The 131,959-nt window shown below is 41.0% G+C and overlaps 4 protein-coding genes and 1 non-coding gene across 10 annotated transcripts; 3 read left to right on the top strand and 2 right to left on the bottom strand.

Annotated features, from left to right (window-relative positions):
• The first annotated feature begins 12,839 nt into the window (after nt 1–12,839).
• Nucleotides 12,840–13,598, top strand: LOC108088557 (fork head domain transcription factor slp1). The gene has a single exon (XM_017186404.2). It carries the CDS (start codon nt 12,840–12,842, stop codon nt 13,596–13,598), a length of 759 nt encoding a protein of 252 aa, XP_017041893.2.
• Nucleotides 13,599–44,561: 30,963 nt separating this feature from the next.
• On the top strand, nt 44,562–106,775 carry LOC108088665 (dopamine D2-like receptor). 4 transcript variants are annotated; one of them, XM_017186597.2, is made up of 12 exons: nt 44,562–45,316; nt 63,511–63,614; nt 79,249–80,820; nt 81,654–81,844; nt 99,576–99,685; nt 99,776–100,028; nt 100,992–101,290; nt 102,414–102,469; nt 102,521–102,731; nt 103,451–103,585; nt 103,775–103,875; nt 103,976–106,775. In XM_017186597.2, the coding sequence occupies exons 3-12, from the start codon at nt 79,395–79,397 to the stop codon at nt 104,185–104,187; spliced, it is 2,994 nt and encodes a 997-aa protein (XP_017042086.1). In that variant the 5' UTR covers nt 44,562–45,316; nt 63,511–63,614; nt 79,249–79,394; the 3' UTR covers nt 104,188–106,775. The 4 variants fall into 4 exon arrangements, with proteins under 4 accessions (XP_017042086.1, XP_017042084.1, XP_017042085.1 ...); XM_017186595.2 differs by having other exon boundaries at nt 102,417–102,731; XM_017186596.2 differs by having other exon boundaries at nt 102,414–102,707.
• LOC108088667 lies at nt 55,316–56,461 on the bottom strand. Its single transcript, XM_017186598.2, has one exon. It carries the CDS (start codon nt 56,312–56,314, stop codon nt 55,688–55,690), a length of 627 nt encoding a protein of 208 aa, XP_017042087.1. The 5' UTR covers nt 56,315–56,461; the 3' UTR covers nt 55,316–55,687.
• Nucleotides 84,067–84,139, bottom strand: Trnap-cgg. Its single transcript has one exon. It is a non-coding gene; the product is annotated as a tRNA-Pro (tRNA).
• A 3,273-nt stretch (nt 106,776–110,048) lies between the features above and the next one.
• LOC108088573 (alpha-tubulin N-acetyltransferase 2) lies at nt 110,049–111,384 on the top strand. 3 transcript variants are annotated; one of them, XM_017186421.1, is made up of 2 exons: nt 110,049–110,083; nt 110,217–111,384. In XM_017186421.1, exon 2 carries the CDS (start codon nt 110,256–110,258, stop codon nt 111,066–111,068), a length of 813 nt encoding a protein of 270 aa, XP_017041910.1. In that variant the 5' UTR covers nt 110,049–110,083; nt 110,217–110,255; the 3' UTR covers nt 111,069–111,384. The 3 variants fall into 3 exon arrangements, with proteins under 3 accessions (XP_017041910.1, XP_017041908.1, XP_017041911.1); XM_017186419.1 differs by having other exon boundaries at nt 110,066–110,135; XM_017186422.1 differs by having other exon boundaries at nt 110,075–110,135; nt 110,310–111,384.
• Nucleotides 111,385–131,959: the final 20,575 nt, after the last annotated feature.

Genomic DNA, 131,959 nt, shown 5'->3' with positions numbered 1-131,959 from the left:
ATAAAACCAATAATTTAGTTAATAATTTGCATTTACAGAATGCCACGTAATCACTTACCCTTTTTCGGATTTCCGATGCACTGCATCCGGAAGTCCACTCCAGGTGGAGTCATCTTCAGGGAAGCATGGGTATCCGAAATTGATTGATTATCAAAAAAATGGTACCGCCTCACATGGATGCACTGCATCCTGGAGTTGGTCCATGCCAGGATGCATTGCATCCCGGCGTCCACTCAAGGTGGAGTTCCCATACCCAAATTTATTCAACCCGAAAAATGGAACCTCCTCACTTGGATGCTAGACGCATTGCGCCCTGCACTCTGGAGTTGGTCCATGGCGGAGATGCATTGCATCACGCCCTCCACTCTAGGCGGAGTTGCCCACAGGGGGCATACTTATCCAAATTTATTGAGTCCCAAAAACTGGCACCTGCTCACTTGGATGCTTGACGAACTGCATCCTGGAGCTGGTCCGTAGATGGTATCGCTATACAGGCAATACCGTATTCCAACACACACACGCGCACATCAAGAATCCGAAAAAGTTCCAGAAGGGAACTTCCGGTCAGTCCGGTCCACTGATTTATGGACCAAAATAAACGCCTATCCCATGACGAAATGACCAGAACAAGTTGGGAATTACAAAGGTGGTGCGTTAATATCGGGTGGGCGTTAAAAATTTGAATTTCTCATTTATGATGACGTGGCACATATTTAATGTAATTAATTATATTAAAATTAAAAAAATGGTTATTAATAGTTTGCAAATAATATGTTGGATGCATCATATGGCATGTTGCGTGCAGAATGTGGCAAGTGAAATGTCGCATGTGGCATGTTGCATGTTGCATGTTGCATGTTGCAAGTTGAATGTTGCATTTTGCATTTCTGGTTTTTAGAAAGTAATAAATATCTTTAAGATATGCATATTTATCAATACACATTTATGTTAATATAGATTTACTGTTGCACTTCCACAAGGATCTCTCGGTATTATCCTTTCCCGCTGGCGGTTTTCGCTTTCCCCCGACGATTTATTATTAATTTCGCTAAAGCAGTCGCTCAAACAATGAAAAACCTATGGCAAAGAGTATTGCCTGCATTGCCTTTTATTTACGGCTTTCGAGCTGAATCAATATCATTGCGGAATGCGGTGGAAAGCCAATCGCAAATCGAAAGTGCAAAGTGTGCAAAATTTGGATGCCTCCCAGGGAGATACGATGACAAAGCAAGTGCGAAAGAGAAGGCATCATAGAGAGAAAGAGAGAGAGAAAGAGAGAGAATGGCGGGAAAAAGCGAGACGGAAATGGATGCCCGTGCAGTTGGAAGTGAAATCTCAAAGCCCGCTTGTAATCCGCCGGGTGACATCATTTCATATGCTGGCGCCAGCGGCTTCAAAGCCGTCCGTTTCAAAAAACCCCCAACCCCCCATCCCCCCTCTCCACTCCCTTTTCCTCTTCTTTCACCCCCCTTGCCGCCCACTTTCAGCAGGATCAAGGGGGCGTGGCAGACGCACACATAAAGTATTGTTGAAGTTGAGAGCTCGTCGGAGATTTTGTCGTCATGCTCTGTAGTTGACATAATTATATTGTAAAATATCGTTGCACATCCCATATCTCACAGCGGGCAAACAGTTGTCCTTTCCCCTTTCTCCCCCTCTCTTCTCCCCTCCCTTTCCCTCTTTTCCCCCCGCTTTTCCTGCTCTCTCCCCTTCATCAACGAGCTGATAATATACGATGTTCGAGTGAGCGTGTATGGATGAAATGGTCACTCTTGTTCTCGCCTCCAGGACTCGTTTTCTCCCCCCTTACCACCCTTCCCCAACTCCCTCCACTTCCCCACCCCCTTTCTCTCCTCCTTCTCCCCTCTCAACAGGACTTTCAATTTTTAATACCGAGATTTATGAAGCGTTGCGCGTGCTTGAGTCGCAGTGTACACTGCATCCATCTAATATCTTTATTATGAGAACTATGAAAGCGTCTTATTTTAAAAGTGTATTATTTTAAATCATTTTAAACTAATTTTTAGCTTTAAAAATCCAAATTTACTTATCCTAATTGTTTATATAAGGATTTATCATATAAATTTTGTTTAAAATTATTGATATTTAACTTTCTTAAATAGTAGAATGTTATAAACAGTAAATACATAAATATTAAAAAAATTACTGTTTCTGTAAATTAGCAAGTTATCAAATCAAATCCTTGATTTTCTCAGTGTAAGCTCGTGGGTAACTTCATCATATAAGTTTTGGCTTTGTAAATCAGCTGCTGGAGCCAGCTGTGAACCGAGGGAAATGACTCCCACTGCTTTATATGGTTTTCCATTTTTTTTTTCAAAAAAAAACTATGTTTAATAAATGACAATGTGGCAGAGTTTCCAGAACTGAGGAGTTTGCAGTGGGAGTTTTTGAAAACCCTTCGCTTTTACTTGGGATTTTCCACTTTAAATGTCTACTTGGAAGCTCTAAAAATACAGGCTTTGTTTTTTGGTGGGTGGTTGGGGGGTGATATCGGGCTAATTCACTCATGAATAGCAATCCCAAAACTCTCGCCAGAATGAATCTCAGTGAAAATGGTAGCCATGGCCACCACAAAATCTCATATTGCTGTCAGCAAGTTGGAAAAGCGATGGAAAGCGAGTTTCCATTTGCGAGGCTGGATCAATAAATACACCCACAAGTGCTCGACGATTTGGGGGCGTGTTCGAAAATTTGTGGGCGTGTCTGAGATATGGTAATTGTATTATCGCCTATTGTCTTTCATTAAAAGGCACAGCCCTAAATTTCTGATTGAAATATAGGGGTGATTCCATATCAGATTTACAGTCGATATCGGGAAATTCGATGAGATATTTTTTTTCACGCTCTTTATCGAAAATAAATCGACACGTATTTTTTTATATGGCTCAGAAAATTTTTTTGACAAAGTTATGATTTTTTGAATTTTTGATGAACTGCCCTTTTTTTGATGACAGTCGCGTTTTCCAGCCCCAATAACTCGAAAACCGTACGTCGCAGAAAAAAATGAATAGGAAGTAAAAATTTCATCCTTCCTTCTTCTTTGCAAAACTTTCGTGAAAAAATTTTTTAAACAATTTTTCACCACAAAAAGTTCAAATGTTTATAACAAATTCATTTTTCTCCAACTTGGACATTTTTGATTTTTTTTTTTTTTCACAGTAAATCCTTCAAATTCTTCTGATGAACATACTAAAATTTCAGAATGGTATCAAAATTAGTTTTTGAGTTATAGAATTTTAAAGATTATCATGCACGGTCCGCGCGCTCGGTCTCAGGGCGTGCGCCGACCAACGACTCTAACGAGCGTCAATTCGCTTCGCGCTTGCATAGTAAGGGTCAATAAAATGAATTTTTAATGCTATTTAATTCTATAACTCAAAAACTAATTTTGATACCATTCTGAAATTTTAGTATGTTCATCAGAAGAATTTGAAGGATTTACTGTGAAAAAAAAAAAAAATCAAAAATGTCCAAGTTGGAGAAAAATGAATTTGTTATAAACATTTGAACTTTTTGTGGTGAAAAATTGTTTAAAAAATTTTTTCACGAAAGTTTTGCAAAGAAGAAGGAAGGATGAAATTTTTACTTCCTATTCATTTTTTTCTGCGACGTACGGTTTTCGAGTTATTGGGGCTGGAAAACGCGACTGTCATCAAAAAAAGGGCAGTTCATCAAAAATTCAAAAAATCATAACTTTGTCAAAAAATTTTCTGAGCCATATAAAAAATACGTGTCGATTTATTTTCGATAAAGAGCATGAAAAAAATATCTCATCGAATTTCCCGATATCGACTGTAAATCTGATATGGAATCACCCATAGGCATTCCCTCTCTCTTTTGAAGATTAGCCTTGGATTTAATTCTATTGTCGCTCCTTTATATCAAGTTTTCTCCTATGAAACCATTTACGATTGCCTAGTTTTTGTGGCCAGAAAATAAATATATTGAAAAGGATTTTCTATAGGTTATGAGCTGCATGTAATATATAATTTTAGGAGAGAGATTATTTATTGAGCCGCCCTCGTATTTTTGACCAGATGAATTTGCTTTGATGTGGAAAGATGCAAAAAAGACTTGGCTAAAATCTCTGACCATATGGAAATGATGTTTCTGGCTAATTATGTGTGTCCTCCGGCGGTGAGTCCTTGCCACCTCAGCGGGTTCATCCTGTCTTCGCCTCGAACTTCATTTTAGCCGGCCTTCCACTGGGGAAGCGGCAACGGAAAATGCGGAAAATTTCAAGGGAAAAGGCGTATAGTAGAGGGCTTCGCATAAAGGGTTGCTGGTGTAAAGTGAGCATGCACTCCTGCCAAAGAAAATTGTTTACGCATTTTAAGTTTCGCTCGAGCAAAGGCATCAACAATGCCGAATACCTTTTCTTGTTTTCCATCGATGAAAAATGCAGGGCAACCGAACGGGCTTGCTAGCAAATCGAATACGTTTGCCAAAAACAACCACAAAAGCATTTAATTTTTATATTTCTGATTTACAATATGTGTTTGCATTTCTAGCTTGCAGGTTAAAAGGTTAAACAATGGCCGATGTTTATTCATCAGGGTTTAATTTATTTCCTATTTTAATTTGATTTTTTTTACTATTCTCTGTTTTAGTAATCACTTTTGTGCCTGCTGGTTTTTGTGCGGTTTTAATTTCTCTATTGTTGGCTAAAAAAAAAAAATCAAAAAAGAAATGCTCCTGTAAGCAAACAGAATTGACATTTTCATAAATTCCGAACAATGGCGAAAAATAACATCAAGTTCCTCCCACGAAATATTAAAGCGTTTAGCTTGGGGATTTAAAGTTGCTGAAGTTTGCGTTTCGTTAAAATTAGTTTTAAAGGACTTTCGGAGAGGGTATGTCCTGTGCCGCGAGGAGTGCTTTCTTGCCACTTTTGCGGCTGCCACATCCACATTCCCGTTAACGATCCGCGCACTGCGGCTTGTTGGCTTGTTGGCAATGTCACGTAACATTGCAACAGCAGCAACAACTGCGGCAAACTACAATGAACTGAAAATAGCGCTGCACAAATTGTTGGCCAAGCCAAAAAACTGTAAATAAATATTTAAACTATTTGTAACTTTATTAACTTTGCTCAAGTGGCGCAATTTATTGCATACCAAAATGGGGCAGCAACACTGGGGCAGCAGCACAGCGGCAACATTGGCGGCGCAACAGCAACATGCAACTTGGCTGCAAATAAAAAGCAGCACAAAAGCGAAAGAGCGGAAAAACCCAACAACAAAAAAAAAACAAAAAAAAAAAAAAAAAAATGGGAAAAAATAAAAACGAGGAGGGAAATAAAAATTAAACCGTATTTTAATGGCAGGGGGAAATTGTTGTTTAAGCTTTATGTGGGTGTGTGTTTAAGTGTGTGTGTGTGTTCGGATGTGTGTGTGTGTGTGACTTTGTGTTGCCATACCGCTTGGGTTTTTATGACCAAAACTCTATTTTGGCTAAAGTGTGTTTGCGCCCGCTTGTTATTCAGTTACTCAACCATTTTTCAGGCTATCGCAAACTTTCGCAAATTGTGATTTTATCTAAAAACACACTGCTGTCCTGTGGAGAAATTATTTTGCAATTCAACTTAATAATGAATGGCCAAAAAGTTGAATACTGTAAGCCCAAGTAGGAGTTGCTCGTTGATATAATTTATTTAAACATTTTCGAATTAAGAACTCAGTTATTTTTTAGATCAATAAAATGAATAGCAATAAAGTTGAATATTGGAATTGTTTTATACGGAAGTTTATAAATTTAATCCAAGGTTTCTAATTTTTAAATTCAACTGAAATCTTATATAGGATAGGATCTTTATTGAATAAAAGGGGTTTTAATCCTTCTACGAATTGTTATCCATTAGGATACTTATGAATTGCCTTTCACCTTTACTGAAACTGAAAAGGTTTCCCAGAGGTTTTCATGTGTGTTATGTAAAAAACAAATATTCTTTTTGGCACTTTGATTGCAGGTCTTTTGTTGCTGTGAATTACGCGAAGGTCGCTTGCCAAGCCGGCGAAAGCAACAAGTATCCTTACATCCTTACATCCTCACATCCTTTTATCCTCACTGCCAAAAATACTCACTCACACATACAAGAACACACACACACACACACTCACACGTACAGGGGCACTTTCTTCACAGTTAACAAAGGCGACAGAAAAGGCGAAAGTGAAAGTCATCACTTTTATTTCATAAAATTTTTATTAGGCCTCCATATTTCATTCACTTAGCCCGAAACGGGATTCTCACTGGGTGTTTCCCCCTTTTCCTTTCCCCTTTCTCGCCTCCCCCGCTCCTCCCCCCCTCATTGCATATCCCAGTTTTGAAGTCCTGAATCCAGAGTTTCGAATCCAGAATCTCGAATACCGAATCCCTTCGCGAACATCGCATGCAATACATTTACATTTGCTCTATTTACTTTTACGACACGTTTGGGCCTCGGCCCAAAGCAACAATGCCATTAAACTTGTAGATGTGTGTACTGTACCCCAGCTAGAAAACGAGAGGAGAGGAGCGTACTATATGGTAGAGAAAAAAGTGTCGCAATTGTTACATAAATTATTCACATGCTCGCCCCGGGAGATCCTTCGATGTGTCCTGGCCGAGGATGAAAAGAGTTGCCACGTGTTCTGTCTGTCTGTCTATCTCTGCATATTTCATGCAACATGTCAGCTCAATGTGTTAGTTTTATTTTCGCATTCTGTTCTCCTTTTGTTCCCCACTTTAAAGGATTTCTGGAGAGTGCAACTGTGCCCCGAAAAACAAATTGAAATATTAATTGTGAACGCCATTAGGCCAATTAGGAGCCACAGATCTTGGACACGAAATACAAAATACAGAACACAGAACACAGAATACTGAATACAAAATACAGAATAGAAAACAGAGAACAGAGAACTGAGAACACAGAACCAAGTCCAGTCGACAAACTAACCGCATAAATTAGCACTTGGCCGCAAAAGGTCGCTCAAAGGCGGTTAGAAAGTACAAAAAAAAAAAAAAAAATAATAAAATAAAGAAAAAAATCCACTGCCTTTGGCTTTTGTGGGGGCAGCTTTTGTTGATGTTGCCCCTTCGTTGTTGTTGTTGTTGTTGCCCTTTCTTGTTGTTTTTGTTGCCTCTTAATGTTGTTGTTGTTGTTGTTGTTAAAGCCGTTGTTGCTGCAGCAGTCGGTTGGCAAACGCAGCGCATTCATTTGGCCATAATGAGGCAACGCTCTTTTGCCAGAAGACGAAACAAGCTAAAAGCTGGGGAGAAAAGGTAAGAAAGGGAAAGGGTAAAGGGTAAAGGGGCGGCAAAGGGGGAAAGGGAAAAGGAAGTGGGGAGAAAGGGAGTGTCCTTGGCCAGGACTTTGGCACCTTATTCCATCTATTCAGGTGGCCACCTTCGAGGTTATAAAGAATAAAACTTTATCTTCCGAAGTTCGTATGCCCTTGCGGTTAAAAACAAAATGTTATTAGCCAATGTAATTAGAGGGCCAGGTTGTTTCTATAATCGCTTAAGAATATATTATATATAATTTTGAGATACACTGTAAGAAATGCTGAACAATTCACAACTAGTTTATATATAATTTAGAGATACACTGTAAGAAATGCTGAACAATTCACAACTAGTTTCAGTGAACAGAAGATTTTTATGGTAGCTTGTGTTAACTCCATTAAATTGTAGAGGAAATTAAATCTTTGTACAGAGCATTTTAAATTACAAAATAAAACATTTTATTGGCACTCAAAATTTTTATAGATACCAACAAAGCTGTAAACTTGCAAGTCGATTCTTTTTATGACAGCTAAATGTTATAATCGTAAGATTGTGATTACAATAAAAACTTCATATAAAAACGATTGAAAACTTGTAGTTTTAGTTGTAGAAGTACAGTGCTATGTTCCTTAACTTTAAAAGAGTTTTTGTTCCAATTTAGAAAAACAAAACCTTTTACTGACATGAAATGTTCATTTAAGTAATCGATCATTTTTCTTGAAACAAGATAAGTCGATGGTTATTCCTGTTTGATTTGCTAGCAAATATAAAAGTAAGTTTCTGGATATTTCTGCTCCCCCTTTTATTAAGCGTTGACATGAAAACCCTGGTGAGAAATGTTTGATTTGCATGTGATTTGTGTGTCGTCGACTGCGGCTTAGAGAGTTGACACTCGCAGACGAAGCAATTATAGGTTTGCGCGACCGAAAGTGGCGACAAAACAAAGGGCACCGCCACCTAAAGCCACACCAAACCACTCCACACCACAGCAAACCTCTCCACACCAGAGCAAACCAGCCAAGGCCAAAGGATACAGGATAAAGGATAAAGGACCAAGGACAAGGGACACGGGACATTTGGTGACTGGTGCACCAGCACGTGTCAAAAGGAGCAGCTCCCCGAATTGCCGCCGCCATTTGATTTCATTTCCATCATCGGCTGGCTGCCTCTAATCCGAAAGGCAACTTGCAACCGAACGTGTGTGCGTGTGCGTCTGTGTGTGTGTGTCTGCGGCGGTAACAACTGCCACGCCCACCTGGCCAAACAACTTTCCACATGCACAACATCCGATTTATTTTTTGATTGATATTTGCGTAACTGTCAGCACTGGTGATTGATTGAAGGGTTACAACCAAGAAAAAAAAAAAAAAAAATAATAAAAAAACGCTTTCTGCGAAGCACAGCAAAAGTCAACTTACAATTACTGGTTAGAGGAATCGGGTTCGAAATCTGCGTAGGAATAGGGATGAGGATATAGGGATAAGGTTATAGGAATAAGAAGGAGGCAGCAGGACAAAGTGACTACTGTCAGTCGAGAAATTTGTATCTGAATAATGCGTAATGCGAAATAAATAAGTGGCATATGTGCTTTGTTGGTTGTCTGTCGGTTTTTCTGTTTTTTTTTTTTTTTCGGGGAGTGTGACAAACGATTTTCATTTTGTTTCTTTTTCCACGATGACTCTCACTTTCTGGCTGCGTTGAAAGATTGGATAAGTTAAGCCCCCGAGTTGCCTTGCCACGGGCTCAAAGGTTGTGCCCCAAAGTGGAAAAGGTCAGCGTCTGATTTGATTTGATTTGATTACCGCTAATCAAGTAAACTACTCGAAGCACACTGCCCGAAGATTGGCCAAATAAAGTGGCGAATATGGCCTAAAACAAGTTTGGGTTCTACTTAAAATAGAGGGTTTTCAAATCCCATTCGCTTTTTTAGGGACTGAGTTTTAGAAGGGATAAAAATACTTGAACATATGTGAGATCCTTTAGGTTCCTTTCGATACTTAATGAGATTGCTTTTTAATAATTTAACTGAGACACTCCTAAAAAAGAAAAACTATAGAAAGGTATTTCTAACAAAAATGGTTTTTGTTCTTTTTAAAACTTAAAGCTAAATATTCAGCATTCTTTGCTTAATTTTATTTTAAAGCAACATTAGGAAAGCTTTATATTTCCTTAAAATATTGTTAACTTTTTTTTTAGAATGGAAAATCCAAATGGTTTCCTTGTTCAAGTGAGGAGAAGCTAAATCAAATCTGTAAATAGTCACAACCCACGCACTTTCCCGAAATGTCATTTTAAATTTAGCTCCCCGAAAACCAAGAGAACTTTCGCTCATTTTTGAGAGATTAGTCCTGTTAAGACCAAGTTAAGTTATTGGTTTTTGTGCTGGCCCCGTAATGATGGCCCCAATTAGTTATCCCCTCAGCTCGTCGAAACGTGGACATTATTTCACTGCCATTGCGGCGGCACCCAAAAATTTTCCACTGAGCCCATACCAATGGCCACCCAATAATCCACCCACGAGTGTTTCCCCCCCCTCGACCACCTTTCGATTTATCATTTTAAGCCGGCAAAACATTATTTCTGTACTCCACTCGGCAAATCTTAACAATTAACACACTTTATGCGGCATTGTCCCAGCTTCCCGCTACCAGAATTTATTTCATTTTGTCTTTTTTTGTTGCCTGGCCTCTGGTTTCGTTTTATTTTGTTGGCCAAAATTTTGCGGAGGAGGGGGGAAGGTGGGGGTGGGGGAGGGCAACAACAACAATGCGGCGGCTGATGAAGTCAATGCCATTGCTGATGAACCTGACAAGGAGGAGGCTCCCAGTGACGCATTGCCTCATTAACACTAAAGCCCCGGCATTTATTTAGGCCAAGTTGAGGTGGCTGGTTTGATGAAGGGAGAGGGGGAGGGGGACAGGAGGGGAATATGGCGGGTTTCGTCCTGCCAGTTGGCACGCATGTTGGCCCGAAAATCCAGGGAAGAAGAGAGGGAGTAGGCATAAAAATAAAAGTGTCTCTTAATTTGTACGCCTAGGCTGAAAGCTCCCCTCTTCCCCTCTCTTTCCCACCTTCCCCCCTCTTTTCCTCCTTCCCCTTCCCCTCCCCCTTCTACAATTTCCCCGCTATTTAACTTTTTTTTGCTGGCGGTCCGTGTTTGATGGTCTCATCAAAGGCGAAACGCGCGGCGAACTTATTAAGCAGCTTTCATTTTTAATTATGCCTTCCCTTCGCCTTCGACTTCCACTTCGACTTCGACTTGTATATATATTTCTTTTTCCGTTTTCCCGCTTTCCGCTTTTCCACCCCTGCCCCTTACCCTCCCCCTTACCCTCACCCTCTGAGTTTCCATTTTGTTGCTACTGCTGCGCTGGCTGTCGCAAAAAATTAAAAAATCATTTTTGAGTCCAACACCTAGGGACTTGGGAGCTCGGGAGGAACTCCTCCTCATCCAGGACATCTAGCCGAGTGCAATCAATCACGTAAAATTTAATTAAATTCTTAAGAAAATTCAACAAAGATGATAATTATACCCAGTATTTTTAGAGCAGCGGAGTGTATCAACTATCTACTAAGAAAATCAAATAAAAACTATTATTATATCTACTCTCATTACAAATATATTGTAAACAATTTCTCATTATATAAAATATATTATTTAAAGTTATTTTGTGCAAAAAAAATTAATATTCGGTATACAAATTGGATGTAAATAAGTTAGAAATAATTTACAGAATATATAACGTTTGTTTTTGCTTTTTTTTCGAATGATGTTTAATATATTGTTGCTGAATATACCTTAAGCACCCTTCGTAACTGTGAACATAATAAAAATTTTGATTTGGCTAAAATTCCACGAAGATGCGACAGAGGTGTTCCGTTATGGAATAATACTGATTTAACGACCGATATGATTATTTCCCGGTGCTGGCAATAAATTGAAGCAGGCGCTCCAAAGTATTCTGCGATTGTTTCCCCAGCCAAGGAAAAGCAGTCATATTATGCACATAAATCATAAAAATAATGTCTCACTGTGCATGTGTGTGTAAGTCCGTTTGGATACTTGTGTGTGTATGTGTGAGCGGCTTGCAGCTACTGCATGTTTGTAGTGGAGAAAAGGGAGGGGACTTGGCCATCCGTCAAAGTTGTTTAAGTGTTTCTCTATGTTAATGCCATTCCAGCAGTTCTAGAAGTCATTCAAGACAAATGTCATCAGAGCGGGCAGAAAACATGCCATCGAAAAAGATCAAAGGGGTTGCGTTTGAATATATAATATATTAATTTTTGAATTTGTAAAGAATATAAATATTTAAAATAGCAGCAGAACATAAATAGCTGAATTCAAATTTTATACAAAACAATACTTTATTGCTATATTTTTTCGCAAATGTTTAATTACATCTTTCTCTCAAACTTTAACTAAATAAATCAATATAAACTTTTGTTTATTTCCAAAATATTTAAGTCATATGAATACAATTGTACAATTGGCAAAAATATTTTGTGGTTTAAGGGCTACCATTATAACATGTCATTTATTTAACATTTAACTTCTTATTTCCATTTAAACTTCAGTTTATTTTGTTCAAGAGACCCCTCTAAAAAATCCGAGACCACGCCACTGCAGCCAAAGGCCACCCAAACCCACATGGCCGCACTCAAACACTCACTTCTCAGTGGGGGACGAAGGACCCAAAGGAATTTTCGAGGGCCATTTACATCTAAGAGTGCAGCAGCAGCAGTGGCAACATCGCAAGCAGACCCGGAATCGCCAGAAAGGAGCTCTTTATACATCCTTATATCTCTGCATATGTGTATCCGTATATCTGTGAGTGTGTGTTGGTGTATTGGTATGTGTGTGTGTGAGCCACTGGCCGACACATTTATCACACATTGTACAATGCCATTTAAGCAGCTTGCCATTTGCGAGTTTAAGTGTGACAACGCTTTCGACCGGCTTTTCCCAATGCTTTTCTTCTGCATTTTCCTCCGATCAGCGGGGAATTTGCCGAAATCCATTAGATACTTTTTCCCATAGCGCCTATCTGAATTTCATTCCTTGTATTTTTTATTTGGCTGCAAAACAGGATGATACTCTTATTTAGAAGTTTGAAAGAGTTTGCTTTGCTAAACTCAATAGATTTCGATTTTAAATAGTTTCCCTTTCTGAATGTTTAAAATCCGTTGCAACCTTCTTAAAAGTATATATTTTCCCAGTGTAAAAAAAATGATTACTTATTAGGTCAGCAGTTGGACTCAGGTAAAGATAATCCAATTTAGAAACCAGCAGGCCTGCGCTAATCCGAAAACGTTTGCGAATCTCGTTTGGAGATGTGGATCAATGAATGAATCCGAAGGCTTTCATGAATCTGTTTTCCATTAAGCTCGTTGCGCGGCGATTAAAAGGGGGATTAATCCTCTACCCAGGATATACTTATAATCCTTTTCGGGCAGTTTCGCCAACTACAAATCGTATAAATAGATCGGTTTCTCGAGCAACAAGCCACAGTCAGTTGAGAAACTCAGACAGTGAAACACATAGAAGATTTACCATGGATACAACGCCGATCTTTCAGTCCAGCTTTTCCATTCGATCTTTGCTGGCGGATCAGAAAAAGGAGGCGTCACCCAACCACAACTACTGCGAAAATAGTTCTGAAGATGAGGGAAAGATACAGAATGCATCTTGCACCGAAAGCAAAAGCGATGCAAAGCCAGCTTTTACCTACAGCGCTCTGATTGTGATGGCGATTTGGAGCAGTTCTGAGAAGAGGCTAACTTTGAGCGGCATCTGCAAGTGGATCGCAGATAATTTCCCCTACTATCGGAGTCGCAAGAGCGTGTGGCAGAACTCCATTCGCCACAACCTCAGTCTGAATCCGTTCTTCGTTCGGGTTCCCCGAGGCTTGGATGATCCTGGCAGAGGTCACTACTGGGCACTCGATCCTTATGCCGAGGATTTGTCCATTGGCGAGACAACTGGACGTCTTCGCCGCACTAATCGCAATCAGAATCCGAATCACAACCAGTTGGCGAGAGGAAAGGCAGCAGGACATCCTTATCAAAGGATACCGCACTATATTCCCACACAAAGTATGAAGTCGTACGGAGCCTACTTTCCCGTAGTTGATCATCACCATCAGGCCGTAATGATGCAGCACTTCCACGCCTTGTTGCACAGAAACCAGTTGATGCAACACACCCATCAGCACCTCAGCACTCAATTCCAGCAGCAGCAGCAGCAGCAACATCAGCAACAGCAACAGAAGCATCTTTATCTCCATCAGATTCATTACTCACACCAGAAGTGAGATTCGAACGCGTTCGCCATCAATTTCAGCCAGGTTTTCCGCCTTCAAATTGCCACGATGAAACATCAGAATTAGTAAAGTACCTTCTTGGCGTCGAACGCAGCAAATATTGTTAATTTCAGGTGGGTAGATCACGAACCAAGTCAATTCAAGTCAAAGAGTGTTCATATGTTAATTAAGTATCTCAATAAGACAAGAATAATTACAAATAAAGTATAAATATCTAAGAAATGTTTTGGGTTTTCAATAATATTTAAATGGTTTGCTAAATGGGAAATGGGATGAAAAAAGATTGGTTTACAAGTACAAAACTTGGTTCTTAATCTTTATATTGATGCGTACTTAAATATAATATTAAAGGATGCAGAATATCAATTTTATTTTGAAATTACTTATATTATCTTAAAATCCAGAGTGTTGACTAGTTGTTGGTTTTCGCAGTGAGTTTTCAACTTGTCGCCGGTCGAAAAGGACTCGCCTCGCTGGCTGGTGGCTGGCACATCCAAATGCCGGCTGTAAATGACTTAAGTGCCTGGCATTTATCTACTAAAACGTGTCCTGCTTTTCGTCCTTGTCATCGTCACAGTTATTCACATTCACTCGCCGTTGCCGTTGCCGTTGTCGTTGGTTTGTTGTTGGAGTGGCAGGCGCAACATCACGGGTTGTTGCCGTTGTCACACCTGTTAAGTAAGTGAACCAGCGATGCGGATGCTGATGCTGATGCGGATGCGAATGCGGATCTAATGCGGATGAGGGAGGGAGGAGTACCATAGTTGTTGCACAAACATTCCAACTTCAAATTCATTCGGATTGTATGCGACGAAATGACTTTGAAACTTCTCGCCACTCGAACAATATAAGCCGGAATGCAATGACAACAGGAGTTTTCATTTTCATTTTCATTTACCGAATCCATTCTGTTTGCTCAGCCTGGCAGAAGTGAATGATCCGCTTAGGAACTGAATGAATACCTTGCATTTGGGACAACTTATGGAGCGATTTCCACTGATGTTGGGTCAGCCAAGCGATGATTTATTTCACAGATCCATTGTGTCGCTTTTCCGAGTGCTTAAATTAAAAGTTTTCTTCGATTGTCTGTGGCTTTCCCCCCAAAAAAAGTTACTCACGAGCAACGAATTTTCGGGGGAATTGTTTTCTACTTTTCTACACACACCTGACACCTGTTTTTTTTTTTTTTACTTCAGCAAGGGAATACATTACTACGTAATTATATTAAATAGAATCAGAAAGTTAAGCCCATTGAATTTCGTTTCGTGTCTCTTTTCGTGGAATAGGGGCATTACTGGACTTGGGTTTTTCCATTTTCCCAGGCAGGACGCATTTATTATGCTTTCTTTTAGAGTCGGCGAGTGGCTTTCAAAGAATCCACTCTGAATTTTGCGCACCGAGTGCCTAAACTGGGTCACTAATGCAGCCAGTTTTTGCAACCAGTTTGCATTGTCACCGAGTGCCGGGGAGTGGGTATATTATCCACCTTATCCACCTTGTTTATTCCGAGAAATTCATGAATATGTGAAAAGCGCCACACGGACCAATTATGAAATGAAAATGGTCGAGAGATAATACACGGTGCAAACAAAGGAAAAGTTTCTTTTTTGGCGCTTTAAATTCTTCCAAAAAAACCTATTATTTTTCTTGTTTAATTTTTTGAAAAGGAAAAGGAATTTCTCCCCGAAAATATTTGATAAATTCCGGAAACTTCTGGCTGAGTGGCCGCCAATCTAAATCTCGATTGAGTGTTTAATGTTTTGTCGCACAACTTACAGCGACTTCCTGATGATGCCACTTCTCATTTCAAGAAGCCCCGCCACCTGGCACATGACAAGATTTATTTCTCCATCGGCGCCCTCCGATTCCTCCTCCAAGAGCCCACTGCCATTTTCCAAATAATTACACATTTACATTTTCATAGACAATTTTCAGCAGGGGGGGTGACTTGATTTCACCTACATGCGAATAGAGCCTGACTTTATCGGTTGAAATGCCGGAAACGGAAACTCTGCAGATTGGATGGAACTACAGTGAACTATGGCGAACTGAACTGAAAGGGACCGACTGGAATTGGGTCCATTGTGGTGGCTTTATCTGGCCAATGTTTGCGCGCAATGTTGATGGCTATCTTTAAAAAGACATAAATCATTTTGGTGGCGGGGGGAGACGGGAGGAAGGACAGGCGGCCTAGTCTCAGTAATTAATCATGGCCCAAGGCGCTGACTTAATTCCAGCGAAGGACCGAACGACCAAAGGACCAAACGACCAAAGGACCAAACGACTGCATAGTTTTTGGGCCATGCCCTTCTCGTTTTGCCATTAACATGGCCATATCGCCAACCGAAAATGGCCTTTGTGAGTGCAAATTGTCGAATCAATTTGTAACGATTATGAAATCCTTTCGCAACGGTTGCGTAATTTGCACAAATTAAGAGCCATACTACCGACCCCTTCAGTCTTTAATTCGATTGAATTGAATGCGAGACAAGGTTCGGCGTGTTGGCGAATGTCCTGCTAAGATTTGAGGCGGTCCTTATCGAAAATGTCCAATGCGGGCCGGAAAATGCCGAATGCCGAATGGCGAATGCCAGGCATTTGCGAGCGAACTTCAAGCTAAATTAAATTCCACTTTTGGTCAATTGCACTCAAAGAACCGCAAATAGTTATTGCAATTGCAAAAGGCCTGCGGCCGAAAAGGGAGTCTCTGGTTTATGGTTTTCATGGGGCGTGGATTCCGATTGCGATTTTCCCGGGGGGCTGGCAGGTTAGGGGGTTTTCGGCATTGGGGTTACAAGATGGCCGAAAGGCGAAACGCAAACGGTTGAGATACGTGTAAGCGGAAGTACTAAACACACACAAGCGCAAACAACACACACAAACACACACACACACAAACACACACACACAGCGACACACACACAGACAATATATGTCATTCATTATTTAATATCTAATTATCAAATGTTGGTCTTGTTGTCATGGTTCTTGTTTGTTGCTGCTGCTGCGATAACAATTAAAACAAGGAAGGCGTCGAAATGAACATGAACAGCTGCCACCACAATTTGCCCACTGGCCACGCCCCCCCCAACCCGAGGAAAACTCGCATGACAAGCAATTGAAATTGCAAGTGGCCACGCCCACTGGCCCAAGCATCAGTTGTACGCCTTAATTGTCGCTCTCGTTGTTGTCGCAAATTTATGAGCCGCATTTTGGAGTGGTTTTGGTTTGGTTTGGTTTGGGCCTTCGCCTCGGTGGGCCAAGTGAGCATTTCTGGTTATTGTTATGGCGGAAGTGCGGGCCCGAGTGCTTCGCCAATTAGACGGGGCATCCGTGGAGCGGGAAAATGTGGTTTTCCGACCCCCCCCACCCCCTTAAATCGGACTGAAAACCCCGCCGGCAGCCCCCAAATAAAGCGAACTATCCGTAGTTCGGAGCGTACTTATCGCACCGTCATCGCACGAAGGCCTCGACCTCGGTTAATTCGATAAATAATGATTATTACACTTTTATGAGACCTCCTGTCGGAGGACGCCATCTAATATCCAAGTCAAGGCATTACATAAACTCCGCTCGGGAGAACTCCACTGAATATAACCTGCATAAAGTGTACAAAACTTGGTTTATCTCAAGGGGGAAGGCTTTTTCTTTAATGTTTCCAGGCCTATAACATACTTGCTAACCACCTTTTTACAAAATAAAAAATAATGACTCAAACTAATAAACTATTATCCAGTTCGAAACAAATTTGTACAGCAAATTCATTAAGCTATACCACTTAAGAATCGGATAAAAATTAGATAAGCTATTGATATAAAAGTGCAAGAATTGGGTTATAAAAAATGATAAAATATCGGCTATAAAATGCAAATTTTACTAATCATGCAGCTGGTTAGATATTTTAATAACAAATTCAACCAGATGCACCACTCATAAATCGGATAAGAATTAGAAAAGTTATTGACTTAAAAGTGTAGATATTTTTATCAATAATTCAATAAAAACCACCACAAACCATTTAAAAATTATATTTCAAAATGGTGGGTCTATTATTCCATATTTCTTGACGCTTCAAGATTTGTGTGCTATACTTTGAATATTGGTGAGTCCCTTCAGGATATCGATTGATGACAACTGATGGATCCACGTGACTTTGCTTTCGCGCGAACAGCCAAAAAATAAGAAAGGACTTTCGTGGAGGGAAGTGATTGAGAAGGGGAAAAATACGTGATAAAAAGTATGGTTCATGCAACTTGTGAGCAATAAATCTTCAATTTATTACAAAACAATTAAAATTAATGAGCGAAATTGAAAATGTGCACGTGCGCTTCCTGCTGCGTTTATGCGGGGTTCGATTCGCAAAGTTACTTTAATTCACGAAATTCGGAGGCGCTTAAAAGGTTAACGGAAAACTTATATCTACTCGTAAGAATATTGGAAATTTTTTTTTAACGATTTGCTGAGTTGTACTATTAGTAGCTTTAATCTATTGATTTTTTTGTGCTTTATCAATGAATGCTTTGTTTTGAAAAATTCTACTGCTCTTAAAGTTATTGGCATAAACACATTGTGTTTTTCCTCGTCACAGACGCTTTGGTGTGAGTGTGCGTTCGTGTGGTTGTGTGGGTGTGCGTTGAATACAAAAATGTAGTCATAAACTTTGCCAATTGGCAACCATTATAGATTGCAAGGACCAAGGACCAAGGACCAAGCCTGGCTATGCAAAAGTCCTGGCTCGTGTGGAAAATAACTGAAACGAGTGCTTCATGGCTGTGTTTTTGTTTTAGTTTAGGTGGCATAAATAAAAAGTAGGAAGTGATTTTTGTAATAATCCTCAAAAACAGTAAGTAGAAAATATCTCTAAAAATGTATTAAAAAATATTTTATTTGTTGATAGTTATCACAAAAGTCGCTCTCATGGAATATTTTCTTCTTTTACTATCTTTTACATGTTGATTTGGGCTGACTTAAGGATTCAACTCTTTTAAAAGAGTTTAATGCTCATTTAAGGGCCTTTAACCCCATTGTAATATATGCAACGTCGTCCTTGGAAAACGTGTGAAAAGTAAATATTATTCTTGGCAACTTAGCTTGGCTTAATTCTTGTTTTCTTTTTTTTTTTTTATTTGCTGTAGCAAGACTTTCGCTTCACCCTACTACATCCATCCGTCGGAGCAGCCATCCATCTTCATCTGTCTGTCAAAAGAGCAATCGAAAGGCAATCATGGTCATTTAGCACGGCAAAATTGCTCGGCTGAATGCTGTATGCAGACACCAATTTATATATATATATCATATATATATACTTTTTATATCAATTGAATTTGCCGGAAAAGTGCAGTGAGGACAAAATGTTTATTGGGCAACAGTTTCCATTTTGTAAATTTGCAATAAATTTGATCGACACTACGCAGTTTATTTTATCAGCATAGACAACTCAATTATCCCCAACAGGAGCTCAACTTTTCGATGGCTGGCGATGAAAAACGGGGCGATTTAACTCCAATATAGATTCGCATGCAGCGATTGTGTTAAAGTATCTGAAAATAGTTAAATTTATAGCCATTATGAGGAGTTTATTATTGCAGCGAAGTCCTTAGTGATTAAGATAAGCGATAAGGTTCTCAAAAACATGATGTGAAACATTGTTTTTCAGCTCTCACAAAACAACAAAAACATAAAAATGTATGTTATTGTGTATTCTTGTAAACATCCGTTCTTATAAATCAGCAAATGATTCAGTGGCAGTAAATAATGTTTATTTATACGCAACAAAATTGATGTGACTTTCCTTTTTTTTGACTCAATGTTCATGTTTAATATACAATAAATTTAACTTACCGACTACAGACAACTTTGTTTAATTGCTGTGACAATTAATTGTTTTTTAATGCAGTAGTTTTAATTGTGCGGTTTAAATGTATACAGCTTCAAAATTTAAGTTAGCACAACAATTAACAAAGAAAAAATCAATTTGTAGAACAAACAAATAATCTTTGAATTAAAGGAAATCACTATAAATATGAAAAGATATTTCGGTTGGGCAAATACATGAAAAGTAAATCTTGTGCCAATATTAACTAACTCGCAAATGACTTGCCGTCCATTTCTCCGTCCTAAACAAACAGTAAAGATATGCAGCCGAGTTTCCCCCAGTTTCCCTCCATTTTCCCCATTTTCGAAACGAAGCCCACCTAAGTATGCTATACATTTGCTAGCGATTTAAAGCAGCCAAAGAAATGGCGCCCAACCAACACACACACACACACAGAAGCACCTACACACACACACAGCATCCGCACGCGTTGTTATAAACAAATTCACACATTTCGAAATTCGAAGTTCGAAAAAAAACGCTGGCTTCCGAAGAAGCTTCGTATGTGTTATTTACCGCTCTTAACGGATTTTCAAAGAGAGCGAGCGCTCTCTTAGTTCCGCTCTTAACTGCTGGCCATCTTCATCTTTGGTTAATCAAATTTAACATTAGCCAACAAAAGTAGAGTTCAGCGCAATTAAACGTCGCCTACTTTTGCGAACGGACACATGGATGTGGATGTGGCCATGTCACGCGCCTTTTGGCCAATTCAACAAACGCGCCAACTTAATTGCAGCAAATAAATCATAACGAATGCTTGGAAGGGGGTTTCCCTTCTTTTTCTTTTTTCTTTTTCGGGTGTGGTTGGAAATGTTGTGGGAAAAGTGCGGAGGGGGGAGGTAAAGTAGCAAGGACAACTCATTGTTGTGCTGGCCGGCTGACTTCAGTTGCGTTTCGCACATAAATGTCAAGTGCGTGTGTTGGCCATGTTAACACACGCACTCTAAGTAGCTTTTCACGCATACCACTCCACACAATGCATTTTCAGTGGCTCACCCACACTAACACACACACACACACACACACACTAACGCAGGGAGTGGGAAGTCCTGTTGGAAGGACCCTTTAGTCCCGCCGGCCCATGATGATGAATGCCAATAAGCTTGCCATAAATAAAATGGCCCGACTTCTCGTCCTTTGTTTCGTACTTTCGGCGTCGCGAAAGCGTTGTCCTGTGGAAATTATGCCGGAAAGAAAAATCACACGCCTCAAAAGTTTGAAAGACCTGATTTGCCCGAATTTGCCGCGGGAATTCCCCCGAAAGAGATCTGCCTCGGATAAACGCAAGTTGGCCTAATCTCAAATCTCGAAAAAGGGATTTTCGAGAAGATGAATTAGCGCAATTTAAAATCAAATAAAAACTTGTGCTTTGAACGAAAGTTTGCAGCTCTGCATTTTCAAGTTAGTTGAACTGAACAATAAATAAACAAAAGGAATGAAATAATAGAAAAGGTATCTCTATTTATTTCGACAAAGATATTCGGACTTTCCTACTGGAGTCCACTCCCTACTGCAGTGCATCATGACCTGACCTGGCATGGGCTTTTGGATGCCCGTTGCCTTCCTGCTTGAAGTGGATTAGGATGCACTGCATCATCACCTGACTTGGCATGAACTTAAAGATACCTTCCTGCATGGAGTGGACCCATTGGTGTATGTATTACATTTCAAGGAATAATTAGTTTGTATTAAATAATCTAACGAATATTTTTCAATTCCTTTTTTCATTACAGGTGATGACTATACCTTCCTGCTTGGAGTAAGCTTCAATATGCAGTGAATGAACAATAAGCTAAATACCTTTTTTTTACTAACAAATTAATACAAACTATTACTATTTGTAACACATTATTTATTTAATAATTTTGTTTTGTATTTAATTTCAGGTAAAGTGTAAGTGTTGCGGATAAAGTTCTTGCAGAGATTGTCTTACTTATAGAACACGAGAGGTTGTGCAGATCAAGGATCCATCTGAGTAAGTACCAAAGAGTTATTTATAATAAATAATATTAGGTAATTATTAATTGAAATATTCCATATTCGATGTTGTTCAGTTTTAATGTGTTTTATTCGTCATATTTGATGTCTGCAAGGGTATGTTAGCTTCGGATTGCAGAAGCTAGCTTCCTTTCCTGTTACTATTGGGTTGGCAAGAAAGTCATGTCGTTTTTTTTCAATATTTTCAAAGATGATTTATTTATATCAGGACTTATAATTAATCAATTATTTTCAAATTTTCGTCGATAGTACCTAAGACAATAAGCTTTAAAAAGATACTAAAAAGTGTGACCCTGGTGCTCGATTAGTCGTAAATAAATTAGATTAAAAACGATTACTAAAAAAAACGACATGACTTTCTTGCCAACCCAATATAATGTTAATTTAATGTTAACATAACGATAATAATATGGCCACGTCAGCGACCATGATAATTAAATTTTTTTTTTCGTTTTATTGAACCTGTAATTCCCAAGTGGTTCTGGTTCATTTGTGGTGGGATACCAGTGGATTTTTGTCAATTTGGTCAGTTTTCCGGGATGACCGGCAGTTTTTCTGAGAAACTTTTTCCGGTCTCTGGAAGTGTGTGTGTGTGTCTGCGTGTGCGGGTGTGGTTCCAGAGTGGCAGAGAAAGTACCTGGTGGTACTCTCCTACTGGAGTCCACTCCATGATGCAGTGCATCATGACCTTGACTTGGCATGAGTTTTTGGATGCCAGATGCCTCCTTGCTTGGTGTGTGGATCAGGATGCAGTGCATCTTCCCTTGACTTGATACTCCTGCTTGGAGTGGAGGATGCACTGCATCAGCACCTAACTTGCCCTGATGTGCCCGATGCCTTCTTGCTCGGAGTGGACTCCAGGATGCAGTGCATCAAAACCAATAGGGGTGAGTACTATTTTTTGTTTTTAAATTACGTGATGACGTGTCCGTTTGTAAATTTAGTAAAATAATGTAATTAAATATTTTTTTTTTATTTTTTTTCAGGTTTTTGGACTGATTGCAGAAAACAATTGGCAACTTGTAGATAGACATCGGGATGCAGTGCACCAAGGTTATTACGCAGTGAGTACATCAATTAGAGAGTAAATAATTATGTTATATATTTAAGATCAAAAATACGACTTAAGATAGGTTGGCTTTTTTGAAAAAGAAATCAAGAGCAACAGTAAAGAAATTCCAAAGGTTAATTTTAGCAAATAATGAACTCCAGGATGCAGTGCATCAACTCATTGGGGTATGTATTGGGTTGGCAAGAAAGTCATGTCGTTTTTTTTCAATATTTTCAAAGATGATTTATTTATATCAGGACTTATAATTAATCAATTATGTATTGGTCGTTTTGTTCGACCACTTCGGGCAGCTGCATAATTCCGCGCTCGAAGAACTTTTGGTCTTTTCCAGCAAGGAATCGAGACAAGTGGTTTTCGACAGCCTCATCTGAATCAAAGTTTTTACCATTCAAAGAGTTTTGAAGAGAGCGAAACAAATGGTAATCTGAAGGTGCTAAGCACTAAATAAATTATATTAAAAACGATTACTAAAAAAACGACATGACTTTCTTGCCAACCCAATATATCCCATTCGCATTATTTCCTTTCTGATCCCTAACTAATTGTTCTCCAGTTTTTCCCCACCTTTTTCGTCTCCCTATTTTTTTTTGGTAACACTTTTACGCCGTTTTCCTTTTTGATGTTTGAAATTTGTGGCCAGCGTTCACGAATCGGAAGTCGGAACCCCTTAAAAAGGCGGGTGTGTGTATGTGTGTGTGTGGGTGTGTGTGTTGAAGAAGTTGTGTAAGTGTAAAGTCCTGGCGTCACCACTTTGTGTTATGGCTTACCCAGGCACGATCCTTGCGGCTGCTCGGCTTCTCGGCTTCCCAAATGCTCAGATACTCAGATACTGAGATACTTAGATACTTAGATACTCAACTGCTGAGATGCTCAGATGCTCAGCGGCTGGTTGCAATCAGAACCGGCGACACATCGCCTTGATTGAGCCGCACACGTAATTCCCGTAAAACGGCAAGAGTCCTTGGCTTTAAACTGTGTGGCCCGTCGTCCTTTTGGGAAAACAAGGCCTGAATCACAAGCGCACAGACACCGCAAAACCAACAGGATAATCAACAGGAGCAGCAAAGAAAGCAACAACAGCAAAAGCAGAAAAAGCTAAAGCAAAAGCAAAATCAAAAGCAGGAGCAATAAAAGTGAGCGGCCAACTCGTTCTGAATGACGACAATCAACTAAATTTTTTGGGGGGGAAAAGCCGCATTCGACAATTCGGGCCAATCCCCAAGTCAAGTCGCTCTGAGTTCTTGTGTGTTTGTGTGTGTGATGGGTTCCTTAAGCCGTTGCCAGAATCCTTACTCACCCACTCAAGCAGAAGCCAAAACGGATCCAGCCGAAAAGCGCGCATCGTATTTCACGTGCCAACAGTTTTGCATATTTCATATTTAGAATTTGATGCGCCACACAGCGCGGCCCAAAAGTCAAGACATTGAAGCTGCGGATGTCTGCGAGTGAGACATACCAACCACCCAAACCACCCAAGCAACCCAAACCACCCAACTACCCAGTAGGAAAACATATGCAGGCAACAAATTACGAGGCTCCTTGCGGGCTGACTTTGTCCTGACTTTGAGTCTGCCGCTCGCCCTTTTCCCCTCCGAAAGCCCTTCGATCTGTCAGCCATTGTGCGTATCCGTATCCGGTTGTCTGTCTGTGTGTCCATTCGTATGTGTGTGTGTGTGTGTACTGAGTACATTCCGCCTATTTGCATAAACAGTAGCAGCAGCAGCAGTATCTCAGTCTGGGCCAACATCGAAATCCAAATCCACTGCACAGATGCGCCGGCAACTTTGGCAAGTCGCTCCAAAATCTGAAGAGCCGCGGATTGTCCATGGATTCCAACATGAATCGTTTTTTGTAGCTGGGAAATCGGTGGATGTGTTTTTATCAAGGACTCACCGATCTGAGAAACTCAATTCGCATTGAGTGATATGTTGCATATTCCAATCATTGAATGCACATGAAAACCATCTTATGCTCAATTTATGTGTATAATTATATTGGTAAACTAATACCATTTTAAGAGTGCTATATATACATATATTTCATGTTGTAAATTTTGAAATTAATTTCACTCATTTAAAATAATATTACAAAAGAAACACATGCATTTTATATTTAGTAGTAGTTGGTAAATTCATTTTTATTGGTTTAAACAAAACATTATCTGTTACAAAAAAGCAATTAAAAGCAAAATATATTTGCATTTCATTGTTGTAACTTTTATTTGTCACTCATTGTTAACGTTCAATTAAGCCATAAAATCATTTCTTATTTACCCACAAGTATTGTTTGCAAGTAACCAAATTTAAAATTCAAATTAATTTAAACACATTCGTTTGCTGCGCAAACAAAAAGCTAATAAATTTCCGTAGAGAAACTTCCGTTTGAATTACCAAAAAAAAGAACTTTGAGCTGGATATGTTTTCACGGTACTTAAACCGAAAAGCCTCTTATCGAATCATTTTTGGGGGATAATTTGAAACATTTTTAATGACCTCGTTACGCGAATAGATTATTTTGTTATAAGTTTTGTGGGCCACATATAGTAAGCATGGCCTGCAGGCAAAAATTCTCAACTGCTCAAATCCTCGGATGCTCAAATGCTCGGCATATTGGCATATCGGCTCATCTTCGATTCTGGGTGAACCCTTCTTGAATTCAGGCCCTGGAAATTCCAAACGTTAGAAAATAACACAGGACGAGGAGGAAAACAGGGGAACAAGTGGGGGTGAAAGGGCCAAAGGATTTGGATAAGTAGAAAATATGGTTATGGCTTCGGCAAAAGGGGATTTGCCAGTTAGTTTGAGTTATTCGAACGCAATTAATGGCCAGACATTTTCGGAGCATCTCTGCTCAGACTGATCCGAAATTGGAATCCGATGATTGAATCCCGCCTGTGGGCTGAGTGCCTGGACCCAAAAGAGGCCAAAAGGGCCAGAAAAGAGGCCAAAAAGGGGACAGGTGCAAATACTAGAATAGCAAAAATGAAACATAAATTTCGAATGAAAGCAAACCCGGCAACAAAATCCGTAAACGTTTTTTCTCTTTCTTCTTCATTTTCATCTCCATCTCGGTTGTCCTCTCCGATTTTCCCCCATTATAAGTGAAAAACGCTTCCTATGAATTCTGCCTTTCGGTTGAACTCTTTCTCTTTTTTCCTTTTTTTTTCCTTCATTCTATTTTTGCCCAGCAAATCACAACCTCTGTCTGTTGAGTTTCCCTATATCAAAAAACCGACCAACAAATGCCTGGAGTATCTTAAAGATACACGAGGGCAACAGCGAAGAATGAAAAGAACAAAAAATAAAGAAACTTGAGCTACTGAGTCAAGAAGAGCGCGCCATGCGAATTAAATATTTGCTTAGAATATATCAACTCATATTTTTTACACGTCATTGTGCATGCGAGATTATCAACGTCATAAATCATACATACTCGCACAGTCTTTTCATAAATATTTACAAAGGCTCACAGGCCATGTGTGTGTGTGTGTGTGTGTGTGTGCGTGTGGGTTTCAGGATCTGGAAAAGGATAATGCAGGGTGCAGGTGAGATGAGATGAGATGAGGGCCTTAGCATCCCGGCAAATGCAAAGAACGCTTTCAAAATTTATCCACACGAGAAAAGAAATTGAAATAAAATGATATTAAGTGCTTACTCAATTTGGAATCTATTTTGCTTTATCTGTTTAAAAAAGTAAAATAGATGTTGAAATATGAAGCATTATTTAAACAAAAATATTACTCTCATGAAAATAACATTTAAGCCGGTGGATTTTAAGACGATCATAATATTTTTAAATTTTCTAAGTGATTCTTGAAATAAAGGGAATCTTAAGAAGTATTTTTTAAAATCGATTTAAAGAAAGTAAAAACAATTCTGCATTTATGGCTTGAATTATTCAATTTTATATTTATGATATTTTTTTGAGTAAGTCCAACTAAACCTCTCAAAATCAAATCGATCCAAGCCTTTTTCTCTCCGTGCAGCTAAACTGCGAGTGTCTCAGTTTCAGCTGGTGAAAATCCTTAGGGCTGGTAGTCGAATTCCGGCTGCTTCGCTTCCGGAGAAATTGTTTTCACCCAGTTCTCACCCAGTCACTCATCATCCTGCCTGCCGAAAGGTAACTCCGCTAGAAAATGAGTAACTTGTGGGGGGAAAGCGAGGAAAATGGAGGGAAAGGCAGGGAAAATCGAGGGAAAAGCGCTTCAGAGTGCAACTTATTCTGTTGTGTTTTGCTGTCAGTGGAAGCTTATGGCTGATGAGGCGTGTTATATGCATTTTATTTGCCCCTCCCCCCGCTTTCCCATTTCAAGTCACCCGTTGGTGTATTATAAACACGGAAAAAGCAGGATAAAAAGAAAAACAGAAATCGCCCGACATGTGTGGCAGTATCTTCAGCTTGTTCTTCTTCTTTTTCGATGTTGCGGTTGTGGCAAAACGATACGTTGGAAATTGCATTTTGAGGTCCCCGGGAATCCTCTTTGCCCTGACATTCTGTTGGTGTACTAACACACATACACATAGTAACACTAACACTAACACTAACCCACTCACCCATTTGTTATTCGTGGCACACAGCGCTAATGAGCTGAAGGCGGCATCCTTTTGTAGCTTTCCATCAGTTTGCCAACTTGCCAGCTTGCCACCTTTCGGCTTTCAGCATTTCAGCATTTCAGCTTTCAGCTTTCGGCTGGCTCATCAATTAACACGTCAGCTAGCCAGTCAAATCGCTGAAAAGTTAATGATGGTCGTCGCCTGGAGAAGTCGAACTGATTGCCACACAAGTGGAATATGGAATATGGAAAATGAAATTGGAATATGGAGTATGAAGGTACTTAACAATTTAACCTTCCAATTTAAGGCAGCTGGGGAGCGGCTTACTTATCCCCGTTTCCCGGGGCAACTCTAAGTAGCCAGGAATCGCCAGCTGTGGCCATCAATTGTCCTCTGGCCATCGAGCCATCGAGCCATTCAGTCAGCCAATCGCATCCATTGTAATCGATAAATGATTTTGTTTAGACCATGGCCCCCGTGAAGCAGCATAACGTTCGAGTATAGCGTATAACGTATTACGTATACGCAACGTGGGACATTGTGGCAGTGGAAGAGGAAGTGGCAGTGGCAGTATGCTAAATATCCGGGGTTAGGTTGCTAGGCGCTGGCGAAGCGTCGATGCCACATGACATACCTAAAAGGATTTGGACTTAAGCAGCTTACCATGTAAACAGCGCACACACACACACACAAATACATTTAACTACATCTACACACACATAAGAATATATTCACACGAACACACATTCACGTTCCGAGAATTATGATGCATACTTTTATGTAGATTATGAGCACACACACACATATATAAACACGCACACACACACACACACACACACACATGCAGGCAGGCACTGGAAAAAAGGCGAAAGGACAAGGATATACGCTATTGTCGACGGATCAATACTTAAGCCAGGTCAGGCAAATAGTTTATTATTTATGCGACCCACAATGGCATACACTTAATTTGGCGTAAAACAAATATAAAATGCTGGTAAACTGCTTTCGATTTATAAATAAAGTCTGCGATGGATTTTGTTTAAAATTAAACTGTTATATTTGTTGATATTTATGCAAACTTAAAAGTATTGTAAGGATTTAAATGCAAACAACAGAAAAACTATGCTTCCTTATGTTGTATGGTATTTATTTAAAATTTATTTTATTAATTGCTTTCTGTGTTATATCAATGAGAATGGTTTATATTTGATTTGAACGATTTAAAATAACAGAAACATAAGTTTATCTTACAAAAATCAAAGAAAACAAGTTAGAGTTTTTGTTTTCAAAAAGAGAAAACACATTTACTTAAATTAAAAACCTTTCAACTTGTGTTTTACCTTTCAAAACTTGTTTATTATCCTAATTGTTTCTATTATAGTGGATTTTTCTCTATGTAGTGTCTGATGGCCAAGGTGTCCTCCGAATTTGGCTGCAGCTGGCGCTCCAAACTGATGATCCCGGCTTCCTGATGGCCCCTTTTTCCTGATTTGCATACGGAGTCTCCAGTCACGGCGTCTTTTGTCAGCCGACTTGGCCGAAAAAGGGCGCGCTTGCGCCTTTCGATGGGAAAGGGGGGAAAAAGCAGTGGAAAGGGAGTGGAAAATTGTGAGGAAAAGGGGTGAAAGTGGGTGGAGGACAAGGTCGCCGGAGTGGAAAAATTGTGCCAACTGCAAACGAGTCCATCTGTCCTCCGTATCCTCCGTATCCTCCGTATCCTCCGTATCCTTCTCCGCATCCTTTTGCTCGACTTCCTGCGTCTGGCTGCCTGCATGCAAATGAGCCTCATATATTTTTGCCGCTTCTTGCCGCTTTTCCACTTGTTTTTTAGTTTCCAGCTTGTTCGCCTTTATAGTTCTGAATTCTTTTCTTTTTTGATTTTTTTTCTCCCAGGACGTGTCCTCTCTTGTCCCGCCTTGGATTGAGCTTGTTATGTAAAACTTTGGACTTCCCATAGTTTCCCCTTCCCTTCTACTCTCTCTTATTTCCATTTTTTTTTTGTTTTTGTTTCTTTTGGAGGAGTCCTGTGCCAGCTGGCTGTCAGTTGTTAACTCAACTGCTTTGCATCAAAATATCAATGCATACTTTGGCCCATAGGCATAAATTATGGCCTGGGATTTGCAATCGAGAGCGAGTTATAGCCAAGTTGGGCGGTTCCCTCCCATTCGACTTGGCCTTGGACCATCGAAAGGCTATCGAAAGTCGGGCTTATCCCCCCGAAAATCGGTTGGGGCCTTGCTTTACGGCCTGCGATATGAAACGGAACGAAATGGAGATTGAATGGCTGGCTTCGAGGAGGAAGGATAACGAAATGACCAAGGCAAAAATCGACAGACTCCGAAAATCGAGAAGGGGAAAGCTGAATGAGTTCAGTAAACTAGGTTCTATTTAAAATGGAATGGTAAGATGGACTCAATTGCTTAAATAAGATGAATGGTATTTTATGTTTAGGGAAAAATATATAATGTTTTCTTAAATGTTTTCTCCAGATTCGTTAAGTTAAATAATACTAAACCATTGAATTAGAAAAGCAACAACAGTTAAATAAAAATATTTAAATCCAAATAGCTCCCAATATTTATTTAATTATGTGCGCTGTTTAAAATATTCTTTAAACTTTTCTATTGCTTTTTTTGCATTGCTTAATATCACTTACCAATTATTTTTATTTAAGCTCTGCACTGATGACTATAAACCTGTTTAATCGGGCTTACTTAATGCCACTTTGCATTGGAATATAGTATACCTGGCATGGCATGCTGGTATCAACCATTATCCAATTTGAATATATACGATGTGTGCGTTGCCCATTCATTTGTCATCATGCTAATCGGTTTGCCCACCGCCATAAGTTTTCCGTTATGTTGCAGCTTCGCTGGCTTTTGGGGAAAATGCGAAAATGATACCACTCGCAATTTTGGCTAAGAGTCGCGAAGCTTAAACCAAAATTTATGAGTTCTTCTTTTTGGGGTCCATGCATGAGGTCTTTAATTAAAAATTGAATAATAACCAAGGATAAGCCAGCATATTTGCAATCGGACCACGCCTTTATGGAACCCACACACACACACACACAGAACCGCACACACATACCGAAACAAAGTGAAACGGAAGAGAGTTGATAATTACGAATTACGCATACGCCACGTTTCCCCCACGCAACTGACATTCGATTTTCGCCCGCACGCGGTGTAATTTATTTATTCGCGCTTTATCTGCACTCCGCCTGCACGGCGGAAATAGAAAAGTAAATTGGCACCAATTTGGCGAAATTGTGAAAAATCAAATGCCGTTCAAGTTGTTTACGCAGCTCCGCATTTGCAACTGATGACTTTGCACACTTGTTTGCTGCCCCAAAGTGTTTCTGTGTGTGTGTTTGTGTGTACATGAGTGTGTGTGTGTGTGTTAAGTGCATCCTGTTCCTTGACTTGCCAATTGTCTGTCTGCCAGTTTCAGCTACTCAGTTTCGCAGCTTCTCAGCTCGCAGGCTCCCTGGGTTTTTTCCAGCTTGGCAAGTTCCCCGGTTCTTGGCAGCTGACTAATAGCTTGATAAACTGCATGCCACGCTTTCATAATGAGCGACACCCCCGCCTTTCTCCTTTCTCCTTTCTGCCTTCTCCTCTCGCCCTCTCTCTTCCTCGCTCATTTGTCTATTTCACACGGCATTAAACGATCATGAGTCGAGCATATTTCGAGGCTTAAAGCTGCGAAATTGCAAAAAGGAGAGCCAATTAGGCTAAGCCGAGAAGTTCCTTATTGGAAGTTACTGAAGTTGGTCCTTAAATGGGGAAACCAATTGGATGTGGTGGGTAAAAACGAACGAAAGTATTAATTGAATATGAAAAGAGTTTATTTAATAGAAAAAATAATTAAATATTACCGAAGAATAATCTTAAAGCATTAATAAAGTTTTTAATTCTATATTTTAATATGTATGTAATACTAAATTACTAAATTACTAAATGGCTAATAAAACTCACAATTCAAAAGTCATATTTGGTTTTCTTTAGTGAAAAAGTTTTACAATTAAAATAAATCGTTTATAAAATGTCATTCATAAAACAGCAGCCAACAGTGCGTATACGTAATGCTCTTCTGCAGAACACGTTTATATTTCGTATACGCAATGTTTTCAATTAGCTGAATATATTACGTATACGTAATGTTTTTTTTTTTTATTTAAGAGTACGTTTATGATAACATATTGAAAAGGTACAGGTAATTAAATTTAACTGGTTATTTATAAAATCACTACTACATAATGTTTATATGTTCTCCGCTGCTAAAAGTCTGTTCATCATGAATTGTGTTATTTTGCTCAGTGCAGCGACGTCAGAGCGTTCCGCTTTGTCCTTTTTGCAGCGGCGGGAAATGTGTTAACGCATTTGCCATGCCCATTTGCCCACATAAGCCCTGACGTTCAATTGCTCGTTTGGCGAAAGGAATTCCTCGCCGTCGCTCTTGTTGCTCTCAACTTTTGTTCCTTTGTCGCGGCTGAGAATAACGTTACGGCATACTGACTACAGAGTACAGAGTACGTAGCACGTTGTATGGATGGACCCGGAACACGGATGCGAATGCGGATGCGGATGCGGATGCGGAAGAGCAAGTACGGAGCACAGGGCAGAAGGCAGACAGAAGACAACAGCCGACAGGCAGCAGACGACAGATATGTATGATGAAATACAAATTAAATTTCCCTGGCACAAGCACATGTACGAAAAAATCAGATATGAAATGTAAAACTGAGGCAGGATAACTGGCGAGCATATCCAGGGGATAGGGGATGGAAACACCTTACCCACACACACCAAACACACACACATACGTTCGTGGGCGACACACTTCATCAGCGGAACGCTTCCGCCGTTTGTGTTTTTGCTCCTGCAAAGGACTCAAAATTCGAAGAGCGCGCGGCAATTGAAGTCAGAATTTAAATGCGAGTCCCCCTCATCTCACTCATCAGCACTTTTCCTTCAGCTTTTCCTCCCGCCTTCCCCTTCCCTTTTAGCCCCTCCAGCATCGCAGTGTAAATACGTAAAAAGGCGTATAATTTGCATGAGATTTGATTTCACACCGACACCAAAGACGGCGCCCCAAAAACTTGCAACACAGCTGCGAAAAAAGGGGGGGGGGGGGCTCCCAAGAATCTGGATAAGAGTGAGATTTTTGGGGCTGGAGACGCCACCGGAAAAACCTTCGAGGAGCAAGTGTTGAGCTGGATATACTCGTATGGATATAAACTAGTTGGGTGGGAGAAAGCGAGGCCCTGGGAATGCCTTGGCAAATGCTTAAATTAACTTTGGCGATCAACTTTTTAAGCCGAGAACTTGATATTCAGAAAGTAAAAGTAAAAAAGCAGAAAAAAATTTAGAAGAAATGGATAATGCTTTCATATTTTCAGCACTCACAACTTTTTTATCACAGTTTGTTAAGTGTATGAAAAATAAGAGGGAATTTGCGGTGAAACAGTTTCTGGAATTAAAAAAGACAATTGAAACACTTTGTTATTTAAATAATAAGTGATACTAAGCTTTTATTTTTTTTTCTGAAAAAGGAATTCAAATGAAATTGTATTAAGTTTCATTTTAAATAGCTTTACCTTTTCAGAAATATTTCCACAACTTCTTAAGATTCTTGCTTCGGAAATTCAAAATAATTTCGGTCTTTCAACTGGATTTCCATAAATGTCAGTGGCATCCCCTGAAAAAAGGTTTATTGTTTACAACTTTCATGTTCAAAGACATTCAGTATTATGGCTCAAGCCGCTCAAACTGAAGGTGTATCGCATATTTTGTTTGAAAATCAACATAACCATTACCGTGGAAGCTGCAAGGGTTGAGCTTAACCATCAGGCAATTCGAGTTATGAGTGAAGTCAAAGCCAGGCAATTGTCGGAATGGAATGAAAGCCGGTGAGAAGCTCGATGCCATTCTGATGGCTGATTGCAATTGGCAGTGTTGGCTAATGCCGCCACCCCTTTCACCGCTTTCACCCCCTTCCCCTCAGCTTTCCCCTTCGCTTTCCCCTTTCACGTGGCCAACAATTGGCGGAGCGTGCCCGGCCTTTCAACACAACGCTCCTTGCAACTGACAGTTTCGAATGCGAATACAGATACAGATGCGGATACAGATACAGATACAGGCGCTGATTCGGATTCAGGTCCAGATCCAGATACAGATTCAGATCCAGATTCGGATATCGCTGGCACTGGCATTGGCAATGGGATGTGGAAATGGCATAAGCAACAGCACCAACATATTGGCTGCAGCGTTGAGTACATATAAAAACAATAAGCTCCACTGGAGGAAAGCGCGGGAAGCGGGCAAAATGTCGATTCGATGTGCCAAAAACAAGTAGCAATGAATATCGAAGAAGAGTAAGTCGACTTTAAGATACCCATTAACAAATCAAAAATGAAAGTCAATCATAGAGTATATTTGCATGGTTTAAGTACTGATTTTGATGTACCGAAAACATATATAAATATATAATAACAAATAAACATAATAAAATATTTAGGCATATAAGTAACTTTTACTATATACTTTTTTTAGGCTCTTCCAATTATTACATTCTTTTAAGCAATTAATTACAGTGTTAATATAATTCATGTAACCTTTAATAATGTTTCAATAAATATTTTCATAAATGTTATGTAGAACAGTAACTTATCATGATTACCCCAAAAGAACCTATACGATTCTATAATTACCTAAAAGCGTTATCTATTTACGGCCATCGGAAACAAAGACCTTCGGTAACAAGTCCTTCGAGAGGATATACCCTTGTTATCGTCAAGTGGCGGGTATAAAAATCAAACCAAACTCTGTACAAAAGGGGAGTGCGAAAATACGTACAACAATAAATATTAATAAATTTCACATGATCATAAAAATAAATTTGTGAATCCAACACGCACTGGCGCACACACACATGCAACACACACACACTTACATACATTTACACAGAGAGAGAGATATGGCAGGCAGTCAATACACACAAACATATTACATTATAAGGCTTAGCCATAACAAGGCAATCACATTATTAGGCACCGCCCAACGCCTCCTTATTTTTTTTGTCGGGGGTGTGGCAGGCTGTCAGGTGCTGTCTCCCCATCTTCTTCTTCTTCTTTGGTGGTGCTCAAGGAGCCAACATCCCAACGCATAAGGACGCGTCGTTGTAACGGTAATATAAGCATATGCAATAAGGTTATCTTATTACCCTGCGAGCGATGATAAAGAAGTGGGGGAAATTTCGGGTGGGTGGAAAGTGGTGGGAGGGGGAGGGGGAGGGGGTGGGGTAACACGCACGAAATCGAAGCAAAAATTTAACACCACCCCCATGCCTTAATATCCTGGATCGTTTTAAGCCCCAAACAAGTGTGTGTGTGGCAACACCTATGTGTGTGTGTGTGTGTGTGTAAAGTAGATGCCTCGTGACTCGAAATCAATATTGTGCCATCGAGTGCTTCACTTTCGGCTTGTAATTTTCACTAGATCACATCGCACATCGCAATCGCATTCTCGGCCAAAAGAGATTGGCCCCCATTTTCATTTGTGTGGCCAAAAACCACAGCCAATAAAGCACATCCGCCAGGTGAATTGTCAGCTCTTAAGCATCTCTGATTGTGACAAGTGCCCCCCACACTCCCCAGAATGATCCAAAAGTACTTCACACTCCCCTTTCCCACTTTCTCCTCCCTTTCCCCCCTTTCCCCCCTTTCCCCAAAAAAATACTGGCTGGCTGGCTAGTTAATCCCACCTTTCGTGTGTTCCCCGGATGACATCTCCACGCCCCCATTCATGAACTCCCCCCTCAACCCCTCCCATTCCACCTTTCCCCACCGAAAAAGAAAAACAAATTGAAAGAGCTATGGGTGCAACAACTGCCGGCGAAAGCAAAACCCCAAACGGCAAAAGAAGGGCAAACAAACGGCGACGAAAATAAATTTAGGCCGGCTCTGGGGGCAAAAATTAGGGATACTCTTACACAGGATTAAGCCCTCTGATTTGTTGATCGGGCTTTGCGCAAATAAAAACAACTCCGAGAGTTAGGCTATTTTTGCGGATTTTTGGTAAACGTTTCCTTTTGGCGAAAAATTGTGAAAAAATGGTTATGTTTTGCTTTAAACGCAAACTGATTGCAAAACACTAAAAACAGCTTTTAGATTTTTAACTTAGTTTGTTTTGATCATTATTTTTTTTTTTTCAATGAAATAAAAATTATTTTTTGGTTAAACAATCAAGATCTTGAATTTACCCAATATTAAAGTATATGATGATTATCTTCGTTTGCCCAAAAATGTTACAAAATTTAAAAAAAACTGATTTGAAAAGCTTTTAAGTTTACCTAACAAAAAGTAGTAGGTACTTAATTTTTTCATTTTGTCATTTTTTGTGTTCACATTTTTTTCAAAAACTTAAAAAAATATATTTTTAGTTTTGAATGCCAGTTGATTAGAAATATTTATACGAGCTTAAAACGGTATGACAATCCATATTCTGACCAATATTTATCATTTTATAATATTAACAACAGTTTTGTAGTGATAAATTAGGTTAAATAATAATGGTAAAAAATTGGGAACAAGTGCTGCGTTTCTTTTGTTATTCGGCTTAAAAAACCTTACGAACAATGATAAAGCTTCATTCAGCAAGAGTATAAAAAAGTGGGGGAGTGCGAAGGAATTGCGGCGACCAAAAAATGGACCAAAATCGATAAGAATGTAATTTGCCATAATTCAAAGAAATTTGCTCGGCATATTGGCTTTCTCCCTTTTTTTATATATATATTTTTCCCATATAGGTATTTATGTTGGTGTATGATGGCGATGCTGCCTGTCCTTACGAAGGTGTTTGTGTGCTTCCTAATAACGCAGCAAAAATGAGAGCATCTCATGAGAAAAACATAAAATAATGGTTAATGGTTGCTTTGACCAATGAGGTAAAGCGAATATTTCCTTTATATGTTTTTAATTTGCCACGAAGGACATTCATCTGGAAATTATCTGTTAGTTTTTTTCCGCTTTAAGAGTTGATTCCTTTACAAGTTGCTCAAAGAAATTGTTTGGTTTTCCATTTTAATTAAGGTTTCGAGTATTACATGCATGAACCGCACGAACTTCTTGCAAATGAGATTTTTGTAGAATGGATTCCGCATGAAAAGAGTGGCCTTTTCTTCAATAAGAATTTCACCGGGACGACAAACCAATGCCACTCCCCCCTTTGCCCCTCTGCTATGCATTAAATTGACATTCATATTACTTATTTATGCATGGGAAATTAATTTTGATATGTTGATTTCTCGCATGAGCAAATCCAACATGCCTCACACATTCGCCATTCACATTCACACACAAACACACTCATTCGCTCCAACGCAATCAAAATGCAGGTGACATATGTACATAAGTACGACTATATATGTATATATATATATGTATATATTTATGTACAAGTCGTGTATGGATGGCTTGTTTATCTGTAAATAATGGAGCAGGCTTTGCTGTGCTTTTAAATTATTTAAGACTTCATTTTCCCAGCGGAACACCCACTTTCCAGTTCACAAGTTCATTACTTCAATAATTATTTGAAAAAAACAAGAAGCGTCATAAAAAGTTGATGATGATTAACGGCTTTAGAGCAATCAAAAAAATGTGCTCTCCAGCTAATTAATAAATTAATCACTTCATTTTCACCCCCCTTTTTTTTTTATTTGCACAAATAATTTCTGAGCTAAGTGTTAAGTGCAAAGTTTCGTTTGCTTTGATTGAATTATTTAGGATTAGGATTCCCTTTGTGTGGATAGCCGAAGACCCCTTTCAAATTCAAATGTATATAGTTTGGTTCGTGGAAAATCCTTTCGGCTTCCTCGAAGCATAAATTGACGGGCCTGCGGGTCAAAATCGTATTATTTTTCGGCGAGTGCTCTGATCAGTTGAGAAATTTACAGAGCTCAAGTAATTTATGCACGTGGAGCCAATTTGCCAACCCAGGGCCATTTTAATCACTGACTTTGTCATTAGTTATGCACGAAAAACCGGCACGGTAATGGGCCAAAAGGAGTTGTGGCTTTCCAAAGGGGACTGTACATAAATTGAAAGCCGCTGGCTGGCTGGCTGGCTGACTGGTCGTCGGGTTTATTGGATGGTAAACGAGTATATATCTCCAACTTTGCTCTTTGTCGCCGGGAAAATGGGGACGATGAAGACGCTTCTCTAGTTCGCTTCCGTTGCGCTAACTCATTGTGCGCACTTCCTGCCATCCGGTGTGTTGGCCAGGCCCGAAAGCATTCTGGCTCTAACTCATCCTGGGGAATCCATTTACCCCCCCAAGCCCCCTCTTTTCCACCCCTTTTTCCACCCCTCTTCCTCTAATTGTTTTTAATCACTTTCCAGTTGCCCAGGCTCGTCCGCAAAATCGCTTCGGGCGCACTTTGATTGGCAAAATAACGATTATACGTATATAGAATATTAATTATCATCGTCGTTTCTCTCGATAAACCCCGCATTTGTGGGGTCATCTATATGGAGGGGGGAAGGGGCACTCTGGTTTTATTCTAGAATTTGGGATTTGTGCAAGTGCAGCTCTGCAGGCAGAACTATGGGGAAAATCCCCTGGTTGGATTAATTCCGCATTCCGTTTTCCGTTTGGAGCGTCTCGTTGTTTACTTTGCATAACTCGAGTGGCTCCACTGAGTGTTGTCCTTGTTGTCGCTGCCACTCTTAGTGGGGCAATTAAGCGATAAGCTAGCTAAATACACAGCACTCCTCGCCCAAGACACGCCCCCTCCCTCTCAACGCCTCCCGAAAAACTGACAGACAAAAATTTGCAATGGAAAATGGAAAAGACACAGCATTTTCCGTTTGGCGACACAACAACGAAATAACGGAGGGGAAAGTAGGGGGCTTGGGGGTAGGATTTTCCGGGTAGAAGATGAAGATAACCACTTGGAAACTCATTAGTTGGGAATTATAATTAGACAATTATTTGGTTTTTAATTCATTGTCGCTGGCGCACAGTGAACATTATTATTATTTCCATTTCAATAATTGTTGTGTTTATTGCAATCGAGGAGGGAAGAGGGGAAAGCAGGGCGTAAGAAGGATAAGCTGGAAGGATAGTTCTGCCAAAGTTGCTCATACGCCATGTATGCCATCCGAAGTGTTCATGTGTGTATGTGTGTGTGAGTTGGGCTAATGCCCAAATGAAATGCCACTTAATGGTTTTAATTAGTTGTCTAAACATCTCGGTGTGCGTGAGCTCCTGCCGAAGGAAGCCCATTAATGTGTGTCCAGGACTTTTGGCTAAACTCATACAAGCCGAATGGCTTGATGAAGTATCCTGCTTGCCAGTGCAACTCCTTCCCATCCTGGCAACCGCAACTGCACAAGGATTCTTCTCCGATTTTTGAGCCTTGCGAGGCGTGTGTGCTTACACTTCAACTCATTAGCGCGTGAGGAATCTTAACGCTCCAAAATGAATTAATTTTCATCCAATTTGGCCTCGTCACAAACAAGAAGCCGCACGAAAAGCGCAGGACGAAAGACACATTGTCGTCTATTTGGCTCATTATGCACCTGCCATCCAACCGCCGCCACTCTCCTTATCATTTTTTTTATTTTTATTTTCATTTTAATTTTCATTTTTCTCTGCTTGCTGCTTGCTTTTATTTTTATTTTAATTTTTTCTCCTTCGTTTCGGTGCGCTTTGTTTAATTTCTGCGCTTTCTTTATTCTGCTCGCTGATTTTGAACTTCGCCGTGCTCCGATGTAAAGTCCGTCCGCTTTTCAGCCTGCGTATCCGTTCACCGGCTGCTCCTCTGTGTGCGTGTGTCGAGTGTGTGTGTGTGTGTATTTAAATCCGATTTGAATAATTACAAATTTCAATTGTATGAAAACCCCCCGACAGGCGGCAATATGACGCCATATGGAAATGGCAGCGCGGGGATTGCGGATTCTCGATTGGAGGCGTGGCAAAGGGGGCGTAGGAGGGGGGAGGGGGAAAAGGAAGAGGGGGGAGGAGGGATTGCAAGGGAGGCGTGGCGGTTCACAAGAGGCGGCAGGAATATTTACCGTACAATGGCAGCCATGGCAGCGCGGCGCTACACTTAACCAAATTCCTCTAATAATTAATACCATGAAAGAATTAAATCTTGTAACTGCATTTATTCAGAATAAATCAATATAGGAACTCTTTAAATTAATTAAAAAAAGTGAAATACTATTAGCTTATTATAAAAATAATTCTTTTGGCTGAAATAAGTCATTACTAAGTTGGGGTTTAATATTATATACAGGACTTAAGTTCCTAAAAGTAGAGATATAATGTACCTCTATTTTGATAGGTAAATTCTGTTCAGTTTCATTTGATATTAATTCCATTTTCTCACTTGCACTTTATTTCTCTTCCTGTGACTGGATTATACACGCCTTTTTGCGCAGTGTCCTTGTCGCAGTCGCTGCTTTTCACAGTCGCTGGCTACGAAGACAGCAACAACAAAGGCACCGACGACAACGGCTTCTGTTTCTGCCGAGTTAAAGATAAGATTATTACCCACCGTGCACACACACACACACACACACGCTGTCGCACTTACACACACACACACACACGCACTAGTACTCACACTCACACTTACAGAAAGGCAGGAGTCGAGGAGCTTTGCCTGCTCGGGGTTTATTTTGGTATTTCGCATTTCGTCCTTTTTCCTGCTCGCAGCTCACAGTTCGCGTTGACAGTTTTTTCCCCCCCTCCCCACCCCTCTCTTCTTCTTCTTATTCTTTTTGTGTGTTTTATTTTTTTTTTGCGAGTGTGTTTTTTTTTTTTTTTGTGTCGGGCGTGTTCATCCAACGCTCTGCGGTTGACTATTCCGACTTTGGTTTGTTGCTTCGGCAGCTCCACTCTGGCCTTTCATCACGTTTGAATAATAATTTCCCTATTCTGTGCGGTTCACACTGAATGAATTGCGATATTCTGCAGTCGAATGGCTTGGGAGCAGCGAGCAAATTCCACAAAGGACCAACCGTACGAACCGCTTCTGTTTTAATTCAATTAATTAAATTGATTTCATCGATATCACTTTTTAAAGCATCTTTAAAGCAAACATGTTCGATGGCAGTTTGCTGCTGAAAAAAGAGATTATTAAATAAACAAACGAAATAGTAATTAAAGTTATACATATATATTTATTTTAGTATTTATTTGATTTAATTACCATACATTCATTAAACAGTTATGTATGTATTATATTATTATATTATATTAAATCAATTAAAATTAGTTTGAACCATATTAAAGAGTATAGTTCTATTATATGTTATTAGGAGTTTCACTTATTATAAATATTACTTATTATAAATATATCTAAAACATGTTAGGTCATAAGTATTTAAGCCTTTTGCAACTCTTAAAAATATTAAACAAAAGTAATTAGAAATCAGTGTGTTTTCGGTGGTTTGCCTTGTTTAAAGTTAACTAATCTCGCCCACTTTCTCCTCACTCCTTTCTCCATCGAGAGCTGAAAATCCTCAAAAGAGTTTCGGAGATTTGGTAAGAATACTCTTACTCGTACTCGGTTAAGTTGTCGCCCCCCCCCCTTCCGTCGTCCTTTTTCTTGGTCTTTGCGCTAGTTGGAAACCAATTAGTAGCCGGCTCCCAAGTGCTGACCCACTCGAAAATGATATATTACGAGCTGGGTTTTCAGCTACCCAATTCCCCATCTCCCCATTTCCATTTCCATCTCCATCTCCATTCTCGTCTCCATTTGCAGCAGGACACTCGAGTACTCGAATGCTGAGATACCAGGACACTCGGTCACTTATCAGCACTCGGCCATCTGTTGGACTCGCAGTTTTGCCACCGGGGTTTCAGGGGCTTCAGGGGTTTCGGGGGTTTCCGGGCTTTCAGGGGTTTCCCCAAGTGGACGGGGACAATCTACTGTTAAATTACTTTAACTCGATTCATTTGCAATTGCTTTTTTTCCGCCGTCTATATTTTTTTCGGTGGGGTGTTGGCTGGTGAAAGGAGGGGGAGGAAGAGGTGGGGGAGGGGGAGGGGGCAACACGCACCCAACACACTTAGCCTGAAAGCGACAGAAGCAGATACCTGAACAGACTTTTCCTTGCTCAACCTTTCTCCTACTATTTTCTTTTTTTTGTTTTTTTTTTTGCGTGTGTGCTGGTCGCTGGCTATAAAACAGATAAATTGCAAAAGTTTTCCCAAATATTTTCACAAGACGACGGCAAGCCGATGGCAAAGGGGCGTGTGTGGTTGCCGAAGGGTATGGGGGCGGGTAAAAAGTAGGCGGGGCCGAAGCAGGTAGCGCAAAAATCTGCAATAAAATTTTACCAATAAACTTTAGACGCACACATGGATGGCCGTCCGACACAGATGCGGATGTGAAAGTGGGATGTGAAAGTAGGATGTGGATGTGAAAGTGGATGTGGGATGTGAAAGTGGGAAGCGGGAAGTGGGAAGTGGGATGTGGAAAGTGGGATGTGGGTGGTGGAATGCGGACAGGTGGAACTTTTTGGTGAACTATACTAAATTATTGTAGTTGCTGAAAAAGTTTCGGGTCTGGCAGCTCCCTTTCCCTTTACCCCTCCCTATTTCTACCGCCATTCATTCCCTGTCTGCTACACGCAAAAAACAGAGTCCTAGAGCACACACACACACACACACACCACACACACATGTATGCACGCACACTCACTAGCACACACAGGAATGGAATTGTGAACACCTTTCGACATCATGTCTTTAGAGCATGTGAGTGGTTGGGCAGGCCAGAAAGAAAGCACTCACGGGTCATTCTCTTGCAGGCCAGAAACCAAAAAACCATAACCGAACTCGCCGTTTTGATTTTCATTGCGTTTCCGTTTAAATTCAGTTTGCCAAAATGCTCTTTAAGTTTCGTTTGGAATTCTAACCAGTAATTAAAACCAATTAAGTTGCAAAGAATATGTGATAACATATTAATGGTTCATTTACTAACAGGTCAACGACCATAAAAAAATGTATTTAATATTTTATTAAAATTTCCTTCATTAAAATGTTATCTTAGTTGCCAGTTATTATATTTCTTTGATTTGATTTGTTTTTAATAATTTCTGAATTATTTTATTTGATTTGATTTACCTTAATGTTAATTAAAATATTGTTCGATAGAGGGTGTTATATTTTTTGCTTGCAATTAGAGCGATTTTATTATAACCAATTAAATAAATAAAAAAATGGGATAAAAAAATTTACTAATGATACAATTCGTTAAATATTTAAATAATAAAATCAACAAAGTATACCACTCTTAAATTAGATAAAAATTAGTTAAAGTGACTTCAGAAGTGATGGGATTTTTTTCGCTTTTCTGAAAGCCTATTTTTGGGTAATTTTGAATGGTTCGAGAAGGTATACCACTTATAAATCGGATAAAAATAAAATAAAAATGGAAAATAGACTAATGATGCAGCTTGGCAGATCCTTGAATAACAAATTCGGCAAGATTTACCACTCATAAATCGGATAAAAATTAGGAAAGTTATAAATCCATCTGAATTTAGAATTCTTAAATTTAGAATTCTTCAATTCGTTCTTTAAATTTAGCTTCCTAAAGTTTTGTTGATAATTATGGCCGACAAAGAGAAACTCTTATTTTCCTTTACTTGACGTAATGTTTTCGATATGACTTGCTATTACCCGTATCTGAAATTGGTTTTCTGTTTTATTTTTTTATCAGAAGTCGGGAGGGCACATGTGCAACATTTCGTTGCACTCGAAATTGCGAAACTGGGAAACTGGGAAACTGGGAAGCTGCGAACCTGCGAATCTGCACCGTGTTCGTGTGACAAATGTGGCAAAACTTGCTCCGCGCACTTTTTGCAGCTTGTGCGGAGCTCTGGTGTTTGTTATTTCAGTTTGGCCAGCCGTTCAGCGGGACAAATAGCTCTAGCCCGGGTTTGTTTTTTGTTTTTTGTTTTTGTTTGCTTTTGGGCTCGGGGGTCAGCCGATTGTGGGTCAAATGTGCGACCAAGGTCGCCGTGTTTTTCGCCAATTGAAACTTTGCATTCGCACCAACCAACCACCCCACCCGCAAAAAGCCGAAAGCCGCCTGTCCAAAGTCAAATTAATCCCAAAAATTCCAACGCTCCGCAGCCATTTTCATTTGGCCAAAAACATTTCGCATTTTCATGTGTTTGCCTAATTTATTGATTTGATACATGTGCCGCTCTAAATCACCTGAGGCGCGAATTTGGATTTGTGATTTGTGTAATTTGTAATTTTGTGCAACTGTCACTAATTCCACGACTGCGGATCGTTTCCGTTGCCAACTATTCATTCATTCAACCATCCAGCCATTTGGCCATTTTTGCGCCCACTAATAAGTTTGTCATTTATGGGATTTATGTGTGTATGAGTAGGGGTGTGTGTGTGTGTGTGTGCATGCGTGTGTGGGTGGGCAGGACGTAAACAAGTCCGAGGAAAAGGAACCCGGCGAAAGTAGCGGGAACTTTCCCCCGCTTCGGTATCCTGGTCACGTACGCCTGTGGATACAATATGTCATAGTGGCAGGATGTGTGGCAGAAGGAGAAGAACTAAAAGAAGAAGAAGAAGAAGGGGGAGGGGTAAGGGGTAAGGGGGAGTGGCAAAAGCATGTGTTGCGATTCCAGATTCGAGTGGCAGCCGCAGCACTTACAATCTGAAGAGTAACTCATAATCAGTAAACGATCTTATTTAAAAATAAAAGCGAATAAAAGAGGCGCCACTTGAAGATTCTCTAGATCATTTTTGGGCTTTTCGCGATAAGGCAACATTTTATTATTATTATTTTTTTTTTTTTTGGGGAGGAGGCGAAGCACTTACACGACGATGTGGCCGAAAGTGGCGATAAAAGTTTGGCCAGGACCCCAGAAGAGTCCTTTGCCATTGCAATGGCCAGCTGACGAATTTGGCGCGCGTCACATTAACGCGGCTAATGGTGAAAGTTTTATGCCTCGCTTCAGCTTCAGCTTCAACTTCTGCTTCAGCTTCGACTTCGGCTTCGGCTACACAACGTGCAACACTTGAGCAACAAGGGCGGAATCGCTCCCCCCATCCTCCTTTCCCAGTTCAAAATCAAAGAGAGCGCTTAAGAGAGAGCGAGTCCTTTTTGGCAGAGGAGGCTGTGCGCCCGAAAACGGCGAGGCGCCCCAAAGTCTAACGGGACCTCGCCGCCCCATTAACAGTGTGTGTGTGCGTGTGTGTGTGTCTCCGAAGAGCACAAACTTCGAAAGCCCTTTTCGGTTCGCAATGCCTGGCACTCGCTCGTGTTGCAAGTCCTTTCGTATCCTGTTGTCGGGCTGTGGCTTCGGTTTCGTTGTCGGCTTTGCTTTTGGCCAACTCGGCTGGCTCGACTGACTCGACTGGCTCGAATGAATCGAATAGCTCGACTGACTCGACAGTTGGTTATGAAATCTGAACGTGTTCGCACGTGCCGCACGGATCTCGCAGCAGCTAAAAGCCATCAACTCAGTTCAGTTCCACACCAATCAGCACTTCAGTCGCATCGTATCATCCCGAAAAAAACAAAAACAAAAACCAACAAAAAACAAACTCTGACCGCAAAGTGAAAGTGAATGGAGATGGAAATCGAAATGGAAAACTGACAATCAAACGAACCAATAGTGTGTGCGTGTGTGTGTGTGTGTGAAGAGGAGTAGAGTGGAGTGGAGTCAAGTGGAGTGTGGAGCAGGGAAAAAGCCAAAAAAAAAAAGAAAAAAAAAGGGGGGAAAGCGGCGGAGATAACTTCAGAGATTCAGTAGAAAACATTTAAGGCCAAGACTTTGTGTTGCAAATCAGTGTTCTTGTGTTCGCGCTTCCTCCTCAGTTGCCATCCCTCATGAACTTTAACCAACTCAATCAACAAGCTGCACAACTTCGGTTGCAAAAATCTAGCAAATAGGCATCATCATCTAGTTAAGGTTTTCCTTACCATTACGATTCGATCAGCATCCGTCGGCGATAAAACGGTTTTTTTTTCGTTTTTTTAACAATTTTTTTCACGTTCTAAAAAAAGTACAAAAAAAAAAATAAAAAACAAAATAGTTAGTGTTTAAGTGTGCTAAAAAGGCAAAGAGAAAGAAAAGAAACAGAGAGATCCGAAGGGTGAATGGAACCTGAAACCTAGCGAACTTCGACAGAGTTTAAGTAAAATACCAAAGCGTGAAAATGTAAGTATGCTACTTGAATTACCTAGTTAGTGACTCAATTAATAAGAAACTCTAGCTGCAAATAAAAAAAAAAAACCAGGGGAAATATTGAAATGCGAGAAGGGGAATTAAGTGCTGCCAAAATCGGTGTATTTAGATCGCAAATCAACAGGAGAGACGTCACTTTCAGATTTCGGATTTCCGAAAGCAAAATCAAAAGCATATCCATGTCCACACACAAACACACAAACACAAACACACACATGTATGCACGTGTATTAGAAGGACTCCCTCAGTGTTTTTGTTGTTCACGGGGGGCCAAGGCATCTGTGGCTTGTGCTTAAGTTAATTATTATCAATTAATAGCTAATCACGATAAATGTGCATGAAAGCGTTGGCGCAAGGACACAACGATACGGGATGTCCGTGTCCAAGTGTTTTCGCTTGGGTGTTTTCCTGATACTGATGCTGCTGCCATGGCGTTTTCCTTGGGGAAAGCGGGGGAAAAGCAGAGGGGGCGAAAAACATTTAGGACAAGGCAATAGCAACAGCAACAGCAACAGCAACAGCAAGAGTAAAAGCAACAACTCAACGAATGGCAGTGGCAGTGGCACACATCGGTGGATATATGAAATGAAATCCCCGCTGCTCACCTAGTTCGGCATCCTGTTGATTTGGTCCACGCTGCGTATGAGCGATTCGAATTAAAAGTACGCATACGCACTGTTGCCATCGCCCGTGGCTGCGAAATAAATTGCGCTGCACTTTGACACGAACGGAGAACGGACGTGATTCGCGAGAGTCTCGGAATAAGTTCCCCTGCATTGGTCCTTACCATAATATATTTTTATGATTTCGAATACTTCAGAGTCCATAAAAAAATAACCGAAAATAAATGCGTTGTTTTCCTAGCTTTTTTTTTAAAATTAAGACAATGTTTGACTGCCATAAACTATTAAGAAATTGAGGAGGTGATAAAACTACATACTTTTGAACAGATTTAAGGTAATTAAATAAGCCTCTGAAATCTAATGTTTGGCTTTGGATATATAAATTGTTTCCATATATTTTAATTAATATGAAATCATTCAACAATTAATATTGCGTTTTTTAAGGTATCTAAGCTTAGAGAGAAGAGTGGTAGGACTGCTCATTTGCAAAAGTTGAGTTTGAAAAAGATAATTTCATATATTTTTTATGAATTATAATTTGTCCTTATTGGCTGACTTTACAATGTAAAACTTTAATCCTATTGTCAGACTAACAAATGTTGTCTTTCCATCAGCTTGCAGTTGCAAAATGTTGAACCAAAAAAAAGGGATATATAATTCCTTTATCCCAGATCAAAACGGAACAGATTAATTAGGGCTTAAGAGCCAACTAGTCACATAAGCGTTTATTAATTATCAATATAATGGAGCTTTCCGCTGGCCGTTCGTCCGTTATTATTGGCAAATGAACAATGGAAGCGGGAAATGGCCGCATAAAAGCGAGTATTTATGATCTTCTGCTGGAATTCTCATAAAATTCAATCAAAGTTGCAGTTCTCGATGCCATTTTGTACTTTTTTTTTTTGCCATCGGAATGTCTTTCTCCGCGCTTCGCTGGCGAAGCCAAGTGAAGTTCTTCGTCTTGGGCTTTGATCTCTGCGGAAAATTCAATGGGAAAATTCCGGGGGTGGTGGAGTGATTGGGTGGCTGGGTGGACAACAATCACATTCGCCGTTGGAGTGCCCTCAATAAACGATATTTTATTATTTTTTCTCTCTGCTGTTTGCCAGCTTCCTTCAGCTGCTCTTCCTGTTTTTCTTTTTTTTTTTTTTTTGTATTTTTTTTGTAGCCGTAACCCATCTTTCTGTTCGGTTTTGTTCGCTTTTCCTGCTGCCACCTTCTGTGCTGCTGCTGTTTTTTTTTTTTTTGCACCTCCTCATCCTCATCCTCACTCTCGTCCTCGTCCTTCGTCCTTTCGTCCTTTTATCGTTTCAGTTACAAAGCGGCGCGCACTTTACGCTGATTGCTCGCTGGCGCAATCGTTCCACAGGACATGGCTTCCTCTTCCTTTGTTTTCCCCCCAGTCCAACCAACCCCCTTTCCCTTTTCCCCATTTCCCTCGTATATGTGTGTGTAACTGGGCATCGATATCATTGGGTTTATTGTTACTTCCTTTTGCAATTATCCTTGTTAGTCGGCGAACAGGCCAATGCACAGAGCCCCCGTTTCTAACTTCATTTGCCTGTTTCCCACATCGCAGCTTGCCTTTCTCTCTTCCCTGCTCCTCTTTTATTTTTTGCCCGTGATATCTGGAATTGTCACCGGACTTCGAATCCCAGTCCGAATCCGACTTGTGCTTAATAAACCAGCAGTGGGTCCTGTCGTCGAGCAGCGTGTCCTGCGGCTCCCAATCCCGCTGCTCTGAGTTCCATTTTTTTTTTTTTTTTTTGGGGGAGCGGAAGTGCGAGTTTTCCACCGCATTTCCATCCTTTTAGCGCAGATTTCAACGGAGTTTGGCCAGAACGACGGAAGGCACAGCGGGTGAAATAGTCACTCGAATTGGCCATCCATTCCACTCGCCACTTTTTCACTTGATTAAAGCCCTTATCTCTAGCGAACTGCCTGGATTATTTCATTTTAGCCATTAATTAAATTGGACGAGCTGCAAATTTGATTGGGAAATAAGCAAAACACCTCTACAAATATTTTAAATGAGCGGATAATGATGTGTGTTATTAAATTTATGTAATATATACTTAAGAATGCAAACATCACTCTATAGCTTAAATATTTTGTATTAATTAGAGGTTATAATAACAACAATCATAAGGTAGGAAAGTGGAACTATGAGTACATATTTTCAAATTGAGCTTCCTTGTTTCTCTTCATTCCTTAATCTACCCTATTTAATTAAACTAATCCGATGCACAGAACTTTGGCTAATTAAACTCTAAAAATTAGACACTTGCTGGCTTGCTCTAATTGATTTTTCCTAACTGCAGGACAACAAGAAATCGCAGATACAACGCAAACTCAATCAAACTGTCAGCGACAATTCGGTTGGCCCCGGGTTTTTGCCCGGCATTTTTCTCTATTTTTTTCCCGGTTGCTATTTTTTTCCGCTTGCTTCTGTTGCTGTTCTGGAAAGCCACGCCCATTCGCTGGAGTGAAGGGGGCGGGAACCAATAAACAAAGCATCAATTCCGGACTCCTGTCCGCTGTCCTTTGCACCGAAGGATCCCTTCGTGTTCGCTGGTGTCCAAGTTCGTAGCAAAGTAATAAAAGCGTAGCATACGCGCGGCATTTAATTAAAATCGTGCGTAAAATGCAACACTCGAAGGCAGGCGACTAAACATCCTTCGTCGCGGCGAACGCAAAACAAACGCAACCTAATTAAATTTATTAAAGCGCTTGGAAAAGCGAAGAAAACTCAACAAGCGAAAGAGAGAGAGAGAGAGAGAGAGAGCGGGAAGGCTGTACGAACTGTTGGTGAAATTGAGTTTAAGTTTTAGCCAGCTTTTTCCGCAAGGCGGGCAAACTGGCTGTTTGGTTGGCCGAGAGTGCTGCATACTTTTGTGTGCGATGCAACGCCTTTTAATGACCAGGTTTTCCTCCTGCCAGCGGTCACCACCCACTCAACAAACCACCCACCAACCAACCAACCACCCACTAGAGTCCCCTCCGCCTTAAAAAAAAAAAGAGAACCTCTGTTGGCATCACATTTTTTGCAATTAGCGGAATTGTTTCACATTTGCCTCACTTTCACACCTCCCCATCTTCACTATCCCCATTTCCCTTTCCTTCTGCAGTTTATCTGCGGTTGCAGTTGCACTTCCCCCTTGGGTTTCACCCCTCCCACTCCCCCTTTCTCAGAGAGCCCCTGGCATTTCCAAGAGTGTCCACTATTCGGCACCCCGAGGGGATGTGCAGCTAAATCTTTTAAAATACATCTAAAAACGACGTGACAGAGCCAAAAACCGGGGATGCACAAACACTTTTCTGCACTTTACTTTCTCTGCACATAAACACACGCACACACACACAAATGCACCCACAACAACAACACACCAACACAAACACACGTTGGCGATTCAGATGGCTGCACTTTAGTGGATAACCCAGTTTTCTTCGCTTAAAAGGTTTCTCCATTTCGGAGAGTTTTTCCAACCGCTTTACATAAGTGTCACCCCGATCTGGTTTTGTCTCCAGCTCATTTTCAGATACCTCCCAGTTTGTTTAGATTTTTATAAGATATCTCTATAACTGAATGCAATCTGAGAGAAGATTCCAGAGAATATAATGTGATCCCCAACTTGGAAATTTTTGAAGGGAAGAAACCAACAAACCTGAAATAGAAAAAGGTTTAGTTTAAGAAGTATATTTATAATCAATGAATTGCCGCAATATTTATTTAGAAAATCATAAAAAAAGGATTTATTTTATATTTTTATCACATAAACAAAATATTTCGGTTGTGCCATTATTTTGATTACAAAAAGAAGTATCACATTGTTGTGATAACTGAAGGCAAACAAGCGTTCCCTTTCACAAAAAAAAAAAAACTTCCTAGTAAAAAAAAAACAAAGAAAATGAATTTTCCCTAACGACACAAACGCTTTTCTTTGCTTCTCCGCATTTCTGCTGCTCTTTTCCCGACTCAACGCCACTTTCAGTGTTTTTCGCAGGTATCAGAAAACCCCGAGGCGTCCATCTTTTTGTTTACATTAAATCAACTCAAAGGAGACACTCACACACACACACACACACACAAACACACACAGGGAAAAGCCAAGCTGGCTAAAAGGAATCATGCCGACATTATGCCATTACATTTGCATAATTATCATTATGTTTATGTGTGTGTGTCGGTGTGTGTGTGTATTTGTGGGCGTGGCATTGGGGAAGGGAGTCACAGCGACTCCACTCACTTTGCTTTTCTTGAGTAAATGTTTGCATTTATTTGCATTTCAACGGAGTCAAATAAATATGAAAGCTCAGCATTTGCGGAAGTACATAAGTCAGCGGGGGTTTTCCCTAAGAAGGGGGAAAATCCGAAGGGGGGGGAAATCGCCTGGGAGAACAGCGATGGCAATCAGAATGGGTAAGGGAGCGGTTCGAACAACTTTAAATTGAATTCAAATTGAAAAACTTTGCTTCTCCGCCATATCCCTCGGGCATATCGATGGTCCAACTCGAGTCACCTGTTGCCAAAGGCCAAAAGGACCTGCAAACTACAAACTGCAAAATGCAGGTAATCAACAGGTGCAGCCAGGATAACGCAGCCATTGAGTTGTTTTCACTACGGGAAAACACAGAGGGTGTTATTCTACTTAAAAGGATTTCATTCTGAACCTTAAGTTGGGTGTAAAAACAAAAAGAATGCAAGTGAAAGGGATTTCCAAGAAATTTATATTTAGTAATGGTCTTTATTTGGAAACAATGTTTCACGATTCTTTATTTTCTATTTACAACAATTCAACCATGTTTCATTTTCTTATTGTTTAGTACGTATCTTAAACTACAGTAAAATTGTTCAGATGGCTTAAAGTTACATTTCTCCCTGAATAGTAGCTTTCTTTTGATAAACCCAAAGTTTATGTTGCTGGTTTCATTTGGCGAAAAACCTAAGGTAGACTTTGCACCACCCCCACATAGTTTTCACCTCCCCATTTCTTCGTGCTCGGCCAACTGCTCAAGGTTATCAATGGCCCACTGGCAAGGGTAGTAAAATGGAAAAGCCAAAAGCGACATCCTGCCGCATTTTTTCGCACAGGGGCAATGTGAAATTTCCAATTAGGTAGCATCTGGTGGCACTGACTCGCTCCACAAGATCCGATGCCCCGAAAATGTGGCGATGGGCGAAGGGGCACAAATGCCGGAATACCGAAATGCCGAAATACCGAATGCTGGATGCTGAATGCTGAAAATTGTGAGCTCCTCCTGCGAGTCGGTCGAATGAAAATCAATGTCACAATGTTTGAGCGCCAGCTGACAAGTCAGCAGTCCTTCGAAAGTCTAGACAATGGCCCTGACCACTGGACAAACTACTGAAACTACTGAAACTAGTGAAACTAGTGAGACTGGAAAAGCTGGCGCAACTGGAGTCCTGCATGCAAGGACACACTTTTCACAGGCGAAAATTTCCCAGGAAAATTACTGCAGTAACTTGCTTTTTTTTTGGAAAGGATTTTCGGAAATGAAAGGGGGGAGGAGAAAAGCCGCTGCAAAATTTTATAATTGCAACTGGCAAACATCGAGGCAGCTCATCCCCAATTAGAGCTGCGTAAAAACAAGTTTCAAATTACAATTCTGGAAAACCGTGTGCAAAAAATTCAACCCACTTCACTCACAAATTCGCACTCATTTCGAAAACATTCAGACGATTACCAAATTGGAAAATGTTACAAATTTTTGCGGATTAACAGCGGCAATAAAGACTAAAGCCTCTGCATGTGCGAGTGTGTGTGTGTGTGTGTATATGATGGCAGGACTCGCAATCAAATTCACAATTCTGTTCCTCCCTTTTTTCCACCAAAACTCACACAGAGACACTTGTTGAAAATCATAAAAATTTCATGTACTTAAAATTTTCATAAAGCTGCCAAACAATGGCCAACATCAACGGCAATATCAACAGTAACACACACACACACAAAGAAATACATACACACACACAACGGAGAAGCACACAAAACAAAAAATGTTTAAAACTTGCCAACATGTTTGGGCTTCGTTGAAAATAACAGAAACAAGAAACAGAAAAAATACAGAAAAAAAACAGAAAAAAACACTGACAAACAGGCAATCAAATTTGTTTAAATGCAATTTTGTGGACTTTTTTTTGGGACTCCGGTTTCCTGTTGTTATATTTTGTTTTTTACTTTCCGAGCATTGCAATGCGAGGCAGTGAATAAGTACTGCAGAAAAATGAATGAAAAAAGTAAGTGCAGACAAGGCTTAGAGCAAACAATTGAACGTTAAATCGGCGAGAAATCGAAGCAAGTGGAAACTAGAGAATAAATATAAAACACTGGAGTCGAGTTTAAGTACTGAACTACTTGCAAAACAAATAAAGGACAATGGCTTCAATCCTTTCCACTCCTTTGAAAGTGAATATGCATAACAGAAAGGAGGAGAGCTGTAGTATAGTTTTTCAACTGCTACTCACTTGGTTTTTAAAATGGGTTTTTATTAAAAGTGAAGAATAAACAAATATTTAAGATTGTTCAATAGAACTTTACATTGTTTCGGGGCATCTGTATAAAAGATCCATAATTATAGTATTTGTTTTGTTATTTAAAATACGAAAAGGTATTTGAATGTTTTACCGAAGCATTTGAATTAAAAAATATTGAAAGAATTTGATGCACTTTTCTATCTACAAGTATAAAATATTTTGAGAATAAATATCCACTAAAAATGTGGCTGCATAACTTCATTTGCGGCTTTAGCTTTAGCTATTTAAAACATAATAGCCAGGCATTTAAACTTTTTACTATAACCACCATTGAATTGCATCGTTTTAAGCCCCTTCGGCTGGTCAGAATTTGGTGATAATTATTCGACTATACGAGTATGTCGGCAGCTCGATGTCGGTCGTAAATGGGCATTAACATGGACATTACCACTAACTGTTGCCAGCGGAATTTCCGTTGGCATCGCGACAAGGTGTTCTTAATGGGATTATGTTTTTTTTTTTTTTTTTTTTGGGGAGGGAAGTGGGACATCTTCCGATTCTTTGTCGCCGCCAGGCACGAAATATATATATTATATTGGGGGTATTTTATGAGGAGAACTGCCGCAACTATCGTGCATCACTGGCATTAACTTCAAGGAGGGATTTCCTTTTTAGTTTTCCTTTCTTTTTTGTTTTTTTTTGGATGTAGTGTGCGTGCCGATAACGAAGTAAGTGCAAGTGGCATTCGCTAATTGTTCGCCATGTTTTTGTGCTGACAATTCGTTTTCGCTCGAATAACTCATGCAAAACTCACGAAATTGTCACGCAACAAAGTTGAGAATACGGCGATGATGATGATGCGACGCTCTTAATTAATTAATTAGCCCCTCTACCGAGAAGGGGCGTGGCCGGTGGTTTCGTGATTTATGATAAGAACACTTTCCCACTCTTGTTTTCCCCACCGCATTTCTTTTCTTGTTTTCTTGTTTTTTTTCTCTGTTTTTTTTTTGTGTACTCCCCTCGCTTCCTGTGTACATTTTGCGATTTGGTGAAAATGATTTCCTCCCGGCTCCCCAACACGCAAAAGTGACATTTTTATTGTTGGCGTTTTGCATGTGGAGGGGGGATGGCTAAAAAGGATGAAGGATGAGGAGGGGGAGGGGAAGGGGAAGGGGAAGGGAAGAGGGGGGTGTATCATCATTAGGCCAACTCATTTTAGTCCTGCGCAGCGTGGGACGCGTGCATCATGTTGCAAACAGCCAGATGGGCTCCTACTAACCACCGCCTGGTGGCGAAAAAGGGAAAAGGACCTTAAGGTGGCCCATGTTGACGATGCTAATTAGCCTCCGCTCCGTCATTGTCCTCGCCATCGCCATCGCCATTGCCATTGCCATCAGCCTCGGCCTCAGAAACAGGCAGCAGAATCAGGCAGTAGAATCAGCATCAGCTGCTTTCCCGGCGAAGGACACTCTCGTCCTTCAAACACACAGTCGGTCGCACGAAAAGCGAACTGCGAACTGCGAACAGCGAAAGCGAAACTTTTCACTGAAAGCGGCGGGGATAACAAATGTTATTATGTACCATCATAATACTTTTACCCGCAGTTTTAGCAGGGTCGAAAAAATGTTTAGTTTTACAGGCATAAGGAATTGTCTTGAGAGATTTATAAGCCTCTGCTTCTAGAAATATATTTGTAGTACAAAATAGGAGAGCAGTTGCCATAAGTAATATTTTCCTTTTTGAACTTTCAAATGTTTTTATACAAGACAATGATAAATGTTGAAGTTATATTAATTTGATAACAATAATTGTAATAATTACTTGATTTTTGTGACAGAATCTCAACGGCTTAAGCTTTTTACGAATTTGTACGTGGCATATCTTAAACATTTTGTTTCTGACTGAGATACCAAGATATTTTTGAGATACTTCGCTGGTTATCACCACTTTAATCTTTGGACACTCAGTAGCCGGCCAGTCAGCAGTTGTTCCCTTCCGATTCTTTACATTTTCGATTTCGTGAGAAGTTTGGTATTATCATCAATTCCAGTGTCTGGCCAGGATTTCCCGCACCTTTCCCCCCGTCCATTATCCTTGCAGTATCCCCCGAATCTTCGCTCAAGCGAACTGGTCGTCCTTAAAGTATTTCTGGAGCAATGTTTCCCTAAATACACAACGCACACAAAACACGGCATTTTCGGGAGTGGGGAAAAGTGGAACATTGTCGAGGGAACAAGACTCAAAAACAGGCACGCACCAAAATTCTCATATTCTTTTTTTTTTTTTTTTGCGGGGGGTGAGATTGTTTGTGTGTGTGTGTATCTGTGTGTGGGTGGCCCATAAGCAACAGTAAAGGAAAAATAAACAAAAGCTCTGCTCGGCTATTGTTTGCTTAGGCATACATACACACACACACACACACACACACAGAGAGACAAACAAACACAAACAAACAGTGAGCAGAGTGGCTGAAAATTCATAATTCCCCTGAACCACATTGCGTATACGCAATGGATGGATGGCAAACGCTAAAATCGCGCTGCGAGAAATTGTATGAATAATAAAAGCCAAAAATTGGCCTTCAAGTGAAACGAAATGAAATTAGACAAAAGTTCTGATGACTTTTCGGCCCAACCGAATAAGGAAAAAGGGACAGGGAATATATTCCGAGCGACAGAGAGATAGAGATAGAGAGAGGGAGAGAGAGAGGGATAGAGGGAGAGGGAAAATAGCCAGTGGAAGCAACCAACCGACCAACCAACGAACCAACCAGTCGACAATTTGTCAATTGACGCGCATCCAGGCGCTGGCTGCTCCTTCCGCCCGACTGCCTCTCAATGCCAGGACACCAAGTCAATTTTCATAGACATTTTACTGCAGTCCATCATTTTATGCTCCCCCTCCCCCCTCTCCCTTTCCTCCCCCCTCAACAGTTCGGAAAGCCCCGTTACCGTCCCCGTCCCCGTCCCCATCCTCTGCCCAGCATCCTTTGGCACGGTCTTTAGAGCTTTTCGAGTCCATCTAGCTGGAATAAATACATTTCCTCCGGTCTTCTTCCATGATCGTCGGCTCTCCTCCCTCGCTGGTTCATCTAATTGAGGGAGTCCCTTTATTTCGGGGTGGGGGGGCAGAGGAGGGGAAAGAGTCCTTTTGCCACATCAAAGGATTGCGAGGGAGGGAAGAAGAGTGGGCTTGGCTTGGCTTTCCTGAAAGGGTTTAGCTGGTCTAGCAATCGGTGGTGGTGGTCAGAACTTGCACTTTCTGCTCGGCGGGAAATGATTGCTCTACGATTTGATCCACCTCCTCCTGGTTTTGCTTCACATTCGGAGCCTTTTCCTCCTGATCCTCAACGGGGTGCTTCGCCTGCTTCGACTTGATCCTCGAGCACTTCTCGCTACCCGTTTTGCCTTCATCCAAGCCGATCGGTTCGGTGGCTGCGTAGGCATTCAGCCAGAGCAAGCCCGCCAGGAAGGACATCGTGCCACCGACAATGGCCCACTCCCACTGCAGATAGAACTGCGAGGACATGCCGAAGTAGCGACGCAGGACGAACTGCAGCGTCAGGTGGACAATGTGCTCCACGCTGCACCAGAGCCACAAGGCCATGACCTCCATGACGGCCATGCCCAGAACCAGTTCGACCAGGAAGGCGGCCAGCTTGCCCATCCGGCGGCGGTAGCGCTGCGGCAGGACCTCCACATCCTGCAGGAAGTGCAGGATGGCGCAGTAGGCGACGTGGCCAGCGTAAATGGTACCCGGCACCACCGGAAACCGCTCGATGTCCAACAGACAACTGCCGCGCATCCCGAAGTGCAGGACACTCACGATCAGCAATACCAAAGTGGAGGTCATTTCAAAGGATTCTCGCGAGAGATTTTTGGAAGGAAATTTTAAATATTTTCGGTTCGTTTTTTACAATTTTGAGGTACTGTTTTTTTTTTTCCGAGAAATAGCCGAAAGGAATGTGTGTGTCAGCTACAACGAAATGAAGTGAACTGCTTTTGGGTGAATGACCAGCTTTTCAAATTCTGACAGCTCTCACACAGCCTTTTTGATTTGCTAGAAATTCTATAAAAAATCTAGAAATTACGTACAAATGTATAGGATTTCAAAGAAGTTAAGGGAATAAAATGAAATTAGTGAATTAGAATTATTTTAATTGTACAAAAATCACTTTTAAATTATATATTCATATTTCCCATCCGTTTTCTGATCCTGAAACCATAAAAGTGCAACCTACTGCACTTGAACCCAGCTGAATGTGAACCTTTTTATTGAAGAAACGCCCCCTTAGCTTTATTTATTTATACGTCTTCGGAATAATTGGCTGCTGAAAGCCCAGAAATGCAAAGGCAGGAATCGAAAGGCAAGGCTTAATTCCGAATTTAAGGAGCAGAACCTAATCCCCATGTCAGTGCTGCTATAATTATTCTTTTCGCTTCGGCCGCCAATTGGCTTCCCGAAGACTTAGCACGCTGAAAAGCGGAAAAGCGAAAAGGAGGAAAGCTGGAAAAGCGGAACGGCGGAGCCTCCACCTTTTGGCTAATTCCTGGCTAAGCCATATTTCCAATTAATTGTAATTCGCCGTGGCGCAGACAATTTCCATGCATTTAGCAGTGCGCCAGGTCATTAGTTGACCCTCAATTCCCCTTCTCCCTCCCACCCCCTCACCCCTCTCCCCCCTTATTCCCCCTCTTCTCCGCCCTAATCCCTTGTCACGCCCATTTATGTTCATAAATTATGCAGTCAACCTCTGGTGCTCATTGACCCAAAGGATATCCTTCCCCCTTTCTCCCCTTTTTTTTTTTCAGTGGGGCAGCTGTCGAAATGTTATTTCTTTCCTTTTTGCCTCACTTTTTTCTATGTGTGTGTTTGTGTGTGTGTGTGTGTGTGTGTTGTTGGGGCAGAGAAAACCGTTTGATCCCTTCCGGCTTAGCTGGGGACTAAAAGTAGAGCACGACGAAAATAAAATTAAAAAACCAGACTGACAGCGGGTGGGTTAATCGGAAGTGCGGGTGATGCTGTTGGTTAAGGGGAAGTCAGAGGGGGAGCAAAGGGGAGGGAGAAGGTTTCGAAAAGACAACTTTAAATTTATTACAAAACCGAAAACCAACAAAAGCCAAGACAAAATTATTTATACGCCTTTAATGTCGCAACGCTTTTGCTTTGCTTCCCTTCTTCAGTTTGATTTTGGATTCTGTTTTAGGGCCTAAACAATATTTTGCGACATGGGAGTTGGCTTTGATTAAAACGCAACGTGGCATATATACATACATATATACCCTCCCCTTTCTTTCTTTTGTTTTTTTTTTTTATTTTTGGAGGAGGGAGGTTGGTTGACTTGCCAGTCCATTGAAAGTTTCTGGATTTTTTGGCCCATCGAGGCACGTACAATGGACTCGGGGAAATGCCATTCCCCCAAAGAAGAACGAACCAACGCACACTATTTGCTTATGTAGATTTTGAGCAACATTTCACATTTATTTTAGCCAACAGCAAGTGGCAGCACGAGCGAGCAGAAGGCAGAATGTTGCAACAAAAGGGGTCGCCAGATCGCTCCGATATGAAATATGAGATATGGGTTTTGGCCTTTTGTCTCTTTCGCTGGCATTTTTCTATATATTTCAGTATATATGATATACTCGTATATGTATTTATGTTAAATTCATGATATTTAAATTAGTTAGCCAACAGTTTGTCCTTGGTCCCTTAGCGACCTCTGACCCTTGGGTCTCGGCGTTGCCACCCTTCACTGCACTGGCCGACGAACATTCAATCATGAGGCCTCGAATCCTCAGCAGCTCTAGCTGGATCTGGATCTGGATCTGACTTGGGCCTAAGCCCGCCTGCCATTAGCATTTCAGCATTTTAGCATTTTAGCATTTCAAATGCCACGATGGCTTGCTTGCTTGGCCAAAAGCTGGGGAGCAAAGCATGGGGGGCCATCAAACTTTTGCCATTTGCCTTCGAGCGCCAAAACGACAAAAAGCAAGCAGGGAAAGCTGGCAAAAGTTTGCCATCATATATCTTGTCAGTCAGTGTGCGATGCATACGTTATCGGCGGGTCCCTTTCCCCTTGCCCACTTTTCCTTCTAACCCCCCTCCCCCTCATCACTTTTTCCTACTGGTCAACAGTAAATGAGTTTTCCTGTGGCTTTTCCACTTTTGTTTCTGCGTGCTTTGCCATTTGACAGATCAAAGACCGTCTAATACACAGGCAAACAACACACGGATGCCCCAACGGAAATGGATATTTAATTAAAGTTCTCCGCTTTGTCGTCGGCTTTTCCTTGGCTCCCGTTCGAGTTTCCCTCGGCGGAAAATCGAAGCCGCCTAATGTGCGAATGATGGCCAAACAGCACTTTTACGCAAAGGTGCGCAAATATTTGTGTGGACATGTATCGCGCCTCGCTTTAATTGGCAAGTAATGAGGTAAATTCAAGAAAATTAGCAAATTTGGAAAGGACTTCATTAAAAATGACAAAACATGAACCAAAAAATTGAAAATAAAGAAAAGATGCAGCTGGTTACATATTTTAATAACAAAGTCAACAAGGTATCCCATTTTCAAATCGGATAAAAATTAGAAAAGTTATTGATTTAAAAGTGCAAGAATTGGGTTACTTTTCTGCAAAACGGTTTTTTGCAAATTTTGAATGTTTATTATTCATAAAAAAACGGTAAAAAATGTAAAACAAACTAATAATGCAGCTGATTAGATGTTTTAATAGCAAATTCAAAAAGGTATACCGCTCAGCAGTCGGAAAAAAAATAGGAAAGTTATGGATTTAAAAGTGCTGACATGTTAATTTTCCTGCATAATCGATATTACCATTTTTTTATATTTTTTTTTGGTAAAACTTGCATAAAATGGCCAAAAATTATTTTAATTAAACGAGGTTGATATTTTCTTTTACGTTTCTTGGCCTTTAAAAGTGTGCATTGCTTAACAGGCTATTCAAATTTGGACATAAACATTTTTGTTGTTATATTTGGAACATTTTTTTAGCATAAAACTAGGAAATAACAGTGTTTTTGCCAGTGTATTTCGAGTTTAAAATGCAGACTGGCGGAAGTGGCGCATGGGTGGCAAATTGCCCAGCACGCTGGAGACAAACTTTATGACTTTTATCTTGGCTCAAGTTTTGAGTCAACCGAAAAAGTCGAAGCGTCGAACCTCAGCCCACTCGGAAAAATAAATTTCCTCTGCCGCCAGCACTCCCCCTTTTACCCCCCTTCCCCTCCCCAAAGTTCCACCAGCTGAGTTTCTAAACTGCCTCACGGCGAAATGCATAAATATTTCCACCGCCAACCCGCCACGCCCCCTTTTTACCGCCCTTCTTGTCCGTGTTTTCCGCTGCCTTCGAGTTCGCCTCCTGTTTTCTGCAAAGAAAAAATCCAAATAAAATGAGAAAACTGTTTTCATTAGTATTACGTTTCAATAGTGCGAAAAAATCAAGAGATAATTTAAAAAATTAATGGAAAAGAGATTTTCAAATAGATTTTTTTCTAAGATAATTAAAAAAATTTGTTTTAATATTTATTAATCTTTTCCCAATTTTCTATGTGTACTGGCCGCGTTCAAAACTTAAACACGGTTATTTTTCATATACATTTATTTGGGAGGTTGTCCGCGAGTTCGGCCAATGGAGAAATGTAGGCGTGGCAAACACAAGAGGGGCGTCAAATTTGCATATTTGCAGCAAAGCGGCAAAGCAACGCAACGCAGAAGTGTCATAAAAATTCAACATTTCAATGAAATGAAGTCGGAAAACAACAGCGGCAGCGGTCGCGGGATGGTTGAAAGTCTGGACAGCTAAATATAAGGGCAATAAAAATGTTATACGACGGCAAATGCCGTGACAAGAGATGGCCGTCCAGTCCAGGATGTTCGGGATGGAATTGTGAAAAATTTGAAATGATTAAAGAGCAAGGAGGAGAAGCCAGATTCTTTGTAACGGACTTAGGGGATACACAATTTTATCGGCCATTCCGCTAAAGACATTAGCTCAGCAAAATGCTAAAGATTTAATGGCCAGGCATAGGATTTTACTATTAATTTAACAAGTTTTTCCCCATTTAAATACGAGCAATAAAAATGGAGGTATTAAATTCTATTGCAAGTTGAACTAGTTTTGTATCCCTGATACAATTGAGAAATTAATTCCGTATAATTTTTAAATTCTATTGCAATTGGCAGTCATTATTGAAACACAAAAAAAATCCTTTAGTCGCCGCAATATTGTTCCATTGAAATCGTCGATGCTGCAACAATTGTTGAACAGATCCCGGAATTCTCATGTTTATTTACGAAATGGAAATCCGCGATATATAAGCATCCGGTCGGTTCGCGTTTATTTTGATGCCGTTTCCCCATGTTTTGTTTAATCACTTTTGCAGCGCATTCCAGTCGTGGTGTTTCGCTGCCTTTCGCCGGATTTTTGCATAATGAAATTGGTACAGGGCGCACAAAGTGAGCTGCGATGTCGACATCATCGAGTTACAAATTCGTTTACGTTCACGTTCCCTTCTCTTTATCGCTCGCCGATGGCGGGCACAAAATTCACAAACGCAACAACAACAAAATACATCACAACAAAATACAACAAGAAAATACAACAACAAAAAAATACAACACAAAAAAAATAATAAAAAGGAAAACAGAAACATCCATGGTGTGGAAATTTTGTAGGTTTTTCTCACTTCTTTTTTATTCGCTTCTCTTTGTGGCTCTCGGGCTTTTGTTTTTCGTGGCAGATTGCGTCAGATATTAAATTTATTTACGCGAAATTCGCACGTTGCTGGCTCTCATATTGCCCCACTCAACAGAACAGGGTACAAAATCATTCTTGCGACTCCGATACCCTGGTAAAAATACAAAAAAAAATACAAAAAAGGCTTGTTTTCCCGGAAAACTGCTCCTGTGACAGCCACGTGATAAAGAGGCCAAGTTTGCCGTCTTTACAAATCCCACTTTTAGGAACTTTTCTGCCAAACGAAATACGCATAGAAATGGGAACAAAACGGGTAAATGGTGGAAGCTCTTTTCGATGGAATCCGACTTAATGAGCAAACATTATAGGCTGTGATGGGAAAATTATGCATGCCAAAGCGTTTACACTCACAGAAAATAGCCCCTCATTAGCAAATTATATTGCTCGAATAAAGAGGTGTTGAAAGTACGAATATTTTAATAAACGAAAAATTCAGATTGAAAAAGAGCATCCAGAGCATATCGTTAATACGGTAACAACTTGCATTTTCTTACATATTTTATTACTTGCTATTTTATAAAAAAAGTCTTAAAATTCCAATTATAATTTTTAAAATCTAGGGGATCTGATTAAATTTAGTTTAAATTTACTTTTCAATGATGGTCTCTATTTAAGTGCCCACATAAAAATGAACCGTTATAATATTTGTTCGTTTCATCAGACGTTTTTTGTTCATAATTACCGGCTTAAAGGAGCAAAAATGCAGCAGGCGAAGCTAAAGCAGCAAAGCATTTTGAAGAGCATTTTGCACAAAACCGGAACAATCCGAAGGGGAGAAAGCCTCTTGTTTCCAATTAATATTTTTTTCCGCACCAAGCTGCGCGTTGTTGGCGCTGTTTTGGTGCGGATTACCAACTCAAAAATGCAACCGTTTGTATGTGTTTTTGTTTAACCGAGGGAAAAGCGTACACTGAACAGGTTTTCCTTTTGTTTTCCTTGGCCAATCGAATCGAAAAATATCTGTCAGCATTTCAGAAATATTTTGCAAAGGCAAAAACTACCGCAGAAATGTTCAACAAAAAATTGCATTCATTTTAGATTTATCATTCAATGGCCATGGCGGTTTTGAGTTGTTCTCCTTTATTTCCATTTTTTTTTTTTTGTGAGTGTCTGGGCAGAAGCTTAATTCTATGGAAGGAAGTTTTTGAATTCGCCGCGCGTCCATGGCAGCGGGATTACGTTTCAATTAGACACTGGCCAGAATCGAGAATCCGGAATCCGAGATCCGGGATCCGAAAAATAGAGTCCGGTGGCAGCAACAGCGGATTGGGCCAGCTCCGACTTATTAGCTGCTTCTGATGCTGATAACTCATTTGGCAGAAAAAGGAGAAGGATTTATGGCAAGCCCAGTGCAAAAACACTAGATTTTTTGAGGGGATTTTTCAGTCTCGAAAACAGAAGTAATCTGCATCAAAGATTAAATTTTAAGTGCATTTTAAGGGTTGAGTGCAAATAGAAAAGCTTAGTTATTTCATTCAAGTCAAATAATATTCAGTAAAGAGCAGGCTGTCAGATTTTTTGCAAGTTTCCGATGGTTTTCATAGAAGCGAGTTCCCCATACCATATATAATATTTGTCAATTTCGATTCGATTCGTAATTGTCATGTTTCTAAATATTTGTGGCGGAATTCGTAAGCATCGTGCGTTAAAGGCCATTCACATTTAATTGAACTGTTTGTGGGCATTGCATAACAACGAAGTTTAAATGTTTTCATTGCCTCGCTTAATTTATGGCTGCCGGAGGCTTGGCCAAACGAATCGAATATAAAATATTTAATAAGCATGCGAGCGACGGCAAAAACTCGTCCAATATTTTATGCATAAACGTGGGATGGCTGTGTATTTGTATGTGTATGTGTTTGTGTGTGTGTGTGTGTGCCGGGACATTCAGGATGTGAATGTGGAGCTGTGGACCTGTGCTTCACATGGGCATAAAAATCATGGCACAACTTGAGCTGTAAGTGACGTGAGCAGCTTTTAGCCGTCCCTTTTGCCCAGCAGCTGTCAGTATTCAGTCTTCAGTATTCCGGCGTCCTTCGTCCTTCGTCCTCCGAGTTCCATGTTCCGTGTTCCGTGTTCCGTGCTCCATCCTTTATCCCTGCTCTTGGTTTTAGTTCCTGTCTGAGGAGGCAGCGGGTGAAAAGTGCAGCCTGTCAGGACATCCTTTAGTGGCAAATGGCTGTCAAATCTGCTTACAATTTTCATGATGATTTCGGCGAGACTGAAGAATTTCATTTGCTTGTTGCTCATTCTCCTTTTTTTTTGTTTTTGCAGTCCGAACACTTTGGCATTACGTACTTAAAGTCGAGTCGCCAGGACTTCAGGATCCAAGAGAGCGAGACTGGACACCTCGGACCACTGGAGTGGTTGGCCAATTGGTAAGTTTCGTCTAAGGAAAACAACTTAAATATTCACAAGCTGCCAGCATTCATTGGTCAAAAGTTGTTCGCTCGTTTGCGGGGTTAATTAAAATACAGAATACACTTTGACAAAATGCCATTTAATCTACTCAGCAAATCCCGAAAAAAGCAGGCGGCAAATTAATTATGCGCATATTTGTGGCCTCAAACAACAATAACCGTCGGCGGCAAAGAAAGAAAAGAAAAGGCCAAGTCCAAAGTACAACCAAAAAAAAAAAGGAAAAAAAAAACGAGGGAAAATAAAATAAAAAGGCTCAATGTGATTTGCATTTTCGTCCTTGTCCGTGTGCCATTTATGACAGATTTCTGGCGAAGGACGACCGCTCCCCGGGAAACCTGACAAAACCTGGGAAACCCGCTAAGTGGGTGGGCGGCACTGGGCGGGGCCATCTATTAATTACAACAACAATCTACTACTAATCAGCAGGGAAAGCCGAGGGGCAAACGCAGGGGAAATCGAGGGGAAGTGCGGGCGGGATTAAATCGTCTTCGGTGTTAAATGAGCCGCTGAGTCGCATAAATTTCCAAATGGCGACTGTACTTTTCGGATGAAACAACGAGGGGGGTTTTTGGGGGGTATAAAAACAGGAGTAAAGAAGCTTAGCCATTAGCGACAGGGTCAAAGCTGTTCCATTTTCACATCAAGAGCTGCTATTTACAGACCAACATTAGAAATACCTTTAATATTTAAGTACATATTTAATTTAAACATGAAATACAACACAATTTTGATTTTACCCGAACAGAAAAAACCTGGCTGGATTTATGAAATGCCAATAAAAAAGCAACTCTGATAAATCATTGCATTTTTTCAATACGAACATTTTTGCATATTAATTACCGGTATATATCAATACTTACATTCGGATTAAATTTTCAAGCACCAGAGATTATAAATAAAACATGCAGTCAAACAGAAAAAATATCGTGTCATTGAGATTTTTTTACCAAAGCCACAATAACTATACAAAATGTAAAAAAATAAAGAATAATTTTAAACAAGTATCCACTGGAAATAGTTGTAACGTCATATTTAATAAGTTTCAGAGTTGAATTAAAAAATGCATGTATTTATTTTATTTCTAATTTGGCCACTAAATTGGATGCCTTTTTCCATAACCGCTTCGCTTATTAACTTGATTTGGTTGAGTAGGAAAGTTATTATCCCAAAGCACTCACAATTCGATCTTTTCCCCGGCGATGTGTTATCCTTTATTAAATATTTATGCTGCGTTGATTGGGGGCTTGCCGTCATGTGGATCGGCTTTTGCATTATTAAATCGAGACTTGAACAACTAATCAAACTTATGCAATTATCGCTGCCGCTTATTCAGTTTAATGCGCATTTATCTGAGGGGAAGTCGGGCCAAAACAACGTCGAACTGCCATTAAATTCGGCGAAAATTTCACTGATGGTTGGGGAGTTCTTGAGGGAATTTGGAACACACACACTCATAAAACATTATATCTTTTTTTACGTCGGATAAGTGATGCACATTTGATGATATTTTGAGCAAATATGGTTACATTTTGGTTATAAACTTGTCTACAAATTGTTATTAAATTTAAATATAAACATAAGAAATAATAAGTAGATCAAATAAACAGAGTTTTTTCCAAAATATTGCGTAAAATGAGCTTGGCTTAAAAATATAACTAAATAGCCCAATAGCTAAATAGCAGAAAGAAAGGTCCATAAACGTTTCCCCAAGTAATTCTCCAAATAAAATAAAAGTCAGCAGAAAGAAGAAATTTGTAAAAAAAAAAATATACAAAATACAAAAATAAAGCGAAAAAAGCGCGAAAGTAATATTTGGGTAAGTTCAAACCGAGGGCCACGGCTATAATAATAATAATAATAACTCACAAATAAATATTGAAATGGAAAAACCGCTGGCCATATCAGTGCTCCTGTTGGCGCAAGGAAAACGTGGAAAACGCGGAAAACGCGGAAAACTCGGCCATGGGGAAACTCGGACAAAAAGGAGGGCAAGGAAATAAACAAAGCCAAAATGAAATGAACTGTAATCAATTTCGAGTTCGAACTGTGGCGCAGGGGAGGTTGGTGAAGGTGGGTGGTTGTGGGTGGTTTTGGGAGGAATTGGGAGGATGTGGTTGGCGGTGCGATGGCAGCAACGATAATATCCCGAGCAATTTATTGTAAGGTCCTTCTGCCTTGAACAGCCAAGCCAATTATTAACATTTTCGCTGGAAAAAAAACAAGTCAAAAATTCAGATATTTATACAGATATATAAATAAAATACAAGTTGACCGTCCTCACCGCAAAACTGAAAGGAATTATTAACCTGGGCGATAGCGATGACGAGCGGAAATATAGATAAGGACTATATATATATATATACATATAAATTGGGGAGGGAGAACCTTTAATTTTTGCGGTAAAAGCAACCCAATTTAAAATCATTTCGTTGCACGAGTAACCATTTATTTAACTTGGCTCTTTCGTTCCTTAAAATATGTAATTGCTGACCACGAGCCACCAGCTCTACAGCATAATATAATATTTTTAATTTGACCAACCTGCTTTTAGCACACTTGTGTTTGCTCTGTTTTTGGCTCCTCCGTCACACGTTTTTTTCTCCCTTCCCCTTCCCCTTCCCCCTTTTTTTTTTTTGTAATTTGGAATGCCTTTTGTAAAAGTTGGCCGCAAATTTCTCGTTCGTTTTTTGCTTTTTAACGATTCAACTTTTGTTAGCTTTAGCGGCGTGGCCGATTTTTCTTTTTAATTTGGCCCGGCCAGTGAAATTTATGAAATCTCGCACAGTTGCCGATAACAGTCGAGTGTTTGGGGTGGTTCAGGGTGGTGTAGGGTGGTCCAGGGTGGCCCAAGTGCAGCCAAAGAGGGGCTCGAAAATCAGAACGAAAGTGCCCAGCCAAAAGTATCTCTGTGTTCTCACTGACGGCTCTTTTCCCTGCATTTCTATGCACCAACTGGTAATTAATTTCCACAGTCAATGCGCACAAGTGCGCAGAAAAACCACGGAGAGAAATTCCATTTGAATATTAAATGTAACGAAATTTAATTAAATTTTTCTGTTTGACTTGAGAAGGAAAGTTCTGCAAGCAATTAACAAAAGATTTTATGCTGTAAGTTGCTATAAGTTACCTATAGAAAATAGTATTTGATAGTAAATAAATATGATTAGTGTCTTTATAGTGGTTCGAATATATCTTGCTGGGTATTTTCTAAAAATAAGTAGAAAAGGTTATCAAAAAAAAAAAAATGTTTCTATTTTACTTAGATTTTACTCTGCTGCTCAAAAAAATTGTATATTTTCTGTGTAGAAATTTGAATACAAATTTTTCCTCTTTCTCCCTATCTGAATTGCTTTTTCGCTCAGTGCACATATACACGTTATACCCTTTTGCTCCGGCTATATAAACCAAAAGGGGGTTCGAAAGTTGCGCCCTGTCCAGTCTGCAGCTTCGTTTTGGCCCGGTTATTTCCCGGCACATGCAGCACGGCGCACTTTATCAATTTTATGTCTTCTATAATTGCATTAAATTGAGTTTCTGCCAGCGAGCCAAGCAGCCACGCCCCCTCCTTACTCTCCCCCCTTTCTCCGCATCCTTTAGCTGCCCACTTGAGAACTTCCTGCAGATTCCTGGCCGTTGCGATAGACGAACGCTCTGCATATATTTACATGGCCATATTAAAAAGTTGCCAGCAAATGAAGTTATTGTTTAAAACGGGCGGCAACAAATTTATGAACTTGCAGGGGAATGAAAAGGGGAGGAGGGGAACATAAGTGACTTGGCATTAAAGCAATCTGTACAAACACTCCCCCCCCCCCCAAAAAAAAAAAAATAAAGAAGGAGGAAAGAGGGCGTGGCCAGTCGACGCTTTTCACGGCCGGGAAATGAAATTATTGATTCGGTACGTCGAAGGAGACACGAACATGACACCGCATGAAAATCTGACAACATACGGCAAAATAAGAAATTGAAAGCCGTCGTCTTGCTTGGATGACACACACACACACACACACATGCACAAGTCACATCCTTCAGGACTACGTTCCATTGCGGAGGATGGGCGGTGGGCGTGGCACACATCAAATGACAAACGAGTTGCCGCTGCATTATTGAATTAAACGCGCTGGCGACGCACACGAACACCTCCTCTTTGGTCCCCGCATGTGTGTGTGTGCGTGTGTGTGGGTGTCCTGTGTGTCCTGCGCCTCTTTGTGTGCTCGTTGGTTAATAAGCAAGGCGGATAGGCAATTTATTGGCCATTGTATTTGGCCATGTGCAGCCTTTAAAAGTTCCCGAAAGATTCTACCACAACTTCCACTTAGAAAAAATATGTGTCTCCTGGATTTTCTCCTTTTTTTCCTGGTTTTTTCTTTCATTTCATTTTTGTTTTTAAGACAGGGGGCACTTCTTAAAGTTATATCCCAGGGGTTAAGGTCCTCGAACATCAAGTGTTTGGACACAAGGGTCCGTGTTCAATTCCCCAGACAGGTACAAACATTTATTTATTTGTTTTAGTTTTTATGCCCGCAATTCGTTGAGTAAAGAGGGTTCTGCCCCGAAAGGTATTCTTGTATTCTTGGGGAAGAAAGTTAAGTAGGGAACATATAAATACATATTCGGTCAACGAGCTTTTCAGGGGAGTAGAAAGGGGCGTGGCTAAGCTTATGGAAAGAAAATTATTTTTTTAGGTATTACATATTTCCTGGTTTCCTCTACCATTTATTTGGGGATTTATATCAGATATCTTATCAATACAAAGAAGTTTAAATACTTTAATAGTGGCACCAACCATAATCAAAAACAATTTTTGTATGTATAAAATAATGTTTTCTAAGCAATAAAAATATTGTGCTTGTTACAAAAGTTATTTGTTAAGTCATCAAATAGTAAAATCCACTACAGTAAAATTGTTGTTTATTCTGAACCAAACTTCTACAACTTAAAGAGACTTTGCGCTAGAAGAGTTCGAGGTGCGAATTAATATATCCACTCTGCTTTTTTTTCTACTGGCCAATAGCGGCAGCATTTCCGTGGCAGTGTCCATGAAAGATGGCCAGTGGTAGCTGCTCCGGCTCCGAAATTGGCATCAAATTGGGCCACGACGAGCTCGGTCCAAGCAATTTGAACGCTGGTAAGCAGTTGCTTTGACTAATTTGCACTGGCCCCCGATTGCGGGCCGTATTTAAATGAATTTCCCCGCCAGCCTTCCCGGCGTTATAACGGTCTATTTAATTGTAGCCCAAGACAGACGCTGCCGTAGAGCTCTGGCCGCCCTGAAATTTGTGTTTGTAGCCATCTAATGAAGTTGCCCGCACTAGCGAGAGCGGGTGAAAAAGTGGAAAAAAATCTAAGGGAAATGGTAGAGGAAAAAGGCAAAGGGAGAAAGCAAAGGAAAAGCAGAACGGAACAGCAACAGCAACGGCAACGAAAACCAGAAAGAAGCTGGCTGAAAAAGACGCACACGAAACGGGGGCCAAAATGGGGCTAAAATGGTTTGGGGAATGGGCCCGAATGGGTCTAGGCCAACAGCAGTTGCCTAGGACCCTCATTTATTTTCACTTTAATCAAAGTGTATGGCAACGAGGCAACAACGATGACGAAGCGACTCCGACCGCAGATGCTCGATTCTGGATTCTGGATACTGGATTCTGAATTCTGAATGTTTGGATGTTTGGATGCTCCACGCGGAGTGAAGTGAAAAATGGCGAGGGGCTGCGAAAATTCAGCGCCCGATGATGGAGGACGCTGAACAAATTTGGCTTGGCATGCCCAAAAGAATTCTAAAGCGTAAAATAACAAAGACTCAACCAAAACGAGGAGAAGGTGGAGGTGGAGGAGGAGGAGGTGGAGAAGGAGTGGAAAGTAGAAAGTAGAAAGTAGTTGTGTTTTAATGCGAGCACCGTGCTACACGTTATCCTTTCAGGCTGGAAACAAAAGCAAAACCAACAGAGATTGTACCTCCTCCTCGGCTCTGCTCTGCTCTGCTCCTTTTGGCCATCCACTCTCGCTAAATGGAAAAAGTAAGCTAATTAGTTAATGAAAGATATTTTCCTTTGTTCGGGAGAGCCGCAACGTCCTTAAGGACTGAGCGAAACCGGTGCGAACAAGATACAGAAATTGATTTCACCGAAGAATCCCCTTTTATTGTTTCATTGTTGCGAAAGTTCGTGAAACTCTGGCACCTTTTGGAGCCCATCTCCGGTGGAAGAAAAAGGGATACACCACTGCCCAGTTGGGAATTACTGCGGGAAAACCATCTAATTAGGAGAGAAAATGTTTTATTCAAAGTAGTAACCACTTGGTATAATATTAAGTAAGAGAATAGAAATAAATTAATTTAAATATCATTACGACAACGCTATCTTCTAGAAGATTAAAACTTAATTTCTTTTTAATATTACTTGAAGATAGAAACCTTTTTTCTCCGACCGCCTTAAATCAATCTATTCCTAATTAAAACCCAGCTATTATAGGATGACCCCACATAATTTCGAGCAGGTTAATTAACTCATCCCCTCATTTCCTCGATGGCTTTCGGTTAATGCAAAAGGACGAGCGTTCGCTGAAGGACCTTCGGTATTTTTTGGCCGTGCAACAAAGTGTTGCCTGCTTCTCGGCGCAGCCAACAAAGGAGTGGAAAGTCCGGCGGAGGATCGCCGTGTGTAGGCGCAGGCAGGCATCTGTAATATATGTAAAGTGCAGACCCTGGGCACACAAGTCCCCCCAGTTACTGCCACTGCCACGCCCCCTTTGCCCCTTTGGCCGCGCAGAGCAAGAGGAGGCGCCCTTTTGGCTGCCACGTCGATTGTGAAGCTGAAGCCTTTGTTTGGCAATTTCGCCCCGTTCGCTGCTCATTTTCCGCTTTCTTTTCTTTCTTTGTGCCCCACTGCATAATTCTGCTTGCCTGGACAGCGCTCGCCCCCGCATTTCCACAATTTCCCGGCACTTCCACCACCGCTTCCCCCCAGAATTTCTCCCAGAGGGAAAACGAAGCGGAGCGGAGCGAAGCGGCCAGTGTCCAGCACTTTGTTTCGCTTTCTGTTCGCTGGCCAGCGGCCCGTGAGCTCTGTGCCCTTTTGTAATGCAAAATTGTTTTGCCTGAATAAATCATAAGCTTAAAGTGGCGCGGTCTAGCTTAAAGTCAGTCGGCGGTGTCCTTTCGGAGGGTCTTGCCATCGGTTGCAGGACACTCAGTGCAGATTAAACTCAGGAGAAACGCCGCCCTGGCTTTTGGCTGTGTCAACCGTTTTGGTCAAGTTACGACGGAGGAAACACTAAGGAAAATTCTTACTCCATATGTTTACGGATTTAAGCAAAAAAAAAAGGGAATGTCCCTACGAAATATAACCACATTCCGCGGGCTTAATTGGAAAGAATTTCAATTTTGAATACCAGACGAACATGAACGCCAAGCAGGTGGATATCAATATATCCGCATATCAATATCCATAAGCAAGATGCTTATTATCCTCTCGGAGGACGTGTATCTTTTTGAGCAGCGTGAGTTGCACACCTTTCTGCGCACCGCTTTCGCCGGAATCGAGGATTGCCTGAAGCACTGGAATGTGGCACAATTGAGGCATATCGTGGACTTCCTGCTGGACTTGCAGTGCAATGTAGGACTTTATCGGGCCATGCTGGCGCCAGGACACTATTGCGAGGATGTAGGAAAGCTGCTGGATGTGACTCTTCAGCACTAACTTATTATTTATTTAGAAATCAAATTATTAAAGAAAATGTTGAAGAAAATAAAAACTAACTAATGCTAATAAAAACTAAATACTGGTTCGTCGAATAATGTAGTTTCGTTTAGCTTGGTATTTTGTTTTCAGAAACTACCAATTTGGCTGTGCAATTGGAAAAATTTGCAAAAAAAAAGTAATGTCTCCATTATGTTTTAAGCAGTACAAAACAGTTTTGTTTATAGAAATGCACTTGCAACACGAATCCGTAAAATAAAGTAAAAAAAAATCAATTGTTTTCTACAACTTTTTAAATTATTTTGTAAGCAGTTGTATAAAAGGAGTTCCCATGGCAAAAATAAATGTCTGAATAGCGAATTCCTCACAGCGAGTCGTCACTTCACGGAGCCTGCACGGCGATAAAAAGTGTCTAATCTCTTTTTTTTCGGGACTGACAACTGTACGGGTGTCCCTGTTGGGAGTCTGTTATCCTTTTCTGCCTAGATTGTTGCCTTTTTGTTTGTTTTTGCCACTGCCCTATTTTGCAACTCACTCCCGTCTGTTCAATTTAGACGCACTTTACTTTTTCTGCATTAGAAGACAAAACGAAACAACAAAACCAAGAGAAAAAAAAAACGAAAAAATCATCGGGGAGAATGGAGAAGAAATAACAGGACATGACAGCCTCCTGCCGAGTCCTGCAGAAAATTGAGCGTGCAATTTGGCTTTTCTTCTCAATAATTTTCCATTAGACAAGAATACGATCCACGCAACAACACACAAAAAGAAGGAGGCAAAAAAAGAAGAAGGAAAACAATAAAAACGATGTGGGAGTGTGGGAAAATATTGAATGCGTTGGCACAAAAAAGGGGCAACCATTGGCCAACAGGCGGTGTAAATGATGATGGAGGGTTGTTGCCCGATTGAAGTCTGAGTCTGAGTCTGAGTGGGGGAATCCACGGGGTAGATGACTTGCTAACACACACAAACCCAAGCACCAACACACACTAACACATTGGGAGTGACACACACTCACCTCACTGGCAAGATATAGATATAGATATATATATTTATATATAGATGCGAACGAGGATGACGACGATGTGGCCAACGACGACGACGACGACGTCGACGACGACGACACTTCTGGTTCAGTGAAGCATGAGAAATTCTCGAATGAATCGCTCTGTTGACGCTTGAGTAGACTTGAAGCGATAAGCGGTTTTTGTCCCATATACAAAAATATAATATATCTAGTCGCGTTTCCCTTTGTCTGCCGTGCCGTACCGTGCCGTGCCCCCTTTTGCGGCACCCTTCCATCAATCCGGTGCAGCCATTCAGACAATAACTTTAAGCTTGGGCGAGAGTTTCCCCAGATTCGCCTGGCCAAATGCAAAACCATTTTCCGGCGAAGCCCGACAAATAAAACTGACCTCTAAAAAGGCAGAGTGTGCCAACTTAGTTGTAACTTCATGTGTTTCTGATTTAAAACATATCTTGCTTTAAAATTTAATAATGCTTTTTTTACATTTCAAGCAACTCAATTATAAAAACATTTGTTACTATTATTACAAGTTAAAAGCATTCAAGATCTGCTTAAACATTTTAAACTGAGCTTTAACTTATTTGCATTTCGAGAAATTGACTCTCTAGAACAGCTAATTGATTATGGAAATATGGAAATTCGAAGAGCACCTCGGGCCAACTCATTCTCGTTGCGAAGTGGTTAAAGTGACAGCCCGCGGTGCGTATACGTGATATGGCCGCTCTGCTCATCGCTCATCACCCATACGCCACGTTTGCCGCTGCCTTTAGCACAAAACCTAAGCCTAAACTCAAACCTAAACCTTAGCTCATCCACCAGAAGTCTGGCCAAATGGCATTAATCAAATGTCATGCTGATGTCGCACAAATGTAAAAAGTTCCTGCGGCGTTATCCTGATGTTCTTGTTGTTCTTGTTACTGTTGCTGTTGCTGTTTCTGTTGTTGTTGTTGTTTTAGTTGTTTTTGTTGCTGTTGTCGCTCCTGTTCATTGGCACTAGTGTCAGATGTTTAAAGTTTCGGACAGCGGAGCCGCCGCATAACTAGTTAACAAGCATTTGCCGCAGGTCCTTTGGCGATTGCAGGATGGCACGTGAAGTGCGGTAGCAGGGGGAGGGGGTGGGAAAAGGGAAGAGGAGAGAGCAGAGAGGAGGGGGAGGGAGTTCAACAGGACGATACAAGGACAACGATGCCCATTAAATTGTTGATCTTTGGGAAGGCGACAGCATCTGTTCAATACCGCAGGCGAAACAGCGAAGGCAACACACACACAAAGACACAACCATACACACACACACACACACACACACACACTCGCACTCATGCACATATGGACAGGATCCGTTTTTGGTGTCGTGATTCTTTTCACCCCTGGGGCAACATGTGTCTATGTGCCACCATCCGTGTCCTGCCATCCCGTTCGTTTTAAATCTGAAACCAATTTGCTTACCATCCCCTTCCCCTCCCCCTCCCCCTTTTCGCTACTCCCCCTTTTCGCCACCCCCCTTTTTCACTGGCACTCCCCTTTCCCCGCCCGGCACTGCCTGCATTCTATTTCAGCGCAGCCATTGCCACTCAATTTGAATTATGGGCGAGGGTCAAAGCTATGGAAAATGTGATATCGTGATATCGTGGCTGCCCCCGAGGCACGTTGCACGTTGCACGTTGCCATCGTTGCCATCGCTGCCTTCGCTGCCATCGTTGCCATGATGCCATCGATCCGCTCGCAGTGGCAAAATCTATCCGAATGGGTTATTTATGCGTGTTTCCGTATTTGCCGCATATTGTTGGCTTCTGCCAGCTTCTGCGTTTCATATCCACCTTTGATTCGTTTGACTCGGCGAAATATTATATTTTTACGATTTCACAAAGAGAGCTTTGCAGCTATGAGATGTATGTTTTTTGTGGATGCACTAAATAGTAGACGCAAACACGGGTTCTTTGTGTTGTTCGGTAAAGTATTTGTAACATTTTATGCACACATATGTGATTCGTTAAGCCAGACAGAATTTTTGAAGTATTTTTTTGTTTAAGCACTTGACAATCTCTAAAGAAAGTCACTATTTGCATACTCAGTTCGTATTAGTAACCACTGATACATTAATGGCACATCTACTTAAGTAAATTACCTTGTTATACACTCAAAGTTGATTAATTTAAACTCGGGAATATTTAAAATCAATCCCATGCCGCACATTGCAGTGTGCATCTACATTTGCAAAAATTGTAATTAGAGCTAAGGGAAAAGGAAAATACATTTTTAAATGGAAAATGCCCAGGAGACGAGGATTAGGCGAAGGAGCACTCGGGGCTTATCCCTTTCGCATTCGCATTCCCATTCTGTTTCTGTTTCTCATTCTCATTTTCATTCTGGGCCATGTGTGTTGACTTGGCCTTGGCAGCCAGCTAAGAACCCAGACCAAAAATGCCGTTGAGAAACTTTCGCCCTACTTACCCCCCCTCCCCCTCCTTTCTACACTTTCTCCTTACTTTCTTTAGCGCCGCTGCCACCCTTTTGCCCCGCAAAACACGCGACTCTCAACGATGGCGTTGAAAATAATTACACTTGCTGATTTATTGAGTGTCGTGCGGTGCGGCAGAGATGGAAATGGGAAAGTGGGGAAAGCGGGAAAAGGGGGAGTGGGGGAGTGGGGAGTGGGGTAAATGGAAATGGAGGAAATGCCTTGCACTGGCCGGATGTTGTTAATGAGGCACGACATTGGCTGGGTTCGCTCGGATTGGATTGCAACGGCCACGTCATATTGTAAGCTCCCAGTTCCAAGCTCCAAGGTTGAGTGGGGTCAAGTGATTAGACCCACTCCAGCGACCTGGCTTTGAGTAATTGTGTTCCCTTTTCGCGGTGGGGGGAAATGGGAAAAGGATCTGGGAGCCCCCCATCTCCCATCTGCCATTCCGCTTTCCCTTTTCCCTTTCCGGACTTTCCAATATCGGCGGGGAAATGCAAGCCACCCCAATTCGATTACAACTTGTGATGGCGGAGTTAAAATCTATTTATTCGTGTCGAGGGTTCGAGCAAATGTCAAGGAATTCTACAGGTTGGGTGTCCACACTCTTGCTGGCTGCCCAGTTAAAGGTTAAGGATGCACGGAACAAAACAGAGATTTAATTAGGTGTGCGGGAAAGTGCGGGAAAGAGGGGAAACTTATACAAACCCTAATTGTATAATTATAAAGTAAACAAATCAAGAAGATAAGATTAATTTTGTGTAACCTAAACAATTGTGTTTTGGAAAGAATATGAATAATATTAAAATTATAAAATATTTGTTGAATATTATTATATTAAATAAGCATAAATACCAACGAAAGAAATGAGCTTTGGAAAACAAAAGAAGAATTACATTTTAACATATTATTTCCATTTTTATTAATGCATTTTGTAATTAGTATAGAATTTCCCTTTGACTGTGATTTTGAATAGAAAAGGAATGGGAACTCATCTTAATCACTCAGTTTCTGTATTTCTTCGCTTACTGTTTACTTTTTTTTTTCCTGTGTAGGCCTTAGTTTCTCGGCACCCGAAATGTGGCGTCTTGATTTGCGGTGGGATTGTGGAAATGCGAATCGGTCGAAGGGAGGAGGCCTAACGATTCCGTGTTCCTGTCGCCGGGGTTCCAATGTGTGCCAACAATGATTAGGATGTAATAGACCAGACAGTGCCGAGTTGTGTGTGCGGTAAACGAAACGGGAGGTGTGTGTGTGTGTGTGTGTGTGGCCTCATCCGATGAAGGCCATGAGGAAGCGACACTCACCCGGATCCGGAATACGGAACATGGACCACGAACTACGGACTTTGGGAGTCCGGCTGTGCTTTATGGCTTGCGTGCATATTCAAAGGCATCGCTCAAGCGAAAGTGAAATTAATTACTCGACTTCAGCTGAGGCGAGCAGTTCGGTGGCAGGTTTGTTGGAGGCTTCTTCCTCCGACTGAGAGTCTCGTTTTGTTCCGCCTCGTTTGCGTCCAGTTGAACTGAGTTGAGTTGATTTGAGTTGGGTTGTTGTTGGTTTTGTTGTTGTTGCTCCTCCACTGGCGTAATTAATGAAAAAGGCCGAGACGACACACGTTCGCACAGCATTGCGCCATTGTGATGGCCTTGCGCCCCTCCATTTTTGGTTGTGTGCCAAAATTTGATTAGTGCAAACAGAGGACTCTTCTCTTTAAGATACAGCTACAGCTACAGATGCAGATACAGATACAGATTCAGCTTGAGCTTCAGTTTGAGACTCCGGATTCCCCCCCCTCCTCATTTTTCATTCACTTTCCACTCCGTTTTCCCGGCGCATTCGATTACTTTTGACCCCACTTTTGCCACCTTCTTCACCCGTTCGGAAACACTCGCCTCTCATTAGGCTACAAACGAGCCATCTTTTAATTATGGGCCATCGACTCCGGGCGGCTTTAATCAGCCCCGATTGGCAAATGGCAAATACAAAAGCGAAAATTGCAAAATGTGTAGAGGGACGAAAAGATGGCGAAAGTGGAAAGTGAAATGGGAGAAAGGGAGAGGGAGAGAAAGGGGGAGAAAGGGAGAACGGGTGAGAGACACAAAAACCTTTTGCTAATTTAATTAAATTACACCATTTTCGCTGTCGCTTTTTGTAGAATAATTGGCAATAAATTGATTAAAGAGTTAATTAAACATGCGGCCATGGCAGTGAGGAGTGGGCTTAAAGGTCCCTTCAACAAAGGGGGCGTGGCAGTGGGGGGATAAGGGGGCGTGGCCCGTTGGATAGATAATTGCACGGGCATAAAGTGCTCGACCCAACTTGGGGTGTTCGAGTTTGTTTAAAATGCAATCGAGGTGTGCAAGTATGTACACAGACAAACAAAAAAAACACACACACACACACACACACGTACGTTCACAAAAGCGGACCTCGTTAATTTAATATAAAAGAATGAACGGTGAAATTATCACTTCGCTGATAGAATTGGGTCGTAAACAACCATAAAAGAGTAATCAGATTAAAAGCCCTTTGCTTTCCCAGTACTTTAATAAAAAAGAAAGGGAATTAAGAGAACCGGAAAATGAAAATGAAATGTAATGTAATATCGGTAGCATTAAATTTAGTTTTAAGTCTTAGATGCAAACAAATTAAATACATTTAATTAACTACCCTTCTGTTAGCTTTGGTTATATAATTTAAATTTTATAATTTATCAAATTGAATTTACAATTTGACAATCAAATTGCTCATATTTTTCAGTCGTTAAAGGAAAGTGAATACCGTGAGTTTGTATTCAGAGAAAGGTGCAATAGGTTCATTAAAAATAACTATACTAATTAATGTATGTACATGCAAATGAAGTTAAAGGAAAAAAAAAAACAAAAATATTGGGTTGGCAAGAAAGTCATGTCGTTTTTTTAGTAATCGTTTTTAATCTAATTTATTTACGACTAATCGAGCACCAGGGTCACACCTATTAGTATCTTTTTAAAGCTTATAGTCTTAGGTACTATCGACGAAAATTTGGTAATTATTCGATAACATTTGTGGAAGCTATAGCAAATTAAACAAGGAGGACCAAAGTGAGCATTTTCGGCATATTTTGCTTTTTTACTTCCAAAAAGGAAAAAAAGCGGTCGAAGCTCTCAAAAAATTGTGCGAAATGTATGGTAAAGATGCCATGAGTGATCGCCAATGTCAGCGCTGGTTTGCCAAATTCAGGCTTGGAGATTTTGGAGTTAAAGACGCCCCACGTTCTGGTCGACCATCGGCCGTTTTTGACGAACAAATTCAGGTTTTGCTGGATGAAAACCGGCGTTATTCAACAGGGGAGATGTCAGAGAAGCTCAAAGTGTCGCATACAACGGTTGAAAACCATTTGAAGAAACTTGGCTACGTAAGCAAGCTCGATGTTTGGGTTCCGCATAACTTAAAGGAAATTCACCTAACTAAGCGTATCAACATCTGCTATTCTCTGCTGCAACGGATTAAAAACGATCCTTTTTTGAAGCGGATCATTACTGGCGACAAAAAGTGGGTTGTTTACAATAATGTCCAACGAAAAAGATCATGGAGCAAGAAAGATGACCCAGCCCAAGCCACATCAAAGGCCGATATCCATCAGAGGAAAGTTATGCTGTCTGTTTGGTGGAATTGGAAGGGTGTAGTGCACTTTGAGCTGCTGGGACGGAATGAAACCATCAATTCAGATGTGTACTGTCGCCAGCTATCCAATTTGGCGGAAACGATTAAAGAAAAGGAGCCGGCACTAGCTAATCGCAAGGGTATAGTCTTTCACCATGACAACGCTAGGCCCCACACATCTTTGGTCACTCGGCAAAAATTAACGGAGCTGAATTGGGAAGTGCTACCACATCCACCTTATAGTCCGGACTTAGCACCTTCAGATTTCCATTTGTTTCGCTCTCTTCAAAACTCTTTGAATGGTAAAAACTTTGATTCAGATGAGGCTGTCGAAAACCACTTGTCTCGATTCTTTGCTGGAAAAGACCAAAAGTTCTTCGAGCGCGGAATTATGCAGCTGCCCGAAAGATGGTCATTAGTGGTCGAACAAAACGGCCAATACATAATTGATTAATTATAAGTCCTGATATAAATCTTTGAAAATATTGAAAAAAAACGACATGACTTTCTTGCCAACCCAATAATATTAAATATCTAGCCCTTTCTCTGATTTTCTGTAAAATATGGAAATACCCAATTAAGTTGTTTATGTGTAAATTTTGTATTAAAAATGTCCTATTCTTTTGACATTATACCAATATTATATTACCAATATACCATTATTAACAATATTCGAAAACTGAATAATAAGTTAAAAATTCCAAATAATTATCTCACTCACTAACTATTTACTTCATTTTCATTTTGCCACTTTGCAGCTTGGGTTAAAATGCCGCTGGCGTTGCAGGAGTTGCAGCCCGCCTCCGCCGCCACGCCCCCGCCCCACTAGAGACTGAGCCCATTCCTTGTGGGAGGCGGGGCAGACGACGGCGTCAACGGGACGGGACAGAACACACCACACAGGATGGCGCAACCATCGCCGCCATTGGGCGACGCGGCAACATCTGTGGCAACATCAGTGGCAACATCTGTGGCAACTCCAACGGCAAACGTAACGGGCGCGGCGACGGAAGCACCCGCCGCACTTTCCACATCAACGGCTGCCACATCCGCATCCGCATCCGCATCTGTATCCGCAACTGCATCTGCATCTGCATCCGCAACGGCGAACGCAACGGCATCTACAGGAGCCTCTTGGATGCCGCAGCAACACCACCAGCAGCAACACCACCAGCAGCAGCAGCAACACCAGCAGCAGCAGGAGCAGCAGCACCACCAACAACAACACCATTTGGTCGGAGGATCGGATGCGGGGAGTCCGACGAACGGCAGCGATCCGCCGGCGGAGACCGTTGGCGGCCCCACAATGTCCGCCGGCTTCCTGCCGCTCTACGACGACGAAGACGAGGATGTGGAAACTTCGGCGGCGGCATCAGCGGTGGATCAGGTGCATCAGGTGGATCAGGTGGAGCCGGAGGAGATGGAGGTGGAGGAGGAGGAGGACGACGGCTATGCGCTGATCGACGACATCAGCGATTGGCTGTTGGGTGCCAATGGTGATGGTGATATTGGTGGTGGTGATGTAAATACCACCGCCAGCACCACCAACCCGCTCGCCTCCATTTCGAGTGCGGCGGCCAACGAGACGCTCAACTGGCTGGAGGTGATCAACACCACGCTTCCGAATCGCCATGGCGGCTTCATCATCAGCAACTCCAGTGCGGATGAGGTGGCGACCACGGCGACGGGTCACGCGGCGGACTTGGAGGACCTGGAGGAGCGGGGGGAGCGGGGCCGGTACACGCTGCGCAGCTTCGTCGAACAGCAGCTGGCTGGAGGCGGTGGCCAAGTGGGCGGTGCGGGGGGCGTGAACATTGGCGGCGGTGGCGGAGGCGATGCTGGCATCGCGCTCATCGACAGCGGCGAGGAGGCGGCGCTGGACAACGTGGCGGATGCGGAAACGGACTACGGACTGCTCGGCGGCTTCGGGGATGCCGAACTGCTGGCGCGTACCGCTTCGGCGGCCCGCGAAACGCTCACCAATCGAACGGCGAATAGCTACGATGGCGGAGGAGGAGGAGGAGGAGGAGCAGCAGGAGGAGGATTAGGAGGAGGTGGAGCAGGAGGAGCAGGGGGAATCGGATCTGGGGGCAGCACGTTCATGCTGCTGCTCGAAAACTTTAACGATTATTTTCCCAATTACAATGGGAGTGCGGTTTCGGGAACAACAACACTTTCGCCAAGTGCTGCCATTGTGGGCGGTAGGGGCGGGGCCACTGGGGGTCTGCTCCTCGAGCAGAACCTAACGGGACTCTACCTGGACACCTACCGGCTGAACTGCACCAACGAGACACTCAACCTGACCGACTCCTGCGCCGAACTGCGAGTGGGTGAGTATAAGCCAAAAAGTAAAAAAAAAAAAAAAATAATAAGGATTAAGGAAATGAAATTAAAATTAAATTAACAATTTCACAGATGATTTATCTAAATATTGTCTTCAGTTTTTTAAAGTTATTTTGATATGAAAAAAAAGTTTAATATTTGAAACCTTTCATAATCTTTTCACTCTTCGAGTAAGAGTTTTGAATGCCAACTTAATGCTTGAAATATTGGTCGAGTTACGTTTTCCACTTTATTATCTCAAATTGCATTTCATTTTAAATTGGAAATGCTTCCTTCAATAATTAGTAATTATCAATTGCAAAAGCCGTTTTCAATCAATCGCCAATAAACACAATCAAATGAATAATAGCTGGCAAGATAATTTTATCTCAGCCAAAGCTTGTATCAATAAGCTATTAAAATACGAATTCACTCATTTAAAATAGCTTAAGGCACTGCTATTATTTCATCCGCAGCTGTGGGCAAATACCACATGCAGATAAACAAAATAATAAAACGAAAGCCGTGTCCTTAAATCCGCACTTGTATTTGCCATCTTGCTTAAATGAACTGTTAAGTCGCTTGTCAGCCGCATTTTCATTAAATAGCTACGAATTTATAATTGACTTAACGTAACGCACAGGCCGAGCTTTTCATGAAATTATTCAGCAAAATAAACGGCAGATAGGGGAATTAAGTTTGCGACAGCCTGCGGATGAAAAAAAAAAAAAAAAAGGATAAGCAAGGACACACAGAACAGAACAGAGAATACAAACTGCAAACTGGCAAACTGGCAAGCTGGCAAACTGAATCCTGGCTACTTTTATCTCTCCCTTTTCAGTCGACCACAACTACTGGGCGCTCATCCTGATTCTGTTCCCCATCCTGACCCTCTTCGGCAACATCCTGGTCATCCTGTCCGTCTGCCGCGAGCGTTCCCTGCAAACAGTCACGAATTATTTTATAGTCTCGTTGGCCATCGCCGATCTCCTGGTCGCCGTGGTCGTGATGCCATTTGCTGTCTATTTTCTGGTAAGTTAACGCCACTAACTCCACTATTATTCCTATTACTCCAATACATACTATACACTTGTATATACACACATACCATATATATTGGAGGTATTCTTTATGGTTTTTGCTGGTGTACAACAAGTTTATTGGCGAGAAAAGCGACGGGTGTCGAAATCGAAATGGCCGAATGCAAAATGGCCAGCCATTTCCGTTTAATTTTATCAAGTGTCGGGCCATATAATAAATAAACACGCTCATAAATACCAATCAGGGTGCTCCGCCAGTCCCGACTTTCGGGGTCAAGAGCCACGAGGGGCGTAGCTTTTAAGTAAATTGAGGCCATTCAAGCAATAACATTCAATTTTTGGCGATGCCAGCATATAAATCAATGTGTTCCCCGAGCCACGGTTTGCCGCTGAGAAAGCGAAACCGAAAAGGGAGCTCAAACTGTTCGAAGTTGCCCTCCAAAAAAAAAAGACAGCACTTAAAGAAAAAATTTAAAGAAAGAAAGCTTAGAAACTGATAACTATTTAGTCCAGATTTGGAACATACAAATAATCCAAATTAAAACTGAATTAAAAGTTTAATCATTAAAGAAAGCTCGAAAGTAACTAATAAAAAAACAATATTATTCAATTATTATTACCTCATTGCACAATTAATTGTTTTAATTTAATAATGGCTCAAGGTGAAATTAAAAGGATGGAACTGCAGCATTGATTATATTTATATCATAGAACAATAACAAACCTTTTCTTTACGTATCCAACATTAATCTCAAACTTACTGCAACAAGAAATATATATATATATTGTCAACACTATAGATTTATGCATATTTACTGAATCAGTCACCGATTTGTTGGGCAAGTGATTGCTGAAGGCTCTTGAAATTCTGCGACTGTAAGTTGGTCGCCCGTCTTAGTCGAGTTGCCTTTGACTTAAGCCGACGTGGCTGTCATTCCGTATGATTGATTGTTCGATTGACTGACTCACTGACTGACACTCTGTCTAGCCAACTGCCCTCGCCCGCTGAGAGTGGTCTTCTCCAGGACTAAAAGGACGACCAGGTCGAAGGCAAGAAGGACGGAATGCCCCACGAACTCACTGACTGACTGACTGACTGACAGATTGATGGAAGTGCCTCGGCCCGGCTGTGTCTCATCCCCTTTGACTCGTTTCCGGACTTGTCCACTCTGGTGTCTCATCAGCATTCGGATTGCGGTCCGGCCGGACTTTGCGTAATATATAATGGCCAACTTTTGCAGAAAGTCCGGATTTGCCCTTCAAAAAAGCCCGTATTTTAATCATAGCAAGGGAAATGAATGTCCGAATATCGAATCCCATATATTTTTAAGTTTGTAAATAAATTCCCAATCAAATAACAAGTTTAAAAAACAACAATTTTTTTTTTTTTTTTTTTTTTTGTTAAAAATTATCATTTTTGGCTGTTAGATATATGGAACATAACAGTCAAAAATTTAACTGTGAGATATACATATATTTTAACCAAGTTACAGAGAAATAAAATAGAAGAAACAATTTAATTTTTAACAAAACTCCGAAATATTTTTTGTTTAAAAGTTAAAGCCAGCCCCTAATTTTGATTCAGTATTTTTGGTAGTATAAAAAGCTCTTCTCAAAAGCCCCCAATCCTAGGTCCAGTATTTCTTAATTGGTTGCAAGCCGCGCTTGTCATGGCTGCCAGAATTAATTGCATGTTTATTTATACCAAATTTGCGTTGCAATATTAAAAACCCTTGCAAGTCAAATGGAATTAACAACAGTCACACTCAGTGACATGGGGAGGGGGTGGGAATAAGGGGGAAAAGGGGGTTTTTGGGGGAGTGGTTGGCATTGCACAATAACGAATGTGCAAACTTGTCACACAAATGGGAACAAGAAACAACATGCCAGCATAATTGAATGTTTGTTTAAACATTTATTTTTGCCCTCTCCGTTGCGCTTGTTTCCTCCAGCTGATGAAGATTGACTGACCGTTGGAATATGGTAAAAATAATTAATAGAAATCGTATACCATAAAATGGGGAAGTCCAATGAATCAGCATAAATATTCTTGTGAACTTTAACCTTTAAAAAAAAATAATAGTAACTGGAATAACTTGTTTGTTACCTTATCTTCCGAAATAATATGCCAACAAGCTTGTCCCTTCCGTAACTTCTGGTTTTATTTATTGTTTAAAGTATACAGTAAACAAACAAAAAAAAGATTGAGATCTTGGGCTCGTCCGGGAGTTGAACCCGGGACCTCTCGCACCCGAAGCGAGAATCATACCCCCTAGACCAACGAGCCGCTTGAAGGATGGCCGGCCAAAATGACCTCAAAAAAGAGGGAGAGGGGGACAGAGAATTTGGCAAGACAGAGATAGCAATAGATAGATTTGATTGGCAATGGTCGTGATTTGTTTCCCGCTTTTGGCATTCAGCATTCGGCATTCCAATTTCCAAGGCCCCATCGAATCAGGCAAATCAAATCGATGCGGATTAAATGCCGTTTGTGTATTAAGCAGCAAATTAAAGGCCGACTGCTTCTGGCCTTTTGTTGTTGACTTTCTAATGACGCACACGCCCACTGAAAATCACAGCAAATTAACTGGTCATTAAGTGCACCCCAAAACCCCCACACACACCACACCACTCCACACCCAACACCCAACACCCACCTGTGTGCAGGTGTCGGCCTTTAATTACCCGCCCACCACACACACACACATACACACGCCCACTTGTCAGCAGTCGATGAGATGAAACGAGATGAATTGAGTTGAGATTGATTTGGAACCCGAGATTTTGCACAAATCCGATCGTTCTGTCTCTTTCTTTCCGGCGCGATCTGTCTCTTTCTAAATCAAGCAGACCTTAAACTTTCCTCTTCTTTTCACGAAAGAATAGCTAAATAGATCACCTGGAAAACAAATTTCTAGAGCTCTCAATTATTACACTTTAAACTCTACCCAAATGGTTTTTCTTTTTTATTTTCTTCTTTTCTTTAACATGAAAAACTTTTTCTATTGCAGTATCGTCAAACTTTTCCACAGTGAACCCAAAATAAAAAGCCTACTTTTTGGCGGTGTTAATGTTTTAGGTTTCAAGCCAGATTCATAAAAATCCAATTCAATATTGAACAGAAGGTTGAAAATGTTGTTAACAATATTAGTTAAAGGTTTATAAATACACTTATTTTAAGTTCTTGAAAATATCTCTGATCTTGAATTGGTAAATTATCTGCAGAAGTTCCACCACCAAATCACTAAGTATTATTAAACTGAAGTAGTGTCGCTTTCCGAGGAATACACACAACCACACACACCTCACACACTCGCAGTGATATGCGCACACACTCGTACTCACACCCACACCCACACCCACACACACACTCTCACTCACACTCGCACGCGGACACACATGAAAATTGATTTAGTTAAGAGGATTTGCGTCAACAACAGCACAATAAGTGGGCAGTAACACGGTCCAGTGCGATGTGTTGGGGAAATGGGAAATGGGAAATGCGAGTGGGTCAACAGAGGGCTACAGAATGGGTGGATGGGTGGTAGGTGGGTGGGTGGATGGAACCGATGATTGGGTGGATACTGGAGATTGCTGGCCGAAGGTAAGAAAGATTGCGAGCTCTCCGCTCGCTTTGTGTGCGCTGGCATTTGTGCCGGATAGCACTTAACTCATAAAAATGTGCGCAACAAAGGTTGAGGTATCCACCCCATGGCACACCCTGCTCCCCCCCAGCACCACCCACTAGGAGCTCCCGGCCAAAAAAAAAAAAAAAAAACAAAATAGGAAAACAGAAAACGGTGAAGCAACAAGAGATCCCGGGGCGAAACGAACGAGATGCCAACAATGGAGAATTATTGCTTATGACACAAGCCAGCGGACAAACAAGCCGCCAGTCGGGGGGCGTACAATCCTGTCAGTCCTTTCAGCGGTGGGCGTGGCACAAACACACCAGCACACACGCAGTGAAACCTACACACATGTACACATGGATCACACCCATTTGGAAGCTGATGTTCTTTGGGGTACATGGCTCGTTTTAACTCGCGGCTTAAACAAATACACAAACATGCTGGCCTGGCCAACACACTACTACTACCACACGTGCCCGTGTCTGTGGGCCAGTGCTTTTCTATTTTAAGTGGTTGTATATGTCAGTTGAAAGCTTTTGTTGACATTCAAGTGGTCATTGAAAGTGTAAAAGCGTGCACACTGGACTGAATGGTCGGTTCGTTGGAAGGGGGAGTGTAGGGGGTGGAAGAGGGTGGTGGAAGGGGGGGAGCTGAGGGAGCTAGATGAAAGAAAACACCATCAAAAAAAACAGTGATCAACTAAGTTTATTTCACTGCCAAATGGAAGTCACAGAAAAACGAAGAAAAAACGATCTTGCCAAAAGGAGTTCACTCCATTTTTAACTATTCAAATAACGAATTAAATTGTACATTTTATACATTTGCTATTACATTGGTTAATACATATATAGAGCAAATATATATAAACATGCTACTTTAAAAATTATGTTCTTACTAATCATTTAAAAAAGATCAGCTTTTATTTTTAAGAATCCATCCGTTAATTTTATGCTCACAAAGCTAGGCTTATATACTTTTTTTCGGATCGGGAATTAATTAACCACTAACCTGATATTTTTCCCTGTGTGGAATCCTAGGATGTTGCTCCTTGTTCGGAGCACTAATCTTATCAGAGTTGTGTTTGCCATCCGTCTGAGAATGGGTGGACTTCCCCGTGGAAGTTTCCTTCGCCAGTGTTTCCTTTACCCGTTTTCCCGCCGTTGTTAATTGCTTTTGTATGCAGCTCGGGAAACTGACTTTCGGAGAAATGGAACAGGACGAGTGGGATTAGGTGGATGGCAGGATAGCAGGATAGCAGGATAGGTGGAGCAGTGGAACAGTGTAGCCATGGCCAAAGAATAAAACCGGGCATCCCTATGAGCGATTGCGAGCAGTAGCCGTAATTCTCCACTCGGGCTTATCATTTCTCCCAGGCGAGATTACCTGTGTGTGCAACCCACAAACACGGAACTAAGTGCATCCCCACAAAGGAAGCTGAAAAGTTTTGTACAAAATATGTAGTAAAATATAGAAGAGTTTTGGAAACAGATCTAAATATAACAATTTATTAGGTGCTTGGGTAATTTAAGGTTTCTGTATTAAATTTTAAGAGAGAGTTACAAGAAAGCAAGAATTTATTGTGCAAGGGTTGAGAATGGGTTTAAAAAGAGTAATTTAAATATCATAAGCACCTTTCAGTATTATTGTACAATTACTACAACAAATATTTTTAAATTTACTATTCCAACTGCATATTGATAAAACCTCACTATACAAAAATAGAAAATATGAATAGAGCTTATTTACCTCAGTGGTAATCCACCTCGAACGAATAGCTGCACTTACTTGGGCACCCACACGAAATCGCATTTCCCTGGGCCCACGTTGCGTATGAGCGACGTCGAGTGCTCTGAAAACAGCCTTTAATGGCAATTGTCAATCGCTCAGGTCCCCACATCCCTGCTTTCTTCCCTGCGACTCCCTCGCAGTCCTTGCACATCCTGCTCACTTGAGGGGGCCGTAAAGAGTCGTCTGAAATTGCCATAAGTTCATGGCAAAAATAAATAATCTGATTAATGTACACTCACAGTCACAGACTTACGCACACACACTCACACACACACACACACATACATACAATCAGTGTGTGGCACTTGAGTCACTTGAATCGGAGGCCGAAAGAAATGGAATCACAGGACTCGCTGCGAGTCCTGCCAAATGTCGGAGTGAAAAAGTAGCTGGGATCCGGATATGCGGCGACGATAACGGTACTTAATCAGCCTTTGACCCAGAAACAGCCGCTTAGGAAAAAAAATGGAAAAAAGAAAGAGCAGAAGAAGAAGAAGAAGAAGAAGAAGAAGCCTTTCTTTCGCCTTCCGAATGCCAATGGCACTCGACCACTGTGATTTTGGCCAAGGACCTTGGCCAACAAATTAGGTTTATATATGGTAGACCTATTCGCACACAACTAAAGTATTTCCCTTACTCACTATTGAATAATGGAATTGTAAAGGGATTTAAATAAAACACATTAAATAGAAGCACTGTTTAGTTATCTAAATTATTTTACATTGTAATTTAATATTTTTATTGATAGAATTCATTAGTAAGCTCTTAAATGTTCCTAGCTTAAAAAATTTCCCTTCGGAAAAAAACCTGGCAAATAGCTTTTCGGCTGGCTTTATTCGAAATGCAAACATTTTAGACAAAAACAAAATAGTGTTTGCCCTTGATGGCCTGCAAAATAGTGTGGCTCGCGAAAACCGCAGTTTTTACACAAATCACATAAACATGTGACATGTGATTCTCATCAAAATGTGCTCCGCCAAAAAAACCGCACGTTCAAAACAAAACCAGCGAATGCAATTCTGCAGCGAATTGCCCATTTATATTATTCTCCACCCTAAAAACCATGAGCATTTTGCCAATTTCCATTTTGTTATTCCCCAAAAATCATATTTTGTGCGTGTCCAAAAAAAAATACAAAAAAAAAAAACAACAACAAAATAGAGTGGAGTCGTTAACCTTTGGAATCCGTTTTTGTGGCACTTTTATTATTATGCACGCTCTTAATAATTGGATCGAATGGGACTTGGCTTTGAATTTGCAGCGGAGCGTAAATACACAGGTGTCGGTGGAAAAGTTTTGCGATCATTGCAAGTTGCAACTTTAAATTCGCCCTCAATGATTCTCGAAATTTTCCGGAATGTGCCGCAGATGGAAAGGGGGTGTTGTGTGTGGGGGTAAACATTTATGACTCCGGCGAATGGCAGTGGCAAAAACAGCAAAAGCAGCAAAATAAAGCTGCAAACAAGCCTGTTGTGGGCGTGGCAGAACCACCTATCCAAGCCCCTTTTTTCACCTGGCAAGCCTGGCAACCCGGGGGCCACAAAACTGGCAAACTACACAAAAACTGTTTCCATGTGGCAGGCAATAAAAAGAGTTCTCCGCAACTTGTTCCATCCCATCCAGAAATACAAAAATAAGGTAAAAACAAAACAGAAAACGGAAAAGTGAATGGTGGTGGGTGGGCAATGGGCGGTTGGAATGGAAAGCCGGATGAGTTGGTTGGGCGTAAAGTTTTTTAATTTTAATGGCCATTTAAAAGGTTGCAGGCAAATGCTTGGGGTTGGGCTTGGGCTTGGGCCTGGGCTTAAGTGCCGCACATCGGAGGTGGTGACGTTGGCTCATTACCGTTCCAGTTTCGAGGATCCCCGGGGATTCCGGATTCCCACGGCACCAGGACCTTCGATTCGAACCTCCTCCCTTCAGTTAGTCAGCCAGTTAGCCAGTCAGCCAGTCGATTTGGACTGCTGCCAAAGGACTCGGGACTCGAGCCTCGAGCCTCGCAGCAGCCCAAAATCAAAAATCCAAATTTCAAAATCCCCAAAAGTCTGCATTCCGGGCAGCCACTTGAACGGAAAATGGAGAGTGGTCGCCAACGATGTTGCCAAAGTGGCCGCAAGTGGCAAGTGGAAAGTGGCAAGTGGCAAGCAAACAGGCTGCAGCAAAAGCCAGTGGCAAACACCCGAAAAGTGACTTCCATTTAGGGATGCATTTCGGTTACGAAAATAGACAATAAATATCGCCTGGTTCTTTGTATAAAATTAAGTTACTAATTGATTTTATTTCATTCGTTTATGTCGCTAACTTTCAATTAAATACAATTACTTGCACAAAAAGTTTGTGCTTGTCGTTCAACATTTTCTATTTTAAATAAGTTTTATAGAAAACTAGTTTAAATATCTGAGTAAAATAAATCACTTAACATAGAGCTTTGAATTTAAATCCCTTCGTTTGAAATAAAAAGCTGCTAACTATAAAATATAAATCGGTTAAAGTTTGTTTTGGTTTTATGCTTTAACAAACTTTATTCAATACAATAAAAAATATATTCCACTAATAAATAACTCTTGAGAAGAAGATTATTTATATGAAAGAACGCTTATTTCCAGGAAGCTAACTTCAATTAAAACCTCTTTAAAATGCATATAGCTCACTATATTGAATATCGCTTATAAAATGTGTATGTTTTGGCCATCTCTAGTTGGCCCGCAGCCTGGCTGTTCCTGCGATGCCTGCAGTGACCCCCAAGTCAACCTCCTTTTGGCTGCAGAAACAATTTGTTGACTAAGCCAACTTGAATGCGCCCGAAAGCAGGCAACGAACGCTTTGTTCGCTTGCTTCTGCTGCTGCTACAGCTCTATTAGTATTAGTGTATACGAGTATGTGGTGTATCTGTGTATGTGTGTGCTTATAAATCCTTGTCAGGCAGCGAACCGCACTGAACCGCAGGCCGCACATCAATTCAAATAAATAATCTAACAGCATGAAATCGGCCGAGGGCAAAAACTTTTCAGCAGCTCAGCGTTCAGTTGGGTTTTTGGGATGAGTATGGGTGGTTTTTCGGTCCCCCGACTAAATGGTTGCTATAAAAAATATGGCCTGCAATCTTCTTCACTTTCACATCCCCCGGAATACCCCCAGAATCCCCGGAATCCCCTTCCTGTCTCCGGTTCTCCGGCTCTTTGGTTCCCCGGCGACTTCCATCTCCGGCACGCATGCGAGTTAAAGCGCGCACTTCCGGCCGGATTCAGGACCACCGACCGCAGATTTCGGTTTCTGGTCGCATTCTCCACGCTCACCCAGCTTGAATAATTAACACAGATTTTGATTTGGCCAAAAATCCCAAGACCCAACTCCCTTTGCAATACCCAAAAAAAAAAAAAAAAATGGTAAAGATTCAATCAGGAATACGCTTTCCCCCGGATGTCTTCATGGCGAGAAAATATTTTATTACCATTTTCATTTTCATGCAGATGGCTATATAAATATCCAATATCCATGCCGAAAATATGCCGCCAAGGGAGAAGCCGAAGGCAGAAAAGTCATCTTAAAACAGAATTTCCCCCGACGCTAATGACAACTAATTTGTTGCAACAACAACGCTCGCAAATCTCGAACGAGCACACACACGTCACTGTATACTCACTGGGTGTAAGTGTGTGTGTAACTGGGCTTGTCACTTATATACACACATACACATACATAAGACGTATATATTATATGTACAAATATGCAGCAACTTGGCCTTCGGGAGCGAGTCCGAGGCTATTAAAAATGGCGCACAAAAACGCTAAAATTGTTACGACAGTGACAACCAAGATGACAACGGAGCAAAAGAGATAGAAACAGCAGTGACAGAGGGAGGGAGGGAGAAGGCAACACTCACATACATATACACGTATACGGTATACCCAGGCAGACAATAAACTTAATAAATAAGTCAATTAATTGCCCCGAGCTTCTCGCAGGAGCAAGAAAAACGGGACAGAAGCAACAGCATCAAGTGCCAGGCACTTGGGCAAAACAGCCATCTACCACCTATCACCACCCACTTTCCCCCAGTGTATTCCCCCACGTGTATGTGTGTGTGTGTGTGTGCTATTACGGCAGCCAGTTCAATTAACATTGCCTGTCTGCGTGGCAGAAGAAAATGTACGCGAAACTCGTTTAATAGTCACCGGCTCCTTGGCTTTGACACTGCCGAGGTTACGCTAACTTTATTACCAACACTGCGACATTATCTACGGCTCCTGCTCTCCACTGAAAGAAATTTATACTATAAAAGCTATATGGGGTTTGGGCTTTTGAATTTGTTGGTCAATTTTTTATGTTTCCTTTCCCAGTTTGAAAAAAACCGTTTTGCAGAAAAGTGACTCAGTTCTTGCCGTTTTAAGTCAATAACTTTTCCAATATTTATCCGATTAGAAAGTGGCATACCTTTAAGAATTTGTTGTTAAAATATCTAACAAACTGCATCATTAGTTTATTTAGCATTTTTAATAAATTTTTAATCCATTTTTTGTCATTTTTATTTGATCATTTTTTTTCAAAAAAGTGACCTAAAACCCAGCACATTTTAGCCCATACGTTTTTGAATTGATCACCAATTTTAAGGTGGCATACCTCTATTAAGTTTTAATTTATTTTTTAAATCTTTATAAATATTTTCAAACTTGTACTCCAAGTGTCAAAGAGCTGACTTTCCTGCAGAGTTACCCAAAACCTGAACGATAGATTTTCTCCCTGGTGCCTGAATTCCATATGGTCTACCTTTAAAAGCTTGTTTATTGAATCCCTAAATATTCTGTATACAATTTTGTTTTGTTTATTTGTGGCTGTATGTTTTGACGGGAGTTTATAAGCCTGTTAGTGGCTGCCACATACATCCTGCCAAATGCATCCTGCATCCTGCATCCTGCATCAATTTGCGACCAGTGCCGCTCCCTTTTTGGCGCACTTTATGTTCATGTAATATTAAAGTGGAAACGACAGGCAGCCGCGACTGCAGCATTTGGCAACATAAACAAATTATTTGATGACTTTTACGCGTTTCGCCACCCACATGGCGCCCCAAATAACCCCAAAAAAAGCCACCAAGCTCCCCGCTTTTCCACTTTCCGATCCCCACTTCCCAATCCCGAATGCCCCGCCCAACTGCCCGGTTTCAAGGACCTTGACGTCTTGTTTTGCGGTTGGTGTCGCCTTCTTTTCGGGGGATTTCTGCTGGGTTGCATGGCCGGCCACTAAGTAAACTTTAATGGCGGCCATAAAATAGGCAAAAAGGGGCGCGCCCACACACCAACACACCAACACACACACACGGCGGAATCCTTGTATATTATGCGAATGGCATAAAACCAAAGACCACGAATAAGGAGCAGCAGGAGCAGCAGGATCAGCGGGAAAGTGGAAGGGGAAAATCCTTAGCAGCATATTTTGCAGCTGCTGTGACATTTTTATGCTAAGCAGTCGCCAAATTATGAAAATTCGTAAAAAGCCAAATGTTATGGCATCCTGCCAGACAGAGATAGATGCACCCACCCATACACACACACACACGCACGCTGACAGCAACAGGAGGAGCGAAAGAGACGCAGAGAAAGGGAGAGAGAGAGAGGGACAGTGAATAAAGGAGCGTTGCCAATTTGAGCTGCTGCTTTTGGCCAGCTTTTCCTTTGGTTTATCGCTTTGAAACTAAACTCGTTGGTGCTGACTCGTTTATCATCTCGTTCACCACAACAACAACCACAACAACAACAACAACAGCTTTCGACAGCAAACAAAAAAAGGGAAAATAAAAACAGAAAAGCCTGTTATCCTTTAAGGATGCCTGCGAGGAAAGCTCGATTAGTGCGAAAAGAGTTGGCAATACTTGCAAATACCTTGAAAACCACGCCAAAAATAGAAGGATATCAGCTCCTTTCAACTATTATACTCAAGCTCAACAAATAGTCTTACATTTATTATCTACTCCAACATTATTGATAATGTTGCATTTTTTAATGGAATTAGTTTTCCAACCTTATCACCCGTCAATAAAACACAACAGCACCTTTTGTAAATCCAACTTTCCGTAGCTAAAAGCTTACTTTTAGTTTCGATTAAAAGCAGAATTTAGCTGTCAGTAAAGTTCTGTGAGTTTGGCATTAAAACTGCGTATATATATAGATTCCGAGTGGAACCAAACCGACATTCTCTAATGAGACGATAATGGAACTGTCCGGCAAAAACTGAATACTGAACCTCAATTGCGAATTGGAGAAGGGATGCGAAGGCTTCGAATGGCGAACCCAAATCAGGAAAACTTTCCCTTTCGGCTTGACACTTAACTTGGGGGCTCATTGGCAACTATTCCCTGCACCACATAATGTGCACAATTTGTTACGCATACCCACCCCCACCCCCTCCAATTGCCACGCCCCCACTACGATGGACCATCTGCTCGGCCGCCCACTTTTGCGGTTGCCCAGTGAAGTATCAAAAATCTGTTTGAAGTTGAATTCGCCAGGGCAAACAAAAAAAATTTTGTGTGTTGGCAGAAAGAAGCAGAGATGACAGGACCAAAAAAAAAAAAAACCAGGACCCCTTTCCAATTTGCGAAAATTGAGAAAAGGGTTGTGTCAGGTTCTGTTCGTTTTATTTGGGGAAATTTTCTGTGTCTACTTTCGGTTTTATAATTAATTTTAAAAAGCTTTTAATGGCTGGCACGCGTTCACTGCTGGATCTCCTCCTAACCTCTCCTCTCCTAAAAAAAGAAAACTGAACCCTTTTTTCGGTTCGAGGAGGAAAACAGGGGAGAACCCTTCAGCTGAAAGTCCGCTTAGCAGAGGGCAAGTCAAGTGCTCCTAATTGACTTGCCAATGGCAAAGGATTGCCAAGGATCGAAAACACCGCCTAATCGTAATGCCACTTGTCGAGTCACGGAAAAAAGAATCCCCCAAAACGGTGGAAAATTCGATAATATCTCATTCCTTCACCAAATTAATATTTAATAAATAACAGGAAAGGGAAAGATATGCCTTCTCTGGAACAACAGTTGTTATTAATTCATGAATACATTTTTAATAAAAAAAATCTGTAACTAATTTGTAATTAAATTCTTTGATGCTTCACATTAAACAATCTTCCAATTAAAATATATTTATCATAAACATTTTAAATCTCACTTGCACTGTTTTTCGTTCATTTTGGTTCTTTTCAAGAAATTAGAAATATGTGCTATTTTTTTTGGGTGGTAATTTATAACTAACGAGTTAACTTTTTCCATATTTATGTCCATAAGTTGATATGATTTGGGTAACTTCCATTGTTGGTTGTTAGGGAGTTCAAGAGTTCAGCCAGTTGATAAACGACACGTCGCTTTAAAACACAAAGTTCAGTTTGGCTCAGCTCGGTTTGGCTCGATGACACTTTCATGTTGTCCTGGCTACCTGTCCTGTCGCCCACGTATTCGGCACTCCTCGGAGCTCCGGAGCTCCTCAGCCGGGAAGTCCTGGCCCACTCAGCCTGCTCCGATGAACAATTTCGGGGCCACTTTCAATTCACTAACAATTTAAGTGACGCCCGGGGCCGTCAAACTTTTAATAGCCAAAACGAGGAGCAGCAGCCGCAGCAGCAGTAGCAGGACGAAAAAGGAGAGGAAAAAAACAAGGATATGGCAGGACTAGATGAACCAAAAACAGGAGGAGAACCTGCAACGTGGGACACGTGCGACAGTGCCCGAGGTCCTTTATGGGTTTTCTCCTGGATTCTGGATTCTGGGTCCTGGATACTCGATTTCTGCGTTCCAGAATCTCCTTCTTTCGCTGGATCCCAAGGATGCATAATATAGACACGCACTCGGCGGCAAGGTCAAGGCTCTCCTGCGACTGCTACAAAGTAATTCGTTTCCGCTTCCGCTTCATTACTCTCGCCACTCAGAAAAAAGAGAAGGAGAAAAAATAAGGAAAAGCTGAAGAGAAAACACAAGAAAATGAAACGAAAAGCGGGCGGCAGGGCAAATAAAACACAGCGGCGCAAAGCGAAATAAAATAAATCGACACTGGTAAATAAAATGCGCAATTGACAGGCATAAAGGAAATGGCACACACACACACACACACATACGAACACTCACTGGTTGCAAGGATATTCCGGCACACAGATACAGATACACACAGGATACAGACGCATCGTCACCATTTCCATTTCCATTTCCATTCGCTTTTCGCCGCTTCGTCGCCTCACCTGCCAACTGGCAAATGCTTATAAGCAAATACAAACAAGTAAATATCCAGAGACCCCAAAAAGGGGAGGGGGTGGTGATCGGGCGGGGAAAGGGGAGGAAAGGGGGGGAGGCGGGGCCGTCGTAATGGCGGCTAATTAACGCGTCCTTTGCCGCGAACTTGTTGAGTGCACAGGACTCTCAGGATTTGTTCGGTCTCAAAGGGAAAACGCCGCCAACTCCGCGACTCATCCATTTTCTAAGCCCTTAACTTTTCAGCGTTCTGACCACTATTCCTTTTAATTAAAAAGCCCGCCTTTTTCGCTTTTGCTATTAGAGAAATCGCTGGAAATTGTGGAGAGCTGTTAAAGGAATTTGCATTACGAATTAAGTAAGGTATCTGGTCAAAAACTTATAAGTTTTATGAATTTCCATTAATTGGCTTTGGGTGTAAGATAAAAACCCATAACTTTGAATATATTTCAGACTGTGAAAAATATTTGTAGCAGTTTATTGAAAGGCATAGAAAATTTATCAACTCAACAAAATAATCGATTTAATATAAAAAAATAACTATAAATAGAAATAGATAAAGCTCTGATTATTTTGATGAATTATGTCAATATTTATTTATTTACTTAACCATCTGATGCTCGAGTAACTTAACGAGCTCCATTTTTTATTGGACTATCACTTTCTTGTCCCATGTCAACCGCAAAACTTATACATTTGGTTGACCCTCGTAACGCAGCTCGGAATTTATGGAGAAGGGGGGAAATTCCCTTTGTGAAGTGTGTCAGGAAACTTTCCACTTATTCATAATGTTGGATGATTGACCCCATTGCACCTAAAAGCTTCTACCTTTTCCTCCGAGAAACATCTTTCTGCTGCGAAAGGATTTTCGTGTATATTCAGTAGTTACTTATTAGTTTGCTTATTTGCACAGGATTTAGCATTTTTGGTTACCATTTCAAGAAATTAAGCAAACTGATTTACTCTCATTCGACCATCGGTTGAGTTTGCACAGCAGTCCGATGAACTTTCTGCTGAATTGGGAGCGTTGAAGCAATTCCCAGTGGGTTCTAAGTCAGCTTTTGGCCAAGCCTTTTGACCAAATCACCGCCCCCTTTGCCAAAAAGTCTCCTCGTGTGCGAGTGCGTTCCCCTGATTTGAACAAATAGTTACTTGCCAGCCCGATTTCCATCCACTGAAAATGAGGCAAAGCCAAAAAGTATATAGACATACACTGGGGAAAACATTTCTTTATGAATCTCATATTTTATATAATACAACATTATTTTTATTAGTGTTTTACAAGGATTTTATAAATTCAGATGGATGGTTTAACTGTTTAAACTGCAATTGGTTTTTTATTTTAACGGGTCAATGTTGTTAATTGAATAAATATAAATAAATTATTGAGAACACAGCTACACCTTATATAAATTCAATTCAGTTAATATATTTAATTATATAAATGGGCTACAAATTGAGAAAGCAATCAATTTTCCTGCGTGTACCCGCCAACACACACACTCATACAAATCAATGCGGTGTGTGTGTGGATATCCTTTGCTTTCTCTTCGTATCAGCGTGCAAACTATAAAAACCAGAAGCTCAATTATCAAAATGCTATGTGTGTTTGTTTGTGTGTTTGTTTGTTTGCCTTTGTCTGCGTGTGCCCCTCATTGCGTGTGTGTATTTGTGTGTGTGTGTGTGTTTACGTTTGGGTGAGTGTCCCTGTCTCTTTTCCCCTGGCTCCTTGCCTTTTTCCATTGTCCTGGACCATTTCCCTGGACGCGAAAGCAAGATAGATATAGAGAGAGACAGGGAGAGACAGAGGGAGTGAGAGAGAGAGAGAGCATCTGAAAGCTTTTCCCTTTGGGTTTTTGTGTGTTCGCTCGCCTTTGACTGTGCAAATAGATAAATTTATTTATTTTATGCCCTGCTACAGGAACCGCACACAAACAACAGGCGGCAGCGACGACGGCGATAGCATAGAAATTTTCATTCTATTCCTGCTCTAAAATAAACCAGAAGCCAGAAGCCAGGATCCAGGATCCAGAGACAGAAACTGAAAAACTGAAAACCGAAAAGGAGACTCGGCATACAAGAATGGGAAAGAAAAGCCGAAGAAAAGGACGAAGATGCGGAGGCGGTGGAAGGACAGCCAGCTGCCGGCAGACAACTGACTTTAAATGCCTTTATGCTCGCAAAATACATAAATTGAACATTTTCGAACAGCCAGAAAGACCAACAAAAAAAAAAAAAAAAAAAAAAACAAATTTGGGGGGGAAAGTGAGGAGCAGAGAGACACTTTCGCTGAATTGGAAATCGCTTTCACAATACCCAAAACAGAATAGACTTCGGGCGGAAACCCGAAAGGCGGGGAAATGGCTTTCGAAAAATATTAAAAAATTCAATGAAGCTTGCAGCTGAAAAGCTGAAAGCAGAAAGTCGAAGAAAGCACCAAAAGAAAGCAATTGCGAGCAAACTTTCCAAGATTGAGCCATAAATAATTCGACAAATGCTACATTTGGTTAAGAACAGAATCCATTTAGTATAAATAATTTATGAACAGATCTTCTGTGTACAGAAAATTTGTTAAGGTGATGGATTGTAAATTTGGGGAAAGAACTTCAAACAATAAGCAGAACCTGACTGGTTTTTATGGTTCGTGATAAACCGAAAAATATGAAATATCATGGAAAATTCTTTGAAAAACAAGGAAACCATCTTACTGGAGGAAACTTTTCATGGCGCCTTCTAAAAAAAAAAAAAGAAGAAACAACAAAGGCACTAAAAACTCGGCAAAGGAATCTAAGCAAAAACATTAAGCCAAGATGACAGGAGCAGAGTTAGTACACTTTTTATGTATATACACACTTATGGTCAATACCTAAGAATACATTATAAATTATAGTTCAGCTGCAGGCGAGTAGAAAAGAACAGAGCAGAGCAGAACAGAAACGAAAAGAAAGGAACCTGGCGTACGTTTCGTATACGCAATGTGCCTGACAATGGACTCCGGCAGGAAGCCAAGAAAAGCAGTAAAAAATGTCACAACGTGTGTGAGTGTGTGTATGTGTGTGTGTATTAGTGTGCGTTAGTGTGTGAGTGTAAGGACTAAGGATGAGCATTCGTGCGTGTGTCTTTATATCGAAAAGTTTTTGCCACTTTCCTTAGCCGGAGCTCAACTTTTGTTATGCTCGCTTAGCTTTGGCTAAGAATACTCCATCGAAGTCGGATTCTGCGAATGCCCAGCTATTTTAGCACATTTCTATGCTGCTTTCACTTGACTTTCACTCTCGCTTTCACTTTGCTGCCTGTGTGGCTGCGTGTCTGCGTGTGTACAAATATTTTACACTCCCTCCGAGGGGCTGAACTCGATTCGGTTCGAGTTTCAGTTTGTTTTTCTAATTTGGGACCAAAACCGATTGGAGAAGAAAAACAAGATAGAAAACTGTAGAGTAAATCCGACTACGAGATACTTACTGATACTACAGTTTTCTTTTTAAATAGTATTAAATGAAAAGTATACTGTATATAAACCTACATTTACCTATGTATTTTTTTTTTTTTGAATTTAAACAAACAGTTTGTTGTTTATTGTATTTTTCTCCATTTTTCTGGCTTCAAAAGCTCCCAAGACAGCGCTTCAAATGAAGATCACAATTAAATATACCTTAGTCGGCGGCAATACAATATATCCTTTCAGGAGTGCACACGTGCAGTGCTGTCAGCTTCAGTTGAGAGAAAAACCCACACCCAAATACATCGGAAAACCCAACTCGGCCTTTTTTATGTGCTTTGTGTGCTACAAATTGTTTGGCTTGGGAAATTCCTGGCGTTTTTGTTGAGGTTTTCACGTAGTCCATTGGGACTGTGTGAGTGTGTGTGGGTTGCCGTAGACGATGTCCGTGAAGAGATAGAGATAGAGCGCCTAAAACTAATTTGTGGGGAGGCTCGGAAATGGGAAAATATTGTTATTAATATTCGACAATGGGGAGCGAACGAAAATTCCAATAGAATTCGCCCAAAGACGATTGAACAAATGAAGTGTACTCACAGCATTTTCCACCCTCTATTTATCTACTTTACAGGTAAATGGAGTTTGGGCCCTGCCCGACGTCGTTTGTGATTTCTATATAGCCATGGATGTGATATGCTCTACTTCATCGATATTCAACTTAGTTGCCATCTCCATAGACAGGTAAGACTTTAAATTAAATTACCTTAAAGTACATTATATAATTATATTTATTATAATTATTAATATATATATTATTTAAATATCTTGTAGATACATCGCTGTGACACAGCCAATAAAGTACGCCAAGCACAAAAATAGCCGCCGCGTTTGCCTTACAATACTGCTGGTTTGGGCCATTTCGGCTGCCATCGGTTCGCCAATTGTTCTGGGCCTAAACAACACGCCCAATCGCGAACCGGATGTGTGCGCCTTCTACAACGCCGACTTTATACTCTACTCCTCGCTGAGCAGCTTCTATATACCCTGCATCATCATGGTGTTTCTCTACTGGAACATTTTCAAGGTGAATACATTCAGTATGCCATATATTATACTCTATATTCATTCTGAAGGGGACGGGGATTGTACATTTATTGCCAGCCAAAAAGATCATTAGCATTTCGATTCGCATGGCCACAAATAGCTGGAAGTATCGTTTACGAATAGCGAAACAAAATACACCCGAGGGCATCTTAATTTGTACGGATACGGTATTAAATTATTCATGTGGTTTTGCTTTTCAAATTCAAGCGCCATTAGCAAGCAATTAAAATGCGATATGGATACGATTTTGTGTACATTCGTACAACAGTCACTTCAATTTATTTCTCTACTTGTATTTAAACTCTGTGATATAAATTTAAAAAGAGAAATATCTAATGCAGAGTACATTTTTAAGCTAAATAAATAATAGGAAATAAGTGTAAATATACTGCATTTAATTCCATTTCATTTAATGCATAATTAAGACTATTAACAACCACTTCCCTTTTTTAAAGGGCGTACAAAATGAAGTAAATGAAGTTAAACTTTAAGACTATCTTCTTTTTAAATACCTTGTAATTTAAATGGCACAGTGCCTTCTAAAATTTAAACAACAGATTCAAGTGCTATTATACTCAAACCGCAATCAAAATCGGATTTCCCCGCGCCGAGTGGAATCAATATTGCTGTCGCTTTCGATTCTCAGCTGTCCGCAGCACAATTCACGGTTCACAATTCACAATTCCGAATCAGAAACAGAATTTCCAATCCCGTCGGGGTTTTCACTGGGGGGGGTTTCTATTTTCTATTTGTGCACATTAGCTGCTGACTGGGGGGCGAATTTGCCGAGGATGCAAGCGCAGCAAGCGACTGCTTAATCGGTTCGCCATCTCATTCCATATCCTGTATCCTGAATGGCGAATGCTGTATCCTGTTTTCCGCATTCCGTACTCCATATTCCGTATCCTTTATCCTCTATTATTTATCGTTTATCGTTCGGCAGGCGTTGAGAAGTCGGGCGCGGAAACAGCGGGCGGCTAGGAAGCCGCATTTATCGGAACTCACCGGTGGCAGTGTGATCGAGAACATCGCCCAAACCCGAAGGCTGGCCGAAACGGCCCTGGACAGCAGTCGGCATGCCAGCAGGATAATGCCAGACGAGGCGGCCACCAACACGGCCAGTGGATCCAACGAGGAGGAGGACGAGAACGCCATCTCGCCGGACATCGACGATTGCCACGTCATCGTGAACGACAAGTCCACCGAGTTCATGCTGGCCACCGTCGTCGAAGAGACCGGCAAGTGAGTAGTCCTTTTGGAAAGGATATTCGTTGTTTTGGCTAAAACACGTAATAAAACAATGAAAGCTTTAAGGGGATTTAGAATTGTACAAAAACAAGCTGTACTTACTGCTCCCTCCGAAAAATAAACTCAAAACAAGATTTAACATTTGCAACTCAATAGATTAAATAGCTTTAAAGTTTTTCTTTGGAACAGATTCCTCTTTTTAAAGTACTTTACATTTAAATGGTTTATATAAATTATTATTAGTTCACTCCTTCGAGGGAGCACTACATGCTTTACGTGCATGGAGTGTTAAAACATTGACTTTTGGCCAAAAACTGCACTGCAACTCCAAAACGAAGGCTACCTGCGATGGCCGTGTGAAAGTTTGGGGCTCAGCAGTTTCTAGTTTCTAGTTTCCAGTTTCTGGCTTCTGGTTACTGCCTTCCGTTTTCCGTATCCTTGCCACTGGCAACCCTGACAGCCGTGGCAACCCTGGCGGCACGGCAGCACGGCAGTCGTGGCACGTGCCACAAACACGTAATAGATAAGCCACCTCATTCCCCACCACTTTTGAGCTCCAACTGCACTTCCTTCCAGAATGCCGATCTAATGGCAGGCTCCGCCAATTGCCGGCATAAAAGCAGCTCAGCAGCAGCAGCAGCACTTTCGACGAGTGTGTGCGCTGCACTTTCAATCAGGTCCTGCCCGCCCAAAAAGGACCCAAAAAAAATGTGCGGCGAAAGGGGGAAAAAAAGAGCAGAAACCGCCATTAAAAGCGAGCGTTAAGCGCAGCCAATTAGCATCCCGATGATGGGCTACTTAATCCAATAAGGACATGAAATGAAACCGTTAATGACAGGCCAGGATGCACAAAGGGATTCGGGATGAGGATGCTTTCGGCTCGAACCGAAATGCTGAGGGGGTTAAAAAATATAATTCTCAATAATTCAATTAATGCCCGCGTCACTTTATTAAAACTCAATCTTGCCTTACCTTTTAATTGACGTTGCTCTTCCATTTCTCCGTTCGCCGCCGTTTGATTGATCGATTGATTGATTGATTGATTGTCGCGGCTACTTTTGATTGAAATCACAACATCAACAACAACAAAAACAACAACATTACATCGCAATCGCAGCAGCGTTGTGGCCCAAATTACAACACAGCCGCAACTGGTCGTCGCCGATCCGAATGGTAATCATGATTCTGGTTATGCTGCCTCAAACGTTGACGATGTCCTTGCAGGAGGCGTGGCCCCCGCCTCCGGCGCCTCAGCCACCTCAGGCACCTCGGCCGCCCAGCGAACGACGAGCAGCGGCTCCCCGCCGGACAGCCCGCTCCCCAGTGGCGCCACCCTCCAGCGGTCGAGCGTCAGCAGCCAGCGGCGCAACACCGCCGACGACTCGCCGAAGCGCGGCGAGCCGACCCTCAGGTCAGTCGGGGTCGATAACTCCAGGTATTTCCAGCTCAGCTCAGATCAGCTCTCATCGAATGCAACCCTGTAGTAGAAATGAAAACTGTACTAGTTGATTAGTTGGTAGAAAGGATCATCGAAATAGCACACATCCAATGTGGCATCATCATCAGGAGCATTTAAAATATATTTTACCACACAAAAATCAAATATTACTTTATGATAACATTGATTTCTTTCACTAAATTATTTGTTTTTTAAAAATATATTTAAATTAAATTAAAAATTTTAAAATATATATTAAATGAAGTTTTAATATTCTGTTATAATTGGAACTTTCCACTTAATTCCTTAACACTGAAAATTTTAATTTTATTATGAAGGAAAGCCCAAGTGTGAATATTAAGTTTTTTTTTTTTAATAAATAATAAAGTTTTTAATTAATAACTACCACTACCATTTTCTTGTTTTGTTCTCAAAGATTTTATATAATTTTTACCACGATTATTAATTGATTATTCAATTACAATTTCAAACAATTATATGATTACATCACTAACACCCAGCACTCATTAGCAGCACTATATACTTGGCTAGAAGCGTGGCACCTTATTTTAGCACTTTCCCTAACCAAAAACCGCAAGTAGGCAAGACCAGCAAACACCAGCAAATCCAACAATCCAGCAATTTAGCAATGTGGAAATCCGAAAGTAGTGGCATAGTAGCAAAGTTTAGCGACTAAGATTGCGTTCCCATTCCAGCGTCGCCATGAAGCCATTGTCCTTTGTCCGTTACGGAGTGCAGGAGGCCATGACTTTGGCACGCAACGACTCCACGCTATCGGCAACATCGAAAACGTCCTCGCGCAAGGATAAGAAGAATTCGCAGGCGTCAAGGTGAGTAAAGTGCCTCCCATTCATCCCTCTCCTCCCATCCATATCCATATCCATATCTACCCCACTTTCCCCTAATTACAGTTATTAGTTTGGCTTTTCCTTGGCCCTGTTGCCTGTAGCTTTTCCTTTTCCTGTTTCGCCGCCAAGTGCAATATAACACGGCCTATTATCCTTGCGTGTTTTTCGCAGATTCACGATATACAAGGTGCACAAGGCCTCGAAAAAGAAACGCGAAAAATCGTCGGCGAAAAAGGAACGCAAGGCCACCAAAACATTGGCCATTGTTTTGGGTAAGTTCACACACACAACAGCAAGGTTCTCCATTTCAATTTAAATCAAATATATATATACTCCATGTATTACCCAATTTAAAATTGGAAAACAAAACAGGTGTCTTTCTGTTCTGCTGGCTGCCGTTCTTCAGCTGCAACATTATGGACGCCATGTGCGCCAAATTCAAGAAAGACTGCCGACCAGGCCTAACCGCCTACATGATGACCACCTGGCTGGGTTACATCAACAGCTTTGTCAACCCGGTCATCTACACGATATTCAATCCCGAGTTTCGCAAGGCCTTCAAGAAGATCATGCACATGGGGTGATTAAAAACGCCAATCAGGTCAATAGTAAATCTAGCAAATATAGCAACTATAGCAAATACAGCAAAAAACTCAAAAATCACAAAACAACAAATCACACGAAAAAGCAATGGAAATGAGCAACAGGTTCTTCGCACGCGGAGAGCCCTGTACTTTGTGGAATGGATTGACTGTACTCAACTGTCTGGTGGCAAATTGTGCCAAAAGCAGGACCTCAAGATCTCAAAACGCCAATCGTCGATTGGCATTGGGCATTGGGCCTTAGTTATCAGTTTCATTAAGGTTCAGCTACTTACTATATGTAAATGTAAATAGATACTGTACATAGACACTAAGTGGAGAACGCATTACGAGCTGTAGGCTAGGTACAATTTTTAACAATTAACACTTAAGCGCCCCCACAGTAAACACTCGAAAACTAGCGATAAGAATACGATTCGCTTTAACAGGTTACAAACAAACAAAAAAGAGAACGTAGTGTTTTTTGTAGGCTGCTCCCGAAAACCTAAAAAACCTATCACATATCACGAGCAGCAAGCTAATTCCCACCCAATCACAGCACAAAACAGTCCCTTCCGAATCCCAAAAAAAATCTATAGTATATGTAACTAGATAATGTAAACTAGATAAGCGTATAAATCATATCCTTAAAGGCTAACTTTTTGGGTTTTGCTGGCGATAATTGTTCCATATCGATACGCGGTATCGGTACCCTAGTCTAAGTTAGTTAGTTCATAATTAGATAAGCCAGAAGCGTAGATAATTGGAGAGTTACAGAGTTAGAAAGTTAGAGAGTTAGCAAGCGGTTCCTTGAGGTCGGCGCCTTCCAAGCCACAAACACATACGAATGTTCCAAGTTAGTTGGTTGAATAACAAATTGGAGTAGTATTTATCGCCAGAGTGACACGCACACAAACACAAAAAGACACCATAAATCAAATGAGCCCCACAAATAAATACAATATCGAATGGCGCCGATCCCGATGAAGCTGCCGCTTAAAACACACACACTTTTTTGTTTCCACCTTCCGTTCTCAGTAGATATCAAAGAGGAAAAACCAGATAGTAACAAGATAATATAGGAGCATTTAAACATCCAGAGGTCGTAACTAGTTCGTAATCACTCTGCCTAGACGTAAGAACAAAGAGAATAGTATATCCATTAGCTATGTATGTCAGATAGTACCAAGGGGGTTTACCTGTACACTAAGTAGGTTGCCAGGATGCATAGCAAGGATTTCGGGGGAGGGGGTGGGGAAAGGGGGCGGGAGAGGGAGAATCAGGGTATCTAGAGCCAAGGCTACCAAGTTGCTAGAAGCAATACGCGGGGGGGAATATAATAATAAGGAATAAGAAATAAGTATTAAGGAGTAGGGATTAAGGATTAAGGATTAAGGATAGGGAGCCGATCCACCACCACAGCAGATATACTCGTAAATGTATAGGGAAACATACATATAGTATATGGTATTTATACTCGTATATCAAAACTGAGTTTTGAAACAAGGACCAAAACCTTTAATCGGCCCAAAAAGGATTCAAAGTGGCTTGGCCTCTGAACTTCAAAGGATTCTGGCGGATGGAAAGGCGTTTGGTCGTTGGTTTCAACAGCCGTCCTCTTAACTGTTTCTATGTGACAAATAATTGATAGGTAAATTACTCCTACGTGTGCGGTAGTTTGTAAAACAATTCCATTTAATATACGCCCTAAGCTCGGATTTTGTGTACTTAGGCTTTAGCGATAAGCAATGGCTCGCATTTCCATGGAAAATTCCCGTAGGAAACTCGAGGAAAAGCTCAACAGACAGTTTTTATACTTTCCTAAAAACTCCAATATACATATACATATATATAGTATATACATATATAGAGTACTTTGGTGTGCATGTGTGTGCGTGAGTGTGTTGTCTTGTTGTATTGGTGAGTGTATTTTTTTCAGCGGTAATCTTAAGCCTTAAAGTTAAGGAAACAGGTTCAACTTTCAGATCGGTGCGAAATGCTTTTAAGTTAGGTTCTTCCAAAGAAAACGCTTATTAATTATAGCTAATTGGTAAATTTGTAACTTGAACTAACTACTTATACGTATGTACACCAAATACACACACACTAACAAACAACACAAGCACACACACACACACATACACACTATTATTATTATTGTTGATTTATCGAAATTGTAGCCTGAGTTTCCGAGTCGTTGAATTGTTATCTGTTATCGTTAATTTGTGAAGGATATAGCATAATTTTAAGGTCCCTCCGTAGCGAGATATCTCTACCAAGTAAAGCAAATATATAAATATATATACAAGTTTGTAAAATAACTGAAAAAAAAAAAGAAATGGAACATGGAAACGGAAAAACTGAAATGAAAACTATTTTAAAGAAATTGACAAGAGATTTGTTTTTTTTTTTCTAGAAAATTATGAGAATTATTAACTAAATGAAACGTAGGCTAAGCTCTAAGAAAAGCAAACTATTTCAAAAATAATTATCATAGCTTACGGAAATAATAATAGCGAATAACAACAATAAATGATACCGAATAGGATGCGTCAGCATAAGAATACATCAAATAAATAAAGCAAAACTGAAAATATTTCAAGGCAAAACAAATGGCGAACTTTTCATTTTCGATTCGGGGCGGGAAAAACTATTCATTTGAGGGTCATGGTAAGTTCTTGTGTGTGTGTCTGGCCTCGTTTTCCCTCTTCGCTTTTCCCTTTTCAGGCGTATGTACATCAGCGTTTTATTGCACTTATATGAGCTGATAATAAAATTCCAATAAGCATGAAAAGAAATAAAAATACTTACACAAGACAAACAAGACGAACAATGCCAGCGACTCACTTCCGCCGGCTGAGGGGAAAGTAAAATCAATTCGAGAAGGCGATGCTCACTGCTCGTCGTTTGAGAAACCGAAAACCCAACTAAGAGCCTCTAAATTGGGTGGATGCGGAATGGGGGAGGGGTTGGGGGTGTAAATGAAGGACTCCTAGGACTCCACCACTCGTCATACTCTAATGGGTACTCAGCCAGACAAGCCTGGCGGAGGAGTCGGAGGACTCCGACTCCGAGACTCGCAAATAAACGGGAATGGGCTCAAACTGAAGTCCGCCTGCCTGTTCTCCATGTCCTGTTACGAAACGACAAAGTACACTGAGAGAAATGATTCCATTTTGAGATTAATTGCACTCATCCATTAGTAATTAATTAAAATCATACATTTTGCTGGCCTCTGTCTATATTACTGCCTTGTTTATTTCAGTACGTTCCTTAAAATTATTTAACAAATATTGAAAGTTATTAAAGATATCTTTACTCCTCCGAAAAATGAACTGAATTTATTTATTCCGTAATATTGCAAAATTAAAATTTACATTCTGTTACTCCACCCCGGGAGCTTAGAGCCTCTACAATTTCTTGTAGAGGATTCGTTATCAATGATTTTCGATCGTACCGGTGATAAGCCAGTAGCGACTTATCCTAGCGGTGGGGATGCCACCTGGCGCCATCTAGGAGTGACGAAAGTTTTATTGTTGGGTCCATAGTAACGTGGACGAGGGGGTGTGCGGGTCCGGGGAGCCGAAATTTGTTACTAATGTTAAGTGAGCGATAGAGCATAGAAGTGGTGGAGATTTGGAAAAAGAGACCGTTTCTTTTTCTCGGGGAGCCTGGGGCTCGACTTGAACCCGGGCCTTCCGAACCGGAGGCCAGCGCTCTACCTGCTGGGCCACCGTCCCCCCAAAAATTAACATTAACTAAAAAGTGAACTGTTAAAAATACTTTTCTTGTTATTTACTTTATGTTCATTTTTAAATATGTACATCACACATACAATGTTGTGGCAAGTTCTACGACCCTTTGCATCCTGTTTAACATTAGATTTCGATTGCGATCTCAGCTTGCTTCATTCCCAAAAAAAAAAAAAAGTAGAAAACATTGCACCTCATTCAGAGGCGATAACTATCACGAATTTCTTTCAATGGCCAAAACGAATGCCAATTTGGTGTTCGCATTCGCTTTGAGCTGTGTGCCCTGGCCTGCCCATAAATACGAATGTAAAAAGGGCAACCAGAGTCGACCCCTGACCTCGAAGGGAACTCCGCCTTATCCTCCCTCCCTTCTACTGCCTTTGAACCTGCCCTCTTCGAAGCGAAATTCCTGGCAGTGGGGAAAGTTGTTTCATTCGATTGTGTGTCTTCGGCTGCTCGACTTCCACGGGTGAGAGTTGTGTGCTCTATGTCCATAACTAATTCGAACTAAATGATGTACTAAAGTGTTGAGGGAACACGGATACTGATGCCCAAAGGAATGAAAGCGGAAGGGAGAGGGAAAGGAGAAGGGAAAGGAGGAGCGATGGTGACGCGATAAAGGAAGGGGAATGGAATGGACACCAGTGCGTATGAAATGTTTTGCGTCTGGGGGCGATATCTTATCGTTACACACACTGGGTGGCGATAATTGACAGTCCATTAACGTTTGGATTGCCAGAGCCAAAGTGAAACTACATATTGAATTCATTTCGATGTCCTTGAATGTTAAAGGCATATGCCAGCGATTTTCCCCAGAAAGGAAAATATACGCAAATCGTCTGATCGAAATGCAAAACTCAAATTCCTTCAAAAAAACAAAAAAATAAAGGAAGGCAAACCAAATTAAAGAGCTCTGTTGCCAGAATTTTCGTTAGAACCGAAGCCCAGGCCAGCCAATCAGTTAACTTGGGGTATTCCAACCCATTTTTCTACCCAACCATCACCACCACCATATCAGTACGGCTTGACATCTGACCCGGAATGGAATTCTGGCAACCGGAAACTCTACGGGGCCCAAGTCAAAATCGAAAAATATGCACACGACCAGAAATAGTTTAAATACAAGGCCGAATATTAAAATGTGGACGGACCTTTGAGCCTGAGAGCCTGAGAGCCTTAGAGCCTGGGAAGCACAGCAGGACCTTAAAAGGACCTCCGGCAATGGGGTTAGTGCAATCAAGCATGCCTTCTCAGTGGATTACTGTCCCGTCCTGACTTGCCGCCGTTTCAACTTCACGGTCAATGACTTTCCAGCCTTTCCAGTCTTTTCAGCCTTTGCAGCCTTTCCTTCTGGCCGGCGAAAGATGAAAGGAGCCCGGCATCTCCGAATGACCAGGCCATAAACTCGGAATAAATTCACTCCCCTCAAACGTAGTAAACTTAAAATATTTTCTGCCATCGGCCACATTTGCTGATATCAAGCAAAATAGTTAAATATTTCAAGCAGAAATTCGTACACTCTTTATGTTCTGTATTTAGTTTATATCTTTATGCTCTGCACATTAAACTTTAAATGCCGCATTTATTTTAATATGAATACAAGGAAATATTTTTTAAAGATACTTTCAACTGCAGTCCTTTTCACCACAAGTGTTTGGCATTTGCTCAAGTGAGTGGAAGCTCTTAAACAAATGGGTATGCGGAAAATGCCGCAATCTCTTAAGTTGCCAGGGTCAATATAATTTTACTGTCATCCGATTATGGTCTTGGTTGGCTGCCACCAAAATCGATTCAATGGCTTGTCCTTGAAAAGGTCTAGTGTTCTCAATTAACTCTTCGCCACGGTCCTCCTATTTTTCTGCTCTGTTGGGTTTTAAGCCATTTTAAATCGAAATAATAAAAAACCATGTAAAAACTACATTTTTTCTGTGTATAAAAGTCAGGATTTTGGCCATAACATAAGAAATATTATATGGAAGGTCGTACATCGTTAAACTCGTTATAAAATTTCAAACAAAACTGCATTTTTACTTAAAAATATTTTTTGTTGTTATTTGAGTTGTGGGATTTGGAATACTTTGGAAAAACAAATCGAAGATATTTTCTTTTGAAGCAGGCTGGTGGAAAACCTTAACATTGCAGACCAAGTAAGTCAGAAATATATAATATTGCTTATTCGGGCGGATCCAAAAACTAGGGGTAAATTTTCCTCTATTCTCGTTTTTCGTAATATCTCGGCACCTTAAAAACTGTACCATCTATTTTTTGTACTACCGAAAGCTAAACAAACCGACAAAAATTACCACGAAAAGCGGGAAGATGGTGGAGTTCGGATTTGATATCAAGCACTTATTCCCACAACCGATCATCCAGGTGCAGGCGGACTCCCTTCGTCCCAAGATGAGCCCAGTGAACCGCGGCAGTCAGAGGTCCGTGAAGATGGTGCCGAGCTGCCAATTGAGCCAAATACTGGATGCCATGGGCCAACTTTCGGCGGTGGCGCAGGGACTGCGACAACCAGTTACCACCGCCGAGAAGCTAATGCCGAATCAGGTGGTTTACCTGATGGCCGATAACAAGAATGGCAATTGGATGGTCACCGGGCTGCTGAAGGTCGGCACCAAGGATCTGTTCCTCTTCGACAAGCAGGGATCGTATCGTCGCGCCGATGGCACTCCGGCCATCCTCGACTTCTATATCCACGAGTCCCGGCAGCGTCACGGCCTGGGGAAGATGCTGTTCCAGAGGATGTTGGACGAACAGGGCTGGACGGCCGGCAAGTGTTCGGTGGATCGGCCGTCGACGAAGCTGCTCGCCTTCCTGGGGAAGCACTACAATCTGGTGAAGACCATTCCGCAGGGCAACAACTTTGTGCTCTACGAGGGCTTCTTCGACGAGCCGCTGATGAGTCGCGGCCGCCAGGCGAACAATGTGCCGCGCAATGGCAGCCAGAGCCAGGGTCGCCTCATGTGGCAGGGATGCATGCCACTGCAGCAGGGCGGCAGAGCCGGAAGGGAGCCGCGTCGCGATACCCATGGACTCCTGCAGACCACTGGCGGCGGCGCCAACTATCATGCCACCCGGTCCATGTGCACCCTGCCCCAGGCTCAGAGCTCCAGGGCCAAGAAATAGGATCGATCCCCGCTGCCTGGGCTGAAAAAACAATTCGAATTGTTACCCATTTTGAAGATCGCAACGCACTCAAAATTGCTAGTTTAAATTTTAATGGTTTTATCGTTGGCCATTGTTCAATCACGCCATTTAAACACTCATCTGTTCTTATTTTTCAATACAACCCTAAGTGGAGCTGAATGAGCTGCAACTTGGTAAATTATATTTTGTAAACTGCTTTGGACACACGAATGTCGAGACAAAGCGAGGTAACAAGCTATCACAAAGCTGTTTTCACTTTTTTATTATAAAAAACATTTTCCTCATTAATCACAAATCAAGTTTGACTTTTTGCTAATAAATATTCCAGGGGAAACCATAAAATGGTTAAGAAAAAAGGGAAACTGATTATCATTATATGTTTGCAAATACAAAACCATATAAACTTTTTCTAATTTTGTACCAGAGGGAAAAACCGAATATTTCACCAACTTAAAAGTGTTATTATGATTACACACTTCTGTGGAATCACTAGGAACGTAATTTATTTTTATTTGCTCAGTGAGAGCTATAAAATATCTAAAATTGCAGACCAGAATCCCAAATCATTTTGAAATTTCGAGAGTGCGCTACGCGTGGAACTGATTGGCAAATGACCAGCAGTTGGACTCCAATCAAACGGTCGACAGAAGTACAAACGCCGGCATTTCGACCTCACCCGCAAAAATTTGCTTGTATTTGCATAGTTTAATTTTCATTTAACTTTTATTTGCCGTCACGTCGCCGAAAATATCCAAAAATGGGCAAAAATGCAAAGCGTCGACGGGCGAAATGATTGCCGCTCTCGATGTTGTTGATTTTCATTCGGTTTTTGGTTTCTTTTTTTTTTTTTTTCCTTTTGGGGCGCTGACTGCTGTTGATTCGTTTGCATAGCCATAATATTTAATGGCCAGTCAAAAGTTGATGGCAACACAGGTCCTGCGAATCCTGTGCAGCTTTTGGCTTCGCTCTCGCCAGTTATTAGGTCGCATCATTTGGGCCAAGTGTCCGCACATGCGGGCCAAAACAAATTTAAAGAGCCGCAATCGCTGGGATTTCCCGGCTATAGAGTCATAGAAATGATGTCGAAGAAACAAAAACCAAATGGAAACCAGTTTAACCAAGGCTCACACTCACACACACACACACACATACTAAAGCACACTCACACAATCACATAAGCGAAACAGGAGAGAACATCACAGAATAGAAAAAGCAAAAGAAAACACTCGGTGGCGCAAATATTAAAATTGAACATTTTTGTCACGTGTCAAATGCCATTTATGCGCTTCGTGATCGCACGCGACTGAAAGCCCCGGTTCTTCAGACAGATATAGAAAGCGGCGAAGATATGGAGGCTGAAAAGGGGTGTCACGGGCTCAAGCAACCGGGAAAAGTCGGGCGAGGAGCAGATCTGTCTCTTCGAGGAAATTAATGGCCTTCAATCCGGCGGGTTTTATGTTACCCATAAACCCACAGAACAGCCATTCGAATAGTGCACTTTTAATGGTTCCTTAATTGAGAGGGATTCGTAGTTTATAATTTAACAATGATTATGAAATTGTGTACTTTAAATTTGATTCAATCGCCAGCTTTATCTTTGAATTAAGTGGCGTTGGGGTTGTGCTTAAAAAAGGTTTCTTTCGCATTTATTCCACCGGATCTCAAGCGATTGTCATCCCTTTGGCCTTTCAAAAACCCATTTGACTGACTTTTGTTTTGCCGAGCATGTCGCTGACGTTTCCAATGCTATTATTATAATATCCATACCCATTATTTGGATTTCTGGAAAGGATATTGTTGTGTAGTAACTTTAAGGAAATCAGAATAAATAATAAACCAGAATAAGGATAATATTAAATAAGTATGTTAGGCATAATGTTTTCTTTTAGACACTTTTAAAATTTAAATTTTTTAAAATTTGTTTTCTTTTATATATATATTTCGTACTATATGTAACAATTTATTTTATTGAATTGAAATTCATAATATTTAAAAAAGATTATTATCTATAGGTTTTAATTAATCAACTAATAATATCTATTCATAGTTCCCTTTTTGAAATTTCCTTATACCTGATCACATTAATTGATTAGAGGGTATCGAGTTCTTCTATCTATTTTTTCTTCCCTTTTTTTGCCCTCTGTTTGTGTTAGAACGACAAGTGTGTGGGTTTTTTTGTAGGTGCCTGTCTTTATCGCCGGTTTGAAGTACTTTTCGATGGCTGCCCACGCAGAGTTTTATTTTAAAGCGATTCCCGGGTTCGATTTCAAATATTTATAAAATAACCCCAAAAGTGTCAGCTCGAGTGCTCAACTGCGAGTGTGTGGGACAGTTTTATTAGCAAATATCTATACATATATATATATATATATATATAGACAAATATCGATTGCACTTGGATGCCATTGTGCAAACTAAGTAACTGCAAAACAGCAATGGGAAACTTCAAAACTATTGTTTTTTGCTCTGCTTACTTTAGTGATTTTAATTAATTTATGGCTTATGCAAAGACTGCCACAAAAACACACACACACTCACATACCCAAACACACATACACGTGCATTTGCCACGTGTGCAAGAGAAAAGGAAATTGAGGGAAAAAATAAAAACGATTTCAAATTTGATTTTCATTTATGCATTTATTTCGAATTGTTTATATTGATTTATTTCACAGCATATTTATTCGGCAGTGCGCTCTCTGTCTTACTTTTCGTTTGTTTGACTTTCAACATTTTGATGGCAACACTGCGTATGAGCAATATAACGTATACGTACGGCTTTAGCTTGCATTTGATTTTGACGCCTAAGTTGAGATTTCCAATTATCCACGTAACCGGTGCACAGAAGTAGTGGATGCTAAAAGGAGTAAGTTTGCAGTTTAGCTGGCGTTTCTGCTGGCTGACGATGCGGCGTATACGCAATTTTGCACAAAGGCAGTTTTCCCCGCCAGAAGGCAATTATGAGCGAATACTACGAAATAACTGGCAAAGCCGAGTGACATTTCTCGGCGAAGAATGAACTCTGCACCGAAAAGGCAATCCCAGCGGGCTGGAAAATGACATTCTGGGAAATGACATTCAATTCCTTGCTTTTCGGCCTTGTGCCTTGTGTCTTTTGCCATTGCACCTGATTTTCCTGCTCCACTCCAACGAATCCTGGCCTGCACTTCTGCTCTCCTCGGAGTCCCATCAATTCGTTCACTTCTATTTATGCCATTGTCTTTGGCAGGACCTCTAATTTCCCTCCCACCTTCTCCCCCATTCCTTTTGCATGAGCAGCAGCAAAGGGAGCAGGATTCGTTTAGGATAGCATTTCCAAATGCCACGCCAGGTGTTGCCGAGTGACAAACGCTGTTCCACTCGCCCATAAACAAGTGTTGCGGGGGAGGCGAGCGCTTAAAAATAGCCAAGAAAAGCGTTGGGGGATGTATGAATATTAAATTGCGATAAATATAGAGCGCGGCAAGGGGGATGGAAAAACACTGAGGGTGAACAAAAATATTCCACGAATACACATTGCTTAAGTGTGCATGTAACACAAGGTGAAGGAAAAGGTTCAGCAGGCCAAAATCACTTAATTTAAAAGGAAATATTTGTAGTTTTACTACGCTTTACATTTACCAGGGGAGAAATGGTCAGAATATGGAATGCCATACCTTGTTGAACTCGCCATCGAAATCCAAATCGATTGGCATTCAAAACATGAAATAATTTTTCCTTACCATTTTTGCAACGAATCATGCTTTTCCTTTGTACAAATAAATTCTGTGTTGTTTTCTCTGTGAAATATTTTTCAGAAAGGTAAATAAAATAATTATATTTTAAACTCGTAATAAATATTTTAATTGATTGGAATTTCAACAGAAAAATGCTTATTTGTGCTGCAAAATAAAGTAGAAATTTGAATAACTATTCTATTTATATGGAAGCCGAGTTAATTATTTAAATAATTTTCCTCTTGAATGGCTAAAAAGTAGAGTGGTCCAGAGGAGCTCTTAAAACCTGATAATGCGGAAATTCTTTGGAAATAATTTGTTACACTACGCGTATGGATGACTGTAAAGTGCCTTTAAGCGCACTCACTCCATCTCTGTCCCACCAGTTGCCCTCTCTTTCTCTCTCACTCACTCGCTTCCTCTCTCTTTCCCCCTCAACGGCCATGTTGTAACAATAATGTGCACTTATTTTTTATGGCAATCATTTAAGACAAAAATGTGGCTGAGGAAAAACGAAGTAGAAGTGAAATAAAAGCAGGCGAGTCCTTCAAAAGAGCGAACAAGAAGGACCTCTTACAAAAGTATTTGTATAACAGTCCACATATCTAAATGTGTGTGTGTGTGTTTGCGTGTGGTTGTGTTAGTGGGAGTGTAAGTGTGTAGGTAAGAGAAGCAACAAAGTAAAATTTTCGCGAAAGAAACGAAATGGCGCCCAAAATATTTGCCCAGCCAAAAGTTGAAGGAACAGTTCAATTCGAGTCCCAGGACACTCTTTCCCTCTCGCTCGCACACGTCCCTCAGCGCTCGTTCCCTCTCTTTCCCGCGGCAACGACGATGATGAACGTCAATCAGGGAAATTGCCATTTTTTCAACAATTTTTCACTCGTTTTCTGTGTGTTTTTTGCGCCGCGTTTGACGTCAGCAAGCCAAAATCGGAAGGCCAACTCCATTTTGATCCAACCGACTTCCGCGGTCGCAAATATCCTTGCAGATTATTATTTAATAGCAGTTGTTAGGTTGTGATCTTCATCTTTGTGAACAAGGCAAGATTTTCCTATAATCATTTTTAATTTTTAATAACAAATATATACAATTCTGATATAGCAAATCTTAAACGAGACAACAAGTTTATCTCCTAATCAAAAATGTTGTATTTCGAGTACCTCATTTCTTACTTGATAATAATAATTATTATTATAAGTGAACAACTTAGCTTAAAAATCTGATAACATTGAAGTTTATCAACCAGGTGTTCAAATCAGCTTTTTAATTTGATTAAAACCCACCACAACCTTCTATCCATCCATCCCTGAAAATGTCTTCTTTTAGCTGGATAAAGAAAATCTGTTGGCTAATCCTGCAAAAGATTTTTCTTTCAATTATCACGTATACAGCTTTTGTTTTTCCTTTTCCAATAAAATGCAGCTGTGTGTGAAAGCAGCAGCAACCTCAGATTAACTAATTAACTGAGCGATTTAAACTAGTTCGCATTTTCTTTTGTTCATCCAGTTTGCACCAATCTCCTTCTCCTCCCCGAATTTTCACATCCCGTTCAACCCATCAACCTTTCGGTCAACAGTTTTGCACTGCTTTGCATTATCTACCCGTCGAGTTTTCATGTGAAAAGTTTAACCAGCCATGAATTTCCGCTGCACATTCTTCTATAATTTTCTTAACCCAAAGTTTTTGCGACAATTACGTACGTGTGGCCAGGTTGGTTACTTCTCCCCAAGGGCAAAAACCGGGATGGGGGTTGTTAAAAGGTGACGTAGACAGGAGAGGGGGATGGGGATGAGGATGGGGAGGAGGAGGAGGAGGTCCTGATGCCAGGACATGCAGCAGAACATGTCAGCGTTGTTGTTGCGGCCAAGGTGAGCTACAGATGACAGACAGCCAGTTCGGTTGACTTGGGAGGAGGCAGCAAAAAACGGAGCGAAGGATCCGACATCCTGGTAGTCATCCTTGTCGCCAACGATGCCAAGCCATGTCGCAAGTACTTAGAAAACTTTACACTATATAAGCTCAACTTTTCCGACACAAAATGGTGGCTTGGCCCGGGGTTTTTCCAGCCAGGCGAAAGTGAGAGAGAGGCATTGAAAAGATCAGGCAGCAGGCGGTAATAATACGACAATAATGACACTGTTGACGGTGTCTGTCGCAACAAGCCATCATCCTCCACGACCTCCATCCATGCCACATCCATGCCACATCCATTCCACATCCTCTTTGAATGATGCCACAAATTGTGGCACACTCTTAAGCGCATCGCGCATAATTTCACTTGAGCGGCCCAACTAGAGTGCAGCTCCATTTAAGCCAACCCGGACTTAAAGTCCTCTGGCTTTGGCTTTTGTTTCTGTTTTTGTTCTCCTGCTGCTCCTGTTGCTCCTGCCGGATTTTTCTCTCCTTTCGGTTCTTTGCTTTTTCTGCTCCCGTTGCTCCTGCTTCTACTGCTCCTCCTGCTCCTCCTGCTCCTCCTGCTCCTCCTGCTCCTGATGCTCCTGGGCACCGCCTTCTCGCTCAAAGGAAATGAGAAAAATTTTCTTCATTTCCGTTAAATGTCACTACACTTTGACTCCGGCCACCGCCTGTTGAATGGCCGCCGGGCGGAGAGAGCCGGACCTTTAAAGGTGAAGCCAAGTCCCCTCCAAAGGTCCGGGATGCACACTGAAAGAAATCATCTTTGTATGGGAGAGGTTTGCAGATCTGTTTCCTAATTACAGTGAGGCCTGTTGAATTTGTATTTCATGGAAAACAGACCAAGAGATCTTCTCTATTCAGGATAGATTAAAACATATTGATTTATATTTGAACTCTCAGTATCTTTCTTTTTCAATGAATTTTTGTTAAGAAAAATAATAATACATTGTAGGAAAGATTACTGTTTGAACACAAGTTTTTATATGTATTTGTTATTAAATAATTATAGAATCTTTAAGTTCCCTCTTAACTTTGTTATTTTTTTTAACTTTGAATTATTTACAAATCAAAAAATCTCTTATTCAAATTACATTTCAGACTTGATGCAAGTTCAGTAGAGCCTAGTTTCATTTCCATTGCAGCCTTTAACTTTGTTACTCCGCACAGAAAACAATTGTCTTGCGCAAGGATGAGGTCCTTTGACCCAGGACTCCCGTTACCCCAACCCACCTAGCTACCCCCTTCTCACCGCCACCCCCTTTCACCCCCTTTCACCCACTACTCCCCCCTTTAGAAGGAGGCAAATCGTAAAGCGACATTAACTTAACAGCCTTAAAAGCTTTGCTCCTCTGTTCGGCGCGTTGTTCTGTCTTTGGGCCGTGCTATCGCTAACTCAATTTTTCACTGCCATTGTAGGCCTTCGACTTTTCGGGAATTCCCATCACCATTCTGCCTTTTCTGCCCGCCTGCCTGCCAACTGTTAAAAGAAGGCAAAACAGCCGACTGACAGGCAGCGAACCTAAAATAAAAAAAAAAAAACCAAAAAGAGGAAAAACCCTTATCCCGATTGCGAAAATCTACATTATCTGATTTTTATTTCACTTTGTCGGCGACATTTCGTAATGCGTTGCAAATCGAAAGCGAAGAGCTCCCAAGAAAAAGCGAAAGCGAAAGCGAATTAGACGAAGGCAGCGTTGCGCAAACCACAATTTTTTGGTAATTAGCTGAGAAAAGGCAAATATGAGATGGGGCTCACTCGTAATTTCCTCGAAGACGGGACGAATATAAATAAAACTGGGGGAAATGCTATGCACAGAGGAATTAGCTTTATACTCGGCACTCGCTTGGGTAATTATTACACACAGATTTTGTATGAGCCACACAAATTGGGGTAGAGGAGTCCATTTTTGGGTGTCAAATATTAAACATTGAGGAATTAGCTTTATGCTAGGCGTTCATTTGGGTAATTATTACAGCCAGATTGTAAGTATAAAGGTTAAAGACTGTGGAAGGGGAATTTATTTTTTGGGGATGCACTTTCCACATGGAATATAAATTACAAAAATGTTGCATCAAAAAAACATTACTTTATTTATAAGATCTAAAAATAATGTTCAAAATGATAGGTAGTGATATTTTTTTTAGGAACATTTAGTCTTAAATAATCTAGGCATTAAAAAAACCTTCTACTTATTTTATTTGTAATTTGGAACCCGTTTTACTTAATACTCCTTTAAATCAACAAGTAACGCCTAAAAATCTTCCCCTTTTTTCAGTTATTAATTCTGGCCCCCCAAAAAGCCTTTCGTTTTGGCCCATTGTGCCACGTACTGTACACACACATACGTACATACATAGCAACACATACACATATACTCGTAAGTACATGCCGTACAGACATGACACATTTATGCGTGTGGGTATAATTTATGTCTATACTTATTTATGCGTATTTTTGCAGCGTGCTCTTCTGTCTCCCCGTTTGATGTACAATGATTAATGGTGTAGGTGTGGGCGAGAGCGAGAGCGAGAGCGTGGCCTTGGATGGGCGGTGTGGGCGACAAAAAGGGCGAAAGGTGGTGCAGGGGGGCGTGGCATTTGGGGTCGAGTGTGCTCGTAAATTGGTGGTGCCAAAAAGTAGCGCGAATCCAGCGCAAAAACCACAACAGCCGAGCTTCGCGCTGGTCTATTCCTTTGGCTTTCGCCTTGAGTGCCTCACTTTTGGCCCCGCACTGAACAGAACCCATTTGACAGCACTCATAATCCAATATGAGTGCATATTAACTTTAATCAGTTAGCGCACGAGTAAGTCCTGCCCCGGATCGCGGTTATATGGCTATATGCGCCGCATATACTATATATTATATATAATATGTAATATATGGTGGTACGCGATGTCGGGGGAAAGCGGCAGATGTCAACAGACGATTCACTTAGACACATTTTTCAATGATGTTGCCGCCGGTTTGAGTTGATGTTGCTGTTGATGTTGCTGTTGCTGTTAAGTCGCGTCAAGTCATGCAATGTCAATATACTCATTCACCCCTCACCCCCTCGGGAAATCGGGCTATATATATACATGTAAATACAGAGAGAAATTACTCAGTACGTTTAATATGGTATCCTCCTATGATAACAAAATCAAGCGGAAACGTTACTATACTAATTATTGGACCATCACACTGGCATTTAAAATCATTTTGTTTTTTTTTTTAAAGGCAATACAATATTTACCTTAATCTCTAAAAACATTAAGATATGTATATTATAATATAACGTATAATATTACGCATTGGTATTGTAGTTTTTTACTGTGTACACACACCTATATCCTGGCTGTTGCTCCGCTGTAAATTTCAATTTTATTTTTGGCCCACACGTGACAGGTACTTGAAGTGCGTTTTGCTCCGACTGCCGCTGAATTGTCAGCCGCGGCATTTGTATTTGTCACTGGGGCATTTAATTTCATTTGACAGCTTTAATTTGGTTCCGTTGTCAGGCATTAAATTGCCTGCTGCCAGTTCAAAAAATAAAATACAACAACAACATAAATAGAACAATAAAAATAAGAGCGACAACTTTATGCACCTTCAAGCGAAAGTTGAAAGCTGAAAGCTGAATGCTGAAAAGCGGCAAGTATTTCGAGTTTTCTATTCGTGTTTGGGGAAAAAGCGGAACGAGTGAATCCTTCAAAACTGTAAATGTGCCGACTCGACACTGAGCAAATACTGCAAATGACAGAGACAATAACAGCAAGTGCCCAGGAGCCGAGTCGAAAACATGACGGCAGGATAACCAGTACGAGGATAAGGATAAGGATAACGAAACTTGAGCAGTGCCTCCGTTTTCCGTTTTCTGAACGAGTCCAGGCGAAGAATAATATTTGAGTTGCGCCGCATGCTCTGCCTATGCGAGCCCAAAAAATGTTCATTTTCATCTTGGCTAAAATGTTTAATTAGTCCTCTTTGCATTCGGCTTTAGACAGCCAGAACAACCATCTCAGCTCTCATCTCCCCCACGAACATTGTATCAACAAACAGAAGACAAACACGGAGCCAAACTTTCGAGAAATATGAGAATTTCGTCTCTGGCAAGTAGTACATATGTATTGCGTACATAAAGCAAAACATTTCGGTTAGCAAAGTGGGTGTGCAAGTACCACAGAAAGTACTCTTCTCAATTGATAACTTGGTATCTGTCATGTATTTGGTAAGTTAAAAGAAATAAATATGAAAATATCACAAAGAAAACACATTTTTGCTTAAGAAAAACACAATCTTTGGAACAAAAAGGAAATATAATGATCAAAATATGGAATTTTATACCTTGCTGAGCTCGTAATTGAATTCCTGATCGATTGGAATTTAAATCTAGAAATTTTAGTTTTTGGCCAATTTTTGCAAAATTTTATGGTTTATTTATCAAAAATGTCAAAATTGTCCGGTATCAGCAAAATATATATCTTCGGTAACTGCATTTTTTTTCTAAAGAAGCTAACATACCTTAAGTCCTATTTTTCATCTTAAAACAAATAACTTAACTATTTACTGTCTAATTGATGTACTCACTGCGTAAAAACCTTGCTGCACTGCATCCTGATGCCCAACTTCAAGTCACCAATTGTTTTCTGCAACCAGTCAAATACACATCCAAAAACCTGAAATGAAATAAAATAAATATTTAATTAAATTATTGCAAATGACGTGGCAACAAAACGGTACTCACCACTTTAGGTTTTGATGTACTGCATCCTGGAGTCCACTCCATGCAGGAAGGTATCGGGCACCTTTAACTTCATGCCAAGTCAGGTGATGATGCAGTGCATCCGGGAGTGGACTCCAGCAGGAGAGTACCACCAGGTACATTCTCTGGCACTCTGGAACCACACACGCACACCCACATACTTCCAGAGACCGGAAAGAGTAATCTGAGAAACCGCCGGTCATCCCGGAGAACTGTTAACTTAATGTTATCTAACATTTTTCAGGACTGTTAAAAATCGCTTGTTGCATGTTACATTTTCCATTTAGCATGTTCATTTACAAACATTTTTCTAATGTAAACAATTTCAAAATATTTTTCTCTTGTTTGCCAACTTCTGACTGAAATTTTAAAACCCTCTGCAAGGGTATAAAAAGTGAATATTAGCTAACACATTCGAGGTTCCGTTGCTCGGTAAGCAAACCCATTTAATTACTTCCCATGTTAGACTAATATTTTGATTGTGTCCTGGCGATGTCAAAAAATAATCTGCGTAGAACGAAACGGAAAACAAGCGCAAGGGAAAAGTCCTTCCGCAACATGGCAATAAAGTAATTATTGAAATAATTCGTTTTGCGGCTTCTAGCTGCGGTGACTTTTTGCGGGGTTAGCGGAATGGAGATGGCGGCCAGAAGATGGCAATAATCCGGCTCTCGAGTGCAGCTGTCGCTTGTGTTTTTCGGCCAGCATTCGAGTGACGGGGGTGCATGCCGAAACGAAATGGCCGGAAAACAAAAACCGATTTGCATATTGCGCATACGCCGGGTGGGGCAGCGTAGGAGCATTCAAAATTCAGAAGTCGAGGCCCCCGAAAAAGCCCCGTCCGGTGCTCACTGATTAGTCAGCGCCCCCGGGGGCGAACCCCTCAAGGTCGCCGTTGAGGCCAGCCTGCCAGCCAGCCAGCCGACCTTGGCTCAAACCCGACGGCCTTGACCTTGAACCCGCGACCAGGAGTCGCTGGTGAATCGCAAGTGGAGGTTGAAGTTATAGTTATAGTTAAAGTTGCGACTGCCCTTTGCCCTTTTGAAGGGCACAGTGCAACCGAAGCAAAAAGAATTATATTAATTGACTAAATTATATGTGGTAAAGTACAACTAAATAGAAGAAAATGCCGTAATAGCATTTATTTCAATACTAATCAATTTATAATTTAAATATATTTAACAAATTCAAAATATCCATGTAAGAATGACGTTCTACATAAATTGCAATTTAGGAAACCAAAAAAGAAGTCTTGGAATTTCGTTAACTATTTAAACCCTTCCAGATGTGATCAAGCGGTACAAATATGTTATTTATCAGCACTTGAGCTTCCTTCGCTAAAGGGTTTTCCCTTCTGGAGTGAAAAAAAAACTGCAAAAAAATTTAACTTCGAGTTCTCCAACGCTTTGAACGTCACGGATGATTTGTTTGGTTCGGAGGGCTCCACTGTTCAGGTGGCCAGGTGTTTGTTGTTTTGCCACCGCTGACTCACCTTGCACACATACACAAGCACACCTGCACACACACACACATATACACATGCGAAGACAGGAAGGGAAAAGCTTATTATGGTAGCTTGTAAACCCTAATGAGACGGCATAAATCAGCGAGAGGAGCACGCAGCCCACGGATCCTTGGTCCCTTCGAATAGCCTGCATAACTGCGAAATGTTAACAAATACTATTTGATCGCGTGCTTACTCCTCAAAGAAGACGAAGAAGAAGAAGAGGAGGAGGAAGAAGAAGAAGGCCGTGGCGGTAATCTCCATATTGAATTGCCTTTAATATTTCAGGTAAAAGTGCAGTGCACACGGTACGTATACGTGATGCGGATGGATATTCTCGCGCGTTGGCTGAGAAATGCAAAACTATTTGCATAGTTCAGCGTCATTTTGTTTATGTTTTGTAGTTTTTTCCCCCCAATTTTTTTTTTGGGCCTGGCCTTGGGATTTCCCAAAGGGGGGATTCAATTCGATTCGATTCGTTGTTGAATTTATGGCATTCATTTTGTGATCAATCGCTTGTCAAACAAACGGCAAATGGCAGCGAGTGAAATGGGAATTTGCGGTTGAAAAATTGAAGAGCCGCGCTGCACAGTGCACAATATTATTATTATATTGTGAGCGAAAGCGTTTTAAATTGCAAAATATGTAGAGCCAGTTGCCACACAGCACACAGCACACATGCCACACATTCGTATACATTTCCATCCATTTATTTATCTTTCCTGTGTGTTTTATGTGTGCACATCTATATATATAAATTTTATATATGCTGGCTGTAAAAACTGCGGCTAATTGCGAACATTTTTTTGTTTTTGGTTGTATTTTTTATTTTGTGTTTTTTTTTTTTGCGCAGGTCGCACAGAGATTTCCATAAAACGCATGTGTGTTTGTGTTTCTATCTGCCTTCCTCTTTGGCTGTCTGTGTAATTTATGTTTGTTTATAAGCATATCGCACATAAAACGGACAGCGAGCAAACACACAAATTACACACTTGCACACACATAGAAGCGAACACACACACGCACATACATGGCCACAAACACACACACACACATACAAACATGCAGAGGCAGTACCTTTTAATAAACTTGACAGATCAAAGCCGAAACCAGCAGCAATGTTAGATAAGCACACACAACCCAAAAATCCCCCTTTTCCCACACACACACACACACACTCTAGCATACATACACCCTCCCTAGCACACACACACACCCTTTGACGCCAGAGAGTATGCAACGTATGCTGGAATTATGTTTAATTTCGAGGATTTTCTGCTGTTTGTTTTATTATTTTTTTGTTGTTTTCTTTTTTGCTGTTTTTGCCAATTGAAATTCCGTCGCTAGGTAACCGCTCGACTAATTCAATATGCCAAGATATTTGTCTGGCAAACTAAGTGCCCGAAATCCAAATGCAAATTGCGAATTTAATATGCCAGACTCGGAATCCGAATTAGACTAAAAAATAATCATGCGGTTATCCTTGGCAGCAGCAGCAACAGCAGAGGCAGCAGAAGCTCTTCTCTTCAGCGACTTTGGATCTGTGCGTATTTGCGCAATTAAATGGGATTCGCAGGGCTGCTGTCCTCATGGTTTTCGCCTGTCCTGGTTGTCCTGATAGTCCTGATAGTCCTGCCACTCCCGGCAGCAGCTGCCGAATGTAATTCATTAAATTAATGAAATTGCATTGCACACAAAGCGGAAAAGGCGTGGTCGAATAGGGGGAGGGAGAGAGGGCGGGGGAGGGGGAGGGAGAGGGAAAGGATGAGAGGGCGGGAGGGGAGGCTGAGCAACTGCTGAGCTCAAACTGCATTGTTTGCACGGAGCTTTGAGTGCTTAATGTCAAGGCAAAGACCACCATTCAGGCGTCTATACAGCTGGTCATGCATCTTCCAGATTGGCGTACACAGAGAAAAAAATAAATGGTAAAAAATAAAGTTACCAAACAGTACAAAAAAATATATGTTGTACAACTGAATATTATTTTTGAAATGAATAATTGCATAATTATTAAGAGAATGAATGCAAGACTAAAAAACCTTGAAAATGAATCGTAAATAATAAAATCTAAAGAAAACACTTTTTAAATAATAATTCCGCTTATAAGTTTCAACACCTATTTCAGTCTTTCCTTACTATAAAATTATATCAATAAATGTTTAATTTATTTTTCATTTATTGTTCAAATTAAAATAAAAACACTTCTTTCTCGGACAAGCAATTTTGATCAGATTGGGTTGGCCAAACAAAAGTACATAACTAAAAAATTAAATTAATTGAAGATAAGTCTCAGAGCTGCAGCTTTTAAATTAAACCAGGATAATACAATATATATTTTTTTTTTGGTGCAGCAAGATGTGTGATACCTTTATCGTTGAAGGATCTAAGCCAACATTGGCTTTCAATTGGATTTGAAGTATTTGCTTTGACACTTGCCGATTTCTGGCTCGCTCCATTTCCCTTTTCCCCTTCCACTTTCCCTTTCCCCCTTCCAATTGCTTGGCTAAAAGGAAAAGCATCTGCATATCCCCTAAAAAGGCGGTAATACATCAGCAACTAGTTGCTTGGCCGGGCCAAGTCCAAATATTGTATAACAGGTGTTTAACAGCGAACAATAAAAGCGCTTCCGAGCATAAAAATTGGTGGATGGGCGCAAAGGAGGCGTGGCAGCTGGGAATGGCAGGCCATAAAAATGCTAGCCCTAAGGCGCAGATGAACAAGATGTGCGAGTGTATGTGTGTGTGCGAGTGTGTGTGTGAGTGTGTTTTGGCAGAGGGAAAATAATATGTGGGGAAAACCCCAGAGAAGAACGTGAGACGCAGCTCGTGCCGGGAAAACATATTTAAATAAATTCCAATTCGCACACAAACACACTCACACACTCGCATTGGGAACCCCAAAAAATAAGGGTAAAAGGTAAAAGGAGTCTAACACCCATAAGCAGGGCCAATAAATATTGTTTGCTGCTGGCGAAAAATGCGGCAAAAAAAAAAACAAGCCAGCACAACTTGCAGATACAATTTCTAGCAACACCACCACTACTACTACACGTGGCCCACCTGTCTATCTGCATTTGTATACATTTTTATTGCCAACAATTTTGTTTTGATAGTTGCAGGAGCCAACAAGCAGCAGTAGCAGCAGCAGCAGCAATCAGGGGGAAAAATGGTAAAGGCAACAGCAACAAAAACAGAAAAAAAGGAAAAAAGAAACAGCAACGATCCCACAGAAAACTCAAACAAAATGGCGTTGAAAAAACAAATGGCGTCATTTACAGTCGTCTGAGTGGAGCAGCCACAAAAGGATCCGGAAGGAGCAAGGATTCTGTGTGTGTGTGTGCATGTGTATGTGTATGTGTATGCATGTGTGTGAGAAGCGTTAAAACTGCAGGAGCAACAGCGCGTGTTTGCTCATAATTCGGTTATGTGTGAGTGCAGCACTACCATCGCACCAACACCATCGCACGGAAATGCCACGCCCCCTCGAGCAAGGAGCTCCGGCGAGCATATTGAGTTCTGGTGAATAACGAATGCAATTTATTTGATTGACTGTTTGATTGAATGAAACAGCAGCAGCAGCAGCAGCAAAAGCAGCAGCGAGTCGACCAGAACAAACGGTATGCGGCAACAAAAAAGCGCAAAGTGCTATGCACGCAGGACATTCAGCAAGGAAGCAAGGATCCATCCGCACACTGCCAAAACGGGGATGGCTGTGTCAAAAGGTTAATCCAGTAATTTATCAATTTCAACGCAGGAGAGCGGATAATCAAAATATTCGTACAACAAATTTGACTTTATTGAAAGCGTTTAATATTTATTTATATGTAAGATTCAAAACAATAAAAATGCCTTACAGAATCAAACTGTTATTACAAGCAATTAAAACAAATAATATTTTTTTGGAATTAAATAAGTTTTACACTTGTTTTAGTTTATTAAAAAAAAAATTTTTAAATAAAAACTATAAAATTTTATAAAAATTCAGTCCATGTAGAAACTCTTGAGCCTTTAAATTTAATTCAAACATTTGCATGCTTTCAATTTAAACAATTTCAACTAATTTTTGATCTATAAAAAACCAACTAAATTACAATTAAGATGCATTAAAATTCCTCTCAGTGTATACTGTTTGTGTGTGAAACTGACATCAATCCTGTGATTGCCGCCTTTTGTTTTTTGTTAGGTTTTTCGGTGGCTTACAGCGCAGCACAAGGATTAAAACAAATTGAAACATGAAAGCAAAGTGCGCCACTAATTTACGGAAACTTATTCGACTGCATTTCGAGCTGGAGGCGGTGAATTGAACTCGGAAGCCGATACAAACTGTTATCAAAAGCGATGGCCAAGGGCGGGCCAACTTTCGGCTATCAAAAATCAATTTCCCGCCAAAAATCCACGAAAAAAATAGAAAGAAAAAGGAAGATGAAGATGAAAGAAAGCCTGAGGCGGTGAAAAGTTTTTCGCTGATCACTCATTTGATTACCAAAGTAGTTCGCTTAAAGTTTGTAATTGAGGTATTTTTACTTGCAGTTATTTATCTTCATTATCGCTTAATACCCCAACGAACTTTACTGCACGGCGAAAGATTTGCGGCCAGTAATTAGAATTGGGCGGAAGAAAGAGCGGACCGAAAGTTATCCGCCGGTGGATGCCGGAAAATTCGGGGGAAATGCGTTTGGCCAAGTTTTGAGTGGTGCCAAGTCCACTTCTAGTTTTTGTTCCTTCCCCTTTTTTCCTCCTTTTACCCCGCTTATGTTTCACCCAGTTTTGTCCAGTTTTTGTCCGGTTTTTTCCCCCGCCCAGATTTTCTTTTTTTATGGCGCCCGCGGGTGTACACAAATCACGGCCAACAGACAACCAACGGCCATCAACGTCACGGGCGACAATCGGGAAACACACGCCACTCGGGGGGAAAGTGAGAAAGTGCGACAGATGGGGAAAAGTCCTCCTCTTCTCCCTCTTCTCCCCCCCTTTTGCCCCTTCTCCTTCCCCCTACTTTTCGTGCCTAGAAAGTAGTAATCAAAGCTCAGCGAACAGACAAAAGGAAAGTCGCAAAAAAGTTGAAAAGTTATTAAAGTTAAAGCAAACACGATTGGAATGTCAACTAGTGGCGGACATTTTGAGGGATTCTCAACTTTTCAGCTTTTCAGCTGGCCGCCCGAACATTGATGAATTGCCGTTTAAGTTGATAGTCCGGTCACTGCTCACGATTTTATTATCAAACAAAAACTGAGGCAAGGGACTTAAGTTCAACTTAAGTTAAAACTACCTGAAGAGCCAACTAATGAACTGTGTGTCAGCCTGAATTTTAAAGTGCTCTCCTCCACGGCATATTAAACTTCTCAACGACCAAAGACAATAATTGGCCGGGCATTTTGGGCCAGCAAACCTTTGCGAGAGGGTCTCCATTTCGTTTTATTGCATTACGTATACGCCATATTAATTTCGGATCATGAAATCAACATCAACAGCAGAACAGAACAGAACAGGGCAGAACTTTTGGGCAAAAAGCCGAAAGCACACACACCGAAATAAAGTATAAAACTTTTCATATTTTCCATGGCAAAACTCACTTTAGACTTGCCAGATTGTCTTAGTGCAAACTTTTCACATACACAAATCCGAAGCTCTGCTCCAGAATTTAATTAACAAATGCCACAAATTTATTTGCCCGGCCTAAAAAGCAAAGCAGGCCGCTCTTTATGCTCGAGATTATTTATTATGGCTGGCGCACACTTGTTGAAAGACGAGAGTGCAGCTTTTCCAGGGGAAATGGGGAATTGGTGAAAATAAGGTTGCGGAACGGGGTTGGAAAATGCAAATCGAAATGCAATGGCAGCACTTCGAAGGATGCGACTGTCATCAGTCGCTGGTGAAAATATTCTCCCAAATTAAATTAAATGAGAAATGGCATCTGATAACCAAAGTGCTTCATTAACTGGTTGATTATCCAAACACCAACGAGCTGAGTGATTGAGTTAATTTTTATGGGAAATTCATGCGAGAATGTCAGCCTTGCGTTAAACTAAACTTTTCCCAAGAATTTTTCCCTTGAATGGCATTGTCCCAAATTTTGCCACAGAAAACAGAAAACATTTTATCTTGTTTGCCTCTGGGGAATCTAGCTGCGTTTCTTTCTTGCTAGCAAAAAAATGTTATCATTGGTTTCTTTTTCATCGAGCTAACATTTTCAAGGCAGTGCATCTGACACAAACATGTGCACTGGCGAAAATAACTTACCTAAAAGCTCATCAACAAAATTCTGTTCCAAAAGGAAGAGCTGACTTTTTGTGTACACTCTTAGCATTTGATCGAATATTAAAAAAGATCTCTTTAATTTGATTTAATTTAAATTCCTTTTCAAGTGGAGTTTCTCTTTCCTTTCATCGTTCTATCCAAAAAAAAATTGAATACCACTTTCTTTTTCTCAGTGCATTGAGAAAGTATTTGGGTTAGGCCGAAAGAAGTGTTGCCTGGTCAAATGTGTCAAACATTTTGGCTGGCCAACGAGTGATTTTTGTTTTGTTTTCCCTTAGTTCGCTTGCCTGCTTTTTTTATCCAGCTGTTTTTCTTATTGCTTCTGCTGCTGCTGCTGCTGCAAGTGTTGTTGTTTTTGCTGTCAAACTTTGTTGCAATTCGAGCAGCAAACAAAGTTGCCACTGCCATCCCCATGTAACCCACCGCTCTAAAGAAAAAAAAAACAGAAGTCGAACCAAGCAGGGCAACCTAACCCACTTCAACGAGACTCGGAGGTCAACAAATGTAATATTGTCTGGGGCTTAGCCTGACATGCTTGTGTCTCAGTTGTTCTTCTTGTTGTTCTTACAACATTTTCTTTTTTTTCTACTTTTTTTTTTATCGTATTTTGTTGACGTTGCGCTAAGCAGCGGAAAAAAGTTACTTTTCGACTTTGGCGCCTGGAGTTGAAAGTTTTCCCTCATCTTTCGCCGCACTGCATTCGCATTTTGTGGAGCCCACAAAAGTATGCTACAGATATTAACAACGCGAAAAGTGGGCGGTGCGTTGGTGTGAGTGTGTGTTGGTGTGTCGGTGTGGGCGTGGCAAGAAAATGGTTAGAGTTAGGGCTTTTTCCTGCGACTGATGGCTGCTGGCATTGAATTGACGCTCATGATTATTTACGCAAAGTGGATTAGAAAATTTTTATGGTTTCGATAAGCCGCAAATTAATTTTCCGCACAGACAGCTTCCAACAGACAGAGAGAAACTGAAGAAGAAGCAGAAGAAGAAGAAATAGTATGGGTGGGTGGGCGTGGCAGGCATTCACACACACACTGCGACAGTTACATTCACAGATACAGATACATTTTGGGATGTATAACCCACACAGCCACATCTATAGCTACACCCACATCCACATCCACATCCACATCCGCAGAGCATTTGGAATTCTAAGAGCGAAGCCAACTAAGGGATGGCCAACAGTCTGTCTCCAAAGCCAAAGGCGCTAACGGAGCGAATCGGAGGGGGCTGGGAACTAATAGAATTTAATTTGGAATAATTCCCACTAAATGTTGAAGATCAAGATATTCGAAAAAGGGGGAAAAACAAGACCATATGGTGGAGGGAAAAATAGAAAGGGGGAGCGGAGAAAATATGTAGATTTTTACCTCTTGGCAACGAGTTCTTTGGATTTAGTTTATGTGTGTTTATGTATGCCAACTATTTTTCTTTTTTCAGTTGGGGCAACAATTTTCGTTTGGAATTAAGACAATAAACTGAAATGGCAAATAATTAATTTGAGACTTCTAGAAAAATTTCACAATAAGATAAAAAGCATTTCATAAGCCTCATAAACACCAATCGATTAGCTTATAACCAATTCTATTTAAACAACTCACTATACCTGCCATTAATTACAAAATACAAATTCTTGTCTGTGAAAATCCACTTACCTTCAATACAAATTCTACAACTAAATTCACTTACCTTCAATACAAACTGGACAACTAAATTGCCAGTGCCAAACACCTTTCACATCAATAACTTGTGGTGTAATCAGGCATATATTCCTATCCTTTCGACTCGATTTTCGATTTAATACCCATTGTTTCGGCTTTCCTGCTGCCAATCACCAAATATGAAAATACCCGGCGAACAATCGAAACTTTGCAGTTGCTCAAACTCTGCAGCAGTTTGCTCCGTTTAAATGCGGAGAAAGTTAAGCCCGGGGAAAACTCACAGGCCGAACGTTCTCGCATTGGAAAACAAAATAGCAACAATAGCAACAACAACAACGCCATGTAACCACACTTCTCCAAAAAACAACAAGTACAGCAACAACTTCGATGCTTCCTTACAACACCTAAACGTTCCATTAAATTTACGTTTTACAGTTTTAAAACACACAAATTACCTGCAACATAAAACCAAAGAGTTACAAGCCATCGAGCCAGGTGTGCTACAATTTTTGGAAGGCTTGCTTCCTACTACAACTCGGTTTCCAGGGGCGTGGCTTTCGGCAGAATGGGGAACGGGCGGCGAGAGGGATGAGGGATGAGGGGGGGGCAGCTTGGGGTTTATGGTGGCTCCACGCACAAACAACTTTATTGCCGAGGAACTTGCCAAAGTTTCGTATTTGAAAATGATTTGCGCGCCTGTCAGTGGGTGGAAAATTGTGGGCCAAGCTCGGTGGCTCAGGGGATGCACCACCTTTGGGGCAGGGTGCTCCACCACCACCACCACCACCCCTGGCGGTGCGTGCGACATGCCGTTAAACTTTGTTGCCAAAGAGCCGGAAAAGCGAGTGACGTTCCTAAGAAAATGTACAAATGTTACAAATCTTATTTTTATTGATCTATATTTTCGTTACTTTTAATGCAGTACAAGCCAACCTTCGAATTCAAATGCGGATTTTAGAGAATAAAATCAGTGTTCATTTGAGGTATTCCATTTTAAAATCGGAGAACAATCAGAAAAAATTATGGACTATAGAGTGCAGTTCAGATAATTTAAAAAGAGGGGACATCA

This window comes from Drosophila ficusphila, unplaced genomic scaffold (assembly GCF_018152265.1).
Source record: "Drosophila ficusphila isolate 14025-0441.05 unplaced genomic scaffold, ASM1815226v1 contig_198, whole genome shotgun sequence".
Classification (NCBI taxonomy): domain Eukaryota; kingdom Metazoa; phylum Arthropoda; class Insecta; order Diptera; family Drosophilidae; genus Drosophila; species Drosophila ficusphila.
The sequence above is the reverse complement of the archived record's forward strand: the minus strand, read 5'-3'. Positions and strand labels throughout refer to the sequence as shown.

Excerpts from the sequence above, each read along its gene's own strand:
- LOC108088573 (XM_017186421.1), top strand. The coding sequence starts at position 110,256 with ATGGTGGAGTTCGGATTTGATATCAAGCACTTATTCCCACAACCGATC.
- LOC108088667 (XM_017186598.2), bottom strand. The coding sequence starts at position 56,314 with ATGACCTCCACTTTGGTATTGCTGATCGTGAGTGTCCTGCACTTCGGG.
- LOC108088557 (XM_017186404.2), top strand. The coding sequence starts at position 12,840 with ATGGATACAACGCCGATCTTTCAGTCCAGCTTTTCCATTCGATCTTTG.
- LOC108088665 (XM_017186594.2), top strand. The coding sequence starts at position 79,395 with ATGGCGCAACCATCGCCGCCATTGGGCGACGCGGCAACATCTGTGGCA. Across the intron at positions 102,732-103,450 it reads GTCGGGGTCGATAACTCCAG|CGTCGCCATGAAGCCATTGT; the intron begins GTATTTCCAGCT and ends TTCCCATTCCAG. Across the intron at positions 103,586-103,774 it reads AAGAATTCGCAGGCGTCAAG|ATTCACGATATACAAGGTGC; the intron begins GTGAGTAAAGTG and ends TGTTTTTCGCAG.